General features: G+C 38.4%; 11 protein-coding genes, 2 long non-coding RNA genes and 11 other non-coding genes across 27 annotated transcripts; 19 read left to right on the top strand and 5 right to left on the bottom strand.

The window, feature by feature from the left end:
• The first annotated feature begins 12,834 nt into the window (after positions 1-12,834).
• On the top strand, positions 12,835-12,961 carry Trnai-uau. The gene is made up of 2 exons: positions 12,835-12,872; positions 12,926-12,961. It is a non-coding gene; the product is annotated as a tRNA-Ile (tRNA).
• Positions 12,962-14,480: 1,519 nt separating this feature from the next.
• On the top strand, positions 14,481-14,597 carry Trnai-uau. Its single transcript has 2 exons — positions 14,481-14,518; positions 14,562-14,597. It is a non-coding gene; the product is annotated as a tRNA-Ile (tRNA).
• A 2,479-nt stretch (positions 14,598-17,076) lies between these two features.
• Positions 17,077-17,193, top strand: Trnai-uau. The gene is made up of 2 exons: positions 17,077-17,114; positions 17,158-17,193. It is a non-coding gene; the product is annotated as a tRNA-Ile (tRNA).
• Positions 17,194-17,356: 163 nt separating this feature from the next.
• Positions 17,357-17,473, top strand: Trnai-uau. The gene is made up of 2 exons: positions 17,357-17,394; positions 17,438-17,473. It is a non-coding gene; the product is annotated as a tRNA-Ile (tRNA).
• A 1,285-nt stretch (positions 17,474-18,758) lies between these two features.
• Trnai-uau lies at positions 18,759-18,870 on the top strand. Its single transcript has 2 exons — positions 18,759-18,796; positions 18,835-18,870. It is a non-coding gene; the product is annotated as a tRNA-Ile (tRNA).
• A 203-nt stretch (positions 18,871-19,073) lies between these two features.
• On the top strand, positions 19,074-19,192 carry Trnai-uau. Its single transcript has 2 exons — positions 19,074-19,111; positions 19,157-19,192. It is a non-coding gene; the product is annotated as a tRNA-Ile (tRNA).
• Positions 19,193-19,483: 291 nt separating this feature from the next.
• Positions 19,484-21,340, top strand: LOC124338611. The gene is made up of 4 exons (XR_006917904.1): positions 19,484-19,792; positions 19,899-20,311; positions 20,450-20,582; positions 20,660-21,340. It is a non-coding gene; the product is annotated as an uncharacterized LOC124338611 (long non-coding RNA).
• Positions 21,341-23,369: 2,029 nt separating this feature from the next.
• Positions 23,370-24,221, top strand: LOC124336812 (carbohydrate sulfotransferase 1-like). The gene has a single exon (XM_046790618.1). It carries the CDS (start codon positions 23,476-23,478, stop codon positions 24,109-24,111), a length of 636 nt encoding a protein of 211 aa, XP_046646574.1. The 5' UTR covers positions 23,370-23,475; the 3' UTR covers positions 24,112-24,221.
• Positions 24,222-24,703: 482 nt separating this feature from the next.
• LOC124336816 lies at positions 24,704-25,715 on the bottom strand. Its single transcript, XM_046790622.1, has 3 exons — positions 25,405-25,715; positions 25,040-25,291; positions 24,704-24,953 (listed from the first exon to the last, which is right to left on the bottom strand). The coding sequence occupies exons 1-3, from the start codon at positions 25,630-25,632 to the stop codon at positions 24,858-24,860; spliced, it is 576 nt and encodes a 191-aa protein (XP_046646578.1). The 5' UTR covers positions 25,633-25,715; the 3' UTR covers positions 24,704-24,857.
• A 1,649-nt stretch (positions 25,716-27,364) lies between these two features.
• LOC124336809 (cell division control protein 6 homolog) lies at positions 27,365-29,252 on the top strand. Of its 2 annotated transcripts, none has more exons than XM_046790613.1 (5): positions 27,365-27,447; positions 27,551-27,635; positions 27,694-27,908; positions 27,980-28,143; positions 28,225-29,252. In XM_046790613.1, the coding sequence occupies exons 2-5, from the start codon at positions 27,614-27,616 to the stop codon at positions 29,084-29,086; spliced, it is 1,263 nt and encodes a 420-aa protein (XP_046646569.1). In that variant the 5' UTR covers positions 27,365-27,447; positions 27,551-27,613; the 3' UTR covers positions 29,087-29,252. The 2 variants fall into 2 exon arrangements, with proteins under 2 accessions (XP_046646569.1, XP_046646571.1); XM_046790615.1 differs by having other exon boundaries at positions 27,706-27,908.
• Positions 29,253-36,854: 7,602 nt separating this feature from the next.
• On the top strand, positions 36,855-45,074 carry LOC124336808. The gene is made up of 8 exons (XM_046790612.1): positions 36,855-37,636; positions 40,089-40,369; positions 40,544-40,638; positions 41,516-41,748; positions 42,021-42,107; positions 42,217-42,468; positions 42,880-43,047; positions 43,196-45,074. The coding sequence occupies exons 1-8, from the start codon at positions 37,541-37,543 to the stop codon at positions 44,927-44,929; spliced, it is 2,946 nt and encodes a 981-aa protein (XP_046646568.1). The 5' UTR covers positions 36,855-37,540; the 3' UTR covers positions 44,930-45,074.
• A 956-nt stretch (positions 45,075-46,030) lies between these two features.
• LOC124336813 lies at positions 46,031-47,103 on the bottom strand. Of its 2 annotated transcripts, XM_046790620.1 has the most exons (4): positions 46,715-47,103; positions 46,505-46,600; positions 46,337-46,416; positions 46,031-46,253 (listed from the first exon to the last, which is right to left on the bottom strand). In XM_046790620.1, exons 1-4 carry the CDS (start codon positions 46,940-46,942, stop codon positions 46,235-46,237), a joined length of 423 nt encoding a protein of 140 aa, XP_046646576.1. In that variant the 5' UTR covers positions 46,943-47,103; the 3' UTR covers positions 46,031-46,234. The 2 variants fall into 2 exon arrangements, with proteins under 2 accessions (XP_046646576.1, XP_046646575.1); XM_046790619.1 differs by having other exon boundaries at positions 46,337-46,600; positions 46,715-47,098.
• Positions 47,104-47,972: 869 nt separating this feature from the next.
• On the top strand, positions 47,973-49,714 carry LOC124336811 (beta-1,3-glucan-binding protein-like). Its single transcript, XM_046790617.1, has 6 exons — positions 47,973-48,403; positions 48,480-48,614; positions 48,707-48,834; positions 48,890-49,088; positions 49,162-49,365; positions 49,456-49,714. Exons 1-6 carry the CDS (start codon positions 48,222-48,224, stop codon positions 49,511-49,513), a joined length of 906 nt encoding a protein of 301 aa, XP_046646573.1. The 5' UTR covers positions 47,973-48,221; the 3' UTR covers positions 49,514-49,714.
• An 84-nt stretch (positions 49,715-49,798) lies between these two features.
• On the top strand, positions 49,799-49,915 carry Trnai-uau. The gene is made up of 2 exons: positions 49,799-49,836; positions 49,880-49,915. It is a non-coding gene; the product is annotated as a tRNA-Ile (tRNA).
• A 258-nt stretch (positions 49,916-50,173) lies between these two features.
• Trnat-ugu lies at positions 50,174-50,285 on the top strand. Its single transcript has 2 exons — positions 50,174-50,211; positions 50,250-50,285. It is a non-coding gene; the product is annotated as a tRNA-Thr (tRNA).
• An 8,672-nt stretch (positions 50,286-58,957) lies between these two features.
• On the top strand, positions 58,958-63,909 carry LOC124336725. The gene is made up of 2 exons (XM_046790505.1): positions 58,958-61,117; positions 61,903-63,909. The coding sequence occupies exons 1-2, from the start codon at positions 58,958-58,960 to the stop codon at positions 63,907-63,909; spliced, it is 4,167 nt and encodes a 1,388-aa protein (XP_046646461.1).
• A 3,093-nt stretch (positions 63,910-67,002) lies between these two features.
• On the bottom strand, positions 67,003-68,043 carry LOC124336814. Its single transcript, XM_046790621.1, has 3 exons — positions 67,691-68,043; positions 67,320-67,577; positions 67,003-67,232 (listed from the first exon to the last, which is right to left on the bottom strand). The coding sequence occupies exons 1-3, from the start codon at positions 67,916-67,918 to the stop codon at positions 67,137-67,139; spliced, it is 582 nt and encodes a 193-aa protein (XP_046646577.1). The 5' UTR covers positions 67,919-68,043; the 3' UTR covers positions 67,003-67,136.
• Positions 68,044-68,783: 740 nt separating this feature from the next.
• On the top strand, positions 68,784-70,538 carry LOC124336810 (beta-1,3-glucan-binding protein-like). The gene is made up of 6 exons (XM_046790616.1): positions 68,784-69,192; positions 69,269-69,403; positions 69,496-69,623; positions 69,679-69,877; positions 69,950-70,151; positions 70,240-70,538. Exons 1-6 carry the CDS (start codon positions 69,011-69,013, stop codon positions 70,447-70,449), a joined length of 1,056 nt encoding a protein of 351 aa, XP_046646572.1. The 5' UTR covers positions 68,784-69,010; the 3' UTR covers positions 70,450-70,538.
• Positions 70,539-70,579: 41 nt separating this feature from the next.
• On the top strand, positions 70,580-70,696 carry Trnai-uau. The gene is made up of 2 exons: positions 70,580-70,617; positions 70,661-70,696. It is a non-coding gene; the product is annotated as a tRNA-Ile (tRNA).
• A 248-nt stretch (positions 70,697-70,944) lies between these two features.
• On the top strand, positions 70,945-71,062 carry Trnai-uau. Its single transcript has 2 exons — positions 70,945-70,982; positions 71,027-71,062. It is a non-coding gene; the product is annotated as a tRNA-Ile (tRNA).
• Positions 71,063-71,429: 367 nt separating this feature from the next.
• Trnai-uau lies at positions 71,430-71,546 on the top strand. The gene is made up of 2 exons: positions 71,430-71,467; positions 71,511-71,546. It is a non-coding gene; the product is annotated as a tRNA-Ile (tRNA).
• A 5,276-nt stretch (positions 71,547-76,822) lies between these two features.
• Positions 76,823-78,044, top strand: LOC124336726 (cingulin-like protein 1). The gene is made up of 3 exons (XM_046790507.1): positions 76,823-76,897; positions 76,993-77,421; positions 77,535-78,044. The coding sequence occupies exons 1-3, from the start codon at positions 76,823-76,825 to the stop codon at positions 78,042-78,044; spliced, it is 1,014 nt and encodes a 337-aa protein (XP_046646463.1).
• An 8,790-nt stretch (positions 78,045-86,834) lies between these two features.
• LOC124338644 lies at positions 86,835-88,746 on the bottom strand. 2 transcript variants are annotated; one of them, XM_046792787.1, is made up of 5 exons: positions 88,683-88,746; positions 88,413-88,597; positions 87,273-87,478; positions 87,104-87,214; positions 86,835-87,029 (listed from the first exon to the last, which is right to left on the bottom strand). In XM_046792787.1, exons 2-5 carry the CDS (start codon positions 88,493-88,495, stop codon positions 86,980-86,982), a joined length of 450 nt encoding a protein of 149 aa, XP_046648743.1. In that variant the 5' UTR covers positions 88,496-88,597; positions 88,683-88,746; the 3' UTR covers positions 86,835-86,979. The 2 variants fall into 2 exon arrangements, with proteins under 2 accessions (XP_046648743.1, XP_046648744.1); XM_046792788.1 differs by lacking the exon at positions 88,683-88,746 and having other exon boundaries at positions 88,413-88,673.
• Positions 88,747-95,361: 6,615 nt separating this feature from the next.
• On the bottom strand, positions 95,362-95,694 carry LOC124337867. The gene is made up of 3 exons (XR_006917546.1): positions 95,626-95,694; positions 95,493-95,562; positions 95,362-95,432 (listed from the first exon to the last, which is right to left on the bottom strand). It is a non-coding gene; the product is annotated as an uncharacterized LOC124337867 (long non-coding RNA).
• Between the last annotated feature and the right edge of the window lie 46,159 nt (positions 95,695-141,853).

Genomic DNA, 141,853 nt, shown 5'->3' on the forward strand with positions numbered 1-141,853 from the left:
TAATTTTGTGACATGACCCTTAATTTTTCGACTTTGAATGTTTGTTTGTTTGTTTTCCAGAAAGACAAATTTTTCAGTTGGATTATTCACTTCATCTTTTTGATTGTAATGATGTCTTTTTTCGATCTTATATAGGCAATTTTGATACCTCTCGTCCTTACATTTACATAATTGCTTGAATGATATTATTATTATTATACCATTGTAGCTAAAATTACCATAATATGCTTATGCGTTGTTTTCGTTATATTTTTTTCTCTCTCTCTCTTCCATTTCAAAAAGAAAAAGAACAACAAATAATATTGATGATTAATCCGGAATTGTTGGCTCTATTGCTCACCCGGTTCTTTCGATCAATGTCCTAATTATTATTGAACTTTTTTTAATTGGAAATTTCGTTCTGTTTTTCTTTGCAACAAAGTGCAAAAAGTTGCATTTATCCCCCCCCCCCTCACCACCACCAAAAAAGAATTCTGTCTCCAAAGTATCTCTCTTTTGAGAGTCGTGTTGTTAACCACCCCAAAAATATCGACCACCCCCCACCACCTCCTTCTTATCTTCCCTCCGTTCTTCCAAACTTTATATATTACATATTTGCGGGCCCACTCTACTACTAATTTTCTCCCCAAGTTTGTTTTTTTGTCTTTTGGCAAGCCGTGGCGAAAACTCTTTTCATTATTATTAGACTTTTACGTATATAGGTATAATATAATAGTATACTGTAATAATCGGTATATCCGCGGAAAGAGAAAACTCGGCACGGCATTGGTCAAATACCGGAAAAAAAAAGAGAATGGCTTCCCTTTTGTTATTTCTTCATGAATGTGAACGCCATCAACAACTCTTTCTTTCTTTCTCTCTCTCTCTCTTTTTTCGGTGTGGCCTCCCCAACTTTATATACCCACCAAACACCACCAAGCCCTCCTTTTTAACACACATGACATTCCATTTTTCTTATATTATAAGAGCACCAAATGATTTGTTCTTTTCCCAGAGCTGCACCTCTCTCTATATCACCCCTGCCACGAGCTATAATAATATAAGATTGAAGGAAAAATAGCCAAAAGAAAAACAAACAACTGAAATATAATTATAATTACAACTACAAGGATATTAATTTGAACAACCATTTAACAACATATCCGCTAAAATATTTAAAAAAAAGAAAATACCAAGACGTTGCTTTTTTAGTTTTAATTTAAAAAATTCATCAATTATTCAAAAAATATGTATTTTCAAAAATCAGGCGCGCGCTCCTGTATAATGTTCTCCACTATATACCACCGTGTGTCGTGAGTGTGCCACTTATCTCTCTCTCTCGAAAAACAAAACTTATTGGTTTATGTGTTTCAATACTTCATATATATTTTTCATTCCCCTTTTTCATCTCTCGTATTTTTCTGCCAAATTTTTTCCTCCCCATCTTCCAACATCCTCCTTTTCCTATAAATACATTTATAGAAGCCAGTCAATACATGGAAAACTATATCCGAGAATGTATACCAACATGCGCATATTTACAAAAAAAAAAAAGAAAAATTGCGGACGATTGATGTACGGAAACAAAAACAAAATTTCGTTTCAACACAATTCAATTTGTAGCACCAAAACAAAATAACATGCCAAAAGAGAAAAAAAAAAGATCGTCTCCGTTTTATTACATACATGTATAAATAGCTCGTTTTACGTTATTTATAATTTACGATCGAGTCAATTGAAAATGCGTTTTTATTCGTTTCGTTTTCCATCTGCTGTCGGGTCCGCGGAGACTCCATAAAAGTCGGAAGAGATTTGAATATTTTTTTTATGAATATACACACCCACGACGACCGACATGAAAATAGCCCAGAGAAAAGATTCATGGCGTATACACTATATATATGACATGGGCGAAGATTTGCGAAACTGCTGCTGCTATTTTCTCAGCTATAGGCAATCGCCAAAAAAGAGGAGCCAATGGCTCGAGATGGATTATAAAGATTTGTTCACTTCGTCGCCAAGGTCCGCGTATATCTGCACACAGTTTCATTGTGTGTCCCTGCTGTTGTTGACGTGGTGGCGGTGTCTTTTTTCATGTTGCTGCCCATTTGTTTCGATCGAAATAATTGATAATCCCGCGTTCAATCCATTCCCAAGACTCTCCCGGCTTCTATAGTCTCACGACAACGCAATAACTGTGTGTCTGTCTACAGGCGGCCCAGACAAATATAAATCAAAATGAATTACAAGTCGTGTAGCTAGCGAGCAATAGATAACAATAAATTCATTAAGGGAGAAGAGCATAGAGAGGAAATGATGACTTATGATTCACGTTCCTCATTTCTTTTATTATTTTTTTAACAAATAAAAATGTCTGATGCCAGCGTTAAATAAATAAATATAACACAGCCAACATGTTTACACTTTCCCTGTCCCAGATCTCTCTCTCTGCGCACATCTATACGTGATTGCTCTACTCATTAGTCGGCGCTCTCCCATTTTTTGGCTAGTTGCCCTGATGTTTTTTTCGCGAGCAAAACAGTTTGTTTGCTGCGTATATACTGCTGCTGTTGGATGATGACAAGCCAAGATTTTTCCTTTCACCCCTGTCGATTTAATTTTGTGGACCGAGACCCAGCAGCAACATAATAATAATATTATATGAAGTGAAAGTGCGACGAAAAATTTATTTTCTATCGATAGATATTTTCGCCCGGGAATATATATAACCGAGAGAGGCGCGCCTCCATAAAATCGTTGAGTGCCTGGGCAGTGCTGCCCTGGACCGATCGCCATACAAGGGGATTTGCTCCGCATTTTGTAATAAAGCTATCCGCAAGCTTGCGCTCTTCGCGCTTGTTATCTCAAGTCTTCAAAGTTCTCTCGAGCACGACAAGCAATCCACTAGGGGGGGTTAGAGAGTATTGATGTACCGGCCATCTTTCGAAAAAAAAAAAGAATATTTCTTCTTCTGTGGTCCCTCGGATTATAAAACATCCCTCACAGCCTCTATATTACAATAGAAGGGTATAATATTTTATGAAAATAGATATTAGGCAATCAAATAAAAGCAGGCAAAGCTCTGCTTTCGACTATTCAGTCCATTTAAAATGTCATTATTTCGGGCCAGACTCCATATAACTATTTATGGCGATTTAATCCTCTATTTTATAGGGGACTTTTGAATAGTTTCCAATAAATACGCGAGTGCCTGTATTTTTATGGAGGGCGAAGGAAAAAAAAAAAGAGCTCAGAATCTTCGCCCGTGCATTACTCATAGCTGGATACACTCTGTATCGCCTGTGCTGTATAGAATTTATTGGAGCCCTTGGAAAATATATATAAGCTCGCCGCAGAGGAGACGAATTTGTGTTGTATCACAGTCGACTAAATCAAAAGGACAGACTAAGAATAACACGTCCAAAAAAATGAGGTTTAGAAAAAAAGCAATTTCATAAAATTACAATAAATTACAATAATCAATTTTGTTACGACTTTAGCGCTAATTCAAATTGATAGTTTCTATTCAAATAACTGATGGCATGTTTACAGCCACATTTCTCTAAACATAACTGTGAATTTTCCTTTTTTCCATTTGGTTTTGGTTTCGTTGTCCATTCAATTCAAAAAAGAGATCGGCTAAAATAAAAAGGAAAAGAAATAAGGCGGTAAAGTTATGGCTTCGTCTACCAAGATACGGGAGCTATACACAAGGAATGCTGAGCATCATTATCCGCGGGCCACGCAAGCCGGCAAATTAAATACAAGGCCGTACAAGGCTCTCCATATTACTTCCACCACACACACTAGCTCTGAAGTGTGTAATAAAAGAAGCCCCGACTGTGACTATGTCGACATCTGCCGGTCTTTCCCATGCCTTGGCCTTACACTGGGAAAACCGTATGATCCCTGCGGCCATTGATCAAAAAATTAGGCAATCCCTTGGAGAGAGAAGCTGTACAAGAACACGAAATGTTTCCTTTAGAAAAAGAAAAATAAAACACAAGGCTCGCATGAGTTTTCCCGACTAGCCCAGCCGAACCAGCAGCAGCTCAATAAAACTCACCAGAGAATCTTGTATATAGCGGTAGAGCGGATGGGAGCGCCATAGCTCCGCGGCCCGCCTCTCTCCCAGGATATCCAGCAGCAAATGTATCCAGTGCTTTATGGACGTCATTACACACATCCAGCAGCCAGTCTCTTTCTTTCTGTCTGTACGTAGCCTATACATGCTGTGGTATACACACCACCAGCTCGGTATACATGGGCTGGCTGGTTGGTGCTGCGCTTATAAGAAGATAATATGGCTTATAGGATACTTTTATGCTGATTGTATACAGTAGTTGAGCCGAAAAAGCTTTTTGGCTGCTGCAGCAGGTAAAGAAATCATCCAACGCTGCATGATGTGCGTGTAACGCAAAGGGGCCAGCAAGATATACACAGAGTAGAACCTTAACTCGTCTATTACGGCTTTTTGCGGAAAACTTTGAATAATAGATTAAACGGGAGTGGGTTCCTGAGAAATGGGCGAATTTATTTTTCATCACGGGAATCGACGCAAAACCCTGGAGCACTTTCGAGACTTACATCTATCTTGATTTAGATTGGTAATGCATGACGTCTTTTTGTTGCGCTGTACACACGGCCGGACGAATTTCAAAAATATCTTATAAAAGAAAAAAAGATTAATCAGACAAATGGCTTCGTTATACTTCACATATCATAGAGTTAGGTTTCTTATTCTCCCACTGAAATGATATGTAGGCACATGCCGCAGCCTTAGATAGATATTCAAATAGTGTTGGGCATTCGAGCAACATCATCTATAATATACGCTCGACTTATTATACACGTGAATGTCTCACGGACGGAATCACGGAAGGAAATCGGAATAACAAAAGCATTTCTATTAGCTCGGGCGGTTTCGACTTGATGGGTTGCCGGGGCGGCTCTCTTATTTTTTTTTTTTTTTTTTTTTTAATGTTTAAATTGGGCAGAGACTCGGAGGCCGAGTGTTGCCCAAGTTTATTACGTCCAATTTAACAAAATTACATATGTACAAGGGGGTTGGAAGAGACACAAAATAGCAAAGGTACGATACGAAAGGGGAGCTGGGCCTGACGGCAGCACTAGTGCGGGCATGTGGTGGGGTTTGCTCTGTCAGGGGGAGGGACGATGCATATAAACAGAGCGACCAGAGGAAATTTTGGCTTAACGGACGGAAGCACTGGCATCCACTCTCTCAGGCTTCAGTTATTGGAAAAGATCCGACCGGCCTCTCCTCTTGCCCTCCCCGCCAGCACGGAGCCGCATGTTGTGGTGCGGCCACCCGAAATGGCGAAGAAGACCTTTCGAGACATACCACCGTTTATAGGTGCAGACTCAAAAGTAGAGAGGAGGCGGGGAGTGGCATCACGGAAACAGACCGCGCCTTCCCTCTTGCTGTCCCTACCGATCCGGAGCCGCATATGTTGGTGCGGCCACCCGTGGCGGCGGGAAACAGCCCCTCAAGACATATCACCGTTTATAGATGCAGAATCGAGGGTAGAGAGGAGGCGGGGTTAAATGTAGAGACGAGACCATGAGAGAAAATGATGATAGGGAGGTGGATGAACAAGCCAAGAAATTAAAGTAAGAACAAAACGAACACTCGGACAACAGAGGAGAATGGAGAATGACAGGCTAAAACGGACTAAGAGAAAATAAAATTCCGCACACGAAATTGCCGGCGACAGCATCCCGTTTGCACAGCACCAGTCTGCGAAGGGAGCCGTTCCGCAAGAGTGGCGAAAGACTTAGCGTTGACCCGTCGGCGGACTGAGGTCACCAGTGACAGGAGTCAGTGGGCCCAAACCACAATAAACCGGGCAGATAAAAACTGGGAAGTGCAGGTGGCCTATAGGAAAAAAATCAAACAAAAACAAACATAGACGGCACTCACCACACGCGTTTTTTGCGGATGAGGCGTTTGGAGCGAGAAACAAAAACGGTAAGGGCATTCCATAGAAGGTTACACTGAGGAAAGATATGAAGAGGAGGTGGCCAGGGATGACCACTGGAAGAGACGACATCGACTAGGGTTGATCTGAGAGATGAGAATATAGGGCAGTGAAGAATGAAATGTGGAATAGTCTCGGAGGGGGCACCACACAGGCAGGAAGCGGAAGGAGAGAGGCCAAAACGGTGTAGATAAGAATTTAGGAAGCAGTGTCCGGTGATAAGCTGGGTAGAGGTGGCATTAGTTCTACGTTCAAGAAGCACATTGGCAGACCGCACAACTGGGAAGAAGGCTTTGGCACTAAAATTAGTCGGTATGGAGGACCACTCATTGCTCCAGATATCCCATAGCGTGGACCTAATCAGATGTTTCACGTGTAATGGGGAAAAAGGGACTAACAAAGACGAGAAAGGAGAAGGAGCTTGCGCCCAGAAACGGGCTAGGATGAGACCCGGAGATTTAGCAATCGCAGTAGTAAAAATATGGCAGAAACTGCCGAAAGTCGCAAGAAGGGCCAGATTTCTTGCCTCGATGGGATAGAGCTGGGTCGCAGGCTGCATAAAAACTAGTTGTTCTGATACAAAAATCTCGCACGCAGAGAAAGCTGGCCGGTATTCTCCAATTTTCTCCAAGGCCGTAGAAAAGGCTAAACTCATGCCGGTGCGGAAAGAGATCGCTGGGGGAAGTGAGAAATTAAGAACCTCGCGGACTGCACTAGAGTCGGTGAACACAACACAGAAACCAGCCGCACCACGCCTGTGGTGGGCACGAATAAAGCAATAGAGGGTGCTGGGAGTGCTTGGAAGGAGAGGGATAGCCACGGACGAAAGCAGAGAGCTGAAGAGAAGGATGTTCCAGGGTGGGCAGTTGGTGAGAAGAGGAAAACTGACACGAGGCAGCAAGTGGTCATTGTTCACGAAGGAGAGTCGTTTGCAAATGAAGTCGCGTGAAGCTTTTGAGAAAACCAACCCAGGTGGATGAGAGAGGAGACGCAGAGTGGCGATTTCTAAGATTCTGAGGTCAAGAGGTAAAAGATTAGAGAGAAGAATGAGGGATTCAGTCGGGGCAGTTTTAAAAGCACAGGCAATGATGCGGCAAATTGTGCGTTGGAATGAGCGAACCTTCTTGATACCCGCTTTCGTTCTCAAGCTGGACACCCAGACCGAGCAACCATAGGTAAAGATGGGTTCAACAACGGAGGAATATAGAAAGCGTAAGCGTTTACAATCAGCACCAAACGACTGCCGAAGACAGCTGCTAACAGCCATCATAGCCCGTTTAGCAGAAACACACTTAGCTTGGATATGATTTGCCCAGTTAAGTTTGGTGTCCAAGACGAGGCCGAGAAATGAAGTAGAGTGGGATGGAGAAATTTTAGTGCCATCGATTAGAACGGAGAGATTGGCCCAAGTGATTTGCTTGCGAGAGAAAACGACTAAAACAGTTTTAGCTGCGTTGAGAAACAATTTTTTGGTGGCGAGCCACTTTCCAATTGAGTCACATGCCAGTTGCAGATTGTGAGTGGCGATGCTTGGGTCCTTGTGCACCGTTGCGATATTTGCATCATCGGCATAACCACTGAATTTAGTTGGAAACGGGAACGGAATGCGGAGGAGATCGTCTACAAGCAGATTCCAAAGGAAGGGGGACAGGACCCCTCCTTGTGGACACCCAAGGTTAACATTCCGTTTAAGGCAATACTCATTTATAGAAAAACATGCCTGTCTATTGGAGAGAAAGCTGTCAACAATTTTGGTTAGGTAGATGGGACACCCACGGTTAACAAGAGCCGAAATTATAGCGGGATGCCACGCCGAGTCAAACGCGCTTTTGATGTCCAAAAACGCGGACGCACAGACTTTTTGATCAAAAAACGCATCTTCAATGTAATTCACCAAAGAGTGCGCCGCAGTTTCAGTAGAGCGATTTTCTCTAAAGCCATGTTGATCAACGCAGAACCACCCGTTAACACTAGCAAACCAGGCGAGCCGGCCGAGAATCACTTTCTCAAGGAATTTTGCCAGGTTGGATACAAGACTGATTGGCCTGTAGCTATTTAGAGTAGAGTAATCGCTCTTGTTTTGCTTGCCAATAACAACAACCTTTGCGATCTTCCACGAAACCGGAAAGAAACACAGAGAGATGCAGGCATTCAGGATAACCAGAAGAAACGGCTTTACCAGCGGAAGGCTAAACAGTAAAAGATCGGCAGATAAGCCATCAGGACCAGGGGCAGACTTGGAGTTCAACAAACGTGCAGCGGTCTCAAACTCCCAGTCGGAAATGACAGGGGGAGTCTCATCAAGAGAGAGGGAGAGAGCGGACCAGGCAGTAGCTTCTATCTCAGAGTGAGATGAGTCAGACGGAGGTTCAACTGGAAAAAAGTGCCGAGCGCAACCATCAGCAATCGCGACCGGATCGGACGTGAGAGTCCCGTCGATGAGAATTTCCGAGGAGAGCTGAATAGACCTTGATTTACCAGTGAAGTCGGACAGGGCCCGAAAAACATCACCATCACTCGCGCTCTCCCTAAACTTCTTCCAAGCACAACACTTAGCCGCTCTTAGTGCCCGTTGGTAAACGGCTTTGCTACGGCGGTACAGAAGTTCACTGTCCGCATTCTTGTGTTTTGACCAGGCCTTGTGGTGGAAGCGAGCTTTACTCCGAAGAGCACAGAGATCCACGGTCCACCATGGCATGCCCTTAATTACTGGCTTGGCAGGTAGCGAGACTTTTGCTTCCATCGCGCACGTTGAAATCGCCGAGACGAGATGTGAAATTTGAAGCTCAACTTGCTCAACGGAGTCCGCTTGCACAGGAGAGGGCAGACGAGAAAGAGCGAACTTCAATTTTGAGGAAAAGAGATCCCGATTAACACATGGAAGCTTTGGGACTGACGGTCTAAAGGGTTTCCTTTGAGGCTTGGGGGCAAAAACAACATGATCGATTTCAAAGAAAATGTACGGATGGTCGGAGAGCGAAGGAGTAGCGAGATAGAGCCAACGATCAACTCTGACTTTGTCGCCAGCAAGAGTGAGATCTACAAAAGATGTGCCAGAAGGAATGAAGTCAAGCTCAGTAATCAGCCGATTAACCACATTTAGTTTGAAAGTAGTCAACATTGACACCAACTCAGAGCCACGCTTGTCACATGACTTGCTGTTCCATAGCTGAGACCTGGCGTTAGCATCAGTTCCAATGATGGTAAAGGGAGCGGCAACCGCATCAAAGATCGGAGTGACTGAGGCCGAAAAATTAGTCATGGAAGGGCGAAGATAAACAGAGGCTAGACGTAATGGACCGGCATTGGTTTTAAGTTCAACACAGGCAGCAAAGTTTGAAATATGCCGACAGACAAGTTTGCCCGCACTAGCAATTGAATCACGAATTAAAATGGCAGAACCGTAAGCATGATCATCGGAAAGTTGATGATAAGACGAAAAGCCAGGTGGGACATTTGCGACTACCGGAGGAAAGGAAGGCAGTGCATAAGGTTCTTGAATTAAGACGATGTCAACATCAAAGTCAAGTACAACTTGGGCAAGAGAGGCTGAGGCGAGACTGGAGTGACGTAGGTTGACTTGAATACATTTGAGGCTGTTGGGGGAGTGAATAGGATCGGATAGACACGACCGACAGGACTCAAGCATTTTTGTTAAGGAAGGCTCTATACCGATCAACCGCTTTCACCTGCTCAGCGCAAGCAGTGTGGCCAGATTGGTGAGGGCCACCGCAATTTACACACTTCAGGACGCTGGAGGAGCATTCGTTGGTGCGGTGGCGCTCCGCACATTTCCCACATGCAAAAAGGTTATCCGGGCAGTCACGCTGGATATGCCCGTATTTTTGACACTTGAAACAGCGTCTGACTTCCCTATTCAGGTCTATTGGAACGATACGATAGTACGTGCCAAAGATCGAAACTCTACGTAAAGCTAGGATATCATCTCTAGCAGCTCGGGACTTGAGAAAGATTTTGACGTGGCCTTCTGTGGTCTGCGGTTTAGTGAAGATTACTTTAACAGACTGAACTTGATCACGCAAGAGCGCATTGCGGTGTTCAAGTTCTTTCTTAAGACTGTCCAGATCGGAGACATTGACAAAAAGTGCAACCACAGGATAAGAGACATTTAGCTTGCCCGCAGCCTCAAAATGGCTGTGAAATTCAGGCTTGTTATTCAGGATAGCGGCAGCTTTGGCAACGGCCACCTCATTTTCAAGAGTAACGAACATCTTATTATTCTTGTACCGAACATGGGAGGGAATCAGACCACTGTTCTTGGTGTCCAATAAGTCCTCAACTGCTTGGACATTCAGGGGAGGTGCCGAAACGCCAGCACACTTGGCCACCAAAACAGAGCCAGAAAGGTTGCCACGGGCAACAGATGCATAGGACGGGCCAGGAGCAGACGGACCAGAGAAAGAAGGCCCGGCAAAACCCGGCGGGCGGGCTTGTTGGAGGCTCAATACATGGTCAGCAAAGCAAACCTTGATTTGGACAGCATTTTCCTCAAGGGTCTTAATTTGGTCATCACGATTTTCCAGATCATCACTAAGGCGCAAGATTTTGGACTCAAGATCAGAAACATGGTCTTCGTCAAAACGAGAGACCGTGGATTCAAGTTCACTAATCAAAAGAAGTTGGGTCTCTAGTAGATCAACAGAAGACTTCAGGCGAGAAATCAAGTCAGCCTTATTTAGTGAGTTGATAGTGTCTATGGAAAGATCGGCAAGAAAGGCACGGACAGAATCGGCCTTGGCTTTCTTTACGTTGCTAGCATCAGAGACGCCGGGGGAACGACTATCATTCTTCCTTTTCTTTCGATTTTTAGATGGGTCCGTTGACATGTTGGCCGACTGTCTCTTTTGAGCATGCCAAGCCTTCCTGCAATCCTCAGAGCAACAGCGATGACCATTGTGAACAATTTGGAACACTTTAGTGCAATGTTTACATTGCCTGTTACTGCCTGGGGGCTCGGAGGCCCCACTATCAGACTCGTCCATGGACTGAGACTGGCTCATATGGGATTACGGAGGCTAAAATACGACTGTGAGACAGTGGTAGACGACGAATAGATACAGAACCGAGAAGGATAGGAAGGAAGGAGAGGAAGTGCAGGAGATCCTCTTCGACACTGGGAGGAGAGCAATGACGGACAAGGCGTCGGAAGAAGACTACGACTACCCTCGGTTCACTCCTCCCCTCACGCAGAGCATGAGCAGAGTGACCAGCGCCCAAAACCCCCCAAGGTCTCCACCAAAAGGTTTCCGGCACTCCCTCAAGAGCCCACGACACAAGGACGGATTGAGCACCGGTCGTGCTACTCGCTCAGGGAGGACGAGAGAGATCGCCGGGGATAAGCTCAAAGAGCTAAAACCCAAGGGGACCAAGCCTTTTTCGGTTGTTGCTTATAACCAGACCGGACGGGGTGGAATTAATACCACGCACTTCCTGCTTTAAAAAACTTGAAAAAAGTACTCCGCAACTTACACTTAACAGGGTAAAATCACTGTTTTTATAACCCTATTCTGATCCAAAGACAGAACAAGTGGGAGAGAGAGAACCTAAATTTATGGAAAAAAAAAACAATAGATAACTAAGTAAATAGACAATGTGATACAATAATGGGATACGAGAGAGGCAGTTTAGAAGATCAAGATATATAGAAATGAGAGAGGCAAGAAAAGTGAAAAGAAAAGGGAAGTCGGGCCACTGACAGATCGGTTTGACAGATGATAGTGGGAGGGGAACTATGAGTGAAAATGGCAATGAGAAAGGCGATATGAGTAAAATATTATTTCTGGAAAAAAGGTGTTCAACAGAGCCCTGAAACACTCACAAATGAGTTAAATCAAAAACTTCTGAGGAAAACAAACCAAAAATAATTAAAAATATCCAATTTGATGAGAGCACAAAAAATCACAACACAGTAGGTGTAGCAGACGACGATATACATATTATATTACATACATATTATATACATATACTATCTTCAACCATGTTCATAGTCGTTGACTTCTCATATCTGCTGGGTAGTAGATGTTATAGCAGATGTTGAAGAAGACCGGAATAAGCCTCTCGAGAGATCTCCCGGTGATGGATAGTAGGCCCAGCATAGTTGTCATGGCTTCTATCACGCAAACCTTATATAACTCTCGTCTCCAAGATTAACACACCGTTTCCTTGTCTAGATCTAATACGCCCTTGCACACACTGCAAGGTATATCCAGGCATTCGTGCGAATGGCATGATCTTCCCATCTTGTTTTTTTTTTTTTACAAAAAGATCAAGAAGACATATTAGTTATAATTAGTTATTCGGAGAATCTTTTTTAAAAATTGGATTAAACTAAAACGCACACACACACGACACCATTACGGGGAAACAACTTTTGTTGAAATCTAACGAGAAGGATGGAAAACAAAGTCACAAACTGCCAACAAAGGTATATAGCCCGAATGTGCCCGTGTAGACATAATACATATTTAGAGAGTGAATGTATACGCCATCAACTTGACGAGGTCGTTGGATCCAACTATATAACATTACACCGGAGCTCGTTATTTTAGTTTTATATACCTACGCATTTGGGACCGGGCTAGCTGAATATATATGCTGCAGCTACTGCAGGGATTGGGTTGCAGCAAAAGAGAGGAATAAGCCTTGCTGTGTATGTGTAATTAAATTAAATTCTTCGCTCGCTTCTCTCCAGTGGCCCTGGAGTTCGACGGCCAGGAAACTTTTTCTTTTTTTTTCCAGGGGAGGCTTATTCCCTTCTGGTGGCGTCGCCTGTCATCGCACCGAGTCAATTAAATTATCACTCGAGTCATTTAGATTAGGCGGTAGGCAGCTGTCAGCTCCAGTGGCGCAGTCGGTTAGCGCATGGTACTTATAGGACAGTATTCATGATGATAAAATAAAAAAACATTACCTGGATCGAATAAGGAATGCCGAGGTCGCGAGTTCGAGCCTCGCCTGGAGCAGTATCAATTTTGTCGTTCGTTACCAAGGTCCGAATTTTCGTTTGATATCGTTTGCTTCCTTGGGGGAGGATGGAAGAAGCTCCGATTTCCGCAGGGACTGACACTGTACCCCCCTTTGGTAAGGCAGAGTCAACACAACAGCGAACCCAAAGATGGCACAGCGAAGAACGACGGTGACGACGTTTCAGGGTCCCACAAGTACAAAAGGACCCAAGGAAAACTCAAAAAAATAAATTTCGTCTTATTCCTAAAAAAGGAGAGCGACCAAATGGAAATTTATAGGCTGCGCTGCAGTTTGTAGATGGTCCAACTATTCTATAAAAGAGCTAGCCCTCTCCTTGATGTATAAAAGGCCGGCCATAGAGTCCAAGGTAATTGCGTTTGCAATAGATTTGACAGGCAACGCGGCAGGGCGAAATTGGCCCGCCATTTCCTCTACACGCCACAGCCATTGGCAATCGTGAATTGGCAAGCGAGCATAAAATTACCAGAATATGCGCCATACCTGTTTTCAAACCAGAAGGTCACTATACTGCACATACTCGGCGTTTAAACGATCCTGCAGCGTTTATAGTACTACTATGTACGCATAGATGTGTGTGTGTGTACGCAAGGAAAACTTGGCAGAATAATAGTCCGGTACACACGCCTTCAAGCTACTTTCAAATAGTCAACAGCAGTTTGGCGCTGGCTCTTGGCTGGCGGGAAACGAGGCAATTAAGATAGACACCAAGATGGAAGCATCCGGGTGGAAGGGCTGTTATAGCGTTTATATAGTACCCATTTAAATTCGCTATATAGCTTCATATCACAGAGACACGCAAGGCCAGCAGTATAGAAGTTAATTTTATACTAATTCTGAATTTCTTGGCGCTACATTTAAATTTAAAAATATACCATTTAAAGGTTAGAAACAATATTTTGATCATCAAATCTGAGTGTAAAATAATTGAGTTATATTCGATGTGTTTGAAAAAAGATTGATGTGACAGAGTCAAAATAGAAGACTCTGCAACCTTTTCCAATTTTAGTATCTGTGATGATGTCATGAACATGTTTTTATAAGTTTAAACTGCGTGGGTTTCAGTTCTGTCTATCCCCTTCCGCACCGGTTACACTTCTCTCGGCAACGAGAGAAAACGCGTATTAATTATACACTCCGCCTTCGCATGCGTATTCATGCCTCCCGCCCGTGGACGGCCGAACATTGCCTAAATAACTTTATTCTCCATGGATGAATTGGAATGAATTATTTATTATATAGTGACGTCAATTACCAGGTGAGGAGTTGGAATCCTCGTCGCCTTTTATAATATAGAGACCAGATCTTAAACCTATAATAAACCACTTGGCCACTCTGGTCATATTTGTTGCTAGATGTTTTTAATTTAATATTTATGAGATAAAGTATGATTTATTACGACAGACGCAATTTTGGCTAATCAATAAAACATACAGGAAAAACCGCTGAAGAATCATTTTCCTGAATTACTTATTAAAAATTCTGCGAAGTTGGCACGCTCCAGTGGCGCAGTCGGTTAGCGCATGGTACTTATAAGACAGTATTCATGTATGATGTGATCGTCATAGCTGTTAAGATATGCCGAGGTCGCGAGTTCGAGCCTCGCCTGGAGCATGTATAAATTATTGGACAAAATCGAGATGAGTTGTCATTATATTATTTATCTTTATTGCCATAACCATTGTTTCAGTTCTATCATCCAGTTATGATAACAGCAGATTAAAAAAAGCGTACACCGCCCATGCGCCCAAGCTTCGACAAAATCAGCAAATCACTAAAATAATCAAGTTTCAAGTGCATTATAGTTTGCCAGCAACGCGCAAAGTTATCATACAATCCATGACGGATGAGCTTTATGGCAAAGTTGGATGAATGCTTGATTAGATTAACTATGTCTCAAACACTATTGATTCTTAAAATCGCTACTGTGGCCATTGGCCATATTAGCCAACTCATTTCATGTGATTTAGGCACAGCTGGGCATAATAGAAATAGATTTAATCCATTTTTAGATGGGCCCTATGAAACGGTGTTATTATCAATCCAGATTTCGAGGTGCCAGCGGGAGCTTCCACTTATTTAACTTATTATTATTGTCCGTATAAATAGCCCACTAGAATACGTTCGAATGGATGCTCGTGCTAAGGACTATCCAGCTTATATATATAGCTGGCTTACTAACACGGCCAAGAAATATACATGCCATGGAACCACTTGTCGTTTTCTTTGCTCATATAATAGGATAATACCCTCTTAACTAACGAACACAAGTTGTAAGTGTTGGCACCTGTACATTTGAGTATTTGACTAATGAGTATACATGCAAATCCGTGAGCGCTTGGGGATACATGAATTCAAATGCGCTTAAAATACCTACTTATGCGTCGATTGCTGGATGGGCAGCACTCAACTGCATTCAGTTCCAGCCAACCAGAAACGCCCACCATAAATATCCGACAGTGGTCTAGAAATAGCTGAACGTTCTATCCGACACTATACGGCGTAAGACAGCTAAAAACTTCACCAGGAAAAAGGGGCAATGGAGTAATCAAAATAAAGTGACCCAATTTAATCCAGCACTTTCATATGTGCGCGTATAGCTCGTTAGATGAAGACACCAACACGTCCACAAATTATCCCGTGTTCGATTCCTTGTTCATCCCAGCAATGATTTTACACCGCCACTGCGGGCGTCTATAATAAAGATCGTAACCCATATAATATTGGTCTCTCGGCTAGTTGGTCTCACGTTCCGAAGTTGTGTCGGTATAGGTCGTACGATTAACCCCTGAGGATCGTATTAATCCGCACCCGTTCACTTGGTAACACAATGTGGTCCAATCAAGGCCCAATATGCAGCGCAATGTACGAGCATGTACACAGGTCACATACCTTCCCTTTTGCTTATTTCAATAAACTGTCTGTTTTAACGACCATGTAATTCTTATGCTGAATGTGAATTATATTAAAATGTGCTGAACAAACATTGCCATTAATTTCCCCTTCACTGCCATCTCAATTTGCTTTTTATAAATACAAAGGAAATGAAAAAAAATGAACAAATTACTAACAGTGACGACCCTTCGGTTTCCGAAGTTCTCTCTATCACTCCGAGAGGACAGCGCCTTCTTGTCGGATGGTGGCGGTCCGGGATATAAAATTCCTAATCGATAAATTAATCCTAGTAGCCATTGTGACACCAGTTAACATTATTCCACATGTTTCAATGAAATAAGAAATCACATGGTTATAAGGGAACTATTATTTGAATGTTAAATTAGAAACACGTTGCGTTTTCAAATTTACATTTGAAAATGAAACTAGAATGGGACGTTAATTAATTAAATTTGAGATTTCATCAAAGCTCTCGTTGCATACTGTATATATACGTTCACTTCTCAGCAACATTTCCGTAATGATTTTTCACAGGAACACTCAACTTGAATAAAGAGGTCTGTAAGATCGTCTTGAAAAATGAACGCGAGTTCTTAATATAATAGCAATGCACATTATGCTGCGATGAAACATCTACTTCCTTTTGCATAATAGCTATAAGGTTGATGAGACCAGCCAATCTAATCAGCGCACTGTAACGAGCAATTCGCAGAATTTTACAACATATGAAAATGACACGATATATATAGACGCGCTAAAATGCCCCGAAGGGATTGATTTAATCAAAAAGGAAAATATATTTGACGAAATCTGTGTTTGCCCGGGTTCTTGTTAACTTCGCTCCTGACCTAAAACACTGGTTATTTTTATTAAAACATTTCGGCCAATAAGTTCCAGGAAAATGAAATTCCACACTAATCATAAAAAAAAAAAGAAAAACTGCATTTTTGATCCAGTTTCTCCACCAAATAGTGTAGCCATAATTCTCCGAAATGCAGACTATCTCCTTGAATGATTTCCAACCACGATAAACAAAGTGTAAATGATAACCAACTTGGCAGGGAATATTCCGTGACGATTCCACCTTGTAAGTTGATTATAGATCCACGGAAGTGATTGATTGACTACACCCTGTTTTCTGATCTTTAAAAAAGTTCATTTTCGTTTCGATTTCTAACACATTCAGCAATCACATTATGCTCCAGTGGCGCAGTCGGTTAGCGCATGGTACTTATAAGGCAGTATTCATGTACGAATCCTTGTTCATATCTGTTGAGAAATGCCGAGGTCGCGAGTTCGAGCCTCGCCTGGAGCAGAATTAGCTTATTTTAGAAACTCGTGAACGAGATTAAAGTCAAGCAGCTGTCTTATATTAGAACTGTCAACTAACAAGCTCATCAAACGGATGAAATCTTTATAAAAAATGCAACATTTCATTAATTGAAATTGTATTTTTTAAGTTCTGATTGCGTCACCCAGCTCCAGTGGCGCAGTCGGTTAGCGCATGGTACTTATAGGACAGTATACATGTACGAATCAATCACAAGTTCTGTAGAGATATGCCGAGGTCGCGAGTTCGAGCCTCGCCTGGAGCATATGAGTTTTGTTGGCATTGCGTTACTGTCATAAGGAACCCTCCTTGTACTCAACTTGTAGTAAGAGAGAAGGATTAAGGATTCAGTTAATTTCAATGAAAAATTATGAGGTTATGTAGGCTAAACTTCTGTTCACTGATCAATGCGCAAAAATCTTGACTTCCATACTTTCATCCAAGTTCAAGTATCTACTAATAAACTGTGAACAAAAAAGGAATCACACTTAATGTTAGGCATTATTTGGGGCTTACATCTGTAGTGAAATTTTAGAATCATTCTACACATGTCAACGCATGCAAGTCGGGCCTAGATTTTGATGGGCCGTCTTAGTATTAGCGCAAGTGCGGCGAATAATAGTTGTCACACAAATTTCAATTCCACTTTCAAAGATTTACGTTGATCTGTTTTTCTGAGAATTATTTAATCCTTATTTCATGTCGTCTTATGCCATTTATCACCTCGTCATGTGTTAGGTGTTACTGTCTGTCTCAAGTGTGATTCAAATTTTCTCAAGTGTGACTCAGATCCTTTTTGTTAAGACAATGATATTGATTGAACATTTTCTATCTTCTCAGCCGAAAAGGTAATCGGATTCACGGTAACGAAAGGCTCAAGTTATCACGCTCAAAAGTGCGCTTTGTGTATGGAGCCAAAAGCTTTTAAATAACTGAATAATTTTGGAATCGTCACAGAGCGGACGACTTTTATTACATTTTACACTCTACGTTGCAATGTTGGTAATAATAAACCAAGACTTGCGGTGCATGGTTGATTATGCTATATTGTAATATATTTGAAGTAATTTTATAGCAATCAACAGTATATATTCTGAGCATCGTAAATTGGCAAATCAACAGAACCTCCTTCTTTGTAAGAGTGCCTGCTGCTTTGCGTGAGTGGGGCGGATAAAGTAACTGAGACGGCGTTAGTGTCTTTTTTCTTCGCTCAGTACAGCGCGCTATAAATTTCTTGAATCGATTTTCATGCATGGAGGAATGTCAATAGAAAAGCGTGACGTTCAGCAGGATTATACACGCTTATTCACTTGCAGTCTTTTTAAAATGAATATGGTGAATGGGAACAATCAGAATTATGCCAATAATTGGATTAAACACCCTAGTATAAGCAGCTCGTTGTAAATATGTTGGCGCACTATGCAGAATAACGGATGCAGTCACAAAATTAATGGTTTGAATTGGTAACGCGATCGTGGGAATCAGATATTCGGATTTTGGAAAGATAAAAGAAATTAAGATATCATGAAGCATACTATTTCGAAAAATCAGCTCCAGTGGCGCAGTCGGTTAGCGCATGGTACTTATATGACAGTATTCATGAATAAAACCTGAATCGAATAAGAAATGCCGAGGTCGCGAGTTCGAGCCTCGCCTGGAGCACGTATTAATTAAAGTCAAATTACTTAATGACAGCACACGTATATTTTATAAATGTTGCATCATGCAACACATCATATGCATCTTCTATGAAATTCTGTGCAATAATTGATAACTAACAAGCTCTTTTAACGGATGACACCTTTGTGGGAAAACGTTGAATTTATTAGAATCGGTACGGTATGCAGTTCTGATGATATATAACAGCTCCAGTGGCGCAGTCGGTTAGCGCATGGTACTTATAGGACAGTATTCATGTTAATTGATCATTCTATATGTCTGTAAAGATATGCCGAGGTCGCGAGTTCGAGCCTCGCCTGGAGCAGTATACGTTTTGAATGCTATATGAGCATAGGACAGAAGTTTTACGGTTAATGTTAGACAATGCAAAAATGGGAATTCTGATTAAATGAACGGTTGACTCTGTCTGCTGTTATATAACTTTCCGATACAATAAGCCTTAGAAATAATAACAAGTGGAAATTGCCCCTCGACAATTTACATCACCAGAATTCATTCTTTACTGCGATTATACGAAAATGCGGACTTTCTAATTCAATGACGTTACCCAATGTTTGGGAAAGGACAATCCGTGTGGGAGATAGGGGTAATCCGTGTGCTAATAGGGAAAGCGGCAGCTATATATAAAATACCTATGGCAATGGTGGGAAAATTAAGTATTCATCTGTATATTTCCATTTTTCCGAGGAGGTATTTGTTTTAACTGTATATTATGTTGCGCTTGGGGGTGGCTTCTTTCTTTAAGTGGCAGCGCTTGAAGTACTAGTGATTTGTCGATATACTATTTTGTATTTTTAAGATTTTTTTGTGGAACAAAAATGAAAAAAAAACTTAGAGCTCGGGAAATAATATCAATGCATCCTGAGGCCGCTGGAGGTGCTGCTGTAAAGACCAAGCTTTCAAAGTACTATGTCAGATTTTATGTCAGATTTTCGGGAATTCAATGAACTTGGCTGAGCGGGGCAAGGCAGAGGAACTTTTTTCCGAATTCAAAAGATTTTTTTTTTCAGGGGCTGACCCGATGCGCAATAATTTCGTTTAATTGATGTAGGAATAAATATTTAGTCCGTACGAAAAATCATCAGCAGCAATCTGCCGAGATCAGTCTTTTAATTTATTTAACCTTAAAAGGAAACCCCAAATGCATTGGTTTGTATACAATGAGTATAAAATACGATAGAATTAATAGAAATCGAATTGAACAGGTTCGCTGTGGTCAATGGTGCTGCTGATTCCATTGGAATCGGTGACGACGCATCGTGTTCTTTTCTGATAAAAGTCGTCAGTTGCAGTGTGAAAATTAAACATGTGATTTCCGGACGTAGTCAGCCATGCAATGGAATGACGTAGTCAGCCATGCAATGGAATGACGTAAATCGCAAGCCATGGGGAACTCAGGCTGCTTTATAACGAGAACGCTGCTGTAAGTAAAAATACGAGGGTTAATATAACATAATTTCTAAATGCCCATAAATTGCACGAAAAGACAAAAACACTTACCTATTAGACGATTTGGAGAAAAAGTGAAGTTTGATGCTAGCTTTTTCTCTGCATATACCAGTGTAATAGACGTCCTCGAAAGGCATCATGGGCGTCGTTTGAAAAGCAGCCAATAATGAATGGATGGCACTTCCGGTTATCAAAACTGCTGGACCAAGGTAATATGTCGGATAGTGACTCCATGGCCATTCCTCGTACGTGATGCTCCATTTTCCATCTGTAATTGAAACGTCGGATAATAGTAAAATATTTTCAAATTCTCTCTTATTAGATAAAACGGAAAGTTAAGGGTATCGCACCTCTGTTAGGAGAGAGATATTCAGATGGCAAACCAAACATACTCGGATTTGATTGATGATGCGACTGCTGGACGAAATGAGCTAGATTACGTACATTGACATAGACGTCGTCGTCTATCTTGAAAATGAAACCGACTTTGTTGCAGTTTCTGTACAGCCAGTTGAAGATACCGGCAACTTTCAGCGACAAATTTCTGTAGAAATCAGACACTCCAATCTGAATGAGGTCGCCATACATCTTGCTCTCTTCCTCGATTTGAGCTTGCATCACATCATTCGTCGTCAATCCCAACATGAAACCAAAGCCGACAATACCCAACAAACCTTTTTCATACTCAGCTTTTAAATGAATTTTCCATGTTTGTCGAATGATTTTTCGCTTTTCGAAATTGCCAGGGGCTGACACGACCGCTACGAAAACCTTTTGATCGACTGTAATAACGTCCAGACGACACGGGCCGATGGTTATGGGGTATCGGAAAGAAAGGACGTCGTTGATCACCGAACCGAATTCCGGTTTCAATGGTTCCACATTAATCAAAGGCAACAGTCCTAAGCGAGCCACTGCATATCGCGAATAATTTTCTTCTCCGGGATAAGTATTGCGCAAAACAAGAGAAGCGTACTTGAAAAACTCTTGATTCACCGTTATTTTAGATTCGAAAATTGTCTTTTGCTTCTCAAAATTTTTTGCTCAGAGTATCGATGCGAGCTTTATCTAGTCTTCTTTCTTTCTTCAACAATTGCAACTCTTTCATCAACGATTCCTTTGTTTGTGGCGATTTATTTTTTTCAATTTCTAATACGTTAGTAGCGATTTCGCCATCTCGACCATTAGGACTGATGTTGTCTCCCATGAATAGTTTTTCGTGAGTCAAAATATGTATTGTTTCTTCTGGCACCATACTGGACGGCAAAAGGGTTTCAGTTCTAGTCTCAACAACGTGATCAATAAATATTTTAGTCGTTGGCTGAGCGAAATAGATGAAATAAGTAGCACTACTGATGGCCAGTAACAGCACTTTGCCAAATAAAAACTGAGCCTTTAACCACTTGAAAATGATGAAATTCAAATATTTAATACAGATGTTATTGAACTTGCACAGCATTTTCCAAACTCACACTTTCTCGTTCTTGCTCCAAAACATACTGGCCAATGTGTCCCAAACCATTCTCGGAAAAAAAATACGTAGAAGCTAAGAAGAGTACAATACGATAATTTAAGGACCATCAGGTTAATTATTTGGACGTACCATGTACCACCAGAAAACCATACTTCCGTGAAGTCAATGTTCACATCGCAGTTGCGGCGATAAACATAATTGAGTCCATACACTCGCCGCTAGTTGTAACGGCATAATTATTGCAATATACCTAACATTCAATATACCTCAATATACCTAACTATCGCGTAATAATACCCGTTAATTAATATAATAAATAATAATACAAAACTCTTCAATGGCGACAGCAGTTTAATTTGATCCTAAAAAATTGATAAATATAGACCTGCATGGGGAAAAAGTAACTTCCTTTCGCAATTTTATTTGGATCGTTGTACGTTGTCGGGGACATCGTAATCTTTTCTATCGGGACTTTTGTGGCACAAATGTGTTACCCCACGCAAAAACAACAGGCCTTACGTGCTGGTAATAGAACACAAGTATGGGAGCGGAAAGGGTTTTTAAGTCTTTGTATTATTCTACATTGAGTATTGTCAACACCAGCAATCTGAATGACTTTGTTCTTTCAGTTTAACTGATTAACTCCGAATATTGTTTAGGGCATAAATGACGGAAACGTCAACGACAGGTTATTGACATTTTGGCTTTAACTATTTTGATCATTTTCGTTTATTTATTTCATGGACTAATTGAAACGAAGCGCATATAGCCGCATAGGCGCCTGAAAGGCGGACCGATGGCCATTGGCAGTAGTATAATACCCCACAGCACCTGGATGCTAGTTTCATTGATAAGATCTTCTGGCATTGACTCTGTCTCCACAGTCCAAAATAGTATTCATCTAGAACCATAGAATGATGACGGTGCGCACTTTGCCCTTGGCCATCATCATGACACTCTATTGTGATGTTCCCCAAAGTGGAACCATGTTATATTACTGCTGACTGCAAGAAGGAGGTAGGTCTTCAGTCGCCTACCATATCGGGAAAAACTGGCCATCCTCCTCTCAAGAGACGATCTGAAGAATTATATCTCAACTTCTCAAGCATGCTTTGAGTTCCTTTACAGACATCCACAGTTAGTAGTTAGGAGTGACAGACATCGGGAGATAATTTGCGTTTATGAATCGTGATGAAATTCCCAAGGGAAAAGTGTAAATTTATTGGCACCTTATTGCTGTCATTTCTCTCGTTTGTTGTGCTACACTTGACTGTTTTTCGACCGTACTTGTTGGATCACAAAAGTGTGAATTTCATTCCTGGGATCCCGTTCAACCTCGGTGGACTATCAGGTTAAATAATAATGCTGCATAAATTGATGAACATGTAATGACTTATTATACCACACAATTTAATGTAACTAATAATACAGCCTCGACGCCCATCAGCAAGAAAATTTTAGTCGCCACAACTTGGCGATCGGGATCGACGTTTCTGGGTGACATCATCAAAAGTATCCCTGGGGTCTTTTATTCGTTCGAGCCATTGTTATACTTCGACCATCCTCTGGGCTCTAAGACCGAACTGATCCAGTCCTTATTTCATTGCCGCTTCTCCCACGATTACTTGCAAAGTACCAACGGACTCACCGGTCTCCCGAATGATATGCAGAGGAATAAGCGAGTTTGGGATGAGTGCAGCTACTACAACCGAACTTTGTGTCATGACCCGGAGTTTGTCGGCAACCTGTGCTCCAACTTTCCCATCCATTTAATCAAAACGGTCCGGTTAAGAGTCAAGGAATTATCGGCGCTGATAGAAAATGATCCTTTAATAACCAAAGAATGGAAAATCATTCATTTGATACGCGATCCTCGCGGAATCATGGCTTCAAGAGCCGGCCTTGGTTGGTGTCAGGTCAATCCAGCCTGCAACAACGTCAGTCGACTCTGCGCCGAGCTGGAAGACGATGTGAAGTTGACAGAAGGTCTTGTAAAGCGGTATCCGAATCGGCATTATCTGTTGAAATTCGAGGATTTGACTAGCAACGTCGAGATGGAGACGGACAAACTGTTTCGTTTCTTAGAAATGCCTGTCACTGTCTCGACCAAAGCTTTTCTCGACAGTCACACCAAATCAAACGACCAAAAAATGAAGGAAGATTTTCTTGACTTTGAGCACTCGACAATTAGAAAATCAGATGCCGTGGCTAACGAGTGGAAAACAAAAATGACCAAGAAATACATTGACAACATAACAGAGATCTGTGAACCCGTGTTGAAAATGTTAAAACTATTGTAGTACGCTATATAATAACATATCCATACCACCTATGGTAAGTAACAGGATAGTAATAATGACATGTGATATATAGACTTATCTTTTAATAAAATACATCATTGAATTGCAAATTTGAATTTCTACCCTGCCCTGTCATTCTTTTCGATTAGATTTTTATTTTTAAAAATTGCCTTAATTGTAATTATTCAAATATGCTTTAACCAAGGAAAATTGTGACGTCATGTATGAATTAAAAAAGAAAATTGTGGTTGACAGTGCCTTCCATCGCGTAGTTGGTATCATTTAATAACACATCAAGCACTCCAAAATAGGCTGTAGTGCAAATTATTGTTAGTAAAATAATTGTCCGCTTCGACAACAGTAACATTGTGCCTATACTATAGCTAAACCCTGCGAATATAGGTTAGCGCACGTACGTTACTGGAATGACAGTGATCCACGAAATATTCAGTTATTCACATTACTTGATAGGGAATACCGAAGTCGAAAATTCGAGCTCAGTTTACCCGTTGAATAAGAATTCACAAATGATGTCAAATATGAAATCAGAAGGGGGTAATAGAAAAGATCAGTGTAAGCTGAAATCATGCGGTTGACTTGGACAATATATGTATGCTGCTTATTGAAGGAATATATTATTACTATCGACATAGAGGCATCTGATTCCTTATTAATACACAGAATTACTGGATTGGAACAAATTCTTTAGTCAATAACAATAAGGGGAAAACCGAATTCTGGAATGATTAAAATTTCAAGAAACCGCATACTGTGCCGGAATCTGTTTTCACAACGGCGTCACAATCCGAAGCGCCGTTCTTTTTCAACCAGCAAGTACCGCCCTGAAATTTTAGCAACACATGTTTTATTACTGGAATTTATTTGTATAAATTAAGCGGGCCGCAATAAATTTAAAAATTGTGCGTACTTGATAGTTTGTCCAAGTGAAGTGACTGCATTCCGGGTTTGATAGGCAAGTTCCTCCGCATTTCTCAGCAGCGGTCGCCACTGCCATCAAATCCCGACCTAAAAAATCGCAATTTAATGCCCATTTTAGGGCTCCCTCATCTTTCCATGCAATGGCCGGTGGACTGACCAATCCGCAAACCGCACCATCATTTGTTTTTGACACGGCGTCAAATTCCGACACATAGCCATATTTCATCCAGCAGGTTCCCCCCTGAATGGGGAGAATACATTTAATCAAAACAATTATTTGAAGACGGTCTTGCTGAACACTTTATAGGCATGATTCACATATAGGAAAGTGAAATAAAATTATGCTGAAATTACGTTATAATTGGTCCAGGTAAAGTGGCTGCAGGGAGAATTCTCCTTGCAAAGCGATCCGCATCGGTCTCCAGGGCTAATCTGATTCTTGAAATCTCGACCTATAAAGTCACACTGGAGTGCCCAGCGTGTGTCAGTTCCATCTCCGTTCCAAACAATAGCAGCCGAATTCCCGATAACTAATATCAGAATCAAGGCTTTCCAGTAGAGTGTCGATCCAACAGATCTCATTTTCGAATAGTTTGCGACTGCGGAAAAAATAACGTGAGCTCGTTCCCTTTCGATACTGCGATACTAATGGGGGGCTCACAGCTTCGGGAACGTACAATAGTCAAAGCACGATTCGTCACCAGCTGTCTCTCGCGTTCTCTTTAGTATATATACCCGCCTCTTCGTGAAATTAATTTCGGTTACACTTTAGGCAACCAATATAAATTGTGACAAATTTTATTCGACTAAGAATAAAATAATAAATAAACAATATTTTTTAAAGAAATATTGGTAATATAATACCATGACAACAATAAGATTTTCCACAGTCAAATAAGTAGCTTATTGGTCTTTAAAGACCAACTATACTGAAACAGCTTTGAAATCGCCTTAAATGTTGTTATGCGACTGATTGGCTGATGTATTTGTGGAACAAAAAATGCCACTACTTAAGCTTCATAGAAGTGGTCATCGGAACACAAATTAATGAAAGCTGCTTTTCATGAGTTAGTATATTTATCGATATTTATGTATAGTTTTATCAAAGAACTATTCCGTTTATATAAATTTACCTACCAATTTTAAGCGAATTCAGCATTATATATATCATGTCCCAACTATTATTCGAATTTTGGACCTATTGGCCACATTTTAGCCCGCGTTTTAGTTACAAAAAAGTTACACCAATGAGTTATAGCTAATAAGTGGCGCAACGAAACACAACAAAACAAAAAAGGTATGGTGACTCAATTGAGGGGAGAAATAAAACCATCATTACGGACCGTAACGATGCGTTTCTGTCGCCGTGAATGCACCTGTAGCGTCAGTCGTTGATTAAGGTTACAGGAGGTGTGGCGACAAGTAAATAACCAACTGCGATTGTATGCAGAAGGTGCTAGAATAAACGGGATGCGGAATACAGATTCGGGGTCGTTGGGTGAAATAAGTGCGCTATAACTTGCGTTGCATCTGTATTTGAGTGTATTTAGCCTATACACATAATGTGAAGTAAAGTGCGTAGGTAGGAATGCTTATTAAGCTTGATCTGGGATAAGCATACAGTGTCAGTGTTCCAACAAAATAATATATGCTGTACCACTTGCAAACCATACTTCCGTGAAGTCAATTTTCACATCAGTTGCGGCGATAAACATTATTGATTCAATACACTCGCCGCTAGGTGTAACCGCAAAAATGATTGCAATATATTATCGATGATTGCTAATACTATCGTGTAATATCCGTTAATTAAAATAATAAATAATTATTAATTATAAAACTTTTCAACGGTGATTCGGTGACAGTCAAATACTGGGCAGTTTAATTTGACCATGATCTATAAACATGGCCTACTTAATGGTTAAGGCCAGTAAACTTCAATCTTCCCTATGAAGGCGAGAGGATTTTCTACCAAAGCCAATCAGAATCCTTTCTGATCACGTGCTAATTAGGGCCAATCAGGAGAGGGAGGATACGACGACGCCATCTAGCGCTCGCATTCTATAGCCTTATATGACTCTAAATACTAATATTTCCGAGGATCGGAGGATGGTTTTTATTCAAAGATATTTATATACATTAATACAAAGAACCAAGTTTATGAGGAAAATCTTATGATGCAATTTCCAATTTGTTCCCGGTTAAAAATTACCTTGATTCCAATTTCCAGTATTCCACTAGCTGATATTTAGTAACGTAACGGCAATGTTGTAATCATTCTGAAAAGAGGAAAAGAGGCAACTTCGATTTTTTATTTTCATGCTGCTGTTTAGTTAGTTCGAATCTGTCTTCGGAAGTCAAACTATATGTTGAGTTGGTATTCGTGTTGCTAAATCGGTACAAAGGTGTTACGATTACGTTCAGTAGAGTTTATTGTAGTTACTAAATATTAAGTAGCTTATCTGGTCGACTAAAATAGACTATCCCTTTATGTTAATAGACTTTAACCACTGAAGTGTCAAGTCTATCATTGAACTTAAACTGCTTGCATACTCCAGCAAAAATGAAATTACAGAATCCCAATGGTAAAAATCTAATCCAAAATTCAAACTCATAAACAAATGTAATGATATTTTTTGACGGGTGATTTAACAGTTACAAGCAATTTCACAAAAGCACGCCAAGCCCTTCATACATCAACACCTGGCAACATTTTCTGCAGGGATAAGGAGCTTGATGTTATTGAAACATTTCTTCAGAATCATATTGACAATGGTACATCTGGGAGCATGTACATATCTGGACGACCAGGAACAGGCAAAACCGCATGTGTCACTTATATCTTAGCCAATAGGACTGTAAGTATGCATTGCAATTGAAAGAGTAGCAGTATTGTTCAATCTCATTTTTTTTCTTATTTTTTATTCAGTTTTCTGGCAAATTCAAATCCATTTTCATCAACTGTATGCTACTGCACACCCCTTCCTCTGTATTTCAACAAGTTGCTCAGCAGTTGGACCCAGAGTGGAACACAACTGCCAAAGAAGCCTTGTCTTATCTAGAAGACAGACTTACAGAGAGTGGGCCTATGATGTAAGTTGAAAAACTATTTTAATATATTTCAAAAAATGTAGATCTTCAGAAACATTTATACATATATTTTTGTTTAAACAGTGTTCTGGTTTTAGATGAAATTGATCAAATGTCAACGAGAGACCAGTCAGTTCTGTACGCCCTCTTTGAACTACCGGCATTGACAAATTCTCGTCTTATTTTGATTGGCTTGGCCAATGCTTTGGACTTGACTGACCGATCCCTGATTCGACTTCAAAGCCGCGTACATTTCAAGCCCGTCCTTCTCAATTTCTCGCCTTATTCAAAACAAGAAATTGCAACCATTGTGAGCCAGCGTATCCAAGAAGCTGTCGGTGAAGATGTAGGCAATGTGATAGCCCCCTCAGCCCTGCAGTATTTGGGCGGGAAGATATCTTCTACGTCAGGTGACTTGCGCAAAGCTATTGACATCTGTAGACGAGCAGTCGAATTGGCTGAAACCGGCGCCAAGAAGCAGTCAGTGTTGGCAACGAATTCAGAACTTCAAACTAGCCAATCGGTGCAGACCAACAAATGCGTCAGCATTCCTATTCTGTGCAAGATGATGGCTTCAGTTGAAAGTAATGCATTTTCTGTTGGGAACAGCGACGATGTGGACGAAACTCCTCTCCAGCAAAAGCTCATTATTGTGACACTTCTCGTGCTAGTCAAATTCGGAAAGTCGAAGCAAGTGACTCTGGGTAAACTGCATCAGTCATACAGCAAAGTCTGTTCCAAATACGGTATGACTACAATAGACTTTGACGAATTTTCGCATACTTGCTCTCTGGTCGAGAGCCGAGGTATCGTGACCCTGAAGAAAAAGAGTAATCCCCGTCTGGCGCCAATCTGTCTACGACTTGATGAGCGTGAAGTGGAGTCGACACTGAAGGACAAGACCCTCTTATCTTCAATCCTTGCCCAAGGATCTTTATTCGTTTAACTTGCACTGTCAATAATTTTAATCTCATGTCTGCCAAATTTTACGAGTAGTGAAGGTAAACGAACCTCACTTGAAACTATTCAATTCATTTTTATCTCAAGTACAATGACTACATGTTTGTGAAATGTGTGATATTTTGAATTAAACTAATGCTTGCTTAGCACTATTTCTGATTTTTTCTGGTTTAACAGGGTACTGGGACGGGTGTTTTTGAAGTCACACTGTTTATTTTCTGCTTGGGAGATTTCAAATAAGTTCTTTTTCGAGTTTCATTTCTATCCGTTAGATGGGGGCAAAACCAAAGGTGTTCGCTTTGGAGAGAAAAACAGACAATAATAAATAGTGGGACAATCCGGTTTAGCCTTCCGCTTTCCTCGACAAGAGGTTTATAATGTATGCTACAGTATAATCAGCCAACTACAACTAAGTATCGAATACAAAAAGGAGACTTCTTTTTGAGAAGGCAAAATGCTTGCTGGTTTGTGTTAGGTCAGCGCATTGAGATTCAGCATATTTTACATCTAACGAACAACTGACTGACTTGGTAAGAATAGCTTCGACTTAAATGGTCACTGAGCTGGCGGCCTAACTCGGATCATTATTATACCGTAACCTCTTAGTTCACCATTGTATCATGTATAGATCTTATGTCTGTTGTCTAAACTTCCTCGTCTCCAGTCTCTTGTTATCCTCAAGCCAAGTCTTGTTGTAGATTTGACTTGTTAATATATTTTAAGCAAGAACTCGTTAAATAAATTAGCCGAGACAAGAGAAGGAATGACTTTGCTATCCGGCGACGGTGATGCAGAACTTCACCGTCTTTAATAATCCAACGCAATATCCCCAGAATAACGTTAAATGTCTACAAACCTTTTAATACAAATTCCCACGACGATATCATAAGAGATATGTTGCATTATAGCCGGATAGACCGTGCAGGCGATCATCACATAAGGAGGAAAATGAAGAAAGCGAAAAAGAAACGACTTGTACATTTCCTCATTATTATCTGAGATGATAAGTCAAAACATAAAAGACCCGCTAGAACGAAAGTTTTGGCACGGCGAAACAGCTTTTTAAGTTTTCAATTTGCACTGGTGGGCGCTGCAACTGTTCAAAGGCTGTAAAGTCCGTGGATCACGTGACATTACGTTTACACGTACCATTGACTAAAGGGTTTCAGGAAATTCCCACCAATTTTTCAGCGTGATTAAGGTAAACAAATACAGGAAGTCATTCACTTCAACTGTAATAAGAAGAATAAATAAAAATGAAAGATGTATCGAGCCAAACAGAAAATTTCATATCAAACATAAGTGATGTAATGCGGTGGTTTTTTCGTGCGATTCACCAGCAACACGCGAGCAGTACAGCGCAGCAACAATTTCCTCCGCAACGAGATGCGTAATGCATTTCCATTTCTGGCGCTGGTTGCATTTGTTCTTGACATCCATCTTTTGACCAAATTTGGCTTATAAATTGGCTCTCATTTCTACAACAGGTCTTCAGCAAAAGGTCAAAATAAGAAAAAAAGGGGAATGATGTTCTAAACGGGAATAAGTCAACTCGTGGATACATCAACACCGACATGGGGATGAGCAGATGACGTTGAGTAAATTTTAGATGGGTATAGGTTAATGGGGCTTATACCAACAGTATAGAGTGAGGTTTACCAAACTAGTTTTGTTGGAATTCAGATTCCTGCAATCCTGCTGGATACTTTTGAAAAACTGTCCTCAGTTGGCCAAGCAAACCAACAATTTTACAAGAAAACCTGTATAGTAAAGCATCAAACAATCTAACATTGACAAAAAACCTACAATTCAGCGAGCCAGGAGGCCAACAACTCAACAAGTCAGGAAAGTGATGAACTAACTAGATAACGTCTCGATACAGATGACACTCCACAGTCCGCACTGATGAAAGGAATTTAAAGGAATTCTAATTTATTCAGCGGAAATGCAGCTCCTGCAAAATGGCCTTTAACTTGTTCGGCTAATTTCTTGGGACTGAATAAATTTTGAAATGATGCCAACATGCCGGAATATTGATCAAATGGAAATAGGCTGTAGCTTTCGCACGATATCGATTATTATTTGGCTTGCCCAGAATGGATGACTGATGATCAGGGTCCAACTTATACCGTACAAATGGAAAAGTGGCGCGATTTTTTAATTCTCGTTCATCATCTCTCTGGTATTTTCGTAATTTTATTAATTTTTTTTTTCTGTGCCCAGTCTCCCTTATCTTATCTTATATCTCACCCATTTGTTATAAAAGGAATGTCTTTCTTTTTCTTTTCTTTCTGGAAGCGACGATCGTATCCGATTGACCCACAAACGAGAAACTGGGATTCGCGTAGTAGCCTTCGTTTCCCTGGTTTCCCTGTTGTTGTTTTGATTCTGTGCTGCACGTTTCTTTCCTATCCAGATGAGCGCCGGCATAGTTTCATAAGGAGTTGAACATCACGCTATTTGCAGGGCCTATACGCTCTACGTATGTACCTATAAAATATATATACATACACATTTAAACATAACAAGTACGCGTGATTGAGTGAATTGCGCACAGGCTGAATGTACTACCCCAGTCCGATGCTATCGACCCCATGACGCGAGATGGACGAGGAAACCCGCCGAGCTCATGATGAGGATGAAGGCGAAAACGCAATCTTTCCGTCCTATACAAGTGATTGGGCAAGAGTCGCTTGAATGAGTTACTTTTTCGAGCAGCGGGGTCTCTCGGCCGCCAGGAGGACAGATTTGTATATTCCCGCGCTCAGGGACATGGACAGCGCACAGTCATTGACTCATGGCAGAGTCTTTTATCAACAATAATTATATGTAGAACTCAAGCGTATTTATACATATGCGATGCCAGCCCCCAAAAGGTTAACTTTAAGTTAATCGGGTCATTATTGTAGGTTACTTGACTGGAGATATTACGTATGCGTATGTGTTCGTCACTTGATGCGGGCATGTCGTGCGGGTGAGAAATTTTGGCAAAGCTCGAAAAGGGAAAGCGCGCCCACTAATAGATTTTTGTTTGTGTTTTTCCAGGCTGTGTGACCTTTCGAATTACCGACCGTGCAGAAAGCTCTTCTTGTATGTATACCCGTATCTTAATACATGGTATCTAATACACATATTGTGTGTAATGTACATATTACGTTAGCGGGCTCCGGTCTAATTATATCTCCGCCTGGAATGGTGTAGACGACCGCCGAGAATCTATTTAACGGGTGTTGTTGGTACACAGGCAGCTCATACTTTTTTCTTCTTTAAAGAGACGACAATTTGGATGATTGCATCGTGCCCGCAGATGATTAGAATCCATCAGCAAATCCCGACTCACTCGACGCTTGCCAGAACTTGTGAGTTTGCTGACTCAAAATTCGTATATACAAGACTCTTGTACACACACTCACACAGTGTGTGTATATAAGTATATGGGGACCTAACCTGCGTGGTGCACCGCTCGTCGGAAAAGCCGGGGCCAGTAGGTCATCGGGGTAAATAGGTCAAATCGCAGTTGACGAAAACCGGTGTCTGTACATATCATTAACGAAAAAATCGTCATAGGTAGTATACATGATGAGCCAACAAATAGCACAGGGCGTTGATGACTTGATGCCCTCTCGTGTCAAAGAGTGGAAAAAAAAACGGATGAAGCGGTTAGCAAGAGACGCCAAAACGCCAGAAAAACTTATAAAAACAGGTCTTGTTATTGGTCAATCAAGAAGAAGACTAACGTATATGATGAAACATGTTTATATATAATACACACGTATACTCTTTTGCACTATCACCATACAGCTTTATAATATTATACCGTATTATACTAAATAAAAAAACCGGTATATACTAGAGACATTCAACTCGTTTTCATTTCCGTTCTTTTATATTGTTTTTTTCTTTCCAAGATATATTTTTCATGGACGACTTGTCGTAGTATATAGTTGAATCTTGTTTTCCAGCTTCGTCGTCCGGTAACGTGTAACGGGACTTGTCTTCAAAACCAGCCATAGTATACGTAATTCTATTGATCGAATACAATTTTTTTGTTTTCTTTTGTCTGCTTATTTTTTATTATTAAGGGGAACTCTGTGGTGTGAGCGTCGTTCTTTTTTTATTTTATACGATCACGTCTTTTATTCATTCAACACAGTGGAGCAGAGAAAGCTCTTTGCTCACTTTCAGTGCTCATATTAAAAATCCGCCGAAACGGCCGAAGCGCCAAGAACAAAAAGGAGAGAAGACGGAAAACAAAACGTTTTCTTTTTGTTTTATATCATCGGCGATGGCTGTTGGCTAACTGAAAGAAAGGCCTGATGCGCGCCATGCACTGTTGATCGCTGCTATATTCGGGATTTTTGATCGTTATTGCACCACCGCTGAGAAGAAATCTAGTCAAATGGACAACTGCGGCGGTTTGATGTCTGAAGAAAGATTTTTTAAATCATGATGCGCGTATAAATTTGAGTTTTTATTCTTTTTCGACAGAGATCGGCGGCCAACCAATGGCTTTGCCATAGCGCCAGCGGATAGAAATCATTCAATCGAGCACTCTTTGAAATAATGCTGTGCAGTCTCAGTCTCAGTTCTGACCGATACTTTTGGATGAATTCCGGTTTCTATGACGAGGCTGAATGTTTTGTGGGCGACGGTATACCCTTCACTCCAGCGTCGAAAAGGAAAGCTGTTTGAAACGTGGAAGGACTAGCAGCTTTTCCGTAGAGTACCAGTTGTCAGTTGACTTGTTTCTGCGTGGGAATTGACAGGGGGTGTCATTGTCTGTTTGTGCTGGCGTTGTCGGTTGTTACTCCCCCCTGTTATTTTTTTCTACATCCCGTTTTCTTATATATACTCGTTTGCAACATTGTTTGCATCCGACCATTTCCTCGAGCATTTAAAGAAGAAGAAAAGAAGACGCGGAATTTTTCTTTCTCTAATTTCTTTATCGCCGTAGACGACGTTGTTCACTGTATCAAATTGATTGCGTTAGCAGTCAAGCCAAGCCTGTCTCCCATCTGTGAGTGGGAGTCATTATTTTCTATTATCTATTGATCTATACGTTTGTATACAAATATGGCTAGCTGCGTTTCTTTGATGAAAAAAAAGGCTCATTCGGTCTCAACTTGTGGTTGCTTTTTATTGATTGCATGGCCAGCAGCGAATGCGTCTAACGGGCAGGAAAGCAGTTTGAATTCAAAAGAGTTTTGATCGAAGAAGAAATGCTGGCGCTTTACAGCTTATATTGCTGCTGTTACATCCGCGTCCTATTTCCACTAATGTCGAAAAAAAATTCACCAAGAAGAAGCCCCCATGGTAATAGCGATTTTCGGTCGGAAACCAAGTCACGAAAAGAGATATATTGTGCGAGGAGTGTTGTATAAATATAAATATTGCGTCTGCATATAGCTGTAGATTTAGCTATATACAATGGCCAGGATCTGGCGTTCCAAATCTGGCGTCGAATCTCGACACGCAGGAAGTTTCCAATTGATGACGCTATGATGCCGACCTGCCGTTATGACTGTATTAAATTTTCTTTAATGGCTTTGGCTGCAGCAGCATATGCAATAGACGTGGCAAAAGGGGGGAACAAAAAAGGAAGACAGCCATAATGGTGGCCGAGGGAATAGTATAATATATGAACTGTATAGTAGTGTATGCCATATATATATTCAGTAGGCTAAACGGCTTAGTGCTGCTGGGCCCCGCTAGTAAATTCGACGCCGAAGATATATGGTGGAGATATTATAACCAATTTACGATTTTGATATTAGTAACGATATCTCTTGTGCTGTTCTCATTTTCTACCAAGAACTTTGCGATATTTTTTCTTTCACTCTGTTGCGTAGTTAATGACATCCACAGTGGTTTCCATTTACCCACTTTTTTTCTTTTCTTTTTCCCGGTAGGTTTTCTCTCTCTCTATGCCTCTCTACTTCTTCACAGTTGCTCTCCTCTCGGTAACCTTTTGACCCGCCTGTACGTGTGTCGAGATTAACGGCGTTTTCCGCTTCTAACGAGCGTCAGTCTATTCTCTTTTTTTTCTTTTCTCTCTTCTCCGCCACTTCGACGGATATAAGCGAACTACCGATTGTGCTGTGCGTGATGTGGCTTATGCCTTGGCTATATAGCGGTGGAAATAATGCTGCTGTGCCGAGACGGTAGGCAGGTCGCCCTTCTTTTTAAGAGTTCTTCCCACATTTGCCTATAGCCTTCAGCCAAACGGCAACAACTCAGAAACGAGTAGAAAAAAAGACAAACGAAAAATGAGCCGCCGCGATTGACTATGCAGGAGAGTATATGTGCATGCTTACCGTGCGTATATCATAATACCAGCAGCAACTCTGTACATATATACTTGTATATTGCATTTGGCCTACATGCTCGGCGATGTCGGTGCTGAATTCCCGGCCTTTTTGGCCCATTCGATTTCATTACTTCGACTTATTGCGTAAGTACACATGTGTGCGTGCCAGGCGCCGACTTTTATAATAATGACGACTCTATGCGCCCCATGCGCGTTTGTTTCCCAAAACATCTTGGCATAAATCAACGGTGCCGGCTTAACAGCTTAACCAGCATCGGTAAATTGAGAGGAAAGCGCGCGGTGAAAGGCGACAAAAAGCGTCGGATGGAAAAAACAAAACAAAAAGGCAATAGAGAGACAGAGAGTAAGATGGAAGATGGAAAATATAAGAGCCCAAAAATACAAGCAAAGACGAGAAAACGCCAGAAAGAGAAGAAAAATCACGACTCGGGTCGTTGAGCAGCTGTTACACACGAACGACAAAACAAAAAACGGGAGAGAGAATCGAAAGCTAGCTTGTGCTTAGCTATCCGGCGCTTCTCCTCTTCGTCATATTCCGGCTGTTGAATGGATGAAAGCTGCGATGGCGACTCTTTCGGGGGGAAAATATAAAAACGAGAGAGAGAGACACGCATCGTGCGTTCGCAACTCGTCATAAATAGAGAATCGGAATGATTGCCAAGTGTGTCCTCGTCACCGCCGTCCTACACACGATTGTCGGCCATCTTCGCTTAGATTCGTGAACTCGTGAGGCGCACAAGTCGCACGCTCGACAATTGCTACACTTGTGAGAGATTCGGTATCTACTCGACGTCGATGGCGTACGAGAAATGCAGTGATCTGGATCTTCAGCCGACTGTCAACTGCTGCACGAAAGCGGACTGTTGTATTTTTCTACTTTTACTACTTCTTATTTTGCATCACGCAACTCTTTTTCTACCTTACATAGCACGCAATACTACATAGGATTTCCAATGATTTTATCGTTGTTCCAATCCACGGCTTTCGCTAGGGAAATTGCTCCGAATCACTTTTTTCTTTGGCCATTTAGATTTTCACTTTGACCATTTTGAAACCGAGCGGCATTTCAGGGCTATTGCTGCTGTTTGATGGGGGCAATGTGTCTTCTTCTTCATTCCTCTCGCTCGGCCATCCAGTTTCGTTAACATGAAAAATCGTCAAGGTATAGATAAATCAAAAAAGAGATAAGATATATAGGAAACAGAATGGAAAGAATTCTCATCCTCGCTGTTGCATTAGAGTCACAACGCCGGAGACTCTGATGCGCCGCGGAGCGTAACACAAGTTTGTTGCATTAACGTTACATATACATACACGATCGAATTGGATAGTTATTTGGCCCCGAGCAGCATGGGGAGGTTGTTCGCCGTGAGCCAGCCGTCAGCAGCAGCAGCAGCAGCGTTATAAGGTAAAAAGAACTTGGTGCAGCGCTCGCTGATTGCACAAAAGCTACAGCCACCGCTGCGACTGCAACTGCTGCTGCTCGCCGAGCTTCTTCTTCACTCCCTATAGTTGTTGTGTGTATTATAGTCGCTGCTGCTGCTGCCTTGCCTGTTGCTGGCTTGATTCCCCTCACGACGGTGAATAACCTTCACTCGCTCAGTTCGCCGTGCTCACATTCGTCCCCCGTTGCTCGCCGAGTGCACTCGCTTTCTCTCTTCGCTCCCGCTGGCCCGAGTATATATCTGACACTCGGCTGTCGAGTCTCATTTCTACGAGAGCCCATCACAAATATCTCGACACATCTCGAATCGTTGGCTTGTGTTTTCTCCTGGTGCAATTTGTTCGACGATTAAGGACAAGGCTACACGGACATCGCCTCTCATTAGCGCTACCCCTCTGCTCATCATACGCCTTCAATCAAATAGTCCTTGACGGGAGCGACACCACGTCAGGCAGATAAACAATTCCAATTACAAGAGATCAAGTTGCTGCCGTGCGAAAAATTCAGAAAAGTTTTGAAACACCAACACAAAATAAGATATCATCTTCCATGAGGACGGTCGGGTTCAGATAACGTGTGTTACCATTAGGACGTGACACATGCAGATAGATACACTGCACTCAGGTATACCTATACCCTCAGCATAATAACTCCCCCAGAAAATAAAGATGAAGTCTCTGAGCGGCCAGACGGAGAGAGAGCCATCGCCGAGCGTTGAAACCTACTGGGTGGTTGATGTATTCGGACAGAACGACAAAGTCAAGGTGAGAGCTCGTCCATTGGACAATTTGTCTTACTTCTTGTCTGTTTTCTTCTTCTTATTGTTGTGTCGGCATACTACACACTATGGGAGCGCTGGCGTATTGATGTACTATGGCGGCTCTGCGTGAGGCTGGCGCTATAGGATAGAGAGGGGATGGATGGCGCAGGTGGAAAACTGCGTGATTCATCCCAGCAGCGGCTTTTTCCTGCTGTTGGCTTCTCTTAACTGTGACGGAGAAAGATTATATACGGCGCGACACGGTCGCAAGCCAGAAATATATTCTTCTTTTTTTATTTCCATTCCTGACGGCTTAAACATAACAACTCTGAGCGCTGATGTAGTAGGACACAACAAGCGCATTTGCTTTTTCTTTTGGAGCAAAACTTTCCGGGGCTGTTCGACGACACGACCAGTCGACCGGAACCATTTTTTCTTTCTTTTTTACCCTTCTTTATTTTTATTAATATCTCAACATTTTGTGCTGTATCATGTCTTTATCTGGTTCCGGAAACGTGGCGATCATAAATACCGGTAAAACTTAAAAAAAAAAAAAAAGAAAGAAGGATTGAGGCGGTGTTGCTGGGTTTAATATAATAGGAGAGAAAAGAAGGCTTAACGAAAGATAGTGATGAGTTACAGCTATCGAGAGGAATATACTGTGTTAAAAGAGAGAGAGAGAGTGGAAAACTTGTAAAAAGAAGGAAACATCGCTCCATCAACTCGCGTGAGTTGCCAAGCATGAAGTTAAATGGAAAATAACGTTATATGTCGCATCCGCAGCATTTGAATAATCGCCAGATGGAATTAAAAAATGCCAACCACAAGCATTGATGTATTTGCTTAAGTAAACAGGTTTCATCATTCGATTTTAGATTGCCCAAAACATTAAAAATGTAGTAATTTTACAAGCTCTTTTCTTTGGCTTACAGGGATAAAGCTATCTTAGCTATTTCTGCGCTTGATTTTTGTTTTTTACTTCGTAACATTGACCCCAAACATTAGCTGCTGCAATAAGAGCAATGGATTTATTGGCTATAGAATTTCGAACGCATAACAATTAAGGTTGTAACGAAAGAAAGTCAACTTGACGCTGACGCCCATAAAACCAACAAAAAAAAATAGCTCGTCGACTGCTTTATTACAAGCCAATGACCCAGGGTATAGAAAAGCCTATCTACGTTATTTTACATGTAATAATAATTAGAACACGCAGAAAATATTCACAGGTTTATAAATATATACGAAAATGCGTAGCAGAATTTACTACCACCCGCAGATTTTGTATATTCAAATAACAAGCGGCGCCAGCACAGAAAAATTCTAATGTGATCAATGACCTTGGTCACTGTCTCTCTCATCCTCTCTCGGTCCCAAAAGTCTCCAACCCCAACGAAGAATGAAGACGAGTCGTTAATATAAAGTCTAAGAGGGCATCGTGCAGACTGGAAGAGAGCGCAGTGATCGGGAGTAGCAGACCATAACAGATGGTCATTTCAGCTTCCTCCTGCAGGGGAAATAGAAATGAAATGAAGGTCCAAAAAGTGAAGTATAAAAGAAAGAAAAAGAAAAGAAAAAAGGCAGGCTGGGATAGAGGAGGATAAACATGTATGCCTGCAAGGAACAGCAAAGAACTGCAGGGCCGTTCACCCTAGACTTGATGGAATAGTTGGATGAAAAAAAAAAGGAAAATGTTATTAAAGCTCCCGCAGTAGATTTTTTTGTTTTTCTTTAGGTTATACTCTCCATTCTTTATGTGCTGTGTGTACATGTGTGTGGGAGAGGTAAAGGGGGTTTGCAATGAGGTGGGAACGCAGAGGCGGGGTACTGCATGCTCTATCGTATCTACTCCAACAGTCACGCTCGTATGGCCGGGCGACTGGACCATCTGTTTTTTTTTGGGTAGTTGCAGTCTCAGCGTATATATCCACACAGCGCCGGCGGTTTTGGCGTGATGATGATGAGGAAAAGAATAGAGGCAAATGACCGATTCTCTATGTGCATGCGCTGTGTTTTGGCTGGGACGAGACAGTACACTCTCGCTCTCTGTTTGTCCTCCCCTCGAGGATAAACACCAAACTTAATCGAGTCCGTGAGTCGTGGTGCATCAAAGGCTAGCTAGCAAATAGCATAGCATATAGCCTGGCCCGACACAAAAACAGAACGCCTTTTGCCAGCTCCACACTTTCCCGTCCATTTGACTATATTGGCATGCAGGTGAATCGTGTAATAGCCCAAAGCTCAGCGATGGATCTTAGTCTCATTATAATTGAATAAAGAAATTACAAAAAAAAAAATATTTAGATTATAATTAGCTACAGAACGAAATGAAAAGCTTTTGAATAATTTCGAAAAAATGATGAAATATATTAGTTGCTTCACCGTGAATTTCTCCAATTAATTTACGATTTGTTTTTGGCTTTTTTGTTTCTTTTTTTAATTGCGAAATCTTATAGCGCAAATCCCGCCGTCCGCCGACCTTCAATCCGGAGGATTACGTGGTTTTTCTGCGCAAGGTGCTCACCACGACCAACGCCAATGGAGGCATGAGCTCGGCCGTCGACAAACTCTACGGCAAGGACTCGCAGATGAGCTCAGAGATGCGGTCGAAACTTTCCCACAGCGTCTCCGTGTCATCGAGCGGCGATCGTGACGGCCGACCAAACAACAAACAATCCCCCGACGTGTCGGATATCCTCAAGAAACTCCGTTTGGACTTGTTTTTCTCGTTCGCCAGGTAATTTCATGAAAACAAAATTTATATATTATAACGGAAAACAACGTTTGGTCGAATCGTTACCGCGTCATGCGCCGTCGATGAAGTTGCACGCTGTCCTCCGGGCTCGCTCGTTACATCTTACCAGCATTATTAGCCTGAACCTAACAATACCATTTATACTTTAAACAATAGCTTCTGCAAGGAATTCGTTGGCGAGACGTGCGACGGCATCGCTCTCTTAATGGACATGCTGCGCACCATTCAAATGGCTCAAGTCGAACTGAACGGTGAGTAATAAATTTGATGACTCTGTAATTGGTTCAACGTCGCGTTCCCGAGGGAAAAAAACAACATCAACCTCGTCTATGGGATGCCAACTTTGAACAAATATTAGCAGCCATAAAAATTTTGACAGAATGTGTAGCTGTAGCCTAGACAAAAATGGAATCATGGTTATTGTCAAACTCTCGACTTGAACGTGGGTTTTTAATTATTTTTGAGCGCTTTTTTTTTATTAGAAACGTTCTTGCTTCAGTAATTTAATTAACGAAGCTGTTGTGAGTATCAAATTATGTAGGTCTGTTATATTCAACTATTCATAGCCTTCAAATCTTCTCCAACTTCCCGGTTCGCGGGAACGAATAACCGTAGTACAGTTCACACGATACCTGTTATTCACGGACTGGTTTTCTTGATTAAAGAGCACATTTTGAAAAAGAAGAAACAAACAGGAATTTAAAAATAAGAAAAAAAAAATAGGAGAGGAAAAAAAAAAAAAAAAACAAACCTCAGAAATAGTAGCAAAATAATCTGGTATAGTTAAAAAGCAAGGACTTAAACCATGCAATAATCTGTTCAATTTATTTTATTATCACTTACGTCAACTGGTTTGGGATTGCCCAATTTAATTCCGATGTCTGGTTTAAAAGTGCTTCACGACCAATTCATTATTTTAGCAAAGCAAGAATTAATTATTTTACATAGCGATTCAATTCGTACGATTTTTTAATACATTTCCTACAAAAAAAGGAAATTGTCACACGTCGATAAGCGGGAAGTGCTTGCGTATAGAATAAGGACGGATGACGCAACCCATTGATTGATGTCAATTGAGGGTGTAGCCTCTTATTTTGACGATTTCTTTTTTCCCTTTTTTCTAACAAGGATCCAACAAAGAATTATCGAACGTCCGTGCCAACCGACGATCGCTGATCCGCAACGCGTCGGCCGACGAATTGGAAGTACTACTTTCCTTATACCAACTGTGTTTAGCCAACGGTCATGTCCCGGGCAAGGACCACGGACTTTCCCGACTGTTGGCTCACAACGCCGGATTTTACGGCTTGGCACTGGCCCTTGTCAGTAATCTAACCCGGACCCGCAGCCTCGCCTTGCAGGTATGAATATCGGAGATATCTTTTTCCCTCGCCTTATTCACATATTCACCATCATTCAGCATACATCCTTATCTCCTCTCTTCCACGCTTCCTCCGCTTCTTTGTTTCCCGGAATCCCGGCTGTTTGAGCTTGCGGGACGCCTACGTCTTTGGTCGTGTTATACGACGAATAACTGCGCCACCACGGTGCATTGAAAATACCTCTTTTGTGATTTACGACATAGGCTATATTTTTTATGTGTTCCCATTTTGTTTTTCCTGTTATTCTCTAGTTGATGACGGCGCTTTGCAAAATGCCTGGCGGCCACTCACGTGTGTCCGAGGCATTGACCACGCTGCGCTTGAACATGGGGGAATCGGTAAATATAAATCAAATCATTTAAGACAATCTCTCCGCGCTTTCGGTGTATTGACACTGGGAACGGTTATCTATTTTTGATGGACCTTTATAAAACAAAAAATTCAAAGGTGCGACTCAAACTCTTGAGCGGCATTGTGAATTCTACTGCCTCACGTGTCGAATCGCTGATCGAATCCACCGAGGATGGACTAACAGGCGGAGGAGACGTCGCCTACAACACGGACTCATCCCTTCGCTTCCTGGTTGAAGCCATGGCTTTTCTTAACTCTTTTGTCCAGTCCGCCTCCGATTTGAGGAATCAAGTCGTCATCCAGTGGGAGGTGGAGGAAGCTTCTCTCAACATTCACGCTCTCGCTCAGGTCAGTTCATTAGAAATCTAGGACTTGTTTTTCCAGAAAGTATCCTTGCAGTATTCGATGAAACGAAAAAGTAACGGGAAGACTTTATATTAGTACTAAGTCGAGACTTGGACTTTTTTTTTAATATTCCTATAGTCCCTAGCTATCCACAAATCATATTTGACAGTTTTTCAAATAAGGTTTCAGGCTATAGCAAAGTGCTGCTTTAAAAAAAAAAGATGAAATAAATTATAGATATATTCAACAGCCGTACAACGTACGAGTCAACATTGTGCTCATGTCATGTATATTAATAGCTGAAGCATCGATATATTATTGGATAACTCGTTTGTTTATCTTGATATTGGTCGCGCATTCGTGGCAAACCAAATTACGTGAATCAACACAAAACGGTATTTTTTGTTTTGATAGGTTGCCGATACGGTGAGAAGCCCGTTAGCCGCACAGCTAAGGCAAGAGCTCTCTGTCTGGAGCGAGAACCAAATAAATATTGCTTTACTTTTGGACCGGCTCACTAATGTTACCAGCACAAATGAAGCCCTTCGCAAAGATCTTCTCAGCTTGCGCTCACGATTGTTGGTATGTATATAGGATATCGCTTAATAATATAATCGATTGATTAGTAATTAACAATCACGAATAAAAAAGCGAACCAGGAATAATCAGCTGCGTGCTCAGAATATGAATAATAAATTAAATTAACTAAATTGAATTTCTCATTATACAGGCTCTGGAGAGTGAAAAGAAACGCTTTAGCGAGTTTGAAAACGATATGAAAAAACGCTGCGCCGATCTGGAAACGGAGTTGACGACAATGCGCGATACGCACCCCATAACATCCTCCTCGTCCGTCGGCATTCAAGCGACCGACATAAGGATGGAAGATAAACTGGAGAGTAATAGTCGTCCGCTTCACGATTGGTACCACACGACAGGCAGTCATATGTCGTACGACGATGAGGACTACGACATCGACGACGTGATTGAAGAATTAAATAACATCGTCAACAGCGCCGAATCCGACATGAACACGGAAAAGAATAGCAGCAGTAACTGTGGCAGCACCACCAAAGACTCTGGTTCTTTCACTGAAGAACACCTGGTTCCCAAATATCTTCCACGTCCGCCTCCACGGCCGGAAGCCAAAAAATCATTAACCAACAGTCCGAATGCTGTTCACTTAGATGATTTAACGGGGGAAACCAGCGATTTTCCCATGGCGACAGTAATCAGCGGCACACCGGAAAGCAATCAAATTTCGTCCGATTCGGACATGGATGAACCAGGGCCAACCGAAATCAGCCGGAAGAAAATCACCCAGAGTTTTTTCCGGCAGAACAATAAACTGGACAACGAAAACGAGTGCGAAGACGAAAAAGCTTTCAACAGCAGCGTCTGCGAAAGCGATTGGGACAAAACGCAAATACTTCGAAGAAATATCAGAAAGTCCTTCGGCTCAGTCGAGGGTAGCAGCCGGGGAATTTCAATCGAAGACATGACCGAAGATAAAATTAAACCCGACATTTTACGTGCAATTCCGACTCGACTATTCCACAAATCTTGGGACGTATTAGAAGCTCGTAGTCCCATGTACACGGATGACATGATAATCAATAACTCTTCTGCCAACATGCAAGATGGGCCTATTCTACCGACCACTAGACGAAGACACGCCAGCGTTGACAATCTGAATGCTTTACAGCGGGAAAGTCCCATCTTTATTCATCCGATGGTGCATCATCCTAACCTCAGAGATCGAGCCACCGAAGAAATGCTGATGTTCGAGCACCAACAGCAACAGCGCTTCCTAATGGGACACAGTCCTCTATCTCAGCATATGTATCGCCATCCGGAACACTTCCATGATTCACCAATGTCACCCGTAGACCCGACAGCCCATTTGGGCGATCTGCAAGTTGGCGACGTTTTCTCATTCCCAGGACAGTACTCGGGACATTCTGGACGCGCAAGTTCACGCACTACTGATCACAGCAGCAGAAAAAGCAAAAGAAATCACGAAATAGACAACCCTAGCAACAGTAAACCGGGTAGTCGAAATTCCTTTGCGTTTGCCAGTCTTATTCCTGGATTTATCAAATCGTCGTTTGGCAGTTCTCGAGACTCGTCTTCTAAATCGAGCCGGGAGGAATGGGAAAATTTCCATGCCGAAAAAGTACTGATGAAAGATTACAGACAGCACTTTCAACCGCATCAGTCGATACTACCATCGGTGTTGCGACATTCAACAGACTTAGAAATGAATCCTGCAGAATTCTGGCCTCCCTCCTTTCAAGCCATGCCGTTCCGAAATATTCCACAGCAATTAAGTGATACCGACCCCAGAAGAAGCCAAAGAAATCGGTCGATTCGGTTATCTTCTCCCACTCAAATGGGACGTGGCATTCACACGAACGCCAACAGAATTGCAAAACTGATGGACCATCCTTCGGGAATGTACTGAAAACCGAAAGATGATTGATAACAATTGCGCGTTGTCACAAAACCCAAATAATCTATTGAATTGTAATAGATTAGGTATTAAGAAGAATGCTTTAAAATTTCACATTTAGGTATACTAACCAAAATCCGGGTATCGGATAAATACATTGTCATCAATCAATACAAGAAAATTTGTACAAATTATTGAAAAAATGTAAATGTAAAATCCGTTTCACCTTCAGCTGACACCAACAGGGCAAGTGAATAGGCAACCGAAAGTTAGAATGCAGAATAGGCCTCAGTCCCCTCTCAGCAAGGCTCCCGGGAAGCTTTTTTTCGCCCAATCAGAATTGAAAGAGAGGAAAACGAACTTAGTAGTACTTATACGACAATATTTAATGTAATTATAATACATCAGCCTCGACGCCCATCAGCAAGAAAATTTTAGTCGCCACAACTTGGCGATCGGGATCGACGTTTCTGGGTGACATCATCAAAAATATCCCTGGGGTCTTTTATTCGTTCGAGCCGCTGTTATACTTGGACCATCATCCGGGCTCTAAAACCGAACTGATCCAGTCCTTATTTCATTGCCGCTTCTCCCACGATTACTTGCAAAGTACCAACGGACTCACTCGTCTCCCGAATGATATGCAGAGAAATAAGCGAGTTTGGGATGAGTGCAGCTACTACAACCGAACTTTGTGACATGAGAGTTTTTCGGCCACCTGTGCTTCAACTTTCCCATCCATTTAATCAAAACGGTCCGGTTAAGAGTCACGGAATTATATCGGCGCTGATAGAACATTTCTTTTCGCTTATATTTACTTATCCTTAAAAATTGCCTAATGTGCGTAATTATTCAGGTCTGGTTAACCCCGGGAAAATTCTGACATCATGTATGAATTGAAAAAGAAAAATTGTGGTTAAAAGTGCCTTACGTCGCGTATAGTTGGTATATTGTTAAATAAAATATAGCCTAAAGCACTCCAGAATGAAGGCTGAAGTGCAAATTAAATTATTTTTAGTAAAATCAAATAAGGAACTAAATTGTCCACTTCGACAACAGTCACATTGTGCCTATTTAGCTAATATATTTAACCCTGCGAATATATGGTCCATGTGGTTGACTTGGAAAATATTATTGTTATCGAGTATCGACTTAGAGGCATCTGATTTCTTAATACACAGAATTACTGGATTGAAACAAATTCTTTAGTCAATAAGAGGAAAACTGAATTCTGGAAAGATTAAAATTTCAAGAAACCGCATACTGCGCCGGAATCTGTTTTCACAACGGCGTCACAATCCGAAGCGCCGTTCTTTTTCAACCAGCAAGTACCGCCCTGAAATTATAGCACAAATTTTATATAAATGGAATTTCTAAATTAAGCGGGCCGTATAATGAATGTTTTAATTGTGTAGCTACTTGATAGTTTGTCCAAGTGAAGTGACTACATTCCGGGTTTGATAGGCAAGTTCCTCCGCATTTCTCAGCAGCGGTCGCCACTGCCATCAAATCCCGACCTAAAAAATCGCAATTTAATGCCCATTTTAGGGTTCCCTCATCTTTCCATGCACTGGCCGGTGGACTGACCGTTGTCTTAAGAAATCCGCAAACCGCACCATCATTTGTTTTTGACACGGCGTCGAATTCTGACACATAGCCAGATTTCATCCAGCAGGTTCCCCCCTGAATGGGGAGAATACATTTAATCAAAACAATTATTTGAATAAGACGGTCTTGCTGAACACTTTATAGGCATGATTCACATAGGAAAGGGAAATAAAATTATGCTGAAATTACGTTATAATTGGTCCAGGTAAAGTGGCTGCAGGGAGAATTCTCCTTGCAAAGCGATCCGCATCGGTCTCCAGGGCTAATCTGATTCTTGAAATCTCGGCCTATAAAGTCACACTGGAGTGCCCAGCGTGTGTTGGTTCCATCTCCGTTCCAAACAATAGCAGCCGAATTCCCGATAACTAAAATCAGAATCAAGGCTTTCCAGCAGAAAGTCGATCCAACAGTTGTCATTTTCGGATGGTTAGAGACTGCGGATAAAATAACGTGAGCTCGTTCCCTTTCGATACTGCGGAACTAAATGGGGGACTCTCAGCTTCGGGATCGTACACTAGTCAATGCGCGATTCGCCACCAGTTGTCTCTCGCGTTCTCTTTAGTACTATGTACCCGCCTCTTAGTGAAATTAATTTCGGTTAATCGAACTAATACATTGCGACACATTTTATTGAACTAAGGAAAAGACAAACAACATTTTGTAGGAAATATTGGTAATACTAAGGCAAAAATAAGATTTGACGGATTTGACACTACAAAATAAAAAATCTCACACCGTAAGCTCTCTAAAAAATGTTTTACCGTCAAGTGAAAATGTCACACCGTAAGCTTCATAGACGTGATCATCGGAACACAAATTAAGGAAATCTGCCTAGTTATATACCTGCTAAGTTTTAAGCGAATTTAGCATTATATATTCTGTCCCAACTATTATTCGATTATCGGACCCATCACAGTTTAGTTACAAACCAAGTTACACCCGAGTTACACCAATGAGCTATAGCTAATAAGTGGCGCAACGAAACACAACAAAACAAAAAAGGTATGGTGACTCAATTGAGGAGAGAAATAAAACCCATTACGGACAATTTTTTCGTTCCGTTAAAATCCGTAACGGTGCGTTCTGTCGCTGTAAATGCACCTTTAGCTATCTGTCATTGATTGAGGTCGCAGGAGGTGTGGCGACAAGTGATTAACCAACTGCGATTGTGTGCAGAAGGTGCTAGAATAAACGGGATGCGGAATACAGATCCGGGGTCGTTGGCATCGGTTGGCATCAGCTTGTAAAAAATAAGTGCGTTATTTGCGTTGTTTGCTACATATAGGTAGGCCTACTGTGTTGATTTTATGTAATGTGGAGTAAAGTGCGTAGGTAGGAATGCTTAAGCTCGTTTTGGGGTGATGCATTTACAGTGGCCGTTGTTCCAACAGAATATAGGATCCAAGGTTTTCCAGAGCAGCAGGTGGCCGGCTTGTTTTTTATACGTCTGCACATGTACATTATTGCTGCACAATATACTCGTTACACTTAGATCGTAGAACACGATTAACACATTTCCCAACTCTTTTCAAATCTAACCTCATATACCTATCGCTTTACCAACAACGGAAACTTTGGCAACTCTGGGAAGCTATAAACTGTTTTCCCGTGGGTTGTCCACTCCATTCTCCAGTAAGTCTACAAGTCGAGCGGTTTATACAGCGAGCCGTTCATAAAAATTGTAACAGCAAAAAAGATGAAGCACTTATTGTTGGTCTTTTCAATTCTACAATGTTTCGTGATATCTGTTTTCGCTCAAAATTTGATTTTCGAAGAAAATTTCAATGACTTCAATCGCACCCGCTGGATGCATTTGATCACCGCTTGGCGAGGTGGAAATAGCGAGTTCCAGTATTACACTAACCGCCCTGAAAATAGGTTAATAACGATTTATTATACCATTCTATTTTGATTCATTGAAAGCTAACACAAATATTCTGTTGCAATGTCACAGTTATGTCAAAAACGGAATGCTGTTCATTAAACCAACGCTGACTGCCGACCGTTTTGATAACAATTTTCTTTACTCCGGCACTCTCGATTTGAATAAAGAAGGTTGCAACATCAACTGGGAAAACGGTTGTTCAGTGTAAGTAAAAATTTTTTTCAAAGAACCTAGCAAAAAATGTTGTTTCCTGTAAAGTATAGCGATGCATAACAATTTATTTTTGAAATCTTTAGAACCGCCGGTGCAGAAATCATCAATCCAATTCAATCAGCGCGACTTGTAACAAGCAATTCGTTCAGTTTTACATATGGAACGGTAGAGGTTCGCGCTAAAATGCCCCGCGGGGATTGGATTTGGCCTGGTAAAATTCAATGGTGAAATTCATAGTTTACAGTTAAATAATTTTTCTATTTTAGCGATTTGGATGTTGCCAACTGACTCCGCCTACGGGAGCTGGCCACGTTCTGGTGAGATTGACATCGTCGAAATTCGTGGAAATGCTGATTTGACTTGCAATGATGGACAAGGCAAAATTGGAAACAGCAAAATGTTTTCTACTCTTCACTGGGGTCCGGGTTTTTCCCAAAATATGTTCCAAAAGACTTCATGGGCAAAGTTGTTTCTATCCTCCAAATCAAAACGAACAATTTTAGCTTAAAAATATCGATGTCAATTTGTAATTATTTAGGTCTTTGACGGATGGGAGTACCTTCTCGTCTGGCTTCCATGTCTACCGTTTTGAATGGCTTTCTACTGGCATTACATTTAAGGTGGACGGACAGGTAATTGGCTCTGTGTCTCCCCCAGCCGGAGGATTCTGGGAGTTGTCGGGACTGACCGGAACTAATCCATGGGCATCAGGAACTAAAATGGCTCCCTTCGACAAGATCGAGTACAAAATTCAATTATTTTAAAATTCAAATCGCTTACTTAGTTATGGGAACGCTACTCCAATAACGATTATGTTTTTTTTTTTTTGCAGTTTCACTTCGTTCTTAATGTTGCTGTTGGAGGTAATTTTTTCCCCGATGGCTGTGTAAATGTCCCGTATGACAAACCGTGGGCTAAATCCAGTTCAACGCCAATGCGCAATTTCTGGGAGAAAAGATGTCAATGGTATCCTACTTGGTACAAAACATCACGTGATGATGCTGCCATGCAAGTCGACTATATCAAAGTTTGGAGTGCTTAATATATGGTTTCTTTTGGGGGGTTTTCTTTCTAGGTTGCCTTTCATACGCTGCGGAACTAGACTAAAAATACATAAACATCTTAGCAGCATGATGCAATTTAGAACTTTGTTTGATAGAAAATTTACTACATTAGCTCCAGTGGCGCAGTTGGTTAGCGCATGGTACTTATAGGACAGTATTCATGTACGAATCAATCATAACTTCTGTTGAGATATGCCGAGGTCGCGAGTTCGATCCTCGCCTGGAGCAGCAATTATTTAGAAATACTCAGAAATACTCATACTCAAAAATTATAATATTTGCAAAAAACATGTGTACTTTAACTAACATTTGGCTAGATGACTAGCAAGTTCCCTCGCAAGTTCCTCAAAGGGCAAGAACATTTTGTTCCTAAGGGTAGCATATATAGACAAGTATTTACATCGAATTTTAACTACAGTTAATTGCTCGGAAAATTGCTGCCAAGTTTTAGAAGTTTGGTGATTTTAGTTGTAGAATGATTTTTCAGCTCCAGTGGCGCAGTCGGTTAGCGCATGGTACTTGTATGACAGTATTCATGAACATTACCCGAATCGAATAAGATATGCCGAGGTCGCGAGTTCGAGCCTCGCCTGGAGCAGTGTTTAATTTTAATTAAAACATATTGCACACGTAAATAATAGGCCTTATTATCACCAGATTACCAGATGCTGCTATAGGTATCAAACGACAGCCGTTTGAATTCGAAAAACTCAATGAGAAAATTCTGTTTAATTAGTTTCGTGTATAGTTATCGGATCAAAAAGTTTATTAGCCTAATATGGTTTATAAGACATTATACATGCACGACTGACTTTGCCTTAGTAGTCGACCTACGTCATGTAACAAAGCTAAAATGAAACAAAACAGCAAGACTTGTTTCGTTTTGAATTTGAAATGTTCCGTAATAACAGGTTCGATGGTATTGACTTCAGTGTTTGGCACGTGTCCATACGAATACGAAAGCTGTCCTAAACTTCGACACTTGCTTCGACAGTTGCTTGTGCATTATAACCAGCCACACTTGATTCTGTGGATCGGACCCTGCTGTCAGCATAGATGGCCTGTATATGTATCAAACGCAGAAAACCGGACTAATTATTTTTGATAAGCTCGCACTCCAATATTATACTTTTATCTTGCCTATATTTTTGAACAAATGCTTTTGTTTATGCCTTTGCTTTCTTTTCTCACCGTCAGGATCGGAATAATTGTTTTTATTTCCTTGTTTTCCTTATCTGCTGTCATCATTAATTATCTCTCCCGATTAGGCATCTGTGTCCTCGACGACGATTTGCACGCTACAAACTCAAGGTTGTTTTTCTTACACCGCAACAGTGCGTACCAACCAAAATGTCATGACACACACGCACGCGAACACGTCAAAACTGGATGATTCCAGATTTTAACAACTAGAATAAGATTTCTTCTGCTTCCATTTGATTTTAACGAAAAACGCAAAACTAGTACCGTAACATTGATTAAGAAAAATGTAACCAAGAATTTAAAGCCACTCACATGAAGACATTTCAAATATTTAAACCCAAAAATTCATGTATTATGATTAGCGAATGAAATAAATACAAAATTAAAACTTTTTCGTCGTCGGTAATTCGGTTCCAAAACGTAAAAAAAACCCTTATAAATGGTACCGCGCGATAGGCTCTCTTATCCTTTACTTGTAGTGTAATTCTAGCTATGTTTATGCTTGATGTTCTACATAAAGTTTACAATGAATGCCAACATTACCAACAATAGAAACAGAGATAGCCAACCTTCATCGGTATCGCATATACAACTTATTTCGCCTTTTGTATTCGAAATTCGAGCGCGTCCTCGGGATATAACGTTTTTCATCTGTAAAAGGAACTTCTTTATCTTTCAATCAGCAGTTGCTGGAGGGAAGAGTGTATTTTTCTAACCGTAAAAACGTCGTAACTTGGCAGGTGTATGCTTAAAATATGTAACAACAGCAGCATTCAAATTCAGTATAGATCTAAGTGACTGACTTGTCCCCTTATTCCTTCTACCCCGTCAAGAATAGAAATGACTTGAACATTCGGTTCCAACCAAGAATCTAATAAAAAAAAAACCATTTGTCAACAGTTTTGTTGAGTGAGATTCATAGAACTAGTAGCCTATAACAATTTTTAAGATTTAGTACTAAAATAGGGCCTACCTGCCAAACTTGCTCTTTTCTGTTGACATTGACGGTAAACGAAGCATTTGCAAGATTCTTCATCCGTGCGAACAAATAGCGCTTTTTCTTTTGACAGTGGCCAATCAATCGTGAAGAATAAAAGATTTCCGTTTCCCGTTTGATTAAACATAACGGGTGAGCAACTAGGTATTTTATAAAAAGAGAACAAATATTTGACATGTGCTTGTAAAGAAGCGGAGAACAGCTATTATTATTAAATGTTTAGAAGAAATGAACTTCTAAATATAATGGTGGAATTTAAAAAGTGTGATGACTTGCGATATTGCAACATTGTATTGCCCGTCGGCTACTTGACAGCCTCCCATCCTCCCCTTGAGTTTACCCTTTGTCTAATCGACACAGTAGATACACGACTGAGGCCTAGTGCACACCCGCTACTGAGGCCCCTCCATTAGGGGAGACTGGAGTAAAACGGGACGGTTTTTGTTTCCCCCCTATATCTCCCAAACTAATTATTGAATTTCTTTAAAATTTTGTTTTTATGTATTCCATATTGTAATGAACCCCCCATATTTTTTATATAATTTTATAATGAACCATTTCCCCATAAAATACCTTTAAAGTTTCCTCAGATTTGTGGGAGGGGCCTATTTTGGGGGGTAATTGAGGGCACTGGGGTGGGTGATGAGGGACGTCCTCCGTTTTCGCCTTAAAATTCATCAATAAAATTAAAAAAAATTGAAAAAGTGTTCCACTGCATATACTCTTTGAGTTTATAAATGTTTCAAATTGATTATTGTGTTAATGAACCTTTTTTCTTATAAATACAAAAACCCTTATGGAGCAGTAGGACATCCTGCGTTGCTAGGTAACGAAATCGAGCCTCTTAAAAATGCTGTACGCTGATTGGTCCGTAACTGTCCCAAATTAGCCAAAAACAGCTGTCCCGATTTCCCGGTTTAGACACTTTTTTTTTAAAGTTCATACTGTCTAAACTAATCGATCTAAAATTATAATTTATGTTTTAAACGATCAAGAAATGAATCAGCTTCATTTCCATATTAAATTTACATGCCATTAGCGTTTATTTGTTTCTTCAAACATAAAATGGCGGAGACAAAAATTTCTAAAAAAAAACCGTTTTTTTTGTTTTGTCAATAACTCATGCAGTTATTGACAAAAACCAACCAAATTTCATGCCAAATTAGATTATACAGATTTACATAACATACTAAAAATTTTTACAGTTTTATTAACATCTACTATTTTTCCCCCCACTGTCCCTTTTGACCCGGTGTCCCGTTTTACTCCAGTCTCCCCTACTTTACACGACTCAATACATTTAGTTCATTCAATCATCGACGTCTAGTTTATTCCGCCGAGTGACGTCATTACATGGCGCAGTTGCTAACTTATTCTACACCACCGTGTTAAGTATTATTAATTATTAAACTAGTGTACCATTTTGTAGGGGTCGAAGCAAGAATACGACCCTACGTGACTAGTCTGCCATTTTTTCACAAAAATTTTTCTGCTCGCTGTCATTCTTTGTACTCGTGATCTCAGCAATTCAAACGCTGTCTACGATCGACGAATTTAATTATTCATGGTGAAAACTGAAGACAGCAAATCACCAGCAGATATTTTTGGTTTATCCCGACTATTCATCGTGGCTCCAGAAGAAGAAGAAGAAGAAGTTGTACACGTGCCAGCCATGCCACCGAAAGCTTTCAAGCCGTATGGATCACCTCCAAGATTTGATCTCGATGAATACAAAGATTCATTCGAGCTTTGGCACCAACAATGGAAGATTTTTCTCGCGCTTTCAACCATCGACTCTGTACTTGAAGACGGTGAGCGCCCAGCCTACAAAACTAACATTTTACTTTCTTGTCTCTCAAAGGAAACTCTTCAATCCGTTATGTCTATGGGGCTAACTGATGCTCAGATGGGGGATCACGAGGTCGTGATCCAGAAGTTGCGTGAACGCTGTAATGCAGGACGAAATCGACACGTCTGGCGCCAACAATTCGCTTTAAGCAAACAACGAGCGAACGAGGCTGCCGACAATTGGCTTTGCGATCTCCGTGATCTAGCTCGCAAGTGCGAATTCGACACTGACTGCTGCGCAAATTGTCAACCCACCCGCATCCTTGGTCAAGTAGTCCATGGAGTTTACGACGATGAAATCCGACGGAAACTCCTCGAAAAAGGTGCAACCCTTACTCTCGACCAAGCCATCGACATTCTACGTGTAGCAGAGGCTGCTTCTCAACAAGCAACAAATCTGAAGACTGGCGACGCGGCAGCAATTCAAGCGCTGCCCAAATCGTCATACAAGAAAGGTAAATCTCAAACACCGCCCAGCACGAAATCCAATCAGTCGGCGAAGGACAGACCGTCCGGTAAGCAGCCGAAAGATGACATCAAATCAGAAGGATGCTGGAACTGTGGCAGTGAAACCCGCCACTCACGTCAACTATGCCCAGCAAACGGAAAAGAATGCGGCAAGTGCACGAAGATTGGTCATTTTGCAAGAGTGTGCAGCTCAAAGAAGAGCACAAAACCGCCTCAAACCGGATGCATCACGCTCGACCCTAATTCTCCAGCTCGTGTTGCAGGCATAGAAAAGTCCGATTTCGTCAAAGCAGGAATTCAACCCAATGGCAGTAAGAAAGAACTTATCATTCAAATTTTGCCAGACACAGGGGCACAAATCGACGCCATCCCGGCCGATATGTACCACGACGAAATTCGAGACACCAAGCTTTTGCCCAGGGGCACCAACGCCATTACAGCTACCGGAAGCCCCATCATCAGCATCGGAACGTTCGAAGCAACAATCCGTTGGCCAACGGGTAAAAAGAGTAAATCAATCAAAACAATCTTTCACGTATTACAGGATCTTAAACAGCCGGTGCTATCGAAGATTACTCAAAAAGCACTCGGAATGTTGCCAGCTGGTTACCCTCACGAGAGCATCAACGCAATCAAAAAGGAGGAGCCACGAAACGATCCTGGCTCCAAGTTTTTTCCGCGTCTCATGGCGACAGTCGGAATCAACCCGACGGAAGAGAGGAAGAAGGAGGACCTAAACCAGTTAACGGCCGTCCATCCCCACATCTTTGACGGAATCTGTCGACCCATGGCGGGCCCGGCATGTCATTTCGAGCTCAAGGAAGGCGCGATTCCAGCCGCCATCCGCGGATCTCGTCCCGTCTCAGTCCCTCTCATGCCAAGATTAAAACAGGAGCTGGACCTCCTCGAGAAGCAGGAGATAATCCGGAAAGTAACGAAACCAACAGCTTGGGTCCATCCGATGGTGCTGGCCACGAAGAAAGATGGCGGCATCAGAGTTTGTGTGGATTTCACGATCTTAAACCACAACATCATCCGGCCGAGATTCGACACGGCCACACCTTTCCAAGCAGTGCGAACGATTCCACCAGGTATGAAATTTTTCACAATAATCGACGCCCTGAAAGGTTATCACCAAGTGCAACTGGACGAAGAATCGGCAGCCTTGACAACGTTTTCAACTCCGTTTGGCCGGTATCAATATCGGCGCCTTCCGTTCGGCATCACGCACGCAGGAGACGACTACAGCCGTCGCGTCTCCGAAGTCTTTGACGACATCCCAAATTACCGCCGGATCGTCGAAGACGTGATGGTTTTTTCTGCAACCTACGAGGAGCACATCGAGCTGGTGCGCCGTCTTTTTCAACGAGCGGCCGACCACAACATCGCGATCAACGTTGGGAAAATGGTATTTGCCCAGCCAACAGCGAGATTCGGAGGCTACATCGTGAGCTCCGAACCCTACTAACACAGCGATGTACCATGGATATGACTGCAGCGTACTCCCAAGGATAAGGGAGATACAAACAGCATATCCATGGAATGCTTCATGTTGATCCTTATTTCCCCTTCCCCGCACGTACCATTTGTATGTGCCTTGAATATACCGGTTTGTGTATACACAGTATCCCTAAGTAACATCCATCTTTGGATATGATTCTGTTAGAAAATAAAAGCTAAAAGTCTCAACCCAGATTTGAACTACTGACCTTCTTTTCCGTAGCTCACCTCTCTGACCACTAGACCAACTTTTCATAAGGAACAAATGTTTGGGAGTAATGGAAATTTAGATATTTTTTAGCTTTTTCGTCCACTGTGTACCTAATATGGTTATACTGTGATGCACATTCTGTGTATGTACCAAATGGTATATCAACAAAATCATACCCCCGGGTATATTACTTTGACGTACAATCAGTATATTAATGAATATACGCTGGTGGATCTACGATGAATATTCTTTATTTGATCCCATCCTAGATCCGAATAAATTTATACCTACGCTATACTACCGCCCTCCAATTGCGACCTGGATCTATTCATCCCATATTTACCTACATCTTACATTAAGTGGATGGGCCGTGTTAGTAGGGAAGGTTTCCAGCCGAATCCGGATTTAACTAAAGCAATCCGCGAGTTCCCACAGCCGAAAAACATCACAGACGTAAGAGCATTTCATGGTTTGTGTCAACAGGTTGGCAACTTTTCTACCAAAGTCGCCGAGTCGCTGAAGCCGCTGTCACCCCTTCTGAAAAAAGGAATGCTGTGGGAGTGGACGACAACGCATGAAGACGCGTTCCTAAAAGCCAGAAAAGCACTGTCTGAAATGCACGACCTAGTCTTTTACGACCAGAATCGACCGACAGCTCTACACGTCGACGCATCTCGACTTTTCGGCCTTGGTTTCATCTTGAAGCAAAAAGACGCCGAGGGGAGCTGGCGAATGGTCCAAGCAGGCTCCAGGTATTTATCAGAAACTGAATCGCGCTATGCGATGATCGAGTTGGAGTGCTTAGGAGCAGCATGGGCGATGCAGAAGTGTCGTCAATTCATCGAGGGTCTGCCAACGTTCGAGCTCATCACGGATCACAAACCGCTAGTGCCGATCCTAAACGACCACAGCCTCGACAAACTTGACAACCCGAGAATTCTCCGTCTCCGACTCAAGATGCAGCGTTATCAGTTTAAAGCCCGATGGGTGCCGGGAAAAGAAAACGTCGAAGCCGATGCACTATCCAGAGCGCCGGTAGACACCGCATCCAAAGAAGACGAATTAGCAGAAGGACCAGCGTCATTTTCTGCAAAACTGGCCCTTATTAACGCCATCAGTGGGTCCGATGCAGCAGTACTGGACCCCGTGCTTGAACGCATCAAAATGGCAGCCCAAAAAGACAAGCAGATGATCGAGTTGCGGGAGATTATCATCAACGGTTTCCCAAACGACAAATGCAATTTATCTCTAACTCTCCGTCCATTTTGGAATATTAGGTCCCAGCTCGCAATAGACGAGACAGATGGAATGATCGTGGCAGGAACCAGGGTCGTAATTCCAGCCGAATGCCGTCAACCCCTACTCCAAGACTTAATCAACATGCATCAAGGTGCCACGAAGCTAAGGCAGCGCGCAAGAATGTCCGTGTATTGGCCAGGAATGGACAACGACATCGCCAACGCCGCCAAAACATGCCCGTCGTGCACCGAAAAACTTCCGTCGCTCCCGCGTGAACCGTTAAAACCACACGAAGCAGCGACCCGTCCGTTCGAACAGCTCCATTCGGACATTGCAACAGTGAACGGACGTGATTTTCTCATCATCGCCGACCAGTACAGCGGTTGGCCAGACGTCATCCCATTCCCGAACAAAAACACGACAGCCCGTCGCGTCGTCGATGCAGTGCGTGAATTTTTTATTCGTGGTCCAGGAGCCCCTGTCAAATTCTGGAGTGATAACGGGCCCCAATTCAATGCCGTCGAATTCAAGAATTTTGCAAAAGACTGGGGCGTATCAATCGGAAATTCAGCGCCCCACTACCCCCAGTCAAACGGATTTGCCGAAGCGACCATCAAGAGCATGAAGAAACTCATCACTGGCTCATGGAGAAATGGCTCCTTCGACACAAACAAATTCGCAAAATCTATTTTACTTTTCAGGAACGCTCCTCGCTCAGGTGCAGCATCGCCAGCCCAAATGGTATTCAACCGACCAGTGCGCGACGCTCTACCGGCACACCGCCGATCTTTTGCACCTGAATGGCAGCTGAAAGCTGACATCTTAGAAAAAAGGGCGAGAAGAGCAAAAGAAGTGCAAATCGAGCACTACAACCGGACAGCTCACCCATTGCAGCCCTTCGAAATTGGAGACCATGTGATTGTTCAACACCCCGTCTCCAAATGCTGGGCAACAACAGCAATCGTCGTAGAGATCGGCCCAAACAGGGATTACATCGTTAAGACACCAGCCGGTCGTCTTTTTCGCCGAAATCGACGAATGCTACGAAAAAGAGTGCCAGTCATGCCAGGCAATCCGCCTGCGGGGCCATCAATCCAGCCGGCCCCAACTCCACCGGAAGAAAATCAACCCGGATCAAATGGAACAGCTGGAACCACCCGCCGGAAGCGCGGAAAAGCCAAGAGAACGCCAAACGATACGCCGAGACGATCAACACGCCAGACTAAACGTCCAACGCGATACACCAAATAGAATAATTTCATTTTTCTTTAATGTATAATCGTCTCTTTCATCAATGCCTATCCCTTCTCTTAATGTAATCAATTTAATCAAAAAGTGAAAGTTCCCACTTTAACTCAAAAAAGGGGACGTGTGATGACTTGCGATATTGCAACATTGTATTGCCCGTCGGCTACTTGACAGCCTCCCATCCTCCCCTTGAGTTTACCCTTTGTCTAATCGACACAGTAGATACACGACTGAGGCCTAGTGCACACCCGCTACTGAGGCCCCTCCATTACTTTACACGACTCAATACATTTAGTTCATTCAATCATCGACGTCTAGTTTATTCCGCCGAGTGACGTCATTACATGGCGCAGTTGCTAACTTATTCTACACCACCGTGTTAAGTATTATTAATTATTAAACTAGTGTACCATTTTGTAGGGGTCGAAGCAAGAATACGACCCTACGTGACTAGTCTGCCATTTTTTTCACAAAAATTTTTCTGCTCGCTGTCATTCTTTGTACTCGTGATCTCAGCAATTCAAACGCTGTCTACGATCGACGAATTTAATTATTCATGGTGAAAACTGAAGACAGCAAATCACCAGCAGATATTTTTGGTTTATCCCGACTATTCATCGTGGCTCCAGAAGAAGAAGAAGAAGAAGTTGTACACGTGCCAGCCATGCCACCGAAAGCTTTCAAGCCGTATGGATCACCTCCAAGATTTGATCTCGATGAATACAAAGATTCATTCGAGCTTTGGCACCAACAATGGAAGATTTTTCTCGCGCTTTCAACCATCGACTCTGTACTTGAAGACGGTGAGCGCCCAGCCTACAAAACTAACATTTTACTTTCTTGTCTCTCAAAGGAAACTCTTCAATCCGTTATGTCTATGGAGCTAACTGATGCTCAGATGGGGGATCACGAGGTCGTGATCCAGAAGTTGCGTGAACGCTGTAATGCAGGACGAAATCGACACGTCTGGCGCCAACAATTCGCTTTAAGCAAACAACGAGCGAACGAGGCTGCCGACAATTGGCTTTGCGATCTCCGTGATCTAGCTCGCAAGTGCGAATTCGACACTGACTGCTGCGCAAATTGTCAACCCACCCGCATCCTTGGTCAAGTAGTCCATGGAGTTTACGACGATGAAATCCGACGGAAACTCCTCGAAAAAGGTGCAACCCTTACTCTCGACCAAGCCATCGACATTCTACGTGTAGCAGAGGCTGCTTCTCAACAAGCAACAAATCTGAAGACTGGCGACGCGGCAGCAATTCAAGCGCTGCCCAAATCGTCATACAAGAAAGGTAAATCTCAAACACCGCCCAGCACGAAATCCAATCAGTCGGCGAAGGACAGACCGTCCGGTAAGCAGCCGAAAGATGACATCAAATCAGAAGGATGCTGGAACTGTGGCAGTGAAACCCGCCACTCACGTCAACTATGCCCAGCAAACGGAAAAGAATGCGGCAAGTGCACGAAGATTGGTCATTTTGCAAGAGTGTGCAGCTCAAAGAAGAGCACAAAACCGCCTCAAACCGGATGCATCACGCTCGACCCTAATTCTCCAGCTCGTGTTGCAGGCATAGAAAAGTCCGATTTCGTCAAAGCAGGAATTCAACCCAATGGCAGTAAGAAAGAACTTATCATTCAAATTTTGCCAGACACAGGGGCACAAATCGACGCCATCCCGGCCGATATGTACCACGACGAAATTCGAGACACCAAGCTTTTGCCCAGGGGCACCAACGCCATTACAGCTACCGGAAGCCCCATCATCAGCATCGGAACGTTCGAAGCAACAATCCGTTGGCCAACGGGTAAAAAGAGTAAATCAATCAAAACAATCTTTCACGTATTACAGGATCTTAAACAGCCGGTGCTATCGAAGATTACTCAAAAAGCACTCGGAATGTTGCCAGCTGGTTACCCTCACGAGAGCATCAACGCAATCAAAAAGGAGGAGCCACGAAACGATCCTGGCTCCAAGTTTTTTCCGCGTCTCATGGCGACAGTCGGAATCAACCCGACGGAAGAGAGGAAGAAGGAGGACCTAAACCAGTTAACGGCCGTCCATCCCCACATCTTTGACGGAATCTGTCGACCCATGGCGGGCCCGGCATGTCATTTCGAGCTCAAGGAAGGCGCGATTCCAGCCGCCATCCGCGGATCTCGTCCCGTCTCAGTCCCTCTCATGCCAAGATTAAAACAGGAGCTGGACCTCCTCGAGAAGCAGGAGATAATCCGGAAAGTAACGGAACCAACAGCTTGGGTCCATCCGATGGTGCTGGCCACGAAGAAAGATGGCGGCATCAGAGTTTGTGTGGATTTCACGATCTTAAACCACAACATCATCCGGCCGAGATTCGACACGGCCACACCTTTCCAAGCAGTGCGAACGATTCCACCAGGTATGAAATTTTTCACAATAATCGACGCCCTGAAAGGTTATCACCAAGTGCAACTGGACGAAGAATCGGCAGCCTTGACAACGTTTTCAACTCCGTTTGGCCGGTATCAATATCGGCGCCTTCCGTTCGGCATCACGCACGCAGGAGACGACTACAGCCGTCGCGTCTCCGAAGTCTTTGACGACATCCCAAATTACCGCCGGATCGTCGAAGACGTGATGGTTTTTTCTGCAACCTACGAGGAGCACATCGAGCTGGTGCGCCGTCTTTTTCAACGAGCGGCCGACCACAACATCGCGATCAACGTTGGGAAAATGGTATTTGCCCAGCCAACAGCGAGATTCGGAGGCTACATCGTGAGATCCGAACCCTACTAACACAGCGATGTACCATGGATATGACTGCAGCGTACTCCCAAGGATAAGGGAGATACAAACAGCATACCATGGAATGCTTCATGTTGATCCTTATTTCCCCTTCCCCGCACGTACCATTTGTATGTGCCTTGAATATACCGGTTTGTGTATACACAATATCCCTAAGTAACATCCATCTTTGGATATGATTCTGTTAGAAAATAAAAGCTAAAAGTCTCAACCCAGATTTGAACTACTGACCTTCTTTTCCGTAGCTCACCTCTCTGACCACTAGACCAACTTTTCATAAGGAACAAATGTTTGGGAGTAATGGAAATTTAGATATTTTTTAGCTTTTTCGTCCACTGTGTACCTAATATGGTTATACTGTGATGCACATTCTGTGTATGTACCAAATGGTATATCAACAAAATCATACCCCCGGGTATATTACTTTGACGTACAATCAGTATATTAATGAATATACGCTGGTGGATCTACGATGAATATTCTTTATTTGATCCCATCCTAGATCCGAATAAATTTATACCTACGCTATACTACCGCCCTCCAATTGCGACCTGGATCTATTCATCCCATATTTACCTACATCTTACATTAAGTGGATGGGCCGTGTTAGTAGGGAAGGTTTCCAGCCGAATCCGGATTTAACTAAAGCAATCCGCGAGTTCCCACAGCCGAAAAACATCACAGACGTAAGAGCATTTCATGGTTTGTGTCAACAGGTTGGCAACTTTTCTACCAAAGTCGCCGAGTCGCTGAAGCCGCTGTCACCCCTTCTGAAAAAAGGAATGCTGTGGGAGTGGACGACAACGCATGAAGACGCGTTCCTAAAAGCCAGAAAAGCACTGTCTGAAATGCACGACCTAGTCTTTTACGACCAGAATCGACCGACAGCTCTACACGTCGACGCATCTCGACTTTTCGGCCTTGGTTTCATCTTGAAGCAAAAAGACGCCGAGGGGAGCTGGCGAATGGTCCAAGCAGGCTCCAGGTATTTATCAGAAACTGAATCGCGCTATGCGATGATCGAGTTGGAGTGCTTAGGAGCAGCATGGGCGATGCAGAAGTGTCGTCAATTCATCGAGGGTCTGCCAACGTTCGAGCTCATCACGGATCACAAACCGCTAGTGCCGATCCTAAACGACCACAGCCTCGACAAACTTGACAACCCGAGAATTCTCCGTCTCCGACTCAAGATGCAGCGTTATCAGTTTAAAGCCCGATGGGTGCCGGGAAAAGAAAACGTCGAAGCCGATGCACTATCCAGAGCGCCGGTAGACACCGCATCCAAAGAAGACGAATTAGCAGAAGGACCAGCGTCATTTTCTGCAAAACTGGCCCTTATTAACGCCATCAGTGGGTCCGATGCAGCAGTACTGGACCCCGTGCTTGAACGCATCAAAATGGCAGCCCAAAAAGACAAGCAGATGATCGAGTTGCGGGAGATTATCATCAACGGTTTCCCAAACGACAAATGCAATTTATCTCTAACTCTCCGTCCATTTTGGAATATTAGGTCCCAGCTCGCAATAGACGAGACAGATGGAATGTTCGTGGCAGGAACCAGGGTCGTAATTCCAGCCGAATGCCGTCAACCCCTACTCCAAGACTTAATCAACATGCATCAAGGTGCCACGAAGCTAAGGCAGCGCGCAAGAATGTCCGTGTATTGGCCAGGAATGGACAACGACATCGCCAACGCCGCCAAAACATGCCCGTCGTGCACCGAAAAACTTCCGTCGCTCCCGCGTGAACCGTTAAAACCACACGAAGCAGCGACCCGTCCGTTCGAACAGCTCCATTCGGACATTGCAACAGTGAACGGACGTGATTTTCTCATCATCGCCGACCAGTACAGCGGTTGGCCAGACGTCATCCCATTCCCGAACAAAAACACGACAGCCCGTCGCGTCGTCGATGCAGTGCGTGAATTTTTTATTCGTGGTCCAGGAGCCCCTGTCAAATTCTGGAGTGATAACGGGCCCCAATTCAATGCCGTCGAATTCAAGAATTTTGCAAAAGACTGGGGCGTATCAATCGGAAATTCAGCGCCCCACTACCCCCAGTCAAACGGATTTGCCGAAGCGACCATCAAGAGCATGAAGAAACTCATCACTGGCTCATGGAGAAATGGCTCCTTCGACACAAACAAATTCGCAAAATCTATTTTACTTTTCAGGAACGCTCCTCGCTCAGGTGCAGCATCGCCAGCCCAAATGGTATTCAACCGACCAGTGCGCGACGCTCTACCGGCACACCGCCGATCTTTTGCACCTGAATGGCAGCTGAAAGCTGACATCTTAGAAAAAAGGGCGAGAAGAGCAAAAGAAGTGCAAATCGAGCACTACAACCGGACAGCTCACCCATTGCAGCCCTTCGAAATTGGAGACCATGTGATTGTTCAACACCCCGTCTCCAAATGCTGGGCAACAACAGCAATCGTCGTAGAGATCGGCCCAAACAGGGATTACATCGTTAAGACACCAGCCGGTCGTCTTTTTCGCCGAAATCGACGAATGCTACGAAAAAGAGTGCCAGTCATGCCAGGCAATCCGCCTGCGGGGCCATCAATCCAGCCGGCCCCAACTCCACCGGAAGAAAATCAACCCGGATCAAATGGAACAGCTGGAACCACCCGCCGGAAGCGCGGAAAAGCCAAGAGAACGCCAAACGATACGCCGAGACGATCAACACGCCAGACTAAACGTCCAACGCGATACACCAAATAGAATAATTTCATTTTTCTTTAATGTATAATCGTCTCTTTCATCAATGCCTATCCCTTCTCTTAATGTAATCAATTTAATCAAAAAGTGAAAGTTCCCACTTTAACTCAAAAAAGGGGACGTGTGATGACTTGCGATATTGCAACATTGTATTGCCCGTCGGCTACTTGACAGCCTCCCATCCTCCCCTTGAGTTTACCCTTTGTCTAATCGACACAGTAGATACACGACTGAGGCCTAGTGCACACCCGCTACTCAGGCCCCTCCATTACTTTACACGACTCAATACATTTAGTTCATTCAATCATCGACGTCTAGTTTATTCCGCCGAGTGACGTCATTACAAAAAGTTGATCGGCAAGTTTTTTTTTTGTTTAAACATTTTTGGGAAAGCGGCTATACTTAGCTACTAGTTTAACTTTGCTATAATAAGCTAAAATAAATTCTAATTGAATAAAATAAAATCTAAGCGAAATCCCAGGTTCCTATGTTCCGTAACTGAAATCTGAAACGACAAAAACCCTTCAAAACTGTTTTAAAAAAATCAAACAAGGGATATGCCGCCCCGGCCGCCCTCAGCAGCCCTCCCACGCCATCTATAATAAAATGTTTCCTATTTCTAGCCAGAAGAGGCTTCCCTTTTCCAGGTAGTTGCTTCAAATTTGAATAGGAGTAAGGGAAAGGGGCAAGTGTGTCTTTTTCTAACCGTAAAAACGTCGTAACTTGGAAGCAGGTGTTTACTTAAAATATGTAACAACAGCAGCATTCAAATTCAATTTAAACAACGCGCAAGTTCACGCACTACTGATCACAGCAGCAGAAAAAGCAAAATAAATCACGAAATAGACGACAACCCTAGCAAACCGGGTAGTCGAAATTCCTTTGCGTTTGCAAGTCTTATTCCTGGATTTATCAAATCGTCGTTTGGCAGTTCTCGAGACTCTAAATCTAAATCTCGTCTTCTAAATCGAGCCGGGAGGAATGGGAAAATTTCCATGCCGAAAAAGTACTGATGAAAGATTACAGACAGCACTTTCAACCGCATCAGTCGATACTACCATCGGTGTTGCGACATTCAACAGACTTAGAAATGAATCCTGCAGAGTTCTGGCCTCCCTCCTTTCAAGCCATGCCGTTCCGAAATATTCCACAGCAATTAAGTGATACCGACCCCAGAAGAAGCCAAAGAAATCGGTCGATTCGGTTATCTTCGCCCACTCAAATGGGACGTGGCATTCACACGAACGCCAACAGAATTGCAAAACTGATGGACCATCCTTCGGGAATGTACTGAAAACCAAAAGATGATTGATAACAATTGCGCGTTGTCACAAAACCCAAATAATCTATTGAATTGTAATAGATTAGGTATTAAGAAGAATGCTTTAAAATTTCACATTTAGGTATACTAACCAAAATCCGGGTATCGGATAAATACATTGTCAACAATCAATACAAGAAAATTTGTACAAATTATTGAAAAAATGTAAATGTAAAATCCGTTTCACCTTCAGCTGACACCAACAGGGAAAGTGAATAGGCAACCGAAAGTTAGAATGCAGAATAGGCCCCAGGCCCCTCTCAGCAAGGCTCCCGGGAAGCTTTTTTTCGCCCAATCAGAATTGAAAGAGAGGAAAAAAACTTAGTAGTACTTATACGACAATATTTAATGTAATTATAATACATCAGCCTCGACGCCCATCAGCAAGAAAAAAATTTAATCGCCACAACTTGGCGATCGGGATCGACGTTTCTGGGTGACATCATCAAAAGTATCCCTGGCGTCTTTTATTCGTTCGAGCCGCTGTTATACTTGGAACTTGAACCATCATCCAGGCTCTAAAACCGAACTGATCCAGTCCTTATTTCATTGCCGCTTCTCCCACGATTACTTGCAAAGTATCAACGGACTCACTCGTCTCCCGAATGATATGCAGAGAAATAAGCGAGTTTGGGATGAGTGCAGCTACTACAATCGAACTTTGTGTCATGACCCGGAGTTTGTCGGTAACCTGTGCTCCAACTTTCCCATCCATTTAATCAAAACGGTCCGGTTAAGAGTCGAGGAATTATCGGCGCTGATAGAAAGTGATCCTTTTGATAACTAAAGAATGGGAAATCATTCATTTGATAGGCGATCCTCGCGGAATCATGGCTTCAAGAGCTGGCCTTGGTTGGTGTCAGGTCAATCCGGCCTCTAACAACGTCAGCCGACTCTCCCAGGTGAAAAAGTACTTAGAATGTACTTAAGTAATAATATGAGAAAACTCAAGTAATACTGAAGGATTTTGGGACAAGTACTATATATATATAGGATAAGTACTATAGGCTACCAGTGATATAGCAGTGTGTCTTTAGTAATATTGACATTGAAACAAAAAAAAAAATACGCCCACTTGGTGATACTTCTACTTTACTGGGTCCACTACAATAAAATGATAGTTTACTTAAATAAACTCATTTTATTACAGTGCAAGGCAGTACTTTTTTACCTGGGCTGCGCCGAGCTGTAAGACGATGTGAAGTTGACAGAAGGTCTTGTAAAGCGGTTTCCGAATCGGCATTATCTGTTGAAATTCGAGGATTTGACTAGCAACGTCGAGATTGAGACGGACAAACTATTTCGTTTCTTAGAAATGCCTGTCACTGTCTCGACCAAAGCTTTTCTCGACAGTCACACCAAATCAAACGACCAAAAAATGAAGGAAGATTTTTTTTTTTTTTACTTTGAGCAGTCGACAATTAGAAAATCAGACGCCGTGGCTAACGAGTGCCTGCCATTCTTTTCGCTTACATTTACTTATCCTTAAAAAATGCCCGTTGTAATTATTCAGATCTGTTTAACCCCGGGAAAATTCTGACATCAGGTATGAATTGATAAAAAAAATTGTGGTTAATTCCATCGCGTATAGTTGTTATCATTAAATAACACATAAAGCACTCCAAAATATTAGGTTGTAGTGCAAATTATTTTTAGTAAAATCAAATAAAGAACTAAATCTTCCGCTTCGACAACAGTAACATTGTGCCTATTTAGCTAAAATATTTACCCTACGAATATAGGTCGATGCACATGGTTGACTTGGAAAATATATATATGCTTAATACTATAAGGAAAATATTATTGCTTTCGGCTTAGAGGCATCTGATTCCTTAATACACAGAATTACTGGATTAAAAAAAATTCTTTAATCAATAACAATAAGAGGAAAAAGCGAATTCTGGAATGATTAAATATTCTTGAAACCACATTCTGCGCCGGAATCTGTTTTCGCAACGACGTCACAATCCGAAGCGCCGTTTTTTTTCAACCAGCAAGTACCGCCCTGAAATTATAGCACAAATTTTATATTATTGGAATTTAAAAATTAAGCGGGCCGCAATAATAAATTTTAAAATTGTGTAGCCTATACTTGATGGTTTGTCCAAGTGAAGTGACTGCATTCCGGGTTTGATTGGCATATTTTTTCGCGGCATTGCTCAGCAGTGCTCGCCACTGCCATCATATCCCGACCCATAAATTCGCAATTGGATGCCCACTTCAGGTTTCCAGCAACCTTCCATCCACTGTTATTTGTCTGCTGAAGGAATCCGCAAACCGCCTCATCATTTGTTTTCGACACTGCATCGAATTCCGACACGGAGCCAGATTTCATCCAGCAGGTTCCCCCCTGAATGGGGAGAATACATTTAATCAAAATAATTATTTGAAGACGGACTTGCTGAACACTTTATAGGCATGATTAACATATAGGAAAGGGAAATAAAATTATGCTGAAATTACGTTATAATTGGTCCAGGTAAAGTGGCTGCAGGGAGAATTCTCCTTGCAAAGCGATCCGCATCGGTCTCCAGGGCTAATCTGATTCTTGAAATCTCGACCTATAAAGTCACACTGGAGTGCCCAGCGTGTGTCGGTTCCATCTCCGTTCCAAACAATAGCAGCCGAATTCCCGATAACTAATATCAGAATCGAGGCTTTCCAGCAGAGGGTCGATCCAACAGTTGTCATTTTCGGATAGTTTGCGACTGCGGATAAAATAACGTGAGCTCGTTCCCTTTTGATACTGCGATACTAATGGGGGGCTCACAGCTTCGGGACCGTTCACTAGTCAATGCACGATTCGCCACCAGTTGTCTCTCGCGTTCTCTTTAGTAGCCTATATACCCGCCTCTTCGTGAAATTAATCTCGGTTACGCTTTAGGCAACCAATATAAATTGCGACACATTTTATTGGACTAAGGAAAATACAAACAACATTTTGTAGAAAATATTGGTAATACTAAGGCAAAAATAAGATTTGACGGATTTGACACAACAAAATAAGTCAGCTAATTGGTGAAAACAGCTTTGAATTCGCTTTAAGTGTTGTTATGCGACTGCTGAATGCTGATTGCATGATGGCTGATGTATTTGTGGAATGAAAATGCCACACCGTAAGCTTCATAGACGTGATCATCGGAACACAAAGTAAAGAAATCTGCTTAGTTATAATACCTGCTAAGTTTTAAGCGAATTTAGCATTATACATATTCTGTCCCAACTATTATTCAAATATTGGACCCATCACAGTTTAGTTACAAAACAAGTTACACCAATGAGCTATAGCTAATATTAAGTGGCGCAACGAAACAAAACAAAACAGCTATCTGTCGTTGATTGAGGTCGCAGGAAGTGTGGCGACAAGTGAATAACCAACTGCGATTGTATGCAGAAGGTGCTAGAATAAACGGGATGCGGAATACAGATTCGGGGTCGTTGGTATCAGCTTGTGAAAAAATTAGAGGTTATTTGCGTTGTTTGCTACATATAGGTACTGTGTTGAGTGTATATATGTGGAGTAAAGTGCGTCTGCACATGTATATTATTGCTGCACAATATACTCGTTACACTTAGATCGTAGAACACGATTAACACATTTCCCAACTCTTTTCAAATCTAACCTCATATACCTATCGCTTTACCAACAACGGAAACTTTGGAAACTCTGGGAGGCTAAACTGTTTTCCCGTGTCTTGCCCACTCCATTCCATTCTCCAGTTAGTCTACAAGTCGAGTGGTTTATACAGCGAGCCGTTCATAAAAATTGTAACTGCAAAAAAGATGAAGCACTTATTGTTGGTCTTTTCAATTCTACAATGTTTCGTGATATCTGTTTTCGCTCAAAATTTGATTTTCGAAGAAAATTTCAATGACTTCAATCGCACCCGCTGGATGCATTTGATCACCGCTTGGCGAGGTGGAAATAGCGAGTTCCAGTATTACACTAACCGCCCTGAAAATAGGTTAATAACGATTTATTATACCATTCTATTTTGATTCATTGAAAGCTAACACAAATATTCTGTTGCAATGTCACAGTTATGTCAAAAACGGAATGCTGTTCATTAAACCAACGCTGACTGCCGACCGTTTTGATAACAATTTTCTTTACTCCGGCACTCTCGATTTGAATAAAGAAGGTTGCAACCTTAACTTGGATAACGGTTGCTCAGTGTAAGTAAAAAAATTTTTCAAAGAATCTAAAAAAAAATGTTGTTTCCTGTAAGGTATAGCGATGCATAAAAATCTATTTTTGAAATCTTTAGAACCGCCGGTGCAGAAATCATCAATCCAATTCAATCAGCGCGACTTGTAACAAGCAATTCGTTCAGTTTTACATATGGAACGGTAGAGGTTCGCGCTAAAATGCCCAACGGGGATTGGATTTGGCCAGGTAAAATTCACTGATGAAATTCATGGTATTCAGTTTAATAATTTTTCTATTTTAGCGATTTGGATGTTGCCAACTGACTCCGCCTACGGGAGCTGGCCACGTTCTGGTGAGATTGACATCGTCGAAATTCGTGGAAATGCTGATTTGACTTGCAATGATGGACAAGGCAAAATTGGAAACAGCAAAATGTTTTCTACTCTTCACTGGGGTCCGGGTTTTTCCCAAAATATGTACCCTAAGACTTCATGGCCAAAGTTGTTTCTATCCTCCAAATCAAAACGAACAATTTTAGCTTAAAACATCGATGTCAATTTGTAATTATTTAGGTCTTTGACGGATGGGAGTACCTTCTCGTCCGACTTCCATGTCTACCGTCTTGAATGGCTTTCTACTGGCTTTACATTTAAGGTGGATGGACAGGTAATTGGTTCTATGTCTCCCCCAGCCGGAGGATTCTGGGAGTTCTCGGGACTGACTGGAACTAATCCATGGGCATCAGGAACTAAAATGGCTCCCTTCGACAAGAGAGTACAAAATTCAATTATTAATTCAAATTGATTATACTTAGTTATGGGAACGCTACTCCAATAACGATTATGTTTTTCTTTTTTTGCAGTTTCACTTCGTTCTTAATGTTGCTGTTGGAGGTCATTTCTTCCCCGATGGCTGTGTAAATGTCCCGTATGACAAACCATGGGCTAAATCCAGTTCAACGCCAATGCGCAATTTCTGGGAGAAAAGATGTCAATGGTATCCTACTTGGTACAAAACATCACGTGATGATGCTGCCATGCAAGTCGACTATATCAAAGTTTGGAGTGCTTAATATATGGTTTCTTTGGGGGGGTTTTCTTTCTAGGTTGCCTTTCATACGCGGAACTAGACTAAAAATACATAAACATCTTAGCAGCATGATGCAATTTAGCATTTCATTTAATAGAGAATCCAATTTATCAGCTCTAGTGGCGCAGTTGGTTAGCGCATGGTACTTATTGGACAGTATACATGTACGAATTAATCATTAATTCTGTTGAGGTATGCCGAGGTCGCGAGGTCGAGCCTCGCCTGGAGCAGTATACGTTTGAAAAAAAAAACATATGATGAGACTATTTGTAAAGCAAATATGTACCTTTACCCATATTTGGCTAGATGACTAACAAGAAGGGGAGGAACATTTTGTTCCTAAGGGTAGTATATAGACAAGTATTTACAGTGAATTTTAACTACAGTTAATTGCACTGAAAACGTCTGACAATTTTTAAAAGTTTGGTGATTTTAGAAGTAGGATAAATTTTCAGTTCCGGTGGCTCCGGATCACTCAGCTACAGTGGCGCAGTCGGTTAGCGCATGGTACTTATAGGACAGTAATCATGTTACATAATCAATTAAATGTCTGAAAAGATATGCCGAGGTCGCGAGTTCGATCCTCTCCTGGAGCAGTAATTGTTTTCTAAGCCCATAATGATAATAATCGTATTGCAGATATGTTGCTTGTGATAAGATTATTGCCGACTAACGAGTTCCTCAGAGGCATGACTATTTTGTTACTAAAAGAAGCATATTGAGCTATATTGAAATGAATGTTAAATAGTTTCTCAGTCGGCTGAAATCTTTTTACAATTAAAACATTTTGTCAATGTTAAGTGGTCATTATGTAGTCTGTAGAGATATGCCCCTCGAGTTCAAATCTCGCCTGAAGAGCAATTGATTTAAGATTACAAGAGTGAGATAAGAAGAAGAAACGGTTCGATTGACTTTTACAGAATATTAACATCTCATAGTTTTGTAGTGCTTTGAAATTTCGCAGCTCCAGTGGCGCAGTCGGTTAGCGCATGGTACTTATAAGGCAGTATTCATGTACGAATCCTTGTTCATATCTGTTGAGAAATGCCGAGGTCGCGAGTTCGAGCCTCGCCTGGAGCAGTGTTTAACTTTAATTAGAATATATTATGCGTATGTAATAGGCTTTATTTACCAGCAGATGAATGCTGCTATAGTAATCAAACGACAGCCGTCTGAATTCGAAAAACTCAGTGCGAAAATTCTGTTTATTTAGTGCCATGTATAGTTATCGGATCAAAAAGTTGATTAAAATGGTATCTAAGACATTATACATGACCGAATGGCCTTGCCTTAGTAGTCGACCTACGTCATGTAACAAAGCTATAAATCGGCTAAAATGAAACAACAGCAAGACCTGATTTGTTTTGAAATTTGAAATGTTTCGCAATAACAGGTTCGATGGTATTGACTTCAGTGTTTGGCACGTGTCCATACGAATGTTGTCCTAAACTCGACAAGTGCTTGAGCATTATAACCAGCCACACTTGATTCTGTGGATCGGCACCAGCTGTCAGCATAGATGGCCTGTATATATATGGATCAATCCAGAAAACCGAACTAATGATTTCTTGATAAGCTCGCAATCAAAAAGTCAATATTATACTTTTATCTTGCCTATATTTTTGAACAAATGCTTTTGTTTATGCCTCGGCTTTCCTTACCGTCAGGATCGGAATAATTGTTTTTATTTCCTTGTGTTCCTTATCTGCTGTCATCACTAATTAATTATCTCTCCCGATAAGGCATCTGTGTCCTCGACGACGATTTGCACGCTAAAAACTCAAGGTTGTTTTTCTTACACCGCAACAGTGCGTACCAACCAAAATATCATGGCACACACGCACGAACACGTCAAAACTGGATGATTCCAGATTTTAACAACTAGAATAAGATTTCTTCTGCTTCCTTTTGATTTTAACGACAAACGCAAAACTAGTACCGTAACGTTGATTAAGAAAAATGTAATCAAGAATTCAAAGTTTCAAACCCACTCACATTAAGACATTTCAAGTATTTAAACCGAAAAATGGCTTTAGGCATGATTAGCGAAATAAATAAATACAAAATTGAATTTTTTTCTTCACAAGTTATAGTCGGCGGTAATTTGGTGTTTGTGTTGGTATATGTTCCAAATCGTTAAATAAAGCCTTAAATAGTACCGTGCGTTTGTCTCTCTTATCCTCCACTTATAGTGTAATTCTAGCTATGTTGATGCTTGAGGTTCTACATAAAGTTTACAGTGAATGCCAACATAACCAACAATAGAAACACTGATAGCCAAAACCTTCATCGGTATTGCATACAACTTATTTCGCCTTTTGTATTTGAAATTCGAGCACCCTCGGGATATAACGTTTTTCATGTGAAAGGAACTTCTTTATCTTGCAGTCAGCAGTTTCTGGAGGGAAGTGTGTCTTTTTCTAGCCGTAAAAACGTCGTAACTTGGCAGCAGGTGTTTACTTAAAATATGTTTAACAACTGCAGAATTCAAATTCAGTATAGACCTAAGTGAATGACTTTTCCCGCTTATTCCTTCTACCCCGTCAAGAATAGAAATGACTTGAACAAAAAAAAACATTCGGTTCCAAGAATCTAAAAAAAAAAAAATTATTTGTCAACAGTTTTGTCGATTGAGATTCATAGAACTAGTATAACAATTTTTAAATAGTACTAAAATGCCTGCCAAGCTTTTGCTCTTTTCTGTTGACATTGACGTTAACGAAGCATTTGCAAGATTCTTCATCCGTGCGAACAACTAGCGCTTTTTCTTTTGACAGTGGCCAATCAATCGTGAAGAATAAAAGATTTCCGTTTGATTAAACATAACGGGTGGGCAACTAGGTATTTTATAAAATGAGAACAAATATTTGACATGTGCTTGTAAAGAAGCGGAGAACAGCTATTATTATTAAATGTTTAAAAGAAATGAACTTTTCATACAATGGTGGAATTAAAGCTGATCGGCAAGTTTTTTTTTGTTTAAAAATCTTTGGGAAAACGGCTATTACTAGTTTGACTTTGGCTATAATAAACTAAAATAAATTCTAAGTGAATAAAATTTATTTTTCAACCGGCATTACCGAAATCCCAGGTAGTTCCGATGTTCCGTAACTGAAATCTAAAATGTCTGAAACGACAAAAACCTCTCAAAACTGTTTAAAAACATCAAACAAAGGATATGTCGCCCCGGCCGCCCTCAGCAGCCCCTGGCAGCCCTCCCACGCCATCTGGGGATGTGGGGTGTAGTGGACTAGAGCGTCAACGCATTAGAAAAAGGCAAAGAGGCTCTGGTTTCGAACCCCAGCTGAACCCGTCATAAAACTGTAAGTAGCGCCCTTGAGGCAGCATGCATAACACAGGATTCTTGATTGCTTTCAAGGATATGACGTTAAATATACTGTGGTGTGTTCAATCACATCTAAATTGGAAACTGAAGGCGATTTGAGCAGATAATGGAAAGGCGCCATATAAATACGTACATTACATTACATCTATAATAAAAGATGTTTCCTATTTCTAGCCAGAAGAGGCTTCCCTTTTCTAGGTAGTTACTTCAAATTTGAATTGGAGTAAGGGAAAGGGCTCCAGATCTTTTCACCGTTGAGATCCAAGAACAAAAACACATAAGAAAAGTGCAGTAACAAAGTATGTCGGATCACGTTCGAGTCTATTGATCCATTTTAAACCAACCAACCGTTTCGTTTTTTTTTCATAATTGATATTTGATTATTTTAACAAGTAAGTGAAATATTTTTTTTTGTAATATTTTCATTTTCAACAAGTTGTTTTTGTGTGTTCAGAAATGGGACAAAAGAAGTTCACTCTCGACTCTCCTTAGGTGGGTTAACGGTGTCCAGACCCTGGTAGCACGCCTCTATCTATAGGATGTACGTCGCCCATCTTTTGCAGCCGAGTGAGATGTCTTAACCCGACGTCCATAGGATTGCCTATGTCTATACTAATGTCGCGCTGTAAGATATCCAAATGGGTACGGCTTACAGCCGTCTTCAAAAGACTTAAATTTAAGCAAAAAGAAAAAAAGAAACGTTTCTCGATGGGCGCGAAACCACGTTCTTTGGAGTGGTACTCCAGTGCTCTACCCACTACACCACTCTATATTACTTTTTAACTGTGTTTTGTTCAACGGCTTTAAATTAATACTAGCAGTTAAAATTATGAAAATGTAAAGTCCTTGTCTTCCTCATCTATCCTGTGGACAGATAATTTGGACATCTCATAGACGTCATGTTACGTCTGTCTGTTAAGCGTCTAATTTCTAGACGCAAATGGATGTCCGTGTTCGTATGAGAAACGTAGATCTATAGGACATCTATACGAAGATAGCATAAGGCCGTAGTAAATTGAGTATCCATGTGATATCCAATTTAGGTTGCAGATAGATCAGATTTGATTTAGACATTAAGACATCTATATGATAGACGATGGATGTAAGTGTGCTACCAGGGGACGATTCGGCACCGTCTTTTTAGTTTTTACCGATTCGGCACCAATACGAATGAAGTAGTCATTTTATCATATAAACCTAGAACAACTTACAAAATATTACAATTAAAATTTTTTTAAATGAGCACTATTTCTATTTACTTTTTAAGTAATTAAACCAGGCCAAATTCGGTCTATGTAATCGTATACAGAAATTTGTAATTGAAAATTTGTAAATAGGATTTCGGAAATGGGGGCTACACTATCTAGGTTTAAAATATTTTAAATACATGTTATCATAACTTATTTTTATTTATCAGTAAACGTGAGTTTAAAATTTCAATGACTGATTGAACATTCAAACATTTTTAAATGATTTAAGTAGTTCTACACATCGGCTTTCGCGACGAAATTTTTTCGCCTTGTTTAACATGGCCCATATGGCGGTATAATTTTTATTTTTTTCTGAAAATAAAACGCATTTTTCTATCATACCGATTAGTGCCGAATTTGTTCAAAAAACAGTGCCGAAATGGTAGCAGGTAGTGCCGAATGTGACTAACCTACTAGTTGGTGCCGAAACGTCCGGTAATCGGGTTAACTGTTGTTCAGATGCTGCCACAAACATTGAAAGAATAAAAAATCGTTGGTTTTTTATCCACATTTTGAACTTTTTGAGGAGCCATCCCACAGATGGTGACCCTTGGCTTCAAACTATAAACATTTTAAAAGGTACATACTGTCAAATAAGACATTTGTGAAAGATATTCACCACAGTGCTTTATCTTTCCAGAATACAAGTTGCAAGAAAATGTTGTTGATTTTGATGCAGCTGCATCTGGAAATGAAGATGAACTGGCAAAACTCATTGTCATTTGTATGCATTTTACCATGGTGCAAAAGCCGTGTGAACATATCAAAGAAAAGACTATGTGGAATCTTTCTACGGAAGATCAAAAGGTGATTGAAGCTATTCTCCTTGCTCTTGTCAATGATGACCAACTAACGAGAAGCAGATTAATAGATGTGTTACAAGATAACTTGCAAGGTAACTAACTCAGTATATTTATTATCAGTGTGCTGTTATTTACAATATTTCAACGTTGGTTATAAACTATTTATCGACATTAATGTTTGTTTTTATGAAACAAGTAGAAAACAGCTTTACTAAGTCTGCCATGTTCTACACATCTTCTCCACTTTCATCACTTTCCTCAATGAAGAATTCTCCACTAAAGAGATTCCTTGATGTATGTTTTATTAATTTACTACACCTTTATCTTTTTTAATTTAATTATTTCTACCTCTTTTACTCTCCTATGGCCCTTCGTTTAACAGCTTGCAAAAAGAGTTCAGTGATAAAAACGAAGAAATCCACCGACTCCAATCAGAACTCATGACAGAATCAGACGAATCATCTGCACTCAGTTTGCGAATGGATGATTTGAAACGAAAAGTGAAGGACCTGGAAAAAAAGAACACCGAGCTTGAACAGAGGTTGCGCGATGTCCAACTTCCCGATTCTTCCGGTCCCGATACTGATGGTGAAATCACCCATTTGAAGAAGAAGATTAAGAAAATGCAAAACGAGTACGAAGCTTCCTGCCAGAAGTATTGTGATCTCAATATAGAATACGAAGCAATGAAGACTCGCCAAGAAAAAGATCGTAAACAGGTACAATACGGCATTTTGCAGTGAATTACAGGATTTCATTTTTTAAAATTATTTATTGCAGATACGAAAACTTTAGCTCGATTTGAACGATTCTGTTGCTCGTTTTGAGAAAGAATCCGCAGAGTATCAGCTTCTTCTAGACTCCATCCGAACTGAAAATGCTGAATCGAAACATTCCTTAGAGAAAAAGGCTCAGTGGATCGATGTTCTGGAGGAAAAAAGTCGGACTTGTTCTGAGATGCATGCACGTCTAAATGCGCCCAGGTCTCCTTGCGAAAGTGAAAGCATTGGTTACAGTTTATTGTCCATTGAGGTATTTTATCCCAACTGATTAATTCATTATTATTTATTAAATTAATTAATAGTCATATTCAAGATGTCGCATTCTAAACAATTCAATTTTTTCAGACCGAAAAGTTGCAGGGTGATTTGGAATCTTACCGAAGAGATTTAGCTCGCCAATCTGACCAATTTGATTTGGAGAAAAGAATTTTTCAACAACGCGCTGCTGCCCTTGAGGAAGACAAACGCGGTCTCCATCGCCAAGTTGAAGAAGCCTATCTCGAAAATCAATCTCTTCATGTTCAATTGGATCAGGCCAAGACAAGCTTAGAACAGCTCTCACTTGGCTGTGATTCTCTTAGCAAAGAGAAGGAAGAACTTCGTCGCTCTCTAGATGAGTTGCAATCAGAATTCCACAAGGAGATGAGCCGGGCTCAACAGCAATTGGACATCCGCATCCAAAAAACTTTGGAACTGGGTCTTGACATCGAGGCATTGAATCACCAACTTGAAGAAACTCAAGCTGCAAAGAAGGCTTTGGAGCAGTCCATCAATGTACTGACTCACTGACTGAAGAAAAACTTGGATTAGGCCAGTCAATGGCAGCTTTGGAACAGAGCCATCTCGATTTGCAATCAACTCTTTCTACTAATCAATCTAAATTTCAGTGTGAACTGGAGGAAGTATCAAGTCATTTGCAATCGAGCAAGTTAAAAATTGCTGGTCAGTCACTGAAGATAACGGAATTGGAAGGGCAGCTTGAATGCCTCCGTACTGAGCTTCTGACCAAGAACGAAACCTTTTCAATCTTGGAAACTGAAAAACAGCAATTGTGTGAGACCAAACTTAGTCTGGAGCAGCAAATGTCCGCTTTGCAATCTGCTTTTGAGATGTCAAAACAAGAGTTTCAAGCGCGCTTGGAAAAAGTAAACATCGAGTTAGAATCAGCAACTGCTCAAATTGCAGACTTTTGCGAGGTTACTTCATCTCTTAAAGAGCAGTTGGAAGTGGCACTGCAAGACAAGCTACAGTCAGATAACCTCTCGTCACAACTTGAAGCTGATATCAACAAACTATGCAAAGAACGTGATAATTTGCAAGTGGAGGTTCAACAGTTATTGCATTCAGCTCAGGTATCTAGCGAAAAATTCCAAGCTGAAAAAGATGTTGCGTGTTAATTCCTGGTATTTTATTTTAAAGATAAAAAAATTCATACATTTGTATTTTATCAGGTCTCTTGATGGAGTTGGAAGCTACAAAGAACGATGTCATCGAACGAGAGAATCCCATTTTAGTTGCTGAACAAAAACATCAAGAAGCAACACTGCAAATCAACCATTTAGAGTCATCCGTTCGTTCCCTTGAGCAGGAAACTGCCGAACTGATTGCTTCAAGGAGTTTTTTTTACCAGCAAATATCTGTAGGAGAGACCGGGGTTATGTGGGAAATTTTTTTCTTTACGCTGCCATTTATAAAAAAAAAGAATTGGAAAAAATTCAAGTATAGGGGTGATTCCCTGGCATTTATTTACATTTGGTAATTTTTTTAATTTTTTTTCGTTGATTCGTTTAAGAGTTATGTGATTGTAAAGGTCGACACAACGGAATCATTGTGTCACCGATACGAAGAACTTAAATACTATGAGGCGACTTTACTCACAATGTCAAAGTGAAGTGTCTAAGACCAACGGGAATAATTAAGGCTAAACAATGTATTGATAACGGACAGATCATACAATAAGGTGAACTAATAATATTAAATAGTGAGACGATAAATCGGTGAGACAATACTACTTGTATGGAGAAAATGTGGTAGCGGGCTGAGCGGTTAGGCTTGTCGAGAAACGGCAAGTTTCGAGGTACAGTTGGAAAATGGCACTTAGCTTAAATAACAGGCACTGAGCACAAGGGAAAATATAACTAATACAATACCAAAAAGGAGAGTGCGACTGGAACACAATGGTAGTGTGAATGCCGTGGGAAATGCAGTCCAGAATAACATTTACATACAGTTTTTATACTAATTCTGGCTGCACGGTTAGCATAGGCCTAGAGAGGAAGTATAGGGAGCAGACATGTTTAGGCCTAGAGAGGATAGTATAGGGAAACGTGAGCAGACACGTTAAAACATGGTCAGAGCGGAGACGGACGAAAAGGGGGTTTGTTATTGAAAAGTGTTGAAGGAAAAAGGAAAATATATTTATATAGTGTCATAAAAGATAAAAGTACGCCTAAAGTTAATATAGCAAAAAGGGAAAGGGATGGGGCGAGTTGGCGGCAGAGATGGGGAGAGTTGGCGGCAGATGGGGCAAGTTGGCGGCAGAGATGGGGCGAGTTGGCGGCAGATTCAAATGGTAGCAGCCTCCTCTGGTAAGAGATGGAGTATAGCGGAAGCGACATCTAGTAGTCGACGTTAGAGATTGTCTTGTAGAAAGGGAAAGTAACAGAAAAACGGGAGTCGACCGAGCGTTCTGTTACATCGCTCCCGGCCCTATGAGATTACGTCACTGAATCTAAACAGCAGACGGATCGTATTCGGAATGATTCTGATCATCATCCAAATAGTAAGATCCTTTGAAATGGTCAAATTTTTCTCTTAAATATTGCAGCAGTCTCGAGGCTCCGCAACAATTTGTAGCGATGCAAATGGCCACGCCGAAAATAAGGGCACAAATTAGAGTGACGATAAGAAGGAAGAGACGGAAAATCCCAAAAGCTGTGTTGGTTTTTTCAATCGCCGTAACAATGATGTTGGATGCACTAATGGTAGTATCTTGTGAAGATCCTTTTTCAGAATGTTCGTTGATTGAGGCCGTCAGGTCGGCTATGATATCCATTCGGCTGGTCTGTGAGTCAGCACACGCAGGATTTGAACGTTGATGATATTCGAAGAAAGTAACATCAGTATAGCGAAAAGCGTCTGCCAAATCACGTTGAGGAACGACGAGAGAAGTCTCAACCGGCTCCCAAGTATTATTGCGGAAGGCGTGGAGACGATCCTTAAAATTCACTGTCCCGCTAGTCCAATAGCAAGGAGTGAAATTTGTCAGTTCCCATCTGGTCCGGCTGACAGTGAAATATTTGAAGCGATGATGTGCGCCATAAATAGTGATTTCAGTAGTAAACTTGACAGGAATGGGTGTGCATTGAATAGTTGACACATCCGGTGCTGTTGGCACTACTTGCGCATGATTGATGTGACGTTGTTCTTCGGATGATGCGAATTAAATCGTTTTCTTTGATGAACAGTTAATAATGATGAGGAGCAACATGATTTGGGATTAATGGAATACGCGTTTAACATATGCAGCGTAGTTGTAAGTAAAGGAATTTTAAGTATAGGAATAAGTAATAATAAATAAGTAAGTTAAAAATAGTAAGAGGAAAAGAGAGAAATAGAGGAAAAGAGAGGCGCGAAAAGAACAAGGCGAAAAAAAGGACATATTTTTATCATAGGAAAAAGTGAAAGGTATAATTAACACTATATTGAGGACGCCTGGCTGTTTCCTTTCCCCCAAAAATGTTTTACCAAAATACGGAGGAGAAAAATGGAGAAGGTAGAAAGGCAAGTGTCTGGGGAGTTGGACATTTTTTCCGCGAACTTATCGGTGGATGGGAGGGCGAAGGAAGTAAACAATATAACGATGGGACATATGGAATTTAGTAGCTTTTCAGCTTTCGACGAGTGGAGGAGTGTGTTGAGAGATGTGGAAAAAGGTGCATATAAATATATATCCACCCAAAAGATTACAAAGAGAAAAAAAATGTTTTAAGTTCATTGACGTTATTTGTGTGAAAGAGATATGTGAATATATGTGATTCCATGGATATTAGGGTGTTTTTTGTTTTGTTTTGATTTGTTTCGTTTGTTGTTGACATACATTGTTATACATTTGATTGTAAAATTTTGATTTGATTTGATTGATTTGATTGGCAAGTATGCATTAATTTTTTTATTGTTGTTTGATATTTTTTTTTTTAGTATTTTGATTATTCTTGTTACTTAAATCATTTTTGTTTCTACTATTTTTTTTTTTTTTTTTTTTTTTTTTTTATTTATTTTTCAAAAGAGAATTAACGAAGTTAGAAGGGAGAGTATTTCTTAAAGCGGAAGACCCTAGCTCTATTTCATTGTAAGTTTCATTTCCGAATTGATGAGGATTTGCAATTTTATCATTTGAAATTTGGTGAATCTCATTTGACTTGTTCGTCAACAATTGCACTTCCTCATCAATGATAAAATAATACTCAGAGAAGTTACAAGTTAAGTCTACACCAAAGTGAATAAATTTAGATCAGTCCAAATTAAAAGAGGGGGAAATCAAATTGCTTGAGCACGTAGCTTGAAATCTCAGATCACTTAGATCTTATTTAAACATTTGATTTAATAAAAGAGGGGGGGGGGATTGTACCTACAAAGAAGAAAAGTAGCCAGGTTGCATTAAACACAAAGAAAATTGCTATAGCACTTAGCTTATTTGAATTCCCCTAAGCACTTAGCAAAGACGAAACAACAACTGCAAATGGCACATAGCGCATGCAGCAAAAAAAATGTGTTTTAAACAAATTTTAGCACATAGCTAGTGGTTTAACACGAAAATATCTAGCACATAAAAGTAGAAGAAGATTTTCTTAACTTATTTAGCACATAGCTTTGCAGGTTAATTTTACAAATTAAAATATTGATGCACTTAGCAACTGAGTTATAATTTACTGGCTTAGCACATAGCGACACACAGCAACGTTTCAAATTTAAATATTGAAGCACTTAGCAATGGAGTTATAATTTACTGGCTTAGCACATAGCAAAAATCCAGCAATGGATTGTTCATTTTGATTTTTTTTGTAATTCTGTTGGTTAATTTGTATCTCTGATTTTTATAAATTATTTGGTTTTCTTTTTTTTTCAATTATTCATATTTTGGTGTCTTTTTAATATGTTTGTGTGTTTTTTTTTGTTCAATCAGTTATTTTTTTTTTTTAGTTATGCCACTACATGCATATTCTGCCAGGGCAGTCTTTGATTTTATGACTCCGTTGACGACAAGAATAACAAAGTCGCCTTTCACTACCGAATTGTGGCGGAAAAGGGTGATCCACTTGTTGAAGCTGTATATTAGGTTGATGGGGTGGCTGCTGAATAGCCTGAGGAAATGTGCGGGGGGGGGGGGGGGCTGCGGAAACTGCGGAACAGGGGGTTGGATGGAAAAGTCTAACAGTGGAAAACTTGGATTTGGATAATGGGAAGGCTGACTGTCAAAAAGGTATGTTTCCCTTCCGACGGGCTGTTGAAATCTAGTGTTTTGCCATTGCTTATTAAAATTATTTCTGGGAGCGGAGCTTTGATGATTTTGCTAATTAGATTGCCCAACGCTATTCTGATTAAGATAATTATTTGTTTCCATGTTTGCTTGCATTAGGCCTCTAAGGTTAATGATCGATCCATTTAATCGGTCCAATCGATTATCAAAATTTGAATTTTGGGCCGAATTATTATATAAATTTGCCTCGGAAGGCTTATTTCCCATTTTAAGACTGGTTGCAATGGCACAAATTGTTTCGTTTTGTTTTTCTATTGCCTGAACTATGAGAGAATCTTTTTGATCGTTAGCTGCTACTGCGTTGACAACAACTTTTTGGTCTTTGCTGTGCTGGTCTAACTGTACTCTTTTCGCATATTTCTGAGTTACTGCTACAAGTTCCTCAAAAGAAAAGACTTTTTTTGTAGCGTACAATATGTTGTAGCTCATGCTCTAGGCCTTGCAAAAATTTCTGACGGAGAAAACGTAGCTGAGTCGCTTTTTCTTCCGCTGACTCAAGTTTGTTTGAAGGATAAGCGCGCTGATATATTGTTTTTAAACGAAACGCGTAGTTTAAAATATTTTCTTTAGGCTTTCTTTGTATTTCATCGAATTTAGTCTGATAATAGTCGGAATCTTCGTCGCCATGAAAGTTTTCTTGGAAAAGGGATTTGATAATACTATATTCTTGGGTGACACTTTCCATAATATTCTGTAAAAAGTCGTGTGCTTCTCCTGACATTTTAGTCGATAGCATATTGACTATATCTGCGTTATTCCAATTTGACATTGCGACTATGTTGTCAAATAATTTAATCCAGCGATCAAAACGAACAGCTGGACTTCCAGTATAATTTTGAATCTGATTCAACATGGTCATAGCTCCTCTTCCTTTATGAGTATCCGAAAAAATTTTGCTTGGTCTATTGGGACTACTAGCTTTTTTGGGAGAAGGGCTTCTTATTGAAGAAGAATTATTATTGCCTTTTGGTTTGAGGCTTTTAATAGTGTCACGAGATGGCTGATATTCAACGAAGAAGGTTGATTCGTCGGTATCTGATGATTGTGTGTCAGACTCTCTTGGTCTATAATCATTACTTCCTCTACCTGCCCATCCGCTGGGATTTCTTTCGTCGCTTCTTCTTTCATAGTCTCCATCCTTTCTAGCCCTACGGGGAGGTTCATCGACTGTTCGATGTTGCTCGAAAAAGCTGGGTTTTGGGCGAGTGGAATCGGAAGCCATTTTCTCCTTGTTATATTTCCCTTTATCGATTCTTTCTTTCCCCCCCGTAACTTGTATTTTCGATGCTATTTTTACTGGGCTCTGTTGGTCTATTTGATTGCTCGGCGTTGCAATTTCTCTCAACAAAGTCTCTATCTGTATTTGGAATTATGCTTTCTGTTCGTGCAGCGAACGAGTCAAATCTGCCGATATTGCTGCAGAAATTAAATACTTTCTCCGATACAGTATCTTCGTCTGGGGATTTTTGATTAACTTCGTTTGTCGCGCAAGCGCCTGATAGATAATTGGGAGTGTCGATGTCGGAAGAATGCACTCCTGATCTTGGGTAATTAGGCTGAAAAGGCGCAATAAATTCGCTCCCAAAAACGACGGAAGAATACGGCAATCGCTCAGATTTATGGTGTTGATTGTCAGATTGTACCGCAAAATTAACTTTCTTTTGCTGCGTGGTGTTGACAACTCAATATCGACGATAGCCGTTTGAGTGGGTGGTAAAGAGAGAAAATTCCCTGCTGATTCGGGACCCAAACAAGACTGATCGTTTCTAATTTGGTATTGAATATTCTCACTTCCTGTAGGAATTCCCAAGTCGCGTTGATGAATTCGATTATCGTTATTAGCTCGTTCACTGCACAATTCGCATATACAGCTAAAAGGGCTGTCGTTTCTAACGCTCGAGTCCAAGTCCCCGTCGGCTTGTCGTTTAAACGGATTAATCTCGGAAGGATTTGAAAAACCGGAAGAGGAAGAGGGAAATGGGAAAATCGGTCGAACGGATTCCTGATAGCTGTTTTGAAAAATTCCCGAAGTGGGGAAATATCTGTTACTACTGGCCCCTTCCTCAAGATACCCGTAATTGACTTTATTATCTCTGAGCTGGTCGTGTAATTTGGGCGGGGCTTTTTCAGCTCGTTCGTCACCAAATATTTGTATTTGCTGCGAATTGATTGTATTTCGGTCGTCTTCGTTTCCATGGGAAATGGTTTGTTTAATGGGAAATTCGATAATATCCTCAACTGATTCTTCCTCTCCCCCTACAGCGATCCTATGCTTTCCCAGTTCACTTATAACGTTATCGAAATGAATATACGGTGTGTAAGTTATCGGGTTATGAATGGCCTCGATAGACGAATTATTAAACGCTACTGGCGTGGGCAAAACTGTGGGGGGAAGATTGCGTATTAATCCACCAATACGATTAAGAATTTCAAAAAGAGTATCTTCTTCTTCAATAGCCGATTGACAATCGATGCCGTTGGCAGTCGTGATTAAATTGTGATTAGTTACTGAAATCTTCGCGTTATTTTGAATAAAAATTGTCTTATTTTCAGTATTTTTAACAGGAAAATTTGAAATTTCGTTTACAGTTAGATCTTCTGGTATTTCAATAATAGTATCGGTTGTGCCAGAAGATTTTTAAATTATACTAATTTGCCCCACACTAGTATGGTTAGACTGAACGGTCCCTGGTGATTCAATTACTGAAGGAACAGAAATAATCGGCTCAATTTCTTTTGGAGAAATGGAACGGTCAAACGCAAGCTTTTTAATCGGAGAAATAGTCGATTCAACTTTAGATTTTTTCGGCGACGGGGAAAAAAAACTAACGAATTTTTCCGCAAAAGATTTTGAAGTTCCCTTATTTACGTTTCGTTTAAACAAATATTCAAGATCGGGAATACTTTTTAGTTGGACATAATTCTTATTTGATCGAGTAGGTCTATTAATAACACGAGTGTCTAATGTTTGGCGCTTCTGAACGGTAGATGCGAGCGGAGTGGAAGTAATTGGGACAGAAAGAGGAAGTTTAGTTGGAAGAATCGGTACAGTTTTATCAGTAGAAATATCGTTTAAATCTTCCAAGTTTTTACGAAAAATACTTTTAGTCTTAGGCCTAGCACCGTACGATGACATTGTAAGTGAGTTCGAAAATCGCTGCCACCAGATGTAAAGGTCGACACAACGGAATCATTGTGTCACCGATACGAAGAACTTAAATACTATGAGGCGACTTTACTCACAATGTCAAAGTGAAGTGTCTAAGACCAACGGGAATAATTAAGGCTAAACAATGTATTGATAACGGACAGATCATACAATAAGGTGAACTAATAATATTAAATAGTGAGACGATAAATCGGTGAGACAATACTACTTGTATGGAGAAAATGTGGTAGCGGGCTGAGCGGTTAGGCTTGTCGAGAAACGGCAAGTTTCGAGGTACAGTTGGAAAATGGCACTTAGCTTAAATAACAGGCACTGAGCACAAGGGAAAATATAACTAATACAATACCAAAAAGGAGAGTGCGACTGGAACACAATGGTAGTGTGAATGCCGTGGGAAATGCAGTCCAGAATAACATTTACATACAGTTTTTATACTAATTCTGGCTGCACGGTTAGCATAGGCCTAGAGAGGAAGTATAGGGAGCAGACATGTTTAGGCCTAGAGAGGATAGTATAGGGAAACGTGAGCAGACACGTTAAAACATGGTCAGAGCGGAGACGGACGAAAAGGGGGTTTGTTATTGAAAAGTGTTGAAGGAAAAAGGAAAATATATTTATATAGTGTCATAAAAGATAAAAGTACGCCTAAAGTTAATATAGCAAAAAGGGAAAGGGATGGGGCGAGTTGGCGGCAGAGATGGGGAGAGTTGGCGGCAGATGGGGCAAGTTGGCGGCAGAGATGGGGCGAGTTGGCGGCAGATTCAAATGGTAGCAGCCTCCTCTGGTAAGAGATGGAGTATAGCGGAAGCGACATCTAGTAGTCGACGTTAGAGATTGTCTTGTAGAAAGGGAAAGTAAAAGAAAAACGGGAGTCGACCGAGCGTTCTGTTACATGATGAAATGCCAACATGAAAAAATGCCGAAAAACAAAAAATTTAGGGTTAAACGGAACAGAGCCAGGGGTAAAATTGAACATCGTTTTTCTCTGCAACGGCTTAATTATAGGGGAGAGTTGTACTAGTTGACGCGATTTTTTGTTTTTTGGCCACCATACTTTTAAAAATAAACTTTCGAAACTCCCGATTATCTTAAAAGAAAGAGGAGAGAATGAGCTATATGCCTCGAATTTTTAATTTACAGAAACTCCCCTTTATTAGGTCAAAAAGTAAATTTGAAAACATCAAAATTAAAAGACGAGATGCCCCGTTGAAGGGGCACTTCGCTCCATGTATGGGGGCATAAAAGCCCATGTTATTCTTATGGACTAACAGTCCAAGGGACGGTACATCAGTTAAACGAATAAATAAATAAAGAAAGTTAAGATTCAAAAGTATATTCTTGGTGGAAATGATAACAATACATGAGTTATTTAAAAATCAGAAATTTTAATGGCCACGACATCAAGATCATTAAAATAACTAAGAACATTGGCCGTGATGTGGTTCTCTGGAACGGGAGTTTGGTCTTTTTGGACTGGAACGGGAGTTTGGCCTTCTTGGACGATGTTATCGTTGGATGCTGGGTTTCTATGAAGATGGGACTGGTGATGAATTAAAAGGACGATCCGTGACGAAAGATGGAGCAAAGTCGACGTCACCATCGAAGATAAATCTATTAAATGGGACTAGCCCAGCCACTCTAAACCCAGACGTGATTTTTGCTGGTGTTGTTGGTCTAGATAGATTGAATATACAATAATATCAGAAATAATGAAAAGGGTAGAATTCTAATACAAGCAATAGGTCTACCTCGATGATGAACAAAACGAAATCTTTGTCTGACATATCCAGCCAGACTTATTGGCTGATCCAACAGAACCAAGAGGGGCACCATTGAGGAAATATTCCTTAAAATGAACTCTGAAATAAACAGACAAATTTGTTAGCAAAAGACCATATTTGAGTTAAAAAATATTACCGTGGAAAGACAAAGAGTGGTGGAATGGACTTCCCTGTGGTAGATACTGCAAGGCAGACGGGGAGGGACAATACATTTTTCTTGGGTAGCGTACTGATAAGCCAATCTTCTCATGTCTGTGACTCTGTGGTAGTGATTCCATGATTAATGTCACTAGCCCTTTTGACGTAATTGCTAAGGTTGCTTTCTTGTTTGCTTTTGAAAACCTAGAGCGAACAAGAAAGAGTTAACATTGCAACACATATAGGGGAGACTGGAGTAAAACGGGACACCGGGTCAAAAGGGACAGTGGGGGGAAAAATAGTAGATGTTAATAAAACTTTAAAATTTTTTAGTATGTTATGTAAATCTTTATAATCTACTTTGGCATGAAATTTGGTTGATTTTTGTCAATAACTGCATGAGTTATTGACAAAACTAAAAAAACGGTTTTTTTTTTAGAAATGTTTGTCTCCGCCATTTTATGTTTATAGAAAGAAATAAACGCTAATGGCATGTAAATTTAATATGGAAATGAAGCTGATTCATTTCTTGATCGTTTAAAACAAAAATTAGAATTTTAGATCAATTCATTTAGACAGTATGAACTTTTTAAAAAAAGACTCATAATCGGGAAATCGGGACAGCTGTTTTTCTCTAAAATGGGACAGTTACGGGCCAATCAGCGTACAGCATTTTAAAGAGGCTTGATTTCCTGACCTGGCAACGCAGGATATCCTACTGCTCCATAAGGAATTTTGTTTACATAAGAAAAAAGGTTCATTAACAAAATAATCAAATTGAAACATTTATAAACTCAAAGAGTCTATGCAGTGGAACACTTTTTCAATTTTTTTCAATTTTATTAATGAATTTTAAGGCGAAAATGGAGGAAGTCCCTCACCACCCACCCCAGTGTCCTCACTTACCCCCAAAAATAGGCTCCTCCCATAAATCTGAGTAAACTTTAAAGGTATTTAATGGGGAAATGGTTTATTATAAAATTATAAAAAAAATATGGGGGGTACATTACAATAGGGAATACATAAACAAAAAATTTTAAAGAAATTAAATGATTAGTTGGGGAGATATAGGGGGCAAACGAAAACCGTCCCGTTTTACTCCAGTCTCCCCTACAGTAAAAATTAAAAGTGGAATTACCTTACGAGGTTTTTGGTGACCCCCAATGATTGTAGTTGCTTCAGCTTCATCTTTAATTCCAACAGCCAAGAAATTTTTAACATATCTCAGAAGAGATCTTTTTGGGATGGAGGTTGCTTTGGAAACATCACACACTTTTTGATTCTCAGCAACAACTTTCGTGACAGCTTTCAAAATGTAACCATCTGGATACATACAACGTTCAGTTTTTCTAATATAATGCCTAACCATGTTACATTTAACAAAAATTGACAGATTTTTTACACTCACCATTTTCACATTAGACGACATAGATGTTATACCCGCAAACTGCCCCAACGTTGCCAGGCCAGTTTGCCTCAAGAATAGGTGTCGTTAATCAAATTGATTTTTCACTAACTCCTTTAAGGAGAAATAATAAACTAAAATATCAGATTGAAAGAGGAAAGAATTTCCTTCAAGAATATTATTGGTTGAAAGTTTTGTTCTATTTCTGAAACCCGTAAATTGAAAAAATCTGTCAAAGCTGATGACACGATTTTAAGGCGCTAAAATTGTTGTTTCATTTATTACTGAACCCTTCTGACTTTTTTAATGATTTTTTTTAAACGATGGAGATTTTCGGGTTGCATAAGCATGAATTTTTCTGACACTTAAATTTCATTAAAACATATCTCAATATCGATAGTGCCAACATACACACTACCCTAACTGCCCCGTTCTCCCCTATTTATTAAATAATGCACTGGTGAAAAGGAAATTCATTTCCCTTTCAGAAGTGCTGAATTTTTATTTATTTTATAAAGTAGAAGTGGAGATACTACCAAAAAAGTTTTTCCGATCATTTTTCCTTTGTTTTTGTTGCCAGGGGGTGTTTTTCTGGAAATAACGTTGATCTGGCAATACCTGTTTTACCCCGTTTTCCATGTCCCGTTTAACCCGAACCCAAATATCATTAAATAAACTAAATTATTAAATACTTAGGAACCCATTACAAAAACAAAATACACCACCTTAAACTAGAATAAAATTGCTATCAGATAGCTATTTGGGTTTTACAAAAATATTGATTTAAGTATCAATAAAATAAAAAACTAAACGTCTTAAATATTTTTTCAGATTCCCATTTTTTAAATTTCCCATAGAACAAGAAAAATAAATCACAATTTCAAGAAATAAAGTTTGTATGATAAATAAAACGTAATTTAACATACTCTGTATTTATTTCACAATTTTAAATGAATTTTACATGTTTTAATTGCCTTGTACAGTACCCAACAAACTATTAGGTACACCCACCTATTTTCAATGCATTTTTATGGCACTACGTGTCCTAGAAAAAATGCAATAACTCTTGAACCGCTTGGGCTAGATTTTTTTCCTTTTGGCCCTGAGTAGATCTAATGATGATCTACATTTTTTCTACACATGAAGTTGTCGTAGGATTAACCCCCACGGCGCTACGGTATCGTTCAGTTTATTAGGTACACCCGTTTTCCCCCCATATGCGCCGTGTTAAATACGGCGTTTTCAAAAATTTACAAAAAATACTAAAAATCAAGCTAAAATCTTTTTCTTTGTGCCAAAAGATGCAGAATTCTTCACTCTATACGAATATAAAGAATAATTTACAATCAAACCAACTCAGAGAACCCTTCCCTATACCCTAAAGTTTTCCACTTCAAAATTTGTACTTTTTACTACACACTTGCACTGTCGCCCCCATAGGCATTAGAAATTTCGACAAATTTTGAAGTGGAAAACTTTGAGGTATAGGGAAGGGTTCTCTGAGTTGGTTTGATTGTAAATTATTCTTTTTGGTTATTCTTTCTGGTTCTTTCACTGAAGAACACCTGGTTCCCAAATATCTTCCGCGCCCGCCTCCACGGCCAGAAGCTAAAAAATCATTAACTACCAGTCCAAATGCTGTTCACTTAGATGATTTAACGGGGGAAACCAGCGATTTTCCCATGGCGACAGTAATCAGCGGCACACCGGAAAGCAATCAAATTTCGTCCGATTCGGACATGGATGAACCAGGGCCAACCGAAATCAGCCGGAAGAAAATCACCCAGAGTTTTTTCCGGCAGAACAATAAACTGGACAACGAAAACGAGTGCGAAGACGAAAAAGCTTTCAACAGCAGCGTCTGCGAAAGCGATTGGGACAAAACGCAAATACTTCGAAGAAATATCAGAAAGTCCTTCGGCTCAGTCGAGGGTAGCAGCCGGGGAATTTCAATCGAAGACATGACCGAAGATAAAATTAAACCCGACATTTTACGTGCAATTCCGACTCGACTATTCCACAAATCTTGGGACGTATTAGAAGCTCGTAGTCCCATGTACACGGATGACATGATAATCAATAACTCTTCTGCCAACATGCAAGATGGGCCTATTCTACCGACCACTAGACGAAGACACGCCAGCGTTGACAATCTGAATGCTTTACAGCGGGAAAGTCCCATCTTTATTCATCCGATGGTGCACCATCCTAACCTCAGAGATCGAGCCACCGAAGAAATGCTGATGTTCGAGCACCAACAGCAACAGCGTTTCCTAATGGGACACAGTCCTCTATCTCAGCATATGTATCGACATCCGGAACACTTCCATGATTCACCAATGTCTCCCGTAGACCCGACAGCCCATTTGGGCGATTTGCAAGTTGGTGACGTTTTCTCATTCCCAGGACAGTACTCGGGACATTCTGGACGCGCAAAATCACGCACTACTGATCACAGCAGCAGAAAAAGCAAAAGAAATCACGAAATAGACAACCCTAGCAACAGTAAACCGGGTAGTCGGAATTCCTTTGCGTTCGCCAGTCTTATTCCTGGATTTATCAAATCGTCGTTTGGAAGTTCTCGAGACTCGTCTTCTAAATCGAGCCGGGAGGAATGGGAAAAATTTCCATGCCGAAAAAGTACTGATGAAAGATTACAGACAGAACTTTCAACCGCATCAGTCGATACTACCATCGGTGTTGCGACATTCAACAGACTTAGAAATGAATCCTGCCGAATTCTGGCCTCCCTCCTTTCAAGCCATGCCGTTCCGAAATATTCCACAGCAATTAAGTGATACCGACCCCAGAAGAAGCCAAAGAAATCGGTCGATTCGGTTATCTTCTCCCACTCAAATGGGACGTAGCATTCACACGAACGCCAACAGAATTGCAAAACTAATGGACCATCCTTCGGGAATGTACTGAAAAGTGAAAACCGAAAGATGATTGATAGCAATTGCGCGTTGTCACAAAACCAAAATAGTCTATTGGATTATAATAGATTATTAAGAAGAATGCTTTAAAATTTCACATTTAGGTATACTAACCAAAATCCGGGTATCGGATGAATACAAACATATTGTCATCAATCAATACAATAAAATTTGTACAAATTATTACAAAAATCATTTCTTTACTCGTCATAGCCTTCTCATCCGACTAAAATCGATTGAAAAATGGTCCAATCGATTGATTTATAATATAAAAAGTCCTAATCGATTTCTAATCGACTAGAATATTTTACCATCGATTATAATCGATTGATTAATTTTTCTTTACGATTATAGTCGATTAAAATTGACTAAAATAAATAAAATAAGAAAATGAAATAAGAAATTGAGATAAAAATTTCTCGAATTCTTAAAATTCATTGTGTAGTAACTATTACGAGAACTTAGTGAATAGTGATGCTAAAATACATTAGCTTAGGTCGATTAATCGATTATTTTTTCTTCCTATCGATTGATTAATATTTAGAAAAAAAGCTTATCGATTATGCGTCGATTGGATATTTTGCCGTCTATTATAATCGAATGATTAATTAGTCGATTATAGCAAATCGACTGAGAACGCTAGCTGCCAATTTTTTAAATAGAAGAATTAAAAAAATTTAAAAGTATAGAAGTGATTCCTATGCATTTATCTACATTATGTTATTTTTTAATTTTTTTTCGTAAAACTATTTAATAGTTATTTTCTTATTTAATTAAATATCAAGAGGAAAAAATGAAAAAAAAATTTTGGGGTTAAACGGAACAGAGCCAGGGGCAAAACGGAACACCATTTTTCTCTGCAACGGATGGAATAAATTTATTAAAAGATGAACTAGTGAAAAGTAAATTCATTTCTCTTTCAGAAGTACTGTCATTTGATTCATTCTATTGTGTATAAGTGAAGATACAATAAAAAAAGTAGAGATGTATTTTTTTCGATCTTTTTTGGTCGTTTACCTGGCAACAGATGGCTGTACCATTTAACCCGGACCCAAACAACATCAAATAAACTAAATTATCAAAAACATAGAAACACATTTTTTATTAAATAAAAATACCAACTTAAACTAGAAAGAAAACCCTATCAAATAGCTATTTGGGTTTTATACAAATATTTAAAGAAGTATAAAAAAATAGAAAACTAAACGTCCAGAATTTTTTTCCGATTTCCATTTTGTTCCTTATAAAACTCGCCAAAATTAATCAGAAATTAAGGAAAAAAAGTTTGTAGGATAAAAAAAATCATATTTTACATTATAATTTTGAAACAAATTGTACATATTAAAATTTCCCTGGACATTTTAGCTCCGTGTCCCACGACCCACATAGCCCCGGGCCACCTATTCGCATTTATTATTCTTACGAGTAACCTGAGCCCCGGTCAAATCCGGGGAACATTTGTCTAGCGTAAAGTCGGACTGTTTTGCTATTCGCTTTTCTGTAGCTTAATCATCTGCCCGTAATAGATTTTATCGTGGGAAATCTGTCCAGTAACTTACTTGAAGATTTCATCATCACGGCGACGACATCTGGTGGTGATTTGTTTGGGCATGTTCAATTTTGGGGGAGGAGCCTGTGTTGAAACATTGTTGACACATGAATAAGCTCCTCCCCCAAAAGCTTGTTCTTTTATTATATATGGATGGGTGAAAAGAGCACCTGGCGATGTTGACATGAACTAAATTTTTCGAAACTTTTTCCCTCCTATCTCTAACCCGCCCCGAGAAAAGGTGACTTCGTTAATATTGCGTTTTCAACCAATATGAAATCTGGTCAACAAAAATAAATAAAATTTTTTTTTTCTGAAAGAGGAAAGAATTTTCTTTTAGAAACCAATTCTTTTCTAAATATTAAGTTTACTAGGGAAGTCTACGTAGGTAAAAAGAAAACGACATAGACGAAACGATTTAAGGGCCAAAAATTATGTTTAAGTACTTTTGACATCAATTTTTTTACATAAAAAGAATAAAAAATAATATCATTTGTACATAAACTTTTTCCCCCATCGAACTTAGTTTGGAGTTTGGACATGAAAAAATGGATATCAATTTTGTCACATGAAAATGATGTCTAAAATATGACATCCATATAACATCTGTCCGGCACTTATTTTGCCGGAAAAATTGGAAAAAGGGAGATTTAGACTCTGAAAGATTTTTTATTTGCCACTTGAAAAAGGTTACTGCATTTGCCAGATGTGGTGTCCTTTTCGGGTAGAATAATTGATTTAAGATATCGTACACATAAGAGAGCGATTAGTGGGATGTCAAAATTATATCCAAAACTAGGCTGTTAATGTCATGAAAGGAATATAAAAATAAATGTTTTCGAAGATTCGCGGGAAAATGCTTGGAAATAGGGTGTGAATAGATATTTTGAGTATCGACAAGATTTCGAACCACTATGCCAAATGGCATTTATTCCCATAACAAAAAGAATTAATAATATATTATCAATAAACTTTAAAACATTTATTGAAAAAAAAACCTCCACAATAATATGTAGTATTTAACGGAAAATAGGTTCTAGAAAATAGCAAATAGCAGGGTTTCGTATTATTCTGTGTTCAATTGACGGGACAATTTATATTTCGTCATTGATTAATTGCATTGTTTCGCCGACTAAATATCCGAGTTCCCAAGCAAGATTATTCTCGACTGAAATGCTATCCAAAAATTTCGTGACTACTGGGGACACACCTTTTGAAGTAACATTTCTACCAGTAGAGCCCTGACGACAAACACCTTTACAGTTACAGCCAAATATGTTACAATGTCCATATCCACAATATGGAGTCCCCGCCGTTCCATCACGACAGCAGCAATTGGTCACCTTGTAGCAGCAATCGGCTGTGACTGAATCGGACATTATCGATAGCAGTACAACAGTCAAAACAGCAGAAATGCTGCACATAAGAGTCATCTTGGCCATATTTATCTATAAATAATCAATATACGAATAATAATTTAATAATTGATAAGTGACATTCGGCTACATTATCTCTTTACGGCCTGAAAAATAAAAACAAATATATGACCCCCGATGCAATTTATTATGCAGAAAAGCCGTTTTTCCCGACAGATAACAAAGGGTTATGTCTTAAAAATGAATATGCAGAGATTGTACGGAACAAGTAATTGAAATATAGGATACGTACCGAAAATGTTTAAGTTTCAAAGATATTGCTATATAAGAAGACCTGTTTTGATCAGGAGAGAGTGCGTTTTGTGAATGTGTGCTTGAAAGTTCTGTTCGGCTCTTATATTATAGATTGGTGTTTTATTAACAGTTCGTATAGTACTTCCATGAAATCGAAGTTGAGTAAGAGTCTTTAAAAAAAGTCGGTAGTTCAATAATTAAGTTGTAAATGCATTTCGTCAGAAGCTAAAAAATAGCCATATTGTGAAATGAAAGTCGAATTGTAATACAAAATACAAAGACACGAAGCAATTACATTGAATTTTAAATACGTACGTATTATTATCATGCAAATTAAATCAACGTGTTTCCACTTAATGAAAACCTGAGCTGGCTCGTAAGAGCAAAATCTCTTGTATTGTGTTCGACTTGACTTGTGCTCATATAAATGAACACGCTGTACTTGTGATAATGGAAGTGGTGGTTCCTGAGAAGGAATAAAAAAAGGTTAGGGACATAATCAGAGAGAGCGAGTAAAAATTTAGCTACCTGTGAAGACAGGCTACACACAAGGTGAGAATCACTCGTACACAGGGTCAACACCCAGAGGTGAATAGGCCTGGGAGGGAACATAGATTATAATTAAGGTGATTGGCATGAATTCATTAACAAAACATACCAATTAGTGTCCTATGACACACAAATGTCGGATATATCGTCACACACTTGATACAACTCGAGTGACGTCTCTGAAGAAACATATGACACAGAATTAGTAGGGAAAATACAACATAAATTCATGATGGAAATACCTTAGAATAAGAAGAGCGACACACACACACACGGGTCCTTAAACCCAGTAAATTGACTTTGGGGAATCACGACAAATCAGTTTAACACGAGAGAGAGAGAGAGAGTGAAAGCCCAGAATTCAACGTGGTTTACAGACGACATTAATTGACAATTGAGAGGGGGAAAAAGGAGGGAGGGAAAACGTTGCCCAATTTCAGACGGGGGTGCGCTTTCGCCGATTCACAACGTAATGTTTTAATTATCTTTAGGCATTAGTTTATACACTTCTAGATGATATCACGGCATTTTTGCACGAGCGTTCATGATTTGACCTTCCATAAAGTTTTTGGATGCAAACGTTTGTGTAAAGGGAACTGTTTTTTTTAAATTTTCCAAATATAAAGATGTAGACATAATATTCTCATGAATTATGATACAAGAATTTTTTGTCTTCTTTTGCAAAAAAAATTTGCCCAATAAAGTGTGTTTTTATCGCCTGTTTTACACGGCTCCAATGGGGTAAATGCAGTTTTCCAAATGAAGTGAATGATTGCAGAACGCTATATGGTGAACTTCTACAAAAATGTGTATAAAAATTAAACATCGTCCTGTTTTCTTCTACTTGTTTGCCTTTTTCGTTTTAGTAGTAGCCATAGGGACATTCCACTAAAAAAACAATCTATGATGCTCTTTAAATTTATATTGCGATAAAAATTTGTGTTTGTATCGAGAAATACACAAATAATTTATTGTGAAATTTTTAGATTTTTAAATTTATCAGTTTCCGAGCTATAGCAATTAATTTTTTTTATTGTTTCATTTTAATATGAAGGCAAACCAAATTTGTTTTCTCTTACTTGCGTCTCTTCTTAGCCCTTTAAGAATTAAACAAAAATTAATCGACCGCTCACCCAGATAGTACATAGTCATATTAATTGCATGTCAATAAAATATGCTAATGTCATTTAGGATATCGATGTCTAATAACTGACATCACTTTTACATTATGTTTATGTAATATATTGATTCGACATTGAAAATTTTAGTTATTTAAGATGCCAATTACATATACACAAAATAATACTTTTTATGTATGAAATATGACATGAAATAGATATATTGATGGTTGTCCAAAATTAGACTTGGTTATCATAAATATAGTAATGATATACTTAATCCTTTGGGAATGTACTAAAAAACCGAAAAATAATTTATAACAATTACGCGATGTCACCAAACAAAAATAATCTATTGAATTTTAATAGATTATTAAGAAGAATGCTTTAACATTTCACATTTAGTTAAATAACAAAAATAGTGATAAAGAATGAGTAAATTGTTATCAATATACAAGAAAAAGTGTAATTACTACTGAAAAATGTAAATATAAAAACCGTTTCATCGTCATCCGACACCAACAGCGAACAGGTGAATAGGCAGACGAAGGATAGGGCTCTTTGACGAACATAATGCAGAATAGGCCTGTTTGACATTTTTTTAAAACATTTGTTTTCATCGTGGCAACGCATCAGTTGCCGACAGAATACGTCTGCTATTAGAGACCGTCGCGCTTTGTCTGACTCTGTTGGACCTACCAACACCAAATGACGTCATCTAACCTTCGAAAAAACCGTTGCAAAATAGTTTCTTTGTTGATATGGCCTATTGGAAGAATATCCATTTGGTAATTGAGAGACCAGAGATAATTTCTCGTGGGATACTAATCTTTATCATAATTCTAAGCATCAAATTCAAATTTTTTATGCTTTGTTAAGTGGGTATGATTTAAGATATCGTACACATAAGAGAGCGATAAGTGGGATATCAAAATTGTATCCAAAACTAGACTGTTAATGTGGAATATCAAAATAGCTTTTTTCGAAGATTCGCAAGAAACTTCACTGCTCGGGGCTAGGGTGTGAATAGATATTTTGAGTCTCGACAATATTTCGAACCACTATGCCAAATGGCATTTATTCCCATAACCAAAAAGAATGAATAACAATATATTATCAATAAACTTGAAATTATTTATTGGAAAAAGACTTCCAACTATAATATATATTCTATAACGGAAATAGGTTCTAGAAAATAGCAAAAGGGTTTCGTATTATTCTGTGTTCAATTGACAAGAAAATTTATATTTCGTCATTGATTAATTGCATTGTTTCGCCGACTAAATATCCGAGTTCCCAAGCGAGATTATCCTCGATTGGAATGCTATCCAAAAATTTCGTGACTTTGGCGAACACACCTTTTGAAGTAACATTTCTACCAATAGGGCCCTGACGACAACCACCTCTACAGTTGCAGCCAAATATGTTACAACGTCCAACTCCACAATATGGAGTCCCCGCCGTTCCATCACGACAGCAGCAATTGGTCACCTTGTAGCAGCAATCGGCTGTGACTGAATCTGACATTATCGATAGCAGTACAACAGTCAAAACAGCAGAAATGCTGCACATAAGAGTCATCTTGGCCATATTTATCTATAAATAATCAATATACGAATAATAATTTAATAATTGATAAGTGACATATGGGCTACATTATCTCTTTACGTCCTGAAAAAAACAAACAAATCAGATGCCTAGACCCCAGATGCAATTTTTTTTATGCAGAAAAGCCGTTTTTTCCCGACATATGACGAAGGGTTATGTCTTTCAAATGGATATGCAGAGATTTTACAGTATAAGTTATTGAAATATAGGATACGTACCGAAAATGTTTAAGTTTCGAAGATATTGCAATATTAGAAGACCTGGTTTGATCAGGAGAGAGTGCGTTTTGTGAATGTGTGCTTGAAAGTTCTGTTATTAGGCTCTTATATAGATGGTGAACTATTAACAGTTCGTATAGTACTTCCATGAAATCGAAGTTGAGTAAGAGTCTTTAAAAAAGTCGGTACTTAAATGCTGGAGTTGCAAATACATTTCGTCAGAAGCTAAAAAATAGTCATATTGTGACATGAAAGTCCAATTGTAATACGAAATACAAAGACACGAAGTAATCACATTGAATGTTAAATACGTACGAATTATTATCATACAAATTAAATCCACGTAATGTTGTAATTATCTTTAGGCATTAGTTTATACACTAATAAATGATATCGCGGCATTGCGGCGCAAGCGTTCATGATTTGACCTTCCATAAAGTTTATGGAAGCAAACTTTGGTGTAAAGGGGACGTTTTTTAAATATTCCAAATATGAAGAGGTAGATCGAACTGTCTTATGATGTACAAATTTTTTGTCTTCTTTTGAGAAAAAAAATTGCCCAATAAAGTGTTGTTATTTTTTTTAATCGCCAGTTTTACATGGCTTCTATGGGGAGAATGCAGTTTGCCAAAGGAAGTGAATGGTTGCAGAACGCTATGTGGTGAACTTCTACAAAAAACATGTATATCAAAATTAAACATCGCCATATTTTCTTCTTCTTGTTTGCCGATTAACGTCGCGTTCAAAAAATCAAATTTTTCACAGAGGTCAACGAATTTTTTTTAGAAGTAGCCATAGGGACATTCCACGCAACAACAAATAACAATCGATGGCGCGCTCAAAATTTATATTGCGATAAAAATTTGTGTATTATCGAGAAATGCACAAAGATTTTATTGCGAAATTTTTAGATTTTTAAATTTATCAGTTTCCGATTTATAGCGATTTATAATTCTTATTGTTTCATTTTGCCAGGAAGGCAAATTTTTTTTAAATTGTTTTTTGTCCTATAAGAAATTTAAAAAAAAACAGACAATCGATCGCTCACCCAGATAGCCCAGAGGCATCTAAATTGCTTGTCAATAAAATATGCTAATATCATTCAGGATATCCATGTCTTATAACTGACATCAATGTTACATTATGTTTATGTAATTTATTGATTTGATATCGAAAATTTTTTACATTTAAGAACTCAACTACAAATATACAAAACAATACTTTTTATGTATTAAATATGACATGAAATAGATGTATAAGATTGTTGTCCAAAATTATACATGGTAATCAGAATATAGTAATGATATACTTAATCCTTTGGGAATGTACTGAAAACCAAAAATTATTGATAACAATAACGCGATGTCACAAAACAAAAATAACCATTTGTATTTTAAAAGATTATTATAAAGAATGCTTTAAAATTATATATTTAGGAATACTAACAAGGTAGTACTACAAAGGTAGCAAGCGATGTCTCACACCTTTCCCCTTTTTTTTAGTGCCACACTATGTGGTTTTTTATCCAATTTCTTTAAAACTGAAGAAAAAGTATCCGTTTATTTGTAAGTCTCCTTGATGTATGAAGATCTCTTCTACAAAATAGGTGGAGCCATGTGTTATGCATAAAAGGCAAATATTTACTTGTACAACGTTATATAAATAGCAAATATGAACAAGATTCCTTCGGGAATGTCCTTCGGGAATTTTTTTAAACGTTAAAGAGACAGAAAATCAAGGTTAAATAGTAGAAAGTAAATAGTATACATACTATTATGTTTGGAAAATTCTGAGTCCCTTTATTCTCTTAAATGATTTGATTCTCATTAACTAATTGACTAATAATCTGTCAATATTATGAGTGGTGCGACTTAGGTGTGGCGGAGGCTTCGCCCCGCCACCCCACGTCGCACTTCATGTTTAGATTAAGTTAAAGTAACACTTATTACTATAGTAACAATACAATTATATCATGCGATCACATGTTGCATTATATGAGTCTTGGCTAATAGATAGCGAGCTACCATCATACCCATTTTTTTCCTTCCAATATTTAAACAATGATGGTCTAATGGTCAACAACCCAGGCTGTCATTCGCATGGTTCGCGGTTCGAATCTCGATCAAGTCGGAGAGAAAAACTAAGTTTGTAATTTTTGAAAATTCCTCTTAATAAGCTTTCGGAGGTAAATGGAAGTGGAAGATCGGTGGTAAGTGGTAACTCTTCACGACCGCAAGAAGATCTTGATGACCGAGGAGTGGACAGAGGAAGAAGGGAGAGATGACCCAGAGCTTCAAAATGAATATAATCTAACATTTTTAAAATGTTCCTCAACTTCTTGGTTGATGACAAACTGTTAAAAAAGGAGGCATAGAAATTTTACTGACAACCAAATTTATTAAAATAAAGATAAAAAATAGTAAACAAAAAGAGGTAATAATAAAACAAAAAGGGTTAACAAAATAAAAGTGGGAAAATACAAAGTAAAAAGAAGAATAAAGACGAAATCGAAATCGAACATAAAAACCAAATCAAATAATTAATACTCTCCACTCCCATAGCAGAAAACTTGTCTTGCTAGGGAAGATCCAAACTTTTTTTTCTTTTTGTTTACACTGCTGATCATGCACTGACAGTTGGAAGGTTATGCAAAAAAGCGAATTCACTAACTAGGATTCGGCAACCAGCTAGGTAACAAATACGCAAATTAAATTTCTAAAACAGTTATAAAAACAAATGAAAACCCCGTTACGCCATGTATCAAATTTTGAAAGAATTATGTACAAAATTTGGTGACGATTGGTCATTCAGGGAAGAAACGTATAAAGGAACACTAAATGGACATTAAACCCTCTGAATTTCACTACTAGCTACTACTACCCTACCCCCTATACCCCACACCCTATATTGTTAAGGACCTTCGTATATAAATATACCTCAGGGATAAGCATTGTATATGATATACGAAGTCCTATAGACAACGTAAGGATGCTGAGTTGCCAGGTCTGGAAAAGGTCGAAAATCTCGATTAGGGACAACATGCCTGAAATTAACACAGCCCTCTTATGGAGCTTCATTTTCGATTAAATAATACAAAGTGAAAGAACAGGTTATTTTATTGTTTAATATTTTTAAAGGATTTGTCATCATTCTGGCAAGTTACTTATTGTTTTCTGACTTCACTGGACATTGTAGTTTATTTATTATTAATTTTTAAGTAAAAGACATTTTGTTTTCAAAGACAATATCCTGCCCCGAGGAAAGAGAACCCCGCGCCACCCCTTTGTCTCCTCTTAGTTTCTTCCTTCGTCTCTTCTTTCCATTCTTCCCTTGGGGCAGGAAATGGCGATATTTTTTTGTAAACACGGTAGGGACGTTTACATTATTTTAACTTCATTTACATTAATTTAACATTATTTTAACAGTTTTTCATTAATTACATGAGAACTAATTAAGTAAATAAAATTATCCCTTTGGTATATTTATATACGAAGGTCCTTAACAATATAGGGTGTGGGGTATAGGGGGTAGGGTAGTAGTAGCTAGTAGTGAAATTCAGAGGGTTTAATGTCCATTTTGTAATCCTTTATACGTTTCTTCCCTGAATGACCAATGGTCACCAAATTTTGTACATAATTCTGTCAAAATTTGATACATTGCGGAACGAGTTTTTCATTTGTTTTTATTACTGTTTTAGAAATTTAATTTGCGTATTTGTTACCTAGCTGGTTGCCGAATCCTAGTTAGTGAATTCGCTTTTTTTGCGTAACCTTCCAACTGTCAGTGCATGATCAGCAGTGTAAACAAAAAGAAAAAAAAAGTTTGGATCTTCCCTAGCAAGACAAGTTTTCTGCTATGGGAGTGGAGAGTATTAATTATTTGATTTGGTTTTTATGTTCGATTTCGATTTCGTCTTTATTCTTCTTTTTACTTTGTATTTTCCCACTCTTATTTTTTTTTTACCCTTTTTGTTTTATTATTACCTCTTTTTGTTTACTATTTTTTATCTTGATTTTAATAAATTTGGTTGTCCAAGTAAAATTTCTATGCCTCCTTTTTTAACCGTTAGTCATCAACCAAGAAGTTGAGGAACATTTTAAAAATGTTAGATTATATTCATTTTGAAGCTCTGGGTCATCTCTCCCTTCTTCCTCTGTCCTCTCTTCGGTCATGAAGATCTTCTTGCGGTCGTGAAGAGTTACCACCGCTCTTCCACTTCCATTTACCTCCGAAAGCTTATTAAGAGGAACTTTTCAAAAATTACAAACTTAGTTTTCCTTTCCGACTTGATCGAGATTCGAACCGCAAACCATGCGAATGGCAGCCTGGGTTGCTGCCCATTAGACCATCATTGTTATATTCTTGGAAGGGAAAAAATGGGTATGATGGTAGCTCGCTATCTATTAGCCAAGACTCATGTAATGCAACATGTGACCGCATGATATAATTGTATTGTTACTATAGTAATAAGTGTTACTTTAACTTAATCTAAACATGAAGTGCGACGTGGGGTGGCGGGGCGAAGCCTCCGCCACACCTAAGTGACTAAGTCGCACCACTCATAATATTGACAGATTATTAGTCAATTAGTTAATAAGAATTAAATCATTTAAGAGAATAAAGGGAAACAGAATTTTCCAAACATAATAGTATGTATACTATTTACTTTCTACTATTTAACCTTGATTTTCTGTCTCTTTAACGTTTAAAAAAATTCCCGAAGGACATTCCCGAAGGAATCTTGTTTATGTTCTGGTCGCACCGCATTTTTTGTCTAATTTTTAAGACCAAAAATGTTAATGTCATGAAAGGAATATCAAAATAACTTTTTTCGAAGATTCGCAAGAAACTTCAATGCTTGGGACTAGGGTGTGAATATATATTTTGAGTCTCGGCAATATTTCGAACCACTATGCAAAATGGCATTTATTCCCATAACAAAAAGAATTAATAACAAAATGTTATCAATAAACTTGAAATTATTTATTGGAAAAAGACTTCCACTATAATATATATTCTATAAAGAAAATAGGTTCTGGAAAATAGCAAAAGGATTTCGTATTATTCTGCATTCAATTGACGGGAAAATTTATATTTCGTCATTGATTAATTGCATTGTTTCGCCGACTAAATATCCGAGTTCCCAAGCGAGATTATCCTCAACTGGAATGCTATCTAAAAATTTCGTGACTACTGGAGGCACACCTGTTGAAGTAACATTTCTTCCAATAGGGCCCTGACGACAACCACCTCTACAGTTGCAGCCAAATATGTTACAACGTCCAACTCCACAATATGGAGTCCCCGCCGTTCCATCACGACAGCAGCAATTGGTCACCTTGTAGCAGCAATCGGCTGTGACTGAATCGGACATTATCGATAGCAGTACAACTGTCAAAACAGCAGAAATGCTGCACATAAGAGTCATCTTGGCCATATTTATCTATAAATAATCAATATACGAATAATTATTTAATAATTGATAAGTGACATTCGGCTACATTATCTCTTTACGGCCTGCAAAAAAAGTCAGATGCCTAGACCCCAGATGCAATTTTTTATACAGAAAGGCCGTTTTTTCTCGAAATATGACGAAGGGTTATGTCTTTCAAATGAATATGCAGAGATTCTACAGTATAAGTTATTGAAATATAGGATACGTACCGAAAATTTTTAAGTTTCGAAGATATTGCAATATTAGAAGACCTGTTTTGATCAGGAGAGAGTGCGTTTTGTGAATGTGTGCTTGAAATTCTGTTAGACTCTTATATAGATGGTGAATTATTAACAGTTCGTATAGTATTTCCATGAAATTGAAGTTGAGTAAGAGTCTTTAAAAAAAGTCGGTACTTAAATGCTGGAGTTGCAAATACATTTCGTCAGAAGCTAAAAAATAGCCATATTGTGACATGAAAGTCCAATTGTAATACGAAATACAAAGACACGAAGTACGCACATTGAATGTTCAATACGTACTCATTATTATCATGCAAATTAAATCCACGAAATGTTGTAATTATATTTGGCCATTAGTTTATACACTTATAGATGATATCGCGGCATAGCGGCGTAAGCGTTCATGATTTGAAAATTTTGTTCATTTTAACATCGCCAAGTGCTCTTTTCACCCATAAGAATAATAAATGCGAATAGGGGAACCCGGGGCTATGTGGGTCGTGGGACACAGGGCTAAAATGTTCAGGGCAATTTTCATATGTACAATTTTTTTCAAAATTATAATGTAAAATATGATGTTTTTTTTATCCTACAAACTTTTTTTCCTGAATTTCTGACTAATTTGGCGAGTTTTATGAGGAAAAAAATGGGAATCGGAAAAAAATTTGTGGACGTTTAGTTTTCTATTTTTTTATACTTCTTTAAATATTTTTATAAAACCCAAATAATTTTGATAGGGTTTTCTGTCTTGTTAAGGTGGTATTTTTATTTTAAAAAAATGTGTTCCTATGTAATTGGTAATTTAGTTAATTTGATGTTGTTTGGGTCCGGGTTAAATGGTACAGCCATCTGTTTCCAGGTAAACGACCAAAAAAAGATCGAAAAAAAGACATCTTTACTTTTTTGATTGTATCTCCACTAATACTCAATAGAATGAATAAAATTATAGTAATTCTGAAAGAGAAATGAATTTCCTTTTCACTAGTGCGTCTTTCAATAAATTTAATCCATCCGTTGCAGAGAAAAATGGTGTTCCGTTTTGCCCCTGGCTCCGTTCCGTTTAACCCTAAAAATGTTTTCCCCTTCAATTTTTACTCTTTACATTTAATTAAATAACTATTACATAAATTAACGAAAAAATATGAAAAATAAGCTAATGTAGAGAAATGTATGGGAATCACTCCTATACTTTTATTTTAACTTAATTCTTCTATTTAAAAAAATTGGCAGCGTAAAGAAAAAAAGTGTCCCACATAGCCCCTACTGAAAACCGATAAATAATTGATAACAATAACGCGACGTCATAAAACAAAATGATTTATTGGATTTAAATAGATTAAAGAAGACTGCCTTAACAAGCGATATCCAACTCAACCGCACCAAAATACCCCCTTTTTTCAAGAAGATGTTTTCGGATCGTAATCTGAAAAGGGACCCTTAAAATCCGGACTAGGTGTATTCTGCCCAGACTTGCAAGGCGATTCCAACGGAATAAAGTCCAGATTTTTACCTTGCGTCGTTCACGAGATAATCGGGATTGGAAATCGTGAAATACCATGAAAATCCGAAGTCTCTCCCTCCAACTACATCGCTTTTAGCCGTATATTCGGCTCTAACAACAAAACTAATTTAATGAAAATGTAGCCCGTTCATTCTTCTTTCCGAATCCAAGAGGATTTTTCGAAACATTTTAAGATGTCCGAGATATCACGATTTTCGTGATACCCCCATTTGTTGCCGATTGCCGTATATGTGCTTTTCGCCCCCTTTTCTGTCCACTCCTTTGCTTTTCCCCTGTTTCCTATGTATCAAGGTCTTGTATATCGATACAGATGGGACTTGATACATAGGAAACAATGGAAAAAGTGACGGAGTGGGGGAGAAGTCATATATACGGCAATCGGCAACGCCGAATAAAATGTCTGAAAAATGTGTCGAAATGGGGGTAATACGAGAGACCAGAGATCATTTCTTGTGCAATACTAATGTTTATCATAATTCTAAGCATCGCATTCAAATTTTTTTATGCTATGTTGAGTGAGTAAGATTTAAGATATCGTACACATAAGAGAGCGATAAGTGGGTAAAACCCAAACTAGAATGTTAATGTCATAAAAGGAATATCAAAATAACTTTTTTCAAAGATTCGCGAGAAACTCCAAAGCTAGGGATTAGGGTTGGAATAGGTATTTTGAAAATCAACAATAATTCAAACATGCCAAATGTAATTTATTCCAACAACCAAAAAAATTTATAACAATATATTATCAATAAACTTGAAAAAATTAATTGGAAAAAGACTTCTACTATAATATATGTTCTATAAGGAAAATAGGTTCTAGAAAATAGCAAAAGGGTTTCGTATTATTCTGTGTTCAATTGACAAGAAAATTTATATTTCGTCATTGATTAATTGCATGGTTTCGCCGACTAAATATCCGAGTTCCCAAGCGAGATTATCCTCGATTGGAATGCTATCCAAAAATTTCGTGACTTTGGCGGACACACCTTTTGAAGTAACATTTCTACCAATAGGGCCCTGACGACAACCACCTCTACAGTTGCAGCCAAATATGTTACAACGTCCAACTCCACAATATGGAGTCCCCGCCGTTCCATCACGACAGCAGCAATTGGTCACCTTGTAGCAGCAATCGGCTGTGACTGAATCAGACATTATCGATAGCAGTACAACAGTCAAAACAGCAGAAATGCTGCACATAAGAGTCATCTTGGCCATATTTATCTATAAATATTCAAAATACGAATAATAATTTAATAATTGATAAGTGACATTTGGCTACATTATCTTTTTACGGCCTGCAAAAAAACAAACAAATCAGATGCCTAGACCCCAGATGCAATTTTTTATGCAGAAAAAATGTGTTTTCCTTACAGATGACAAAAGGTTATGTCTTACAAATCAATATGCATTGATTGTACGGGATAATTTTTTGAAATGTAGGATACGTACAAAAAATGTTTAAGTTTAAAAGATATTGCAATATTAGAAGAACTTTTTAGATCAGGAGAGAGTTCGTTTTGTGGATGTGGGCTTGGAAGTTCTGTTAGGCTCTTATATAGATTGGTGAACTATTAACAGTTCGTATAGTACTTCGATGAAATCCAAGTTGAGTAAGAGTATTTAAAAAAAGTCGGTACTTCAATAATTGAGTTGCAAATGCATTTCGTCAGAAGCTAAAAAATAGCCATATTGTGAAATGAAAGTCCAATTGTATTACGAAATACAAAGACACGAAGTAATCACATTGAATGTTAAATACGTACGAATTATTATCATACAAATTAAATCAACGTAATGTTTTTATTATCTTTAGGCATTAGTTTATACACTTCTAGATGATATCACGGCATTTTTGCACGAGCGTTCATGATTTGACCTTCCATAAAGTTTTTGGATGCAAACGTTTGTGTAAAGGGAACTTTTTTTTAAAATTTTCCAAATATAAAGATGTAGACATAATATTCTTATGAATTATGATACAAAAATTTTTTGTCTTCTTTTGCAAAAAAAATTTGCCCAATAAAGTGTGTTTTATCGCCTGTTTTACACGGCTCCAATGGGGGAAATGCAGTTTTCCAAATGAAGTGAATGATTGCAGAACGCTATATGGTGAACTTCTACAAAAATGTGTATAAAAATTAAACATCGTCCTGTTTTCTTCTACTTGTTTGCCCTTTTCGTCGCGTTCCCAAAAATCGAATTTTTCACGGAGGTCAACGATTTTTTTTTTAGTAGTGGCCTTAGGGACATTCCACTAAAAAAAACAATCTATGATGCTCTTTAAATTTATATTGCGATAAAAATTTGTGTTTGTATCGAGATATACACAAATAATTTATTGTGAAATTTTTAGATTTTTAAATTTATCAGTTTCCGAGCTATAGCAATTAATTGTTTTTATTGTTTCATTTTAATATGAAGGCAAACCAAATTGTTTTTCTCTTACTTGCGTCTCTTCTTAGCCCTTTAAGAATTAAACAAAAATTAATCGACCGCTCACCCAGATAGTACATAGTCATATTAATTGCATGTCAATAAAATATGCTAATGTCATTTAGGATATCGATGTCTAATAACTGACATCACTTTTACATTATGTTTATGTAATATATTGATTCGACATTGAAAATTTTAGTTATTTAAGATGTCAATTACATATACACAAAATAATACTTTTTATGTATTAAATATGACATGAAATAGATATATTGATGATTGCCCAAAATTAGACTTGGTTATCATAAATATAGTAATGATATACTTAATCCTTTGGGAATGTACTAAAAAACCGAAAAATAATTTATAACAATTACGCGATGTCACCAAACAAAAATAATCTATTGGATTTTAATAGATTATTAAGAAGAATGCTTTAACATTTCACATTTAGTTAAATAACAAAAATAGTGATAAAGAATGAGTAAATTGTTATCAATATACAAGAAAAAGTGTAATTACTACTGAAAAATGTAAATATAAAAACCGTTTCATCGTCATCCGACACCAACAGCGAACAGGTGAATAGGCAGACGAAGGTTAGGGCTCTTTGACGAACATAATGCAGAATAGGGCTGTTTGACATTTTTTTTAAACATTTGTTTTCATCGTGGCAACGCATCAGTTGCCGACAGAATACGTCTGCTATTAGAGACCGTCGCGCTTTGTCTGACTCTGTTGGACCTACCAACACCAAATGACGTCATCTAAACTTCGAAAAAACCGTTGCAAAATAGTTTCTTTGTTGATATGGCCTATTGGAAGAATATCCATTTGGTAATTGAGAGACCAGAGATCATTTCTCGTGGGATACTAATCTTTATCATAATTCTAAGCATCAAATTCAAATTTTTTATGCTTTGTTAAGTGGGTATGATTTAAGATATCGTACACATAAGAGAGCGATAAGTGGGATATCAAAATTGTATCCAAAACTAGACTGTTAATGTGGAATATCAAAATAGCTTTTTTCGAAGATTCGCAAGAAACTTCACTGCTTGGGGCTAGGGTGTGAATAGATATTTTGAGTCTCGACAATATTTCGAACCACTATGCCAAATGGCATTTATTCCCATAACCAAAAAGAATGAATAACAATATATTATCAATAAACTTGAAATTATTTATTGGAAAAAGACTTCCAACTATAATATATATTCTATAACGGAAATAGGTTCTAGAAAATAGCAAAAGGGTTTCGTATTATTCTGTGTTCAATTGACAAAAAAATTTATATTTCGTCATTGATTAATTGCATTGTTTCGCCGACTAAATATCCGAGTTCCCAAGCGAGATTATCCTCGATTGGAATGCTATCCAAAAATTTCGTGACTTTGGCGAACACACCTTTTGAAGTAACATTTCTACCAATAGGGCCCTGACGACAACCACCTCTACAGTTGCAGCCAAATATGTTACAACGTCCAACTCCACAATATGGAGTCCCCGCCGTTCCATCACGACAGCAGCAATTGGTCACCTTGTAGCAGCAATCGGCTGTGACTGAATCTGACATTATCGATAGCAGTACAACAGTCAAAACAGCAGAAATGCTGCACATAAGAGTCATCTTGGCCATATTTATCTATAAATAATCAATATACGAATAATAATTTAATAATTGATAAGTGACATATGGGCTACATTATCTCTTTACGTCCTGAAAAAAAAACAAATCAGATGCCTAGACCCCAGATGCAATTTTTTTTATGCAGAAAAGCCGTTTTTTTCCCGACATATGACGAAGGGTTATGTCTTTCAAATGGATATGCAGAGATTTTACAGTATAAGTTATTGAAATATAGGAAACGTACCGAAAATGTTTAAGTTTCGAAGATATTGCAATATTAGAAGACCTGGTTTGATCAGGAGAGAGTGCGTTTTGTGAATGTGTGCTTGAAAGTTCTGTTATTAGGCTCTTATATAGATGGTGAACTATTAACAGTTCGTATAGTACTTCCATGAAATCGAAGTTGAGTAAGAGTCTTTAAAAAAGTCGGTACTTAAATGCTGGAGTTGCAAATACATTTCGTCAGAAGCTAAAAAATAGTCATATTGTGACATGAAAGTCCAATTGTAATACGAAATACAAAGACACGAAGTAATCACATTGAATGTTAAATACGTACGAATTATTATCATACAAATTAAATCCACGTAATGTTGTAATTATCTTTAGGCATTAGTTTATACACTAATAAATGATATCGCGGCATTGCGGCGCAAGCGTTCATGATTTGACCTTCCATAAAGTTTATGGATGCAAACTTTGGTGTAAAGGGGACGTTTTTTAAATATTCCAAATATGAAGAGGTAGATCGAACTGTCTTATGATGTACAAATTTTTTGTCTTCTTTTGAGAAAAAAAATTGCCCAATAAAGTGTTGTTATTTTTTTTAATCGCCAGTTTTACATGGCTTCTATGGGGGGAATGCAGTTTGCCAAAGGAAGTGAATGGTTGCAGAACGCTATGTGGTGAACTTCTACAAAAAACATGTATATCAAAATTAAACATCGCCATATTTTCTTCTTCTTGTTTGCCGATTAACGTCGCGTTCAAAAAATCAAATTTTTCACAGAGGTCAACGAATTTTTTTTAGAAGTAGCCATAGGGACATTCCACGCAACAACAAATAACAATCGAAGGCGCGCTCAAAATTTATATTGCGATAAAAATTTGTGTATTATCGAGAAATGCACAAAGGTTTTATTGCGAAATTTTTAGATTTTTAAATTTATCAGTTTCCGATTTATAGCGATTTATAATTCTTATTGTTTCATTTTGCCAGGAAGGCAAATTTTTTTTAAATTGTTTTTTGTCCTATAAGAAATTTAAAAAAAACAGACAATCGATCGCTCACCCAGATAGCCCAGAGGCATCTAAATTGCTTGTCAATAAAATATGCTAATATCATTCAGGATATCCATGTCTTATAACTGACATCAATGTTACATTATGTTTATGTAATTTATTGATTTGATATCGAAAATTTTTTACATTTAAGAACTCAACTACAAATATACAAAACAATACTTTTTATGTATTAAATATGACATGAAATAGATGTATAAGATTGTTGTCCAAAATTATACATGGTAATCAGAATATAGTAATGATATACTTAATCCTTTGGGAATGTACTGAAAACCAAAAATTATTGATAACAATAACGCGATGTCACAAAACAAAAATAACCATTTGTATTTTAAAAGATTATTATAAAGAATGCTTTAAAATTATATATTTAGGAATACTAACAAGGTAGTACTACAAAGGTAGCAAGCGATGTCTCACACCTTTCCCCTTTTTTTAGTGCCACACTATGTGGTTTTTTATCCAATTTCTTTAAAACTGAAGAAAAAGTATCCGTTTATTTGTAAGTCTCCTTGATGTATGAAGATCTCTTCTACAAAATAGGTGGAGCCATGTGTTATGCATAAAAGGCAAATATTTACTTGTACAACGTTATATAAATAGCAAATATGAACAAGATTCCTTCGGTAATGTCCTTCGGGAATTTTTTTAAACGTTAAAGAGACAGAAAATCAAGGTTAAATAGTAGAAAGTAAATAGTATACATACTATTATGTTTGGAAAATTCTGAGTCCCTTTATTCTCTTAAATGATTTGATTCTCATTAACTAATTGACTAATAATCTGTCAATATTATGAGTGGTGCGACTTAGGTGTGGCGGAGGCTTCGCCCCGCCACCCCACGTCGCACTTCATGTTTAGATTAAGTTAAAGTAACACTTATTACTATAGTAACAATACAATTATATCATACGATCACATGTTGCATTATATGAGTCTTGGCTAATAGATAGCGAGCTACCATCATACCCATTTTTTTCCTTCCAATATTTAAACAATGATGGTCTAATGGTCAACAACCCAGGCTGTCATTCGCATGGTTCGCGGTTCGAATCTCGATCAAGTCGGAGAGAAAAACTAAGTTTGTAATTTTTGAAAATTCCTCTTAATAAGCTTTCGGAGGTAAATGGAAGTGGAAGATCGGTGGTAAGTGGTAACTCTTCACGGCCGCAAGAAGATCTTGATGACCGAGGAGTGGACAGAGGAAGAAGGGAGAGATGACCCAGAGCTTCAAAATGAATATAATCTAACATTTTTAAAATGTTCCTCAACTTCTTGGTTGATGACAAACTGTTAAAAAAGGAGGCATAGAAATTTTACTGACAACCAAATTTATTAAAATCAAGATAAAAAATAGTAAACAAAAAGAGGTAATAATAAAACAAAAAGGGTTAACAAAATAAAAGTGGGAAAATACAAAGTAAAAAGAAGAATAAAGACCAAATCGAAATCGAACATAAAAACCAAATCAAATAATTAATACTCTCCACTCCCATAGCAGAAAACTTGTCTTGCTAGGGAAGATCCAAACTTTTTTTTTCTTTTTGTTTACACTGCTGATCATGCACTGACAGTTGGAAGGTTACGCAAAAAAAGCGAATTCACTAACTAGGATTCGGCAACCAGCTAGGTAACAAATACGCAAATTAAATTTCTAAAACAGTTATAAAAACAAATGAAAACCCCGTTACGCCATGTATCAAATTTTGAAAGAATTATGTACAAAATTTGGTGACGATTGGTCATTCAGGGAAGAAACGTATAAAGGAACACTAAATGGACATTAAACCCTCTGAATTTCACTACTAGCTACTACTACCCTACCCCCTATACCCCACACCCTATATTGTTAAGGACCTTCGTATATAAATATACCTCAGGGATAAGCATTGTATATGATATACGAAGTCCTATAGACAACGTAAGGATGCTGAGTTGCCAGGTCTGGAAAAGGTCGAAAATCTCGATTAGGGACAACATGCCTGAAATTAACACAGCCCTCTTATGGAGCTTCATTTTCGATTAAATAATACAAAGTGAAAGAACATTTTATTTTATTGTTTAATATTTTTAAAGGATTTGTCATCATTCTGGCAAGTTACTTATTGTTTTCTGACTTCACTGGACATTGTAGTTTATTTATTATTAATTTTTAAGTAAAAGACATTTTGTTTTCAAAGACAATATCCTGCCCCGAGGAAAGAGAACCCCGCGCCACCCCTTTGTCTCCTCTTAGTTTCTTCCTTCGTCTCTTCTTTCCATTCTTCCCTTGGGGCAGGAAATGGCGATATTTTTTTGTAAACACGGTAGGGACGTTTACATTATTTTAACTTCATTTACATTAATTTAACATTATTTTAACAGTTTTTCATTAATTAAGTAAATAAAATTATTTTTGTTCTGGTCGCACCGCATATTTTTTGTCTAATTTTTAAGACCAAAAATGTTAATGTCATGAAAGGAATATCAAAATAACTTTTTTCAAAGATTCGCAAGAAACTTCAATGCTTGGGACTAGGGTGTGAATAGATATTTTGAGTCTCGGCAATATTTCGAACCACTATGCCAAATGGCATTTATTCCCATAACAAAAAGAATTAATAACAAAATGTTATCAATAAACTTCAAATTATTTATTGGAAAAAGACATCCACTATAATATATATTCTATAAGGAAAATAGGTTCTAGAAAATAGCAAAAGGGTTTCGTATTATTCTGTGTTCAATTGACGGGAAAATTTATATTTCGTCATTGATTAATTGCATTGTTTCGCCGACTAAATATCCGAGTTCCCAAGCGAGATTATCCTCAACTGGAATGCTATCCAAAAATTGCGTGACTTTGGGGGAAAAACCTAATGAAGTAACGTTTCTTCCAATAAAGCCCTGACGACAACCACCTCTACAGTTGCAGCCAAATATGTTACAACGTCCAACTCCACAATATGGAGTCCCCGCCGTTCCATCACGACAGCAGCAATTGGTCACTTTGTAGCAGCAATCGGCTGTGACTGAATCGGACATTATCGATAGCAGTACAACAGTCAAAACAGCAGAAATGCTGCACATAAGAGTCATCTTGGCCATATTTATCTATAAATAATCAATATACGAATAATTATTTAATAATTGATAAGTGACATATGGGCTACATTATCTCTTTACGTCCTGCAAAAAAAACAAATCAGATGCCTAGACCCCAGATGCAATTTTTTTAATGCAGAAAAGCCGTTTTTTCCCGACATATGACGAAGGGTTATGTCTTTCAAATGGATATGCAGAGATTTTACAGTATAAGTTATTGAAATATAGGATACGTACCGAAAATGTTTAAGTTTCGAAGATATTGCAATATTAGAAGACCTGGTTTGATCAGGAGAGAGTGCGTTTTGTGAATGTGTGCTTGAAAGTTCTGTTATTAGGCTCTTATATAGATGGTGAACTATTAACAGTTCGTATAGTACTTCCATGAAATCGAAGTTGAGTAAGAGTCATTAAAAAAGTCGGTACTTAAATGCGGAGTTGCAAATACATTTCGTCAGAAGCTAAAAAATAGTCATATTGTGACATGAAAGTCCAATTGTAATACGAAATACAAAGACACGAAGTAATCACATTGAATGTTAAATACGTACGAATTATTATCATACAAATTAAATCCACGTAATGTTGTAATTATCTTTAGGCATTAGTTTATACACTAATAAATGATATCGCGGCATTGCGGCGCAAGCGTTCATGATTTGACCTTCCATAAAGTTTATGGATGCAAACTTTGGTGTAAAGGGGACGTTTTTTAAATATTCCAAATATGAAGAGATAGATCGAACTGTCTTATGATGTACAAATTTTTTGTCTTTTTTTGAGAAAAAAAATTGCCCAATAAAGTGTTGTTATTTTTTTTAATCGCCAGTTTTACATGGCTTCTATGGGGGGAATGCAGTTTGCCAAAGGAAGTGAATGATTGCAGAACACTATGTGGTGAACTTCTACAAAAAACATGTATATCAAAATTAAACATCGCCATATTTTCTTCTTCTTGTTTGCCGATTAACGTCGCGATCAAAAAATCAAATTTTTCACAGAGGTCAACGAATTTTTTTTAGAAGTAGCCATAGGGACATTCCACGCAACAACAAATAACAATCGATGGCGCGCTCAAAATTTATATTGCGATAAAAATTTGTGTATTATCGAGAAATGCACAAAGATTTTATTGCGAAATTTTTAGATTTTTAAATTTATCAGTTTCCGATTTATAATTCTTATTGTTTCATTTTGCCAGGAAGGCAAATTTTTTTTAAATTTTTTTGTCCTATAAGAAATTTAAAAAAAACAGACATTCGATCGCTCACCCAGATAGCCCAGAGGCATCTAAATTGCTTGTCAATAAAATATGCTAATATCATTCAGGATATCCATGTCTTATAACTGACATCAATGTTACATTATGTTTATGTAATTTATTGATTTGATATCGAAATTTTTTTACATTTAAGAATTCAACTACAAATATACAAAACAATTCTTTTTAAGTATTAAATATGACATGAAATAGATGTATAAGATTGTTGTCCAAAATTATACATGGTAATCAGAATATAGTAATGATATACTTAATCCTTTGGGAATGTACTGAAAACCAGAAATTATTGATAACAATAACGCGATGTCACAAAACAAAAATAACCATTTGTATTTTAAAAGATTATTATAAAGAATGCTTTAAAATTATATATTTAGGAATACTAACAAGGTAGTACTACAAAGGTAGCAAGCGATGTCTCACACCTTTCCCCTCTTTTTTATTGCCACACTATGTGGTTTTTTATCCAATTTCTTTAAAACTGAAGAGAAAGTATCCGGACATTTGTTTGTAAGTCTCCTTGATGTATGAAGATCTCTACTACAAAATAGGTGGAGCCATGTGTTATGCATAAAAGGCAAATATTTACTTGTACAACGTTATATAAATAGCAAATATGAATAAGCATTGTATATGATATACGAAGTCCTATAGACAACGTAAGGATGCTGAGTTGCCAGGTCTGGAAAAGGTCGAAAATCTCGATTAGGGACAACATGCCTGAAATTAACACAGCCCTCTTATGGAGCTTCATTTTCGATTAAATAATACAAAGTGAAAGAACAGGTTATTTTATTGTTTAATATTTTTAAAGGATTTTTCATCATTCTGGCAAGTTACTTATTGTTTTCTGACTTCACTGGACATTGTAGTTTATTTGTTATTAATTTTTAAGTAAAAGACATTTTGTTTTCAAAGACAATATCCTGCCCCGAGGAAAGAGAACCCCGCGCCACCCCTTTGCCTCCTCTTAGTTTCTTCCTTTGTCTCTTCTTTCCATTCTTTCCTTGGGGCAGGAAATGGCGATATTTTTTTGTAAACACGGTAGGGACGTTTACATTATTTTAACTTCATTTACATTAATTTAACATTATTTTAACAGTTTTTCATTAATTACATGAGAACTAATTAAGTAAATAAAATTATCCCTTTGGTATATTTATATACGAAGGTCCTTAACAATATAGGGTGTGGGGTATAGGGGGTAGGGTAGTAGTAGCTAGTAGTGAAATTCAGAGGGTTTAATGTCCATTTTGTAATCCTTTATACGTTTCTTCCCTGAATGACCAATGGTCACCAAATTTTGTACATAATTCTGTCAAAATTTGATACATTGCGGAACGAGTTTTTCATTTGTTTTTATTACTGTTTTAGAAATTTAATTTGCGTATTTGTTACCTAGCTGGTTGCCGAATCCTAGTTAGTGAATTCGCTTTTTTTGCGTAACCTTCCAACTGTCAGTGCATGATCAGCAGTGTAAACAAAAAGAAAAAAAAAGTTTGGATCTTCCCTAGCAAGACAAGTTTTCTGCTATGGGAGTGGAGAGTATTAATTATTTGATTTGGTTTTTATGTTCGATTTCGATTTCGTCTTTATTCTTCTTTTTACTTTGTATTTTCCCACTCTTATTTTTTTTTACCCTTTTTGTTTTATTATTACCTCTTTTTGTTTACTATTTTTTATCTTGATTTTAATAAATTTGGTTGTCCAAGTAAAATTTCTATGCCTCCTTTTTTAACCGTTAGTCATCAACCAAGAAGTTGAGGAACATTTTAAAAATGTTAGATTATATTCATTTTGAAGCTCTGGGTCATCTCTCCCTTCTTTCTCTGTCCTCTCTTCGGTCATGAAGATCTTCTTGCGGTCGTGAAGAGTTACCACCGCTCTTCCACTTCCATTTACCTCCGAAAGCTTATTAAGAGGAACTTTTCAAAAATTACAAACTTAGTTTTCCTTTCCGACTTGATCGAGATTCGAACCGCAAACCATGCGAATGGCAGCCTGGGTTGCTGCCCATTAGACCATCATTGTTATATTCTTGGAAGGGAAAAAATGGGTATGATGGTAGCTCGCTATCTATTAGCCAAGACTCATGTAATGCAACATGTGACCGCATGATATAATTGTATTGTTACTATAGTAATAAGTGTTACTTTAACTTAATCTAAACATGAAGTGCGACGTGGGGTGGCGGGGCGAAGCCTCCGCCACACCTAAGTGACTAAGTCGCACCACTCATAATATTGACAGATTATTAGTCAATTAGTTAATAAGAATTAAATCATTTAAGAGAATAAAGGGAAACAGAATTTTCCAAACATAATAGTATGTATACTATTTACTTTCTACTATTTAACCTTGATTTTCTGTCTCTTTAACGTTTAAAAAAATTCCCGAAGGACATTCCCGAAGGAATCTTGTTTATGTTCTGGTCGCACCGCATTTTTTGTCTAATTTTTAAGACCAAAAATGTTAATGTCATGAAAGGAATATCAAAATAACTTTTTTCGAAGATTCGCAAGAAACTTCAATGCTTGGGACTAGGGTGTGAATATATATTTTGAGTCTCGGCAATATTTCGAACCACTATGCAAAATGGCATTTATTCCCATAACAAAAAGAATTAATAACAAAATGTTATCAATAAACTTGAAATTATTTATTGGAAAAAGACTTCCACTATAATATATATTCTATAAAGAAAATAGGTTCTGGAAAATAGCAAAAGGATTTCGTATTATTCTGCATTCAATTGACGGGAAAATTTATATTTCGTCATTGATTAATTGCATTGTTTCGCCGACTAAATATCCGAGTTCCCAAGCGAGATTATCCTCAACTGGAATGCTATCTAAAAATTTCGTGACTACTGGAGGCACACCTGTTGAAGTAACATTTCTTCCAATAGGGCCCTGACGACAACCACCTCTACAGTTGCAGCCAAATATGTTACAACGTCCAACTCCACAATATGGAGTCCCCGCCGTTCCATCACGACAGCAGCAATTGGTCACCTTGTAGCAGCAATCGGCTGTGACTGAATCGGACATTATCGATAGCAGTACAACTGTCAAAACAGCAGAAATGCTGCACATAAGAGTCATCTTGGCCATATTTATCTATAAATAATCAATATACGAATAATTATTTAATAATTGATAAGTGACATTCGGCTACATTATCTCTTTACGGCCTGCAAAAAAAGTCAGATGCCTAGACCCCAGATGCAATTTTTTATACAGAAAGGCCGTTTTTTCTCGAAATATGACGAAGGGTTATGTCTTTCAAATGAATATGCAGAGATTCTACAGTATAAGTTATTGAAATATAGGATACGTACCGAAAATTTTTAAGTTTCGAAGATATTGCAATATTAGAAGACCTGTTTTGATCAGGAGAGAGTGCGTTTTGTGAATGTGTGCTTGAAATTCTGTTAGACTCTTATATAGATGGTGAATTATTAACAGTTCGTATAGTATTTCCATGAAATTGAAGTTGAGTAAGAGTCTTTAAAAAAAGTCGGTACTTAAATGCTGGAGTTGCAAATACATTTCGTCAGAAGCTAAAAAATAGCCATATTGTGACATGAAAGTCCAATTGTAATACGAAATACAAAGACACGAAGTACGCACATTGAATGTTCAATACGTACTCATTATTATCATGCAAATTAAATCCACGAAATGTTGTAATTATATTTGGCCATTAGTTTATACACTTATAGATGATATCGCGGCATAGCGGCGTAAGCGTTCATGATTTGAAAATTTTGTTCATTTTAACATCGCCAAGTGCTCTTTTCACCCATAAGAATAATAAATGCGAATAGGGGAACCCGGGGCTATGTGGGTCGTGGGACACAGGGCTAAAATGTTCAGGGCAATTTTCATATGTACAATTTTTTTCAAAATTATAATGTAAAATATGATGTTTTTTTTATCCTACAAACTTTTTTTCCTGAATTTCTGACTAATTTGGCGAGTTTTATGAGGAAAAAAATGGGAATCGGAAAAAAATTTGTGGACGTTTAGTTTTCTATTTTTTTATACTTCTTTAAATATTTTTATAAAACCCAAATAATTTTGATAGGGTTTTCTGTCTTGTTAAGGTGGTATTTTTATTTTAAAAAAATGTGTTCCTATGTAATTGGTAATTTAGTTAATTTGATGTTGTTTGGGTCCGGGTTAAATGGTACAGCCATCTGTTTCCAGGTAAACGACCAAAAAAAGATCGAAAAAAAGACATCTTTACTTTTTTGATTGTATCTCCACTAATACTCAATAGAATGAATAAAATTATAGTAATTCTGAAAGAGAAATGAATTTCCTTTTCACTAGTGCGTCTTTCAATAAATTTAATCCATCCGTTGCAGAGAAAAATGGTGTTCCGTTTTGCCCCTGGCTCCGTTCCGTTTAACCCTAAAAATGTTTTCCCCTTCAATTTTTACTCTTTACATTTAATTAAATAACTATTACATAAATTAACGAAAAAATATGAAAAATAAGCTAATGTAGAGAAATGTATGGGAATCACTCCTATACTTTTATTTTAACTTAATTCTTCTATTTAAAAAAATTGGCAGCGTAAAGAAAAAAAGTGTCCCACATAGCCCCTACTGAAAACCGATAAATAATTGATAACAATAACGCGACGTCATAAAACAAAATGATTTATTGGATTTAAATAGATTAAAGAAGACTGCCTTAACAAGCGATATCCAACTCAACCGCACCAAAATACCCCCTTTTTTCAAGAAGATGTTTTCGGATCGTAATCTGAAAAGGGACCCTTAAAATCCGGACTAGGTGTATTCTGCCCAGACTTGCAAGGCGATTCCAACGGAATAAAGTCCAGATTTTTACCTTGCGTCGTTCACGAGATAATCGGGATTGGAAATCGTGAAATACCATGAAAATCCGAAGTCTCTCCCTCCAACTACATCGCTTTTAGCCGTATATTCGGCTCTAACAACAAAACTAATTTAATGAAAATGTAGCCCGTTCATTCTTCTTTCCGAATCCAAGAGGATTTTTCGAAACATTTTAAGATGTCCGAGATATCACGATTTTCGTGATACCCCCATTTGTTGCCGATTGCCGTATATGTGCTTTTCGCCCCCTTTTCTGTCCACTCCTTTGCTTTTCCCCTGTTTCCTATGTATCAAGGTCTTGTATATCGATACAGATGGGACTTGATACATAGGAAACAATGGAAAAAGTGACGGAGTGGGGGAGAAGTCATATATACGGCAATCGGCAACGCCGAATAAAATGTCTGAAAAATGTGTCGAAATGGGGGTAATACGAGAGACCAGAGATCATTTCTTGTGCAATACTAATGTTTATCATAATTCTAAGCATCGCATTCAAATTTTTTTATGCTATGTTGAGTGAGTAAGATTTAAGATATCGTACACATAAGAGAGCGATAAGTGGGTAAAACCCAAACTAGAATGTTAATGTCATAAAAGGAATATCAAAATAACTTTTTTCAAAGATTCGCGAGAAACTCCAAAGCTAGGGATTAGGGTTGAAATAGGTATTTTGAAAATCGACAATAATTCAAACATGCCAAATGTAATTTATTCCAATAACCAAAAAAATTTATAACAATATATTATCAATAAACTTGAAAAAATTAATTGGAAAAAGAACTCTACTATAATATATGTTCTATAAGGAAAATAGGTTCTAGAAAATAGCAAAAGGGTTTCGTATTATTCTGTTTTCAATTGACAAGAAAATTTATATTTCGTCATTTATTAATTGCATGGTTTCGCCGACTAAATATCCGAGTTCCCAAGCGAGATTATCCTCGATTGGAATGCTATCCAAAAATTTCGTGACTTTGGCGGACACACCTTTTGAAGTAACATTTCTACCAATAGGGCCCTGACGACAACCACCTCTACAGTTGCAGCCAAATATGTTACAACGTCCAACTCCACAATATGGAGTCCCCGCCGTTCCATCACGACAGCAGCAATTGGTCACCTTGTAGCAGCAATCGGCTGTGACTGAATCAGACATTATCGATAGCAGTACAACAGTCAAAACAGCAGAAATGCTGCACATAAGAGTCATCTTGGCCATATTTATCTATAAATATTCAAAATACGAATAATAATTTAATAATTGATAAGTGACATTTGGCTACATTATCTTTTTACGGCCTGCAAAAAAACAAACAAATCAGATGCCTAGACCCCAGATGCAATTTTTTATGCAGAAAAAATGTGTTTTCCTTACAGATGACAAAAGGTTATGTCTTACAAATGAATATGCATTGATTGTACGGGATAATTTTTTGAAATGTAGGATACGTACCGAAAATGTTTAAGTTTAAAAGATATTGCAATATTAGAAGACCTTTTTAGATCAGGAGAGAGTTCGTTTTGTGGATGTGGGCTTGGAAGTTCTGTTAGGCTCTTATATAGATTGGTGAACTATTAACAGTTCGTATAGTACTTCGATGAAATCCAAGTTGAGTAAGAGTATTTCAAAAAAAGTCGGTTTTTCAATAATTGAGTTGCAAATGCATTTCGTCAGAAGCTAAAAAATAGCCATATTGTGAAATGAAAGTCGAATTGTAATACAAATTACAAAGACACGAAGCAATTACATTGAATTTTAAATACGTACGTATTATTATCATGCAAATTAAATCCACGTAATGTTGTAATTATCTTTAGGCATTAGTTTATACACTTCTAGATGATATCACGGCATTTTTGCACGAGCGTTCATGATTTGACCTTCCATAAAGTTTTTTGATGCAAACGTTTGTGTAAAGGGAACTTTTTTTTTTAATTTTCCAAATATAAAGATGTAGACATAATATTCTCATGAATTATGATACAAGAATTTTTTGTCTTCTTTTGCAAAAAAAATTTGCCCAATAAAGTGTGTTTTATTGCCTGTTTTACACGGCTCCAATGGGGGAAATGCAGTTTTCCAAATGAAGTGAATGATTGCAAAACGCTATATGGTGAACTTCTACAAAAATGTGTATAAAAATTAAACATCGTCCTGTTTTCTTCTACTTGTTTGCCTTTTTCGTCGCGTTCCCAAAAATCGAATTTTTCACGGAGGTCAAAGAATTTTTTTTAGTAGTAGCCATAGGGACATTCCACTAATAAAACAATCTATGATGCTCTTTAAATTTATATTGCGATAAAAATTTGTGTTTGTATCGAGAAATACACAAATAATTTATTGTGAAATTTTTAGATTTTTAAATTTATCAGTTTCCGAGCTATAGCAATTAATTTTTTTTATTGTTTCATTTTAATATGAAGGCAAACCAAATTGTTTTTCTCTTACTTGCGTCTCTTCTTAGCCCTTTAAAAAGCCCAAACAAAAATAATCTATTGGATTTTAATAGATTATTAAGAAGAATGCTTTAACATTTCACATTTAGTTAAATAACAAAAATAGTGATAAAGAATGAGTAAATTGTTATCAATATACAAGAAAAGGTGTAATTACTACTGAAAAATGTAAATATAAAAACCGTTTCATCGTCATCCGACACCAACAGCGAACAGGTGAATAGGCAGACGAAGGTTAGGGTTCTTTGACGAACATAATGCAGAAGAGGGCTGTTTGACATTTTTTTTAAACATTTGTTTTCATCGTGGCAACGCATCAGTTGCCGACATAATACGTCTGCTATTAGAGACCGTCGCGCTTTGTCTGACTCTGTTGGACCTACCAACACCAAATGACGTCATCTAACCTTCGAAAAAACCGTTGCAAAATAGTTTCTTTGTTGATATGGCCTATTGGAAGAATATCCATTTGGTAATTGAGAGACCAGTGATCATTTCTCGTGGGATACTAATCTTTATCATAATTCTAAGCATCAAATTCAAATTTTTTATGCTTTGTTAAGTGGGTATGATTTAAGATATCGTACACATAAGAGAGCGATAAGTGGGATATCAAAATTGTATCCAAAACTAGACTGTTAATGTGGAATATAAAAATAGCTTTTTTCGAAGATTCGCAAGAAACTTCACTGCTTGGGGCTAGGGTGTGAATAGATATTTTGTGTCTCGACAATATTTCGAACCACTATGCCAAATGGCATTTATTCCCATAACCAAAAAGAATGAATAACAATATATTATCAATAAACTTGAAATTATTTATTGGAAAAAGACTTCCAAACATAATATATATTCTATAACGGAAATAGGTTCTAGAAAATAGCAAAAGGGTTTCGTATTATTCTGTGTTCAATTGACAAGAAAATTTATATTTCGTCATTGATTAATTGCATTGTTTCGCCGACTAAATATCCGAGTTCCCAAGCGAGATTATCCTCGATTGGAATGCTATCCAAAAATTTCGTGACTTTGGCGAACACACCTTTTGAAGTAACATTTCTACCAATAGGGCCCTGACGACAACCACCTCTACAGTTGCAGCCAAATATGTTACAACGTCCAACTCCACAATATGGAGTCCCCGCCGTTCCATCACGACAGCAGCAATTGGTCACCTTGTAGCAGCAATCGGCTGTGACTGAATCGGACATTATCGATAGCAGTACAACAGTCAAAACAGCAGAAATGCTGCACATAAGAGTCATCTTGGCCATATTTATCTATAAATAATCAATATACAAATAATAATTTAATAATTGGTAAGTGACATATGGGCTATATTATCTCTTTACGTCCTGAAAAAAAACAAATCAGATGCCTAGACCCCAGATGCAATTTTTTTAAATGCAGAAAAGCCGTTTTTTCCCGACATATGACGAAGGGTTATGTCTTTCAAATGGATATGCAGAGATTTTACAGTATAAGTTATTGAAATATAGGATACGTACCGAAAATGTTTAAGTTTCGAAGATATTGCAATATTAGAAGACCTGGTTTGATCAGGAGAGAGTGCGTTTTGTGAATGTGTGCTTGAAAGTTCTGTTATTAGGCTCTTATATAGATTGGTGAACTATTAACAGTTCGTATAGTACTTCCATGAAATCGAAGTTGAGTAAGAGTCTTTAAAAAAGTCGGTACTTAAATGCTGGAGTTGCAAATACATTTCGTCAGAAGCTAAAAAATAGTCATATTGTGACATGAAAGTCCAATTGTAATACGAAATACAAAGACACGAAGTAATCACATTGAATGTTAAATACGTACGAATTATTATCATACAAATTAAATCCACGTTATGTTGTAATTATCTTTAGGCATTAGTTTATACACTAATAGATGATATCGCGGCATTGCGGCGCAAGCGGTCATGATTTGACCTTCCATAAAGTTTATGGATGCAAACTTTGGTGTAAAGGGGACGTTTTTTTAAATATTCCAAATATGAAGAGATAGATCGAACTGTCTTATGATATACAAATTTTTTGTCTTCTTTTGAGAAAAAAAAATTGCCCAATAAAGTGTTGTTATTTTTTTTAATCGCCAGTTTTACATGGCTTCTATGGAGGAAATGCAGTTTGCCAAAGGAAGTGAATGATTGCAGAATCCTATGTGGTGAACTTCTACAAAAAACATGTATATCAAAATTAAAAATCGCCCTTTTTTCTTCTTCTTGTTTGCCGATTAACGTCGCGTTCAAAAAATCTAATTTTTCACAGAGGTCAGCGAATTGTTTTTTAGAAGTAGCCATAGGGACATTCCACGCAACAACAAATAACAATCGATTGCGCGCTCAAAATTTATACTGCGATAAAAATTTGTGTAGTATCGATTAACACACAAATTTTATTGCGAAATTTTTAAATTTATCAGTTTCCGAGTTATAGCAATTTATAATTCTTATTGTTTCATTATTCCAGGAAGGCAAACATTTTTAATTTTTTTTGTCCTATTAGAATTTAAAAAAAAAACAACAATCGATCGCTCAACCAGATAACACACAGACATATAAATTGATTGTCAATAAAATATGCTTATGTCATATCGATGTGTAATAACTGACATCAATTTTACATTAAGTATGTTTATAAAATGAAAATAAAAACAAGTATGTATGTTTATGTAATTTATTTATTTGATATCGAAAATTTTATACATTTAAGATTTCAACTACATATATACAAAATAATACTTTTTATGTATTAAATATGACATGAAATAGATGTATAGATTGTTGTCCAAAATTATACATGGTAATCCGAATATAGTAAATATTTACTTTATCCTTTGGGAATGTACTGAAAACTGAAAATTATTGATAACAATAACGCGATGTCACAAAACAAAAATAATCAATTGGATTTTAAAAGATTATTATAAAGAATGCTTTAAAATTTCAAGTTTAGGAATACTAACAAGGTAGTACTACAATGGTAGCAAGTGATGTCTCACATCTTTCCTTTTTTTTGAGTGCCACACTATGCGGTGTTTTGATCCTTTTTCTTTGAAACTGAAGAAAAAGTGACCGTTTATTTGTAATTCTCCTTAGTGTATGAAGATCTCTACTACGAAATAGGTGGCGCTACGTGTTATGCATAAAAGACATATATTTTCTTGTACAACGTTATATAAATAGCAAATATGAATAAGCATTGTATATGATATACGAAGTCCTATAGAGTGTTTCAAGTTTGCCATCATGGAAGTTTTTTTTCCAGTTTGGTGCAACCTCAAACCAAAAAGCTTTGACATTGTCCATAAGAAAGTGTACGATTGGAAAGACAAAAGGAGAGTGAAAAAAAGAGAGACCGACCCCTTTCTTCCCCACTCCATTCTTACTTTCCTTGACTGTCCTTCTTTTTGTACCCTTTTCTTATGGACATCGTCAATGCCTTTGGATTGTGGTTGCACCAACTGGGAAAAAAACCATCTAAGAAGTTAACCTCGAACCATTCTATATAAATTAAAGGCGTTGTTTTTTTGAATTATTCGCAGACAAATTTCCGAAGGTGACGTGAAAAAGATAACAGAAAAGCATCATGGTTTTCGAACGTAGGAAACTCAAAAATCCCTCATGGCTTCCAAGGGTTTCAGTTTTTCTGTGTGTTTTCTGTAAATTTCTTGGATCTTATTGTCTTTGGTGGGCCAGTCAAACTTGTTTCGATGGACAACTTGACCCAACAATGATTGTTAGGGCCGGTTTATCGGACAATTGGTGTTGCGGCTCAAGGAACCGCAAGAACGAGTTGGCAACACCTGTGTCTTTGGGGGCGTTTGTTCAGCAGACGTTTTAGGGCTAGTGATTTTTTGGCAGGCTGATGTTACAGCTCTGAGAAATAAAAAGGTAGTTTTGCATTGAATTTGTGTTTTTGTCGCGGTATTTTCACTCGGGTAATATTCTAGAATAAAAAAAGTTAATAGTGTTATAATTTCCATGAACGAGCTAAGGAAAGAATTTTCAAGAGGTTCCAAGAGAGAACAATTAGCGGGTTTTGTGGAATTTTTAACTTTGATCTTGGCTGTTCAGGGTTGGCGTAATCAACCTTGATGATTATTGATTAAAAGTGAATACAAGTGTTTGATTTGGGAGTGGGTGGGGGGGATGTACGTCGTACAGGCCCAATCATTCAGGCCCGCGTCTTTCAGGCCCACTTTTTTGGGGCCTGAACGTTGCAAAAATTGGGCCTGAAAAACGAACTTCTATTTCATTCAGGCCCCAATATTTTGTAAATGCTAGTCAAGCTTTACATATTTTTAAAATACATTTGATTAGTACGCAGGCATTTAGGATAGACAAGGTGTTCTTTGATCATAGGGATGCTACAGAGAAGAAGGTCAGCTGAAATACCATCCTCACCAGGGGCTGATTTGTTGATAAGAGTAGGGAAGAACGGGGCAGTTAAGGAAGTGTGTAAGTTGGCACCCACATTTTTTTGTCCTCTTGCGACCGAGGGATTGCATTAAAAAAATTAGGTGTTACTGGAATAGTCCAAGTAGTATGGAAACAACAAGTAAAATAGTTTGTTGGCCCTTAATTCGTGTCGTCCAGTTCGTTTCCTTTTTTTATGGCATTCCCTAAATAACTTAATATTTCGTAAAAATAAGTTTCAAAAAGGAAATTATTTCATTTTCCAGAAACCAATTTTTATTTATTTTTATTGGCCAAATTATTGCTTGAAAATGCAATAATAACAAAGACACCTTTTCTCGGGGCGAATTGTCTTGCTGGGTTAGAGATATCTGAAAAAAATTTAAGAAAATTTAGTTGAGGATACCATTGCCAGATGTTCTTTTAGCCCATAAGAATAACATGGGCAATTCTACCACGCTTACATGAGCAATTCGCCCCGTGACTATACCAACCCCTTTAATTTTCAAAGCGCTTTTGGTTTAAAACAAAGAAATTTGTCATAAAATAAAAATCCGCATTTGATAGCAATTATTTTTCTCTTTTTTAAGCCTTGAGAGGATAACAAATATTGAGAAGTAAAGAAGTAGAGGCTAAAAAAAAACGTCAACTATGCCGAGTCTCCCCTCCGCACTGCTGTTTCAAATTCCCATAAGGAAAAAATGGCAAAGGGGTCAAGGGTGTGTCAGGTAGAAGAGCGTGGTTTGCGATTTCAACGCAGTCAAAATGCTCAAGTGTTGTCGGCAAAAAGGAAAAACGGTACGCAAAGCCAAGGAGGAAGAAATGAAGGAGAGACATCGCCGTGTTAAAAAATTACTACCAGCGACTACCTTCTAAAATGTTGCCAGTTTGAAAAAACTCTACTATCTTACCGGGGTTGCCACTTTTGGAAAAGTAACAGTCATGGGACTTCTGTTTTGATAAAACAAACTCCATAGTTCGTGTGTTTTATGACAGATTCCGGACTTTTTGGTTCGAAACAACAACTTTTCACCTGAGTCACAACCACTAGATGTCACCAGTCGTTAAGCAATTATTCAAACAGTTTTTCATTAATTACAGGAGAACTAATTAAGTAAATAAAATTATTTTTGTTCTGGTCGCACCGCATTATTTTTGTCTAATTTTTAAGACCAAAAATGTTAATGTCATGAAAGGAATAACAAAATAACTTTTTTCGAAGATTCGCAAGAAACTTCAATGCTTGGGACTAGGGTGTGAATAGATATTTTGATTCTCGACAATATTTCGAACCACTATGCCAAATGGTATTTATTCCCATAAAAAAAGAATTAATAACAATATATTATCAATAAACTTGAAATTATTTGTTGGAAAAAGACTTCCACTATAATATATATTCTACTAGTAATCTTGTGCCAGTTAAAAGCTAACGTAACGGAAACATAAGAATTTGGTGGGTTAATGATTTTCCAAGGAAACGTGGATTCGTGTTTTTCGTAGGCGATATTGACTTTTACTTTTCGAGTCGTTCGAGATTACTTCGAAAATAAACCCATAACTTATCCTAACCTAACCTTTTACCTATTTTCATGGCTTCGCCGTGCTGATCCCGAATGTGATTTTCACGACTCCGCCGTGCTGATCGCGAATTTGAATTTCACGGCTCCGCCGTGATGATACCGAATGTGAATTTCACGGCTTCGCCGTGATGATCCTAAATTTTCTGGAAGCCGTGATTGTTGTTCGGGAGCTACTACACTTGGTAACCTAACCTAATCTAACCTTACCTAACCTAACCTTACCTAACCTAACCATACCAAAGTTAGTGGCAGTTATTTGTTTTTATTTATGGAGTGGTCGATGTTGCAACTTTTGGAGCCTCGCTACATCCGTTCCGCTTCCGCTTGTATCGGCAAAGTTAGTGGCAGTAGTTTTTTTTTACAGAGTGGTTGATGTTGCAATTTTTGAGTTGCTGAATTATTTTTCATTTTGAATCAGAGTGATTGAATTAATTCCCAACCCATTTACATCTTGCCTGTTAATCTTATCGTCTCCTTGTCATTCTCCTATTGCCAGTTAAATTTCTTTTTGCTATAGACGGCATACGGGGGATAGGCAGATGGAACCCTAAGAAAAAAGGACTAGTTTTTATAAAGAATCCGAGCGGCATTTTTTCTCCGTCGAAGTGAGACTGTTACAATAAAAAACCATCGTGACCTTTTATATACTTTGCTTAGCTCAAATCAACATGAGTGAAATTCACACATTGCCGTTTGGTTAATTATAAGTTAATTGGCCGATTCTCGTATTTATTATTTCATTAACATATTCCTCTTGGTTTGAACCATGAAGTTCATTTTTTACAAATGTCGTTTTCACTTCACAGCTCTCGTAACAAATTTCCGTGCTTGCTTCGCCATTTTTATATATTTTTCTGCCCTGTTGACATCTTGCCCGTCAATCTCATTTGTTACCTTATTAATTTTCTTCTTGCCAGACCTTTTTCGTTTTTTGGTCACTTTTTTCATTTATTCATTTTAAGTTGCGGAGATTTTTTATTTGCAATTGATTTGATTGATGTTTTATTTTGATTCAGAGTGATTTAAATTTTTTCCCGCCGTTGATATCTTGCCTGTCAAACTCATTGTCGCCTTGTTGCCAGTTAATTTTCTTTTTGCTAGACCATTTTCGTTTTTTGATCCCTTTTTTTCTTTTATTCGTTTTAAGTTGTAAAGACTTTTTTATTTGCAATTTATTTTAATTTCGTGATATCTTGATTAGCCTGTTCAATTCTTGTCCGTAGTTTATTTATTACCTAATATTCGTTGCCTGCCCGTCGGTTCGTTGCCTGATATTCTGTCTGCCCCTCGCTTTGGGTGTTAGAGCTATTCGTCTTTTTCCCAAAAACTTGGTCTGTTTTAGTCGTGGATGCGTAATCAAACAGTTTAATTTAAGACTGGATTTGTTGTCTTTTCATAAGTTAACCGTCACTCACGTTTTTCCGAGTAGCAATTCAGTCAATTGCAATGTGTTTGGCCGTGAATCAAATTCGTTTCCTTCTGTCTTTTTTTTCTTTTAAGTTAATTCTCGGGTTTTTATTAATAATTTTAGGTAACAAAATTTTTCGCGATATTATGGTAACCGGAATATTAAATAGCCCGCGAATTTCGGCCGGCCTCTCCTTTGCCATCGTCTTTCGGAAATAAAAACTGTTCAATCAACTCATTAGCCGTCTTTTTTCCGTCCGTTCGTGCACGCAGAGCTCGGCGTTTATGACACGAGCCTCTGCTGTGTGTACATAGTAAATACACACAGGAGAGGGATAGACCCGACGAAGAGAAGACCCTCATTTTTAGAAATAAATAAGTGATTTTATTTCTCCTTGAAAACAGACCTAATTTCCCTTTTATTTATAAGTTCCATAAGGAACTTTGAATTAAATACTGATTTGTTCCACTCATTTGTACTTGTGAGAAAGAACAGTTCTAAATGGCAAGATTCTGTCACCCTGTATATACTTTGCCGTAGCTCAAACCGTGGTGAGTGAAATTCACATACTGCCGTCTCGTTATTTATAAGTTAGTAAGCCGATTTTAGTCTTTATTTTTTGGTGAACATATTTCCCTTAGTGTTAAATATGAAGTTCATTTTTTATAAACGACATTTTCGCTTAACAGCTATCGTAGGTAAAAAAAAACGAACGAATTTCCGTGTTGACGTGTTCCTTTCGCCACATTTTCTACCCTAGCTAGATCCCCCCTTCAGCGACTCAGCCTCCCCTCTTGCAACTCGAGGATTTTCCCTTGAGGGTGAAGAACCCAAAACAGGTAGAAACTCTGGGAGCCAATCAGCCCCGCCCAAGCGACGACTTGTATTATAGTATAGGATAACGGAAAATAGGTTCTAGAAAATAGCAAAAGGGTTTCGTATTGTTCTGTGTCCAATTGACGGGAAAATTTATATTTCGTCATTGATTAATTGCATTGTTTCGCCGACTAAATATCCGAGTTCCCAAGCGAGATTATCCTCGACTGGAATATAATCCAAAAATTTCGTGACTACTGGGGCACACCTGTTGAAGTAACATTTCTTCCAATAGGGCCCTGACGACAACCACCTCTACAGTTGCAGCCAAATATGTTACAACGTCCAACTCCACAATATGGAGTCCCCGCCGTTCCATCACGACAGCAGCAATTGGTCACCTTGTAGCAGCAATCGGCTGTGACTGAATCGGACATTATCGATAGCAGTACAACAGTCAAAACAGCAGAAATACTGCACATAACAGTCATCTTGGCCATATTTATCTATAAATAATCAATATACAAATAATTATTTAATAATTGATAAGTGACATTCGGCTACATTATCTCAGTACGGCCTGCAAAAAAAAATTAGATGCCTAGACCCCAGATGGAATTTTTTATGTAGAAAAGCCGTTTTCTCCCGACATATGACAAAGGTTTATGTCTTTCAAATGGATATGCAGAGATTGTACAGTATAAGTTATTGAAATATAGGATACGTACCGAAAATTTTTAAGTTTCGAAGATATTGCAATATTAAAAGACCTGGTTTGATCAGGAGAGAGTTCGTTTTGTGAATGTGTGCTTGAAAGTTTTGTTAGGCTGTTATATAGATGGTGAACTATTAACAGTTCGTATGGTACTTCCTTGAAATCAAAGTTGAGTTAGAGTCTTTAAAAAAAGTCGGTACTTCAATGCTGCAGTTGCAAATGCATTTCGTCAGAAGCTAAAAAATAGTCATATTGTGACATGAAAGTCCAATTGTAATACGAAATACAAAGGCACGAAGTACTCACATTGAATGTTAAATATGTACTTTTTTTAATCATGCAAATAAAATCCACTTAATGTTGTAATTATATTTGGGCATTAGTTTATACACTTATAGATGATATCTCGGCATTGCGGCGCAAGCATTCATGATTTGAAAACTTTGTTCATGTTAGCATCGCCAAGTGCTCTTTTCACCCATAAGAGTAATAAATGTGAATAGGGGAGCCCGGGGCTATGTTGGTCGTTGGACACGGGGCAAAAATGTTCAGGGCAATTTTCATATGTACAATTTGTTTCAACATTATAATATAAAATATGATGTTTTTTATACTATAAACTTTTTTTCCTGAATTTCTGATTAATTTGGCGAGTTTTATGAGGGAAAAAAATGGGAATCGGAAAAAAATTTGTGGACGTTTTGTTTTCTATTTTTTTATACTTCTTTAAATATTTTTATAAAACCCAAATAGCTATTTGATAGGGTTTTCTTTCTAGTTTAAGGTGGTATTTTTATTTAATAAAAAATGTGTTTGTAAGTATTTGATAATTTATTTTATTTGATGTTGTTTGGGTCTGGTACAGCCATCTGTTGCCAGGTAAACGACCAAAAAAGATCGAAAAAAGACATCTTTACTTTTTTTATTGTATCTCCACTTATACTCAATAGAATGAATAAAATTATAGTAATTCTGAAAGAGAAATGAATTGAATTTTCACTAGTGCGTCTTTCAATAAATTTAATCCATCCGTTGCAGAGAAAAATGGTGTTCCGTTTTGCCCCTGGCTCCGTTCCGTTTAACCCTAAAATTTTTTTCCCCTTCAATTTTTCCTCTTTACATTTAATTAAATAACTATTACATAGTTTAACGAAAAAATATGAAAAATAAGCTAATGTAGAGAAATGTATGGTAATCACTCCTATACTTTTATTTTAACTTAATTCTTTGATTTAAAAATTGGCAGCGTAAAGAAAAAAAGTGTCCCACATAGCCCCTACTGAAAACCGATAAATAATTGATAACAATAACGCGACGTCATAAAACAAAATAATTTATTGGATTTAAATAGATTAAAGAAGACTGCCTTAACAAGCGATATCCAACTCAACCGCACCAAAATACCCCCTTTTTTCAAGAAGACGTTTTCGGATCGTAATCTGAAAAGGGACCCTTAAAATCCGGACTAGGTGTATTCTGCCCAGACTTGCAAGGCGATTCCAACGGAATAAAGTCCAGATTTTTACCTTGCGTCGTTCACGAGATAATCGGGATTGGAAATCGTGAAATACCATGAAAACCCGAAGTCTCCCCCTCCAACTACATCGCTTTTAGCCGTATATTCGGCTCTAACAACAAAACTAATTTAATGAAAATGTAGCCCGTTCATCCTTCTTTCCGAATCCAAGAGGATTTTTCGAAATATTTTAAGATGTCCGAGATTTCACGATTTTCGTGATACCCCCATTTGTTGCCGATTGCCGTATATGTGCTTTTCGCCCCCTTTTCTGTCTACTCCTTTGCTTTTCCCCTGTTTCCTATGTATCAAGGACTTGTATATCGATACAGATGGGACTTGATACATAGGAAACAATGGAAACAGCGACGGAGTGGGGGAGAAGACACATATACGGAAATCGGCAACGCCGAATAAAATGCCTGAAAAGTGTGTCGAAATGGGGGTAATACGAGAGACCAGAGATCATTTCTCGTGCGATACTAATGTTTATCATAATTCTAAGCATCAAATTCCAATTTTTTATGATATGTTGAGTGAGTATGATTTAGGATATCGTACACATAAGAGAGCGATAAGTGGGTAAAACCCAAACTAGAATGTTAATGTCAAGAAAGGAATATCAAAATAACTTTTTTCAAAGATTCGCGAGAAACCCCAAAGCTAGGGATTAGGGTTTGAAATGATATTTGGAGTCTCAAAAATAATTTAAACATGCCAAATGTAATTTATTCCCACAACCAAAAAAATTAATAACAATATATTATCAATAAACTTGAAAAAATTAATTGGAAAAGACTTCTACTTCTACTATAATATATGTTCTATAACGGAAAATAGGTTCTAGAAAATAGCAAAAGGGTTTCGTATTATTCTGTGCTCAATTGACGGGAAAATTTATATTTCGTCATTGATTAATTGCATTGTTTCGCCGACTAAATATCCGAGTTCCCAAGCGAGATTATCCTCAACTGGAATGCTATCCAAAAATTTCGTGACTACTGGGGGCACACCTGTTGAAGTAACATTTCTTCCAATAGGGCCCTGACGACAACCACCTCTACAGTTGCAGCCAAATATGTTACAACGTCCAACTCCACAATATGGAGTCCCCGCCGTTCCATCACGACAGCAGCAATTGGTCACCTTGTAGCAGCAATCGGCTGTGACTGAATCAGACATTATCGATAGCAGTACAACAGTCAAAACAGCAGAAATGCTGCACATAAGAGTCATCTTGGCCATATTTATCTATAAATATTCAAAATACGAATAATAATTTAATAATTGATAAGTGACATTTGGCTACATTATCTTTTTACGGCCTGCAAAAAAACAAACAAATCAGATGCCTAGACCCCAGATGCAATTTTTTATGCAGAAAAAATGTGTTTTCCTTACAGATGACAAAAGGTTATGTCTTACAAATCAATATGCATTGATTGTACGGGATAATTTTTTGAAATGTAGGATACGTACAAAAAATGTTTAAGTTTAAAAGATATTGCAATATTAGAAGAACTTTTTAGATCAGGAGAGAGTTCGTTTTGTGGATGTGGGCTTGGAAGTTCTGTTAGGCTCTTATATAGATTGGTGAACTATTAACAGTTCGTATAGTACTTCGATGAAATCCAAGTTGAGTAAGAGTATTTAAAAAAAGTCGGTACTTCAATAATTGAGTTGCAAATGCATTTCGTCAGAAGCTAAAAAATAGCCATATTGTGAAATGAAAGTCCAATTGTATTACGAAATACAAAGACACGAAGTAATCACATTGAATGTTAAATACGTAAGAATTATTATCATACAAATTAAATCAACGTAATGTTTTTATTATCTTTAGGCATTAGTTTATACACTTCTAGATGATATCACGGCATTTTTGCACGAGCGTTCATGATTTGACCTTCCATAAAGTTTTTGGATGCAAACGTTTGTGTAAAGGGAACTTTTTTTTAAAATTTTCCAAATATAAAGATGTAGACATAATATTCTTATGAATTATGATACAAAAATTTTTTGTCTTCTTTTGCAAAAAAAATTTGCCCAATAAAGTGTGTTTTATCGCCTGTTTTACACGGCTCCAATGGGGGAAATGCAGTTTTCCAAATGAAGTGAATGATTGCAGAACGCTATATGGTGAACTTCTACAAAAATGTGTATAAAAATTAAACATCGTCCTGTTTTCTTCTACTTGTTTGCCCTTTTCGTCGCGTTCCCAAAAATCGAATTTTTCACGGAGGTCAACGATTTTTTTTTAGTAGTGGCCTTAGGGACATTCCACTAAAAAAAACAATCTATGATGCTCTTTAAATTTATATTGCGATAAAAATTTGTGTTTGTATCGAGATATACACAAATAATTTATTGTGAAATTTTTAGATTTTTAAATTTATCAGTTTCCGAGCTATAGCAATTAATTGTTTTTATTGTTTCATTTTAATATGAAGGCAAACCAAATTGTTTTTCTCTTACTTGCGTCTCTTCTTAGCCCTTTAAGAATTAAACAAAAATTAATCGACCGCTCACCCAGATAGTACATAGTCATATTAATTGCATGTCAATAAAATATGCTAATGTCATTTAGGATATCGATGTCTAATAACTGGCATCACTTTTACATTATGTTTATGTAATATATTGATTCGACATTGAAAATTTTAGTTATTTAAGATGTCAATTACATATACACAAAATAATACTTTTTATGTATTAAATATGACATGAAATAGATATATTGATGGTTGCCCAAAATTAGACTTGGTTATCATAAATATAGTAATGATATACTTAATCCTTTGGGAATGTACTAAAAAACCGAAAAATAATTTATAACAATTACGCGATGTCACCAAACAAAAATAATCTATTGGATTTTAATAGATTATTAAGAAGAATGCTTTAACATTTCACATTTAGTTAAATAACAAAAATAGTGATAAAGAATGAGTAAATTGTTATCAATATACAAGAAAAAGTGTAATTACTACTGAAAAATGTAAATATAAAAACCGTTTCATCGTCATCCGACACCAACAGCGAACAGGTGAATAGGCAGACGAAGGTTAGGGCTCTTTGACGAACATAATGCAGAATAGGGCTGTTTGACATTTTTTTTAAACATTTGTTTTCATCGTGGCAACGCATCAGTTGCCGACAGAATACGTCTGCTATTAGAGACCGTCGCGCTTTGTCTGACTCTGTTGGACCTACCAACACCAAATGACGTCATCTAAACTTCGAAAAAACCGTTGCAAAATAGTTTCTTTGTTGATATGGCCTATTGGAAGAATATCCATTTGGTAATTGAGAGACCAGAGATCATTTCTCGTGGGATACTAATCTTTATCATAATTCTAAGCATCAAATTCAAATTTTTTATGCTTTGTTAAGTGGGTATGATTTAAGATATCGTACACATAAGAGAGCGATAAGTGGGATATCAAAATTGTATCCAAAACTAGACTGTTAATGTGGAATATCAAAATAGCTTTTTTCGAAGATTCGCAAGAAACTTCACTGCTTGGGGCTAGGGTGTGAATAGATATTTTGAGTCTCGACAATATTTCGAACCACTATGCCAAATGGCATTTATTCCCATAACCAAAAAGAATGAATAACAATATATTATCAATAAACTTGAAATTATTTATTGGAAAAAGACTTCCAACTATAATATATATTCTATAACGGAAATAGGTTCTAGAAAATAGCAAAAGGGTTTCGTATTATTCTGTGTTCAATTGACAAAAAAATTTATATTTCGTCATTGATTAATTGCATTGTTTCGCCGACTAAATATCCGAGTTCCCAAGCGAGATTATCCTCGATTGGAATGCTATCCAAAAATTTCGTGACTTTGGCGAACACACCTTTTGAAGTAACATTTCTACCAATAGGGCCCTGACGACAACCACCTCTACAGTTGCAGCCAAATATGTTACAACGTCCAACTCCACAATATGGAGTCCCCGCCGTTCCATCACGACAGCAGCAATTGGTCACCTTGTAGCAGCAATCGGCTGTGACTGAATCTGACATTATCGATAGCAGTACAACAGTCAAAACAGCAGAAATGCTGCACATAAGAGTCATCTTGGCCATATTTATCTATAAATAATCAATATACGAATAATTATTTAATAATTGATAAGTGACATATGGGCTACATTATCTCTTTACGTCCTGAAAAAAAAACAAATCAGATGCCTAGACCCCAGATGCAATTTTTTTTATGCAGAAAAGCCGTTTTTTTCCCGACATATGACGAAGGGTTATGTCTTTCAAATGGATATGCAGAGATTTTACAGTATAAGTTATTGAAATATAGGAAACGTACCGAAAATGTTTAAGTTTCGAAGATATTGCAATATTAGAAGACCTGGTTTGATCAGGAGAGAGTGCGTTTTGTGAATGTGTGCTTGAAAGTTCTGTTATTAGGCTCTTATATAGATGGTGAACTATTAACAGTTCGTATAGTACTTCCATGAAATCGAAGTTGAGTAAGAGTCTTTAAAAAAGTCGGTACTTAAATGCTGGAGTTGCAAATACATTTCGTCAGAAGCTAAAAAATAGTCATATTGTGACATGAAAGTCCAATTGTAATACGAAATACAAAGACACGAAGTAATCACATTGAATGTTAAATACGTACGAATTATTATCATACAAATTAAATCCACGTAATGTTGTAATTATCTTTAGGCATTAGTTTATACACTAATAAATGATATCGCGGCATTGCGGCGCAAGCGTTCATGATTTGACCTTCCATAAAGTTTATGGATGCAAACTTTGGTGTAAAGGGGACGTTTTTTAAATATTCCAAATATGAAGAGGTAGATCGAACTGTCTTATGATGTACAAATTTTTTGTCTTCTTTTGAGAAAAAAAATTGCCCAATAAAGTGTTGTTATTTTTTTTAATCGCCAGTTTTACATGGCTTCTATGGGGGGAATGCAGTTTGCCAAAGGAAGTGAATGATTGCAGAACGCTATGTGGTGAACTTCTACAAAAAACATGTATATCAAAATTAAACATCGCCATATTTTCTTCTTCTTGTTTGCCGATTAACGTCGCGTTCAAAAAATCAAATTTTTCACAGAGGTCAACGAATTTTTTTTAGAAGTAGCCATAGGGACATTCCACGCAACAACAAATAACAATCGAAGGCGCGCTCAAAATTTATATTGCGATAAAAATTTGTGTATTATCGAGAAATGCACAAAGATTTTATTGCGAAATTTTTAGATTTTTAAATTTATCAGTTTCCGATTTATAATTCTTATTGTTTCATTTTGCCAGGAAGGCAAATTTTTTTTAAATTTTTTTGTCCTATAAGAAATTTAAAAAAAACAGACATTCGATCGCTCACCCAGATAGCCCAGAGGCATCTAAATTGCTTGTCAATAAAATATGCTAATATCATTCAGGATATCCATGTCTTATAACTGACATCAATGTTACATTATGTTTATGTAATTTATTGATTTGATATCGAAAATTTTTTACATTTAAGAACTCAACTACAAATATACAAAACAATACTTTTTATGTATTAAATATGACATGAAATAGATGTATAAGATTGTTGTCCAAAATTATACATGGTAATCAGAATATAGTAATGATATACTTAATCCTTTGGGAATGTACTGAAAACCAAAAATTATTGATAACAATAACGCGATGTCACAAAACAAAAATAACCATTTGTATTTTAAAAGATTATTATAAAGAATGCTTTAAAATTATATATTTAGGAATACTAACAAGGTAGTACTACAAAGGTAGCAAGCGATGTCTCACACCTTTCCCCTTTTTTTTAGTGCCACACTATGTGGTTTTTTATCCAATTTCTTTAAAACTGAAGAAAAAGTATCCGTTTATTTGTAAGTCTCCTTGATGTATGAAGATCTCTTCTACAAAATAGGTGGAGCCATGTGTTATGCATAAAAGGCAAATATTTACTTGTACAACGTTATATAAATAGCAAATATGAACAAGATTCCTTCGGTAATGTCCTTCGGGAATTTTTTTAAACGTTAAAGAGACAGAAAATCAAGGTTAAATAGTAGAAAGTAAATAGTATACATACTATTATGTTTGGAAAATTCTGAGTCCCTTTATTCTCTTAAATGATTTGATTCTCATTAACTAATTGACTAATAATCTGTCAATATTATGAGTGGTGCGACTTAGGTGTGGCGGGGGCTTCGCCCCGCCACCCCACGTCGCACTTCATGTTTAGATTAAGTTAAAGTAACACTTATTACTATAGTAACAATACAATTATATCATACGATCACATGTTGCATTATATGAGTCTTGGCTAATAGATAGCGAGCTACCATCATACCCATTTTTTTCCTTCCAATATTTAAACAATGATGGTCTAATGGTCAACAACCCAGGCTGTCATTCGCATGGTTCGCGGTTCGAATCTCGATCAAGTCGGAGAGAAAAACTAAGTTTGTAATTTTTGAAAATTCCTCTTAATAAGCTTTCGGAGGTAAATGGAAGTGGAAGATCGGTGGTAAGTGGTAACTCTTCACGGCCGCAAGAAGATCTTGATGACCGAGGAGTGGACAGAGGAAGAAGGGAGAGATGACCCAGAGCTTCAAAATGAATATAATCTAACATTTTTAAAATGTTCCTCAACTTCTTGGTTGATGACAAACTGTTAAAAAAGGAGGCATAGAAATTTTACTGACAACCAAATTTATTAAAATCAAGATAAAAAATAGTAAACAAAAAGAGGTAATAATAAAACAAAAAGGGTTAACAAAATAAAAGTGGGAAAATACAAAGTAAAAAGAAGAATAAAGACGAAATCGAAATCGAACATAAAAACCAAATCAAATAATTAATACTCTCCACTCCCATAGCAGAAAACTTGTCTTGCTAGGGAAGATCCAAACTTTTTTTTTCTTTTTGTTTACACTGCTGATCATGCACTGACAGTTGGAAGGTTACGCAAAAAAAGCGAATTCACTAACTAGGATTCGGCAACCAGCTAGGTAACAAATACGCAAATTAAATTTCTAAAACAGTAATAAAAACAAATGAAAAACTCGTTCCGCAATGTATCAAATTTTGACAGAATTATGTACAAAATTTGGTGACCATTGGTCATTCAGGGAAGAAACGTATAAAGGATTACAAAATGGACATTAAACCCTCTGAATTTCACTACTAGCTACTACTACCCTACCCCCTATACCCCACACCCTATATTGTTAAGGACCTTCGTATATAAATATACCTCAGGGATAAGCATTGTATATGATATACGAAGTCCTATAGACAACGTAAGGATGCTGAGTTGCCAGGTCTGGAAAAGGTCGAAAATCTCGATTAGGGACAACATGCCTGAAATTAACACAGCCCTCTTATGGAGCTTCATTTTCGATTAAATAATACAAAGTGAAAGAACAGGTTATTTTATTGTTTAATATTTTTAAAGGATTTGTCATCATTCTGGCAAGTTACTTATTGTTTTCTGACTTCACTGGACATTGTAGTTTATTTATTATTAATTTTTAAGTAAAAGACATTTTGTTTTCAAAGACAATATCCTGCCCCGAGGAAAGAGAACCCCGCGCCACCCCTTTGTCTCCTCTTAGTTTCTTCCTTCGTCTCTTCTTTCCATTCTTCCCTTGGGGCAGGAAATGGCGATATTTTTTTGTAAACACGGTAGGGACGTTTACATTATTTTAACTTCATTTACATTAATTTAACATTATTTTAACAGTTTTTCATTAATTAAGTAAATAAAATTATTTTTGTTCTGGTCGCACCGCATATTTTTTGTCTAATTTTTAAGACCAAAAATGTTAATGTCATGAAAGGAATATCAAAATAACTTTTTTCAAAGATTCGCAAGAAACTTCAATGCTTGGGACTAGGGTGTGAATAGATATTTTGAGTCTCGGCAATATTTCGAACCACTATGCCAAATGGCATTTATTCCCATAACAAAAAGAATTAATAACAAAATGTTATCAATAAACTTCAAATTATTTATTGGAAAAAGACATCCACTATAATATATATTCTATAAGGAAAATAGGTTCTAGAAAATAGCAAAAGGGTTTCGTATTATTCTGTGTTCAATTGACGGGAAAATTTATATTTCGTCATTGATTAATTGCATTGTTTCGCCGACTAAATATCCGAGTTCCCAAGCGAGATTATCCTCAACTGGAATGCTATCCAAAAATTGCGTGACTTTGGGGGAAAAACCTAATGAAGTAACGTTTCTTCCAATAAAGCCCTGACGACAACCACCTCTACAGTTGCAGCCAAATATGTTACAACGTCCAACTCCACAATATGGAGTCCCCGCCGTTCCATCACGACAGCAGCAATTGGTCACTTTGTAGCAGCAATCGGCTGTGACTGAATCGGACATTATCGATAGCAGTACAACAGTCAAAACAGCAGAAATGCTGCACATAAGAGTCATCTTGGCCATATTTATCTATAAATAATCAATATACGAATAATTATTTAATAATTGATAAGTGACATATGGGCTACATTATCTCTTTACGTCCTGCAAAAAAAACAAATCAGATGCCTAGACCCCAGATGCAATTTTTTTAATGCAGAAAAGCCGTTTTTTCCCGACATATGACGAAGGGTTATGTCTTTCAAATGGATATGCAGAGATTTTACAGTATAAGTTATTGAAATATAGGATACGTACCGAAAATGTTTAAGTTTCGAAGATATTGCAATATTAGAAGACCTGGTTTGATCAGGAGAGAGTGCGTTTTGTGAATGTGTGCTT

This window comes from Daphnia pulicaria, chromosome 4 (genome assembly GCF_021234035.1).
Source record: "Daphnia pulicaria isolate SC F1-1A chromosome 4, SC_F0-13Bv2, whole genome shotgun sequence".
In the NCBI taxonomy this organism is placed as follows: Eukaryota; Metazoa; Arthropoda; class Branchiopoda; order Diplostraca; family Daphniidae; genus Daphnia; species Daphnia pulicaria.

What these genes read in the sequence shown, in the direction of transcription:
- LOC124336812 (XM_046790618.1), top strand. Translation starts at nt 23,476, where the DNA reads ATGCAGAGGAATAAGCGAGTTTGGGATGAGTGCAGCTACTACAACCGA.
- LOC124336816 (XM_046790622.1), bottom strand. Translation starts at nt 25,632, where the DNA reads ATGAGATCTGTTGGATCGACACTCTACTGGAAAGCCTTGATTCTGATA. An exon ending in TTACCTGGACCAATTATAAC is followed by an intron (nt 25,292 to 25,404) that starts GTAATTTCAGCA and finishes CTCCCCATTCAG; the next exon opens with GGGGGAACCTGCTGGATGAA. An exon ending in TCACTTGGACAAACTATCAA is followed by an intron (nt 24,954 to 25,039) that starts GTACGCACAATT and finishes CTAAAATTTCAG; the next exon opens with GGCGGTACTTGCTGGTTGAA.
- LOC124336809 (XM_046790613.1), top strand. Translation starts at nt 27,614, where the DNA reads ATGAAATTACAGAATCCCAATG. An exon ending in GAAATTACAGAATCCCAATG is followed by an intron (nt 27,636 to 27,693) that starts GTAAAAATCTAA and finishes ATTTTTTGACGG; the next exon opens with GTGATTTAACAGTTACAAGC. An exon ending in ATATCTTAGCCAATAGGACT is followed by an intron (nt 27,909 to 27,979) that starts GTAAGTATGCAT and finishes TTTTTTATTCAG; the next exon opens with TTTTCTGGCAAATTCAAATC.
- LOC124336808 (XM_046790612.1), top strand. Translation starts at nt 37,541, where the DNA reads ATGAAGTCTCTGAGCGGCCAGACGGAGAGAGAGCCATCGCCGAGCGTT. An exon ending in CCCGCAGCCTCGCCTTGCAG is followed by an intron (nt 41,749 to 42,020) that starts GTATGAATATCG and finishes GTTATTCTCTAG; the next exon opens with TTGATGACGGCGCTTTGCAA. An exon ending in ACATTCACGCTCTCGCTCAG is followed by an intron (nt 42,469 to 42,879) that starts GTCAGTTCATTA and finishes TTGTTTTGATAG; the next exon opens with GTTGCCGATACGGTGAGAAG.
- LOC124336813 (XM_046790619.1), bottom strand. Translation starts at nt 46,942, where the DNA reads ATGACAACTGTTGGATCGACTTTCTGCTGGAAAGCCTTGATTCTGATT. An exon ending in TTACCTGGACCAATTATAAC is followed by an intron (nt 46,601 to 46,714) that starts GTAATTTCAGCA and finishes CTCCCCATTCAG; the next exon opens with GGGGGAACCTGCTGGATGAA. An exon ending in TCACTTGGACAAACTATCAA is followed by an intron (nt 46,254 to 46,336) that starts GTAGCTACACAA and finishes CTATAATTTCAG; the next exon opens with GGCGGTACTTGCTGGTTGAA.
- LOC124336811 (XM_046790617.1), top strand. Translation starts at nt 48,222, where the DNA reads ATGAAGCACTTATTGTTGGTCTTTTCAATTCTACAATGTTTCGTGATA. An exon ending in TGGGAAAACGGTTGTTCAGT is followed by an intron (nt 48,615 to 48,706) that starts GTAAGTAAAAAT and finishes TGAAATCTTTAG; the next exon opens with AACCGCCGGTGCAGAAATCA. An exon ending in CGGGGATTGGATTTGGCCTG is followed by an intron (nt 48,835 to 48,889) that starts GTAAAATTCAAT and finishes TTTCTATTTTAG; the next exon opens with CGATTTGGATGTTGCCAACT.
- LOC124336725 (XM_046790505.1), top strand. Translation starts at nt 58,958, where the DNA reads ATGGTGAAAACTGAAGACAGCAAATCACCAGCAGATATTTTTGGTTTA. An exon ending in CGATCAACGTTGGGAAAATG is followed by an intron (nt 61,118 to 61,902) that starts GTATTTGCCCAG and finishes TTGTGTCAACAG; the next exon opens with GTTGGCAACTTTTCTACCAA.
- LOC124336814 (XM_046790621.1), bottom strand. Translation starts at nt 67,918, where the DNA reads ATGACAACTGTTGGATCGACCCTCTGCTGGAAAGCCTCGATTCTGATA. An exon ending in TTACCTGGACCAATTATAAC is followed by an intron (nt 67,578 to 67,690) that starts GTAATTTCAGCA and finishes CTCCCCATTCAG; the next exon opens with GGGGGAACCTGCTGGATGAA. An exon ending in TCACTTGGACAAACCATCAA is followed by an intron (nt 67,233 to 67,319) that starts GTATAGGCTACA and finishes CTATAATTTCAG; the next exon opens with GGCGGTACTTGCTGGTTGAA.
- LOC124336810 (XM_046790616.1), top strand. Translation starts at nt 69,011, where the DNA reads ATGAAGCACTTATTGTTGGTCTTTTCAATTCTACAATGTTTCGTGATA. An exon ending in CGGGGATTGGATTTGGCCAG is followed by an intron (nt 69,624 to 69,678) that starts GTAAAATTCACT and finishes TTTCTATTTTAG; the next exon opens with CGATTTGGATGTTGCCAACT. An exon ending in CCTAAGACTTCATGGCCAAA is followed by an intron (nt 69,878 to 69,949) that starts GTTGTTTCTATC and finishes GTAATTATTTAG; the next exon opens with GTCTTTGACGGATGGGAGTA.
- LOC124336726 (XM_046790507.1), top strand. Translation starts at nt 76,823, where the DNA reads ATGCATGCACGTCTAAATGCGCCCAGGTCTCCTTGCGAAAGTGAAAGC. An exon ending in ACAGTTTATTGTCCATTGAG is followed by an intron (nt 76,898 to 76,992) that starts GTATTTTATCCC and finishes CAATTTTTTCAG; the next exon opens with ACCGAAAAGTTGCAGGGTGA. An exon ending in CTTTGGAGCAGTCCATCAAT is followed by an intron (nt 77,422 to 77,534) that starts GTACTGACTCAC and finishes TCTAAATTTCAG; the next exon opens with TGTGAACTGGAGGAAGTATC.
- LOC124338644 (XM_046792787.1), bottom strand. Translation starts at nt 88,495, where the DNA reads ATGTTAAAAATTTCTTGGCTGTTGGAATTAAAGATGAAGCTGAAGCAA. An exon ending in GTCACCAAAAACCTCGTAAG is followed by an intron (nt 87,479 to 88,412) that starts GTAATTCCACTT and finishes TGTTCGCTCTAG; the next exon opens with GTTTTCAAAAGCAAACAAGA. An exon ending in TCGTTTTGTTCATCATCGAG is followed by an intron (nt 87,030 to 87,103) that starts GTAGACCTATTG and finishes CAATCTATCTAG; the next exon opens with ACCAACAACACCAGCAAAAA.